Raw genomic sequence first — 140910 nt, forward strand, 5'->3', positions numbered from 1 at the left:
CACATTCAGTAACTATGAATTAAATATCCACAGAAATGTAGCAGTACACAAGCTCAAGTAATTTTATTTATTGGCAACCTAATTAATCAAAGACAGATGATAAATAAATTAAATAATTTTAAAGCTGTGGCAACTCCAAAAAAATCCAAAATGAAGTGTTTTCCTTAATATTTATGATCCTTTAGGTTGTATATCTGTATATGTTTAGATTACAAAATATGTAATGTGGTTAAAGTTAATGTGTTTTAAAAAGAGGATAAGCAAAGAGAAGTTTTGTCTAAGTGGTTAAACCTGGCATTTGCTGCAAATCTGATGTCAAGGGGAAATATTATTAGTATTAGATTTCATTTCTTTCTCTCATGTATAACCATTATTAATTTCAAATTAAGGTTGTTTTTTTTTTGGTATTTTCTTTTCTATTATTTTCATATGCTTCCATTAATGGGAGTGAAGAGTTCTAGAGAATTAATATCACCATAGTGGAAACCTATTCTTATTATACATCCATTTGCAAAGTTATATTTGAAAATATATTACAGTAATTTTCCCACTGTGTATAAACTATGTTTATATATTGCATAGCTTGTTTCCTAACTAAAAAAACCCCCTACAATTAATATTCACCACATTTCTTTATTTCCCCCTCCCTCCCACAATGTTTTGTAATGTATATTGTGTTATAATAAAAATGTCAATGTCTTTCTATCTAACATAACACAAAGAAAAAGCAATATATGTTAGTCTACCTTGACAGAATATAAAGCATTTTGGCTGTTTAGTAAATACGGGTTCTTAATTGATCAGAAAGCTATTTTGATCGCTACCTGTGCAGAAAAACTGCACGTGCATTTATAGAGGGTCTTTTTTTAAAAAAAAACACCTAGTAGCCTACTAAGTGTGTCCTTCTAAGTGTGTGTGTGTGTGTGTGTGTGTGTGTGAGAGAGAGAGAGAGAGAGAGAGAGAGAGAGAGAGAGAGAGAGAGAGAGAAGTCTCTCACACACAAATCCAGCCAAAATTAAGCACTTTTAAATCTCAGTTTTGGGATCTCTCTTGCGGGAGTCAGTACTTGGACTTGTCTGTTTATGGGGGTGCAGGCAGAGTGAAGGTTGAAACTAGTTGTAAAACAGTCCGTGTTATAATTCCCTTCTAAATGGGGATTAAATTATTTATTGAAACAAGGTAATAAAACTTGCTCCTTATTCATAAGCAACACCACTGAAATGAAAGAGCCTTAAGCCCAAGCAAGAGCATTCAAGTTTGTTATCACAAATTTTAGAATGAAAGCCTCATGACACATTAATATAATACTGCATATAATGTAAGTGTATCAACCAATTTGTATTATATCTTTGTCAATGCTTCCATTTTTAAAAGGTGAAGAGTCCATAATTTGGTACTTTGTATAATTAACATTACTTACTGTGGTGAAGGCTTTTTAAAAACATCGCAATTGACTTACTGGTGAAATTTGAAATAGGCTGGTCTAGAATGAACTGAGAAGAATTATTTACAACCTGCAGTTCTGAGCAATTTTCTGAACCACACAGTTTTTAACACATAGCACGTGTTTATTTTACATATTTATTTATATTCTGTTATGGTTCCATGCATAAATATTTGTAAATGCTGAAAGGAAAATAAATGTGCAAGTTGCTTAAAAATACTTTTAAAATAATATTTTTTGCTATCAGCCCTATTGCATCATTTTTTTGAAGCAAGATTACAATTAGTGGGGAAATTAAGTGTCCAGGCCCACCTTGTGTGTCCATGTGTCATTATTAGCATGATACACAAAATTCACTGAGGAAAGCTTGTAAATTTATAAGATTTTATTATTTATGTAGTTTTCAGTTTATAGATCACTGTGTTTCAAATATTAAAAGGGTTTCAAAAGTACTTGTCAAGTATTTCACCATGCTTATCTTCTTTAGGCTGCTATACACAACTGGCTGGCAATAAACTCCACTGAACTCAATGTATAGGACTGTACTGCTAAGTGCATCAAACTAGGGTAGAGTTCTACTATTGTACCACAGTGCTTCATTTTTAAAATGAAATAAGTAACCTTTCTACCTCAAAAATAAAAGTGAGAAAGGCAAAAGCCCACATCTTATAGGCAGGCATGTGAACAGATGCAGAAAATCCTAAAAACATGGATGGGGGGGGGGGGATCACATCCAGTATATTTAATGGAGGGCTGATGTTGTCTCATGCATTCATTCAGCCTTTATTGCCATAATTTAGATAAGTAAATCATAAAGGCGGGAGGTCCTAAAACATTGGTAATCCAGACATATTAAAACACATAAAACATACAAAAGATTCAATAGCCAACATTAAGTAATATTAAGTAACTTTAGATTTGACTTTTTAAAATCTCTGCTAAATATCCTGAAACCAATCTCAGTAGTTTCAAGAATACCATCCCTCAACAAATATTGCATTACAAATTCTTTGCAAGTAGATACTTTAAACTTCAAAGGAATCACCAATAGGTGTCTCCGAAGAGTATAAAAGAGAAGCCAGTCCAAAATTATATGGAATATTGTATCTGGTGTATTCATACCACAAGAGCAAAGTCTTTCCGGTAGGGTATTTTGGAACCTTCCAAACAGTACAAATGGGGGGAATGCATTTAAATGGGCTAGCATAAAAACTCAATGATACAAAGGGTTATCTAAATTATAAAAATTAGTTGGGCATCGTTCCATGACAAGGCTGCACACCTAAGTAAGCAGATGAGCATACAGAAGGCTGAGAAGGGTAAAGCTTTTTAAATACAGCTCCAATAATATTGTCTATAATTATTGAACCTATATTTATTTATTGCCTTATATGGGGAATAAAATATTAAAGGAAAACAAATGTTTTGTTAAATATTAGCATAATCTTAGATGTCAGTGACGGGACTGCCATAGCAACAAGCTAAGCATAACAACAGTCACGTTAATTCTTCCCACGTTATTTTGGAATTACTGTCCAATACACTGAAAGTGGCTGTTTTGTTTTGTAAATAGATACTAATGAAGCAGCTTAGTAAATGACGGAATATATAATGTGTCGTAAATATAGCAAGTATTAAAAATGTAGCATTGACTTTCTTATATATCAATGGGGTTAAAATGTGCTGCAGTGAAATGAGTTTTGATACAACACAATGCAAAGTTAAAGCAATATGAAAAGATGAAGGGAGCATTAAGAGTAAATATATGAAATATGTTTATTTTTATCTTAATTATATGGTACACCAAATAGCTCTTTAAACCCATGAATCCAGTGTTAATATCCAGTGTGTGTTGATACTGAGCAGATGTGAATCTTTACTGCTTTTGATTTGCTGAAAATGTATTTTAAAGTAAGCTGTTCTGTCCCTCCCCCATTTTTTTAAAAAGGAAAGTAACCTCTCAATGCTCTGTGTTTAATTCACTAATTCGACTAATTCAATGCACTGTTATTTTTATTTTTTATGTGGAGACAAATTGTGTGTTGAGGGGCGAAACTTTGTTCTACATCCAAAGTATCATTTATATAGGTTTACCAGTTCGGTGCCAAGTTCCCTACGAAATAAGACAGTGAAGTCCTATTGAAATTGATGGGAGCTGCAGGAGAGCACTAGTTTCCTCCTTCCTTTCCATGGTGGTTGTCTGGATTGTGACCATGGTGTAGTGTTAGAAACAGCCTTATGTGCTGCACTGCCGTTCTCGGCTGGGCTTCATGTCTGATGGCTCTTTCGTCACCAGATGCCTCTCACATAAGGAAATACAGCACAAGCAAAAACATACGTAGCTAACTGCATGTACAATAGAATATTAAGTATAGTAATTTTGTCCTTGTGTCACCCAAAATCTCAGTATTAAAAGACAGCAGCATTTAATATTTGCCATTTCAAGTGCCATATTGAAATTAATCATTTACAGTATGTAGTTTTGATTTATGAAATAGGAAACGTGTCTTTCCTAGAATATTTCAAGTCTCTATCAAGAGTTTTTAATCCTTAAAAATAAAAAACTGTTGTGTTTTAAAAATATATATATCCTGAACACAGACAGACGTGAAGAGACTGAGAGACATTTAAAAAAATAAATGCTTGAAGTAAACATTAAGAAAATGAAAAAGAACAACCCCTTAATATTGCTCACTGACAAAAAAACAATTACTAAATTCTCTGTCTTCTTAAAATTCTCATACCAGAGAAGATTGCTTCAAAAGTATTCAGGTAATTATTTTCACTTTCCAGAACCATTTAAGTGTTGGTTTATGTCATCTCCAAAAGATAAAATCATACAATAATTTAGAAGGGATGTATACTTCACCTTTCTGTTTCTTACTGAATAAAATCAAAAGTAATCTTGCCACCATATGCTCCCATGATTAATGTAAACAAATAAAAGATAGATAAAAAGTTATTGTGGATCTAGAGCTAGTAAAAGTTTTAATTTATTTGGGTGGGGTTTATATATTCATCTTGCTACCGCATTTTGCATCTGAAAAAATAATTTATTAGTGGCAGATAACCAGCATTTAAGATAATATTACAAATCTGTATCAGTGCAGAAATATTTTATAGTCTACTATATACTTGATTCATGATTCCCTACTTCAGAATAAACAATGGGTAATGAGTGTTAATTGAATAGGTGGTTTAATGGTTTTATACAATTTTCGTATCATAGTATCTCAACACAGATATTAAAAACATTTGTGTTTCCTCTCCATCTCAAAAGCAAGCAAGCAGCAGCAGCAGCAGCAGCAGCAGCACACCAAAGCAAAGATGAGACAAGGTCCGTGGGAAGCCAAATTTTCTGAGATACTTTCTAAGGATGGCAGGTGCCTTTTTTAAATGGCCAAATGTGGACAAAGCCGGGGGGGGGGGGGAAGGAAAATTGGCATGTATTGCAATATTTGTAACTCGCTGCTATATATCCACTGTCAGGCTGCAGTTCTGGTTAAGACAAATAGGCTGTTTTCGCTATACTAGCTGTTAGATAAGATGCCCACTAGACTAGCAGTAGTTACAATGTGAGCTTTGCCTGTTTCAAAATAAGCTTAAATATAGACAAACTATGTAAGTGGACAGGAGACCAGATAATTTCAGTGCTGTGAATTTCTAGTACTTCTTATGAACTTGCATTTGGAAAGGGGGATTAGCTGCGCTGTTGCCTGCCTATGAGCTGTCAAGTAAAGGGCAAGGTGGCCAGTATTCGAGAAGTGAAAAATATTTTGAAATAAAGCAAAACTATAGTTGACTTCTTCCAGTTGATATATTTTCCTGTCAGTTCTTAGGAACAAAAGGTGCTATTTCTAATGAGAATTTTCCTCATGGTAGTACATGGGCAAATATTTGTCATAATCCTGTCAGCAGAATTTGAAGAGAGTTGAGTCAAAATGAAATGATGGCAATTCCACATCCAGGCAAAAGCCCCGGTCAGTTTCCCTAACTGCTCCCTGAGGCTGCAGTCCTCTACCATTTTCTGAAGAGAAAGTAGAGTAGGTTTGGCAAAGGATCTTCACAGAAGTCAGAGATTTTGTGCTCGAATATTGCAAGGCATCCTTTAAAACATGTGTTGGGTAATCGAGCATTATAAAGCTTGTGCGTATCTGTGTGTATGAGAGAGAGAACCCGCACGAAATACGCTGATTTACAAATACACCAATAGGGGGGAAATCCATCTATGTATCTATCTATTTAAAATATGAAAGTGGGATTTCAATTGGTTGATTGAAATGGTGCGATGTGACGCAAAAGGACACTTGGATGGGTAGAAATGCTGATGTGCCAAGGCAGGCACACCAAGAAATATGGTTGTTGTTGTTGTTGCTGTGTGTGTGTGAGAGAGAGAGAGGGAGAGAGGGAGGTGGGGGTTGTGCAGGCCTCGCACTTTCTTTTTTGCTCTCCCTTTGACTGAATATCTCAGGGCTGAGATATGTGTGATGGGTCGGTCTATCTACAAAGCAGAAGAGAAAGAAAGCCATTGCAAAGTGTGGTGGAAGGGTTTGCTGAAGACCTTCTCCGAAGCTAGACGATGTGCCTGTTCAGTCCACTTTCACATGCATGTCTGTCTCGGCCCACCAGCAGCAGCTATGCAGACGGGAGGCAGAGGACCTCGATCTGCCCGTCCAGGCGGAGCTGCGAGTCAGAGCCCAGGCCACGGAGAGAGAGAAAGGGGGGGCGGGGGGGGCAGAGCTGTCGCCCTGGGCAGGGACACATTCACACGTGAAACGCAACGCCCGAAGCAGCAGAAGCCCGCCCCAGCCCCGACGCCAGGAGGGCGCACGTTGAAAATGGGAAAGGAAAGGCGGACGCGCAGAAGAGGAGCCCACCTTCGTCCGGCGGCAGCGCAGGCGCCTCGGGCGCAAGAGTCGCCAGCAGAAGTTCGCCCTGGTCGGGGGGAGGCTTCTTGGGCAAAGGGAAGTTTCGCCGGGGACGCGCCGCGCTCGCCCTCGAGCCAAAGGGGCAGCAAGAGCCCCGAGCCAGGCCAGATAAGAGACAGGGACACATTGGAATCGATCTTTTCACGTGTCTTCCCTCATATATATATATATATATATATATATCAAGGAGGCGGAGGCTTCGCTTCCTCGAAGAACTGGAAGGATTATCTGGGCTTGGGAAGTCGGCAGGAAGTGTCAAGCGGGGGCGGGCGGGCACCCAAGGGCCCTTTCCCCAAAGTACTTGGTAACCGGGCTTTTGGCCCGACTCCTCGAGTCGGGGGGGGGGAGGAGAGAGGGCGAGTCTCCTCAGGATGCCCCCCCCCCGCCGTGGGGCAGCCCCGGGGCGCTGGAGGGAGGCCGCCCCGCTCGCCCCGCTCCTTCCCTCCAGGCGCGCCCAGGGCAGCTGTTTCTCTTCCAGCCCCGCAGCCGAGCTGTCTCGCCCAAATGCTTATCGGCGCTTGACTCGCTGCCAAGCTCGTCGCGAGGCCGAGCAGCCTCGGCTGGGCTGTGCAGCTGCTGGCGAGGGAAGGGCAGCGGAAAACAAGGGCTGCTCCCCCCCCCCCCCGCCTCCGCTCTTTCTTGTCTCGGCCAGAGGCTGCCCTGATTTCCCCTTCCCCGCCTCGGGCGCAGCTCCTGCGCGCTGCCAGCCTGCAGCCACTTCCCTCTAAAGATGGAGCGAGTTTCTCCCCGGGCTTTGTGCGCCTGGCGTGCCTTTTCCTCTTTGGCACCGAGTCGGGGCGGGGGAGACCAGGCGGAGGAGGAGGCGCCTGCCTCCAAAGTTGAATGAAGCAAAGCGCCTTTCTGCAGCATCTGGGCAGGTCGTGCGCGCGCCTGGTGCACGAAGCCCCCCCAGCCCCAGATCCCCCTCGGGCTCCCTTCTTTCTCTGCCACTGCACCAGTCCTCCAGCCCCCCCCCCGCCGCCGCGTCACAAACACAAGCCCGCATTGGGCTGGCAGAAGAAGAGCTCTTGCTGGCTCGCAGGGGCGGCGGCCAAAGGCAGGCGAGCGAAAGCAAAGCAAAGAGACCTCGCTGCGCTGCAGATCCGGCGCAAGGAATCGTGTGTGTGTGTCGGCGCGCCCCCGCGCGCGCGAGCGAGAGCTGTATCTGTGCGTAAGTACGTCTGGGCCGCGCCTGCTTCATCCTGGGCTTCCGCCGCCGCGCGCTCCGTCTGCTCGCCTCGGCCCGATTGGAGAGCGCGGGGGGAGGACAAGGCGATTCCTTTGCCGCTTGCTTCAAGGGCCGCCTCCCCTTCAGATGGCCTTCAAAAACTTTTTCATTATTATTTTTAATCATGGCCAAAAAGGACCACTGCTCCCCTTCCCCTTTGCTGTATTTTTAACCCCTCTTCCCCCTCTTCCAATATTTGGAATATTTTTGCATCTCCTTCACTGCACTTTGCTTTGAGGTTTAAGTACTTCCCCAAACCCTGCTGTTTTCTCTCGTGATCTGGGGGTTTATTTCTTTTGACCAACCCATCAGGATTTGCGTAGTTTGCAAGCTATGAAAATGTGATATTCTAAAAATGTCTTTCCTTTTCTGAATAGAATGCTGGGGCATTTCTCCTTCCTCCCCCCTTTTTTCTCTCTTTTGGATTGTCTGGAATGTATGAGAGAATCTCCTGTGTGGGAAAGGCTATGTAGTCACCCCTTTGAAAAGTTAGCCTGATACAAGTGGAAATATTTACATGTTTAGGTTGCCCACGCATCCTGGCATTTTCTTCTGCTTCTCATCCTCCACCCTAATGGAAACACAGGGCTGGTGCATTAAAAATGCTACCTCCAGGACAGGTGCCAACTTCAAGGTAAAAAGCAGTAAAATAGGTGATAGAAGGATTGGGGGGGGGGGGGAGAGCAGACAACCAGGAATTACAAAGTCTTATCTGAAATTATGGTTGAATTTTGCCATCCAAAATGGGCTAAGGGAAAAGTTGAAAAGATACTTTTTCTGCATGCATTCAAAAGGGGTGAAGAGACTCTTTCTTTCTTTCTTTCTTTCTTTCTTTCTTTCTTTCTTTCTTTCTTTCTTTCCTCGCCTACTGAATTATTCAAACTGTCAGTGGTGAATCCAGGGACATTAGCATGCACCAGGCATGCTGTTTGTCTGTTTGCTAACATTCTTCATTCAAGACTTGTTAACTGCCAGACAAGCTTAACACGCTCCTCTCCCCCTTTCCTTTCTCATTCTGCCTCCCTCCCTCACAGTGTCTTTCCTTCTCTCTCATGCCACCCCTCTCTGCCTCTTCTATTGTTGTTGCTGGGAGCTGGCAGCCAGGGGGGCAGCGGTGGCAGGGGGAAGCATGTGGCTGCGAGGCTGGAGCCCTGTGGTTGCTAGGTAAGGACCGCCTTCCCATATTTGCCAGGCCTGTGTGCACTTGCAAAATCAAGAAATGCCACGGAGATCACCGAGTGTCTTCCATCTGCTTTCACAGGAGACCGCAGAACTGCAAGGTGAACACACTGTTGTCCTCTCTCTGCTTCTTGTCCTTGTGACTGGATTCCTACTCTTCCCCGGGTAAGAGTCAGTCCCTTCCTTCCTTAGATGCTTCTGGTTATTACGTCGCAACATTTCACATTTAGCAGCATTCACAACAGAGTGGGGGAACAGAGTAAAATTGCCGAGAGGAAAACGAAGTTTAATCACTCAGATTGGATATTGGTGGATTGTCCTAGGATTCACTAAATTTGACCACCTAACCAGCAACATCTTCATTGGCCTAGCCGGGTCTCAGTCCACCTTGCTAAAAATGACGGCTTTTAGATTTAAGAATATTGTGTAGTTACTGTTTTTTTTTCCAATTTCTGTGCCTATCGTTTTCATTCTATCATTTTGTCAACCTGATTTAAAACCAGCAACCTTTCATTTTTCAGAAAATCAGATGCATGGTTTGTTTTTGAATGCAAATGTTCTGGGTCTTGTGGCAGTTTTGGTTTTGCTTCACTGGCAAGTTTTCATGAGTGGTGTGTTTCCTTACCTTTTGGTGCGTAGGTGGAGGTATACATACATGATACATAAAAATTATTATATAGATGATACGCCTTTTTACCAGAATGGCACTTTGCAGAGATATGGCATTGAATCAGATTGTGTAGTCTGTTCTGACTTTTATTTGACCATGCTTTCTCTTGGAACTGGAAGCTTTATACTCTCCCTTATTGCAAGGCTTTGTGTGTCTGTCTGTGTGCACGCTCACATGTATCGAGGAACCGATAGACTTTTAAAAAACGACAACATTTAAAACTATATTCTTTGGTAACACAATTCAGTGGCAATAACCTTTGCCCAAGTAGTGCAATGACATGTATTTAGGCACATCTGTACCACACGTTATTTGATAAGGAGAGGGATTAATATTATAATCATACATTTTACATTATTTTTGTAAAATCCCCAGAGGAATCTGAAGTATGTCACTGCACTATGTATACATATTGCGTCTATGGCCAGTCATAATATATGGATGTCTACTTTTTAATTATTCATAACAAAAGCATTTATGCGAATGCTTTTCTTTTTCTTTTTTTACTGGAAACCAATGTATACATCAAAACAACATGTGGATATGGATGCTCTTTTGATGAACTTGACAGTCAGCCAGTTTGGCAAACACTGTACATTTTAGATATATTCATACTGTGCATAAGCTGAACCTCTAATATGCTTAGTTTTATTCATATTCCCAATTAAAATATGCATAGATAAAAAAGAAAGTATTGTTCTTTGCTAAATGAAAAAATACTTGGACTGAGCTTTCGTTTCTGATGTCGAAGCTTCTTCCTCTTTTTTTTTAGACAAGTATGGGAGATTTCAGTTTAGCCAAGGAGGAGAATGTATTGCAATACATCTGCTTGTGTATCTCTTAAATTTAAGTACACTTTAAAAAATAGGTGGGGTTGTGAAATTGCAAATAAGTAGAACATATTTTCTGGTTTGTATAGAGACACTTTTTAAACAGAGACATTAGCCAATATGAGGATGGCAGCCATGTAGTAGCTCTTGTGGAGAATTGTTTAATGGTAACATAATGTAAAATGCAAATAATAACATCTGTATCTATAGCTGATGTGTGTGTTTATGCCGATAATCTGAGACCAAAGAGATAAAACATTCTGGAGGAAATACAGCATTGGTTTCTTCATAGTTCAGAAAGGCCTATGCCTTCCCCAAACAACTGTAATAGAAGTGTACGTATTAAATCGCTACCACTTTTTAGCATTTGTACTTTCAGTAAATTGCATCCACGTCCAAGATTTTTATGGCTAATTTGTTTTTGTGTTATATGAAGAAAAGTTATTGTGGATACTGAGGGTAATTTATTATGTTGGAAAATCACATTTGAAAGCATACTTAAGATAATATTCTCTTTAAATTAACTATGGGAATTTGGGGGGATGTGAGAGGAATTAAATTGGATAAATTGGTAAGAGATGAACAGGAACAACATGATTAGGTTATTTACTCTTCTGCAATTTTCATACCATTGTAAAGTAAGTACTTGCAGAGACAGTGATCCTAAGCCAAAGTCAGTGGAAGAAAGGCGTATTGAAATTAATGGGAATAATTTCAGGGAGTCTTTTTAGGACTAGTGCCAAGACAGAAATTATGATCATGGGTGAGTGTGTTCCTGTAATATATAGCATGTACAGATAATAATTGTGATATTTAGGTGTTGAATATGCTACAAATAAGTTGGGATTTTACCTTTCTTGTCCTAACTTTGTCCTTTTCAAGGGTTTGGCAAGGAAATACGGTGTATCAAAAAAGTATTTCCTTCATGGAAATCTACCAGCATTGCAGGTTTTGCTGTACCAAGTACTGAGCAGGAAGGGATTCCTTATTTAAAAGTAAAATTCACACCAGAGCTAGTCAAAGTTGGGAATCCTGAGCTCCATTATATGCAATACAGCCCTACTGAAGTAAATCTATCTGTGTATAAAATTGCAGTCAAACACCTCAGTGAAGCACAAGTGATGCAGCCTTTTTTACAAACCTGAAATCCCTCTGATCAGCAGTTTTGGGGGAGGACAGGAAGGACTGGATCCTTTCCTCTGGTTCCTCTCTGGAATGGCTGATCACCAGGATTTTAGCTTTTAAAAATCCACGTGTGGGAATTACAGGGGCAGCACCCAGTTCTGCACATGGCCTGCTATCCAGCCTGGGAGATGTACACAGAATCCTTCCTATCATGGCAGAAGCATGTTATTAAAGGCACTACGATATACGTAAAAAGCAGTAAAATAAAATGAGGCCTGAAGTGACCACTTCCTAGAAACAGACAGATTATGGTTAGATAAATAACCGCATGTGAAGATAATAGATGAGAATGGACGTCCTGAGAGCCTTCGTTTTCTTTTAGAAAAGTACTATTTCCTATTACACCAAGTATAATGGAACTGTAGTTAAAAATTCAGCAAAAGCATTTGGGGGGGGGGAGGAAATAAGCAAGATCAGGGTAGGTGTATTCCCCCCCCCCCCATAGTACATTTATTTTATTTTTGAAAAATGCGCAAAACAAAGAAATAACATACAGTAGTACCAGAATTTCCCCACATTTAGTATGCACAAATATATGCATACTAAATGTATATACTAGATGTATATACTATTGTACATCATCTATATATTCAGAAAACAGAGATAATTTTTAAAATGATAAATGGAATTCTCTTTATTATCCACATTTTTCCTGCAAAAAAAGTTAAATTTTCTTAAAAATTCACAGCTTCTCAAACTGAATACTTTTGCTTAGCCTCTGTCTTATCTTCACAGGATTCTTGTTATTATGGAGGTACCTTTCTTCAGCGACAATGCTCAAGAGTCTTGCATTCACACCCACAGGGTTTCTTGTTTAAGATAGACTCATCGTACTCGTAAAGGGGGTGTATACAGAGTAGGTTTGTGGAGATCCCAAATACATAGCAATCAGGTATTGCGATGGAAAGGGGAAGATAGGAATGCGCTGCCACGTAGTAAAATGTCCATGTGAACTGAGTTCAGAATAGTGAGCCTTTCCCCTGAGAAGGAAGTTATCATAGCATCTTCTGGGCATTCCATGATCATATCTTGCCCTGGTCATACCCTGATGCAGCTACTGGTAATAATGAGTGGGTTGTTTTTTTATTACGCTATCTGTGTGAAAGTGTAGCCATGCATTGCTAAGTTAAAATCTTACTCAATTGTATTTTGTAAAGCTGTATGTGACTGGGCTGGATTGAGGAAACGCACACATTTTAAAATGGAAAGAGGTATTGACACCCAGTATCTCAAGAACTGAAGGGCCTGATTGTAGCGACATTGAATTCTGTGTATGCATACACACAAACTGCAGATTAACATAACGAGAGATCCTTGTTGAAGAAGACATACTGGGACTGCTATATTAGGTGTATTGATAAAGCTAGGTAGATGTATAGTAAGGAGTATGCAAAGCTAAAACTGTGATTGAAATTTGAGAAACGCTTGAGTTAGGCCTTGAATGACTCCAGCATTGAGTCAATGGATAACCCAGTCTTTTGGGTAGATCAAAAGCTGCATTTATATGATTGAGAAATTGGTATTAAATGCTCAGATTGGGATCATTAAGCACTAGTAAATCTTGGCTTTCTGTAACAGTTTTTAAGAATAAAATCGTAAGTGACAACAGTATGTTAAACTTCCTTCCTATTTACTGGGGCATTAGCTCTTATACATAACAGAGGGAGGTAGCCAGCATGGTGTTCTCTAGATATTGCACCACAACTCACATTATCCTTTGGTAACATGGCCAGTGGTCAGGGAAGATTGGAGTTGTAGTTCAGCAACACCAGGAGGGTACCATATTGTCTATTCCTTCTCTATAGTATCCTCGTCACAGATCTTCAGGAGAAATCTTGCAGAGTATCCCATGAATTTTAGAATTTAGACAGGCTTGGATTGGAAGAGGCAGGCACTCTTTTGCTGTGACGCCACAGCTGTGGAACTCACTTCGTCAGGAGACTTGTGGGATCCAGTTTTTGGTTACCTTCCATGAGATAATGAGGATGTTTCTGTCAGAAGTCATTATTCAGAGCAACTATGTTTTGCAAAATATTTTGCCATGGTTTTTATTAATACTTTATTTTGTTGAACTGTGACCTGCCTGGAGAGTATACATTCTAGAAAGTTGGCTTAGAAACATAAGCGATAATAATGATACATACCTTGTGGTAATTTGCACCCTTTTGCAAGCATTCTTTGTGTCTTCTGTTGAATCATAGTTCAGTTGAATCCATGCCTGTGTCAGAAAAACTAAGTCAGACAATGGAGGCCTTCACTTTGTAGTTAATAAGGGATTATATGCACAAGAGAGACAGCTGCAAAGTGGGTTCCCTTAATGTTTTAATTTTTTTAAAAAAATACTTTTTAAACTAGTGCTGTAATTATTTTATTTCCTACTTTGCACACTATCTTTTTCTGGACAATTCCTGTGGATTTGATTCCTTTTAGAAGTGTATACATTGGCCTAATACAGATGTAAATAATAGTTCCCAAACATACAGCACAGAATCATGGTTTACGTCAGTAAGCTAAGCTGTGATCCCAGAGGACATATATGTATAGAAAAGCATCAGTGAGACCTTCCCATCACTTATAAGCATATATATAAAGTATAGTTTGTGTGGTGCAGTTGTTATCCTTTGCTGATGAAAACCCCAAATTAACAATCTCAGAAAATTAGAATATTAAATGAAATCAGCAAAACAAGGATTGCAAATAGAGCAATATTGGACCTCTGAGAAGTAGAAGCATGCATATGTACTCAGTACTTGGTTTGGGCCCCTTTTGCATCAATTACTGCCTCAATGCGGCGTGGCATGGATGCTATCAGCCTGTGGCACTGCTGAGGTGTTATGGAAGACCAGGATGCTTCAATAGTCTCCTTCAGCTCTTCTGCATTGCTCGGTCTCATGTCTCTCATCTGTCTCTTGGCAATGCCCCATAGATTCTCTATCGGGTTCAGGTCAGGCACAATAATCCCATGGGCATTGAATCAGGTTTTGGTACTTTTGGCAGTGTGGGCAGGTGCTAAAGTCCTGCTGGAAAATGAAGTCAGCATCCCCATAAAGCTCGTCTGCGGAAGGAAGCATGAAGTGCTCCAAAATCTCCTGGTAGACGGCTGCGTTGACCCTGGACTTAATGAAGCACAGTGGACCAACACCAGCTGAAGACATGGCTCCCTAAATCAACACACACTGTGGAAACTTCACACTGGACTTCCAGCATCTGGCATTGTGTGCCTCCCCATTCTTCCTCCAAACTCTGGGTCCTTGGTTTCCAAATGAGATGCAAAAGCTGCTTTCATCAGAAAAGAGTTTTGGGGAGCCATGTACATATGCATGCTTCTACTTCCCAGGGGTCCAATACTGGTCTATTTGCAATCCTTGTTTTGCTGATTTCATTTAATATTCTAATTTTCTGAGATTGTCAATTTGGGGTTTTCATCAGCTGTACGCCATGATCACCACAATTATAACAAATAAAGGCTTGACATATCTTGCTTTGCATGTCATGAGTCTATCTCATATATTAGTTTCACCTTTTAAGTTGAATTACTGAAATAAATGAACTTTCCCACAATATTCTAATTTTCCGAGTTTCACCTGTAAACCACAAGTAAACCACTTTGAGGGTTTTTTCTGAAAAATATAAAGTGGTATAGAAATGAAATAAATAATAATAGTAATACTTAACAATGAAAATAAACCCTTGTTGAACATTATAGATTCCTAGGACTGCATTACTAGAGCTGCGCATGTTGATGGGAATATGTTTTAAACTGAGAATAATTGTTTCTGATTCCAGCTAATAAGTAACACAAAGTAGTTCTCTTGATCTAATAAAAAAAAAGTTTTCAGGAATACTGCTATTAGCCAAAACATCTTAACTAGAGTAGAGCCAAACTGAGGGAACCATTTTGCAAATGTTCTTTATAATGCCTTCCCACAGCTTTTTGACTTTTTTCTTTTCATATAACTCAGAAGGACATGGAAATGCTCCCTGGGCCCAAGGGGCTGAACTTCTGATCCCTGCCTTGGCATCCTGCTGCGCTTCCGTTGGCTGCCCTTACAGCACAGCAAAGCCAGGGCCTATTGGCCTGCCCACCTCAACCACACAGGGCTCTGTTTCATCTGGCTGACTGGCGAGGGCAGGAAGTGAAATAACCGCAGTGTGGCGCACTACGACGGCAAGAGTTCGCCTGGTTGTCTGAATAATATAAAATCCATTTCGCCGTGAGGCACTGTGACAACATCTCCTTTATGACATATCATGTCCCCTTTAAAGCATGCCTTTTGCCCTGAAAATATTTAGGGGTGAGAATTCCAAGGTATCGCTAATCTTAACATATAACTCTGAAGACTTGTTGCTTAGGATGGGCCGTGCCAGCATGCAGGCTTTCAAAATGAGAAATTATGTGTACTTTGAGGAGTTTGGAATGAGTATTGTATTGAATTTAAATTATGACTCAGAAAGATGCACAACAAAGACCCATACAGCTTGCCATCCTTTTTTCTGCGGAGACATTAGTAAGCTTTTTTTTGCTAAGATATTATAGCATGCTTTGATTTTCTTTTAACGTTGCTTTTATTCTTGCTATCATTTGCTATATGTTTTTGTTCCACGCTCTCTGACATAAAGACATGTATTGGAGCAGACCCATCCACCTAGCTTCAGTTTAAGGGCTTCTTTATAACATAGTTAGATCATCTTGCACAGTATTTCACTTTGCAAGACAGAGTTTTTGTAAAGGGAAGAAAATAGGTATCAAAAAGTTTATTTTGACAAAACAGTTCATTGTTGGTACTCTATAGTTTTAGCAGTGTCAGCCACATTTATGTAGGATTTGCGTACTTAAATCCTATTCCTCAGTAAATTTCCTGGTACGTAAGACCCATAGATTTTAAGGGAGCTCATTTCGAAATGAAGGGCTTGATCTCCTCAACCCCTTGCTCTATCCTTCCCCTCTCCAACTTCCCTGCCAGCTGATCTCTGTGCGGAATTTCCTCTTCCTCACTAGGCCCCTTCCACATTCGCACAGCTGCACACAACCTGCTCACCTGGGATAGACGGACATCATCCCCTGGCAGGCACAGAAGTGGTGTACGTTAAATAGTAAAAATTATTCTGAATATAGCCGCAAATTCTAAGTAGGGATGAAGATGCTGTTGTTGGAAAAAATACTGGTTTTGTATTTGTTACTTTTCTGAGTTTCAGTGTTTAAGTTCCATAAAAGTTGTTAGGGCTTTTGCAACCATTGCCTTATCCTAATTCATCACAAGCTAAAGTTATGGATATGTGTAATTTTAATTCCCTCTGCATAGCATTATTGGCAGGTGTCATGATATGGAGAATAATAATCAATTTAAGATTTATTTTTTCTTTTAAGTAGGAATTGTGTTATGTAGAAGTCATAAATAAATGTAAAGCACAAAGTAAGCTACTAAAACACTTTACATGTATTTAATTGGCATATGGTGCAGAATGATATAGAATTATCTATAATTATCATCATCTCTGTTTTCGACACCACAGTCTGTTTTCTGTGTTGTATAAAAAGAGTTTTAAGAACCATACCATAGTCCTACAATTCAATATTGTGATATAGTACATATTACAGTACAGTGGTATCTCGGGTTACAGACGCTTCAGGTTACAGACTCCGCTACCCCAGAAATAGTACCGCGGGTTAAGAACTTTGCTTCAGGATGAGAACAGAAATCATGTGGCTGCAGCGGGAGGCCCCATTAGCTAAAGTGGTGCTTCAGGTTAAGAACAGTTTCAGGTTAAGAACGGACCTCCAGAACAAATTAAGTTCTTAACCTGAGGTACCACTGTACATCTTTGCTGCCCATGTTTGTTTTTAAAGTCAGCAAATTTTGCTAGTCAGTTACTCTTTTGGTAAACCACAGCATATTACATTCTCAGGCTCTAATCCGAAGTTTCTTGTGTCTCTTTATTCCGTTGAGTTTTAATTGGACTAATACATTCCTGTAAAGCAAAAAAAAAAATTAAGCACAGATGTATGATATCCATAAATGCAGGGATCCAAGTGCAATTTCTGAGCTTCATGTCTGGACCTGTGTTTTGAATATCTGATCACTATTTTTACTAATTGAAACAACAATAAAATGTGGTTTTAGACAATGTTGCCTCTGCATTCATGTTGTTAGACTTTGCCCTATTAGGTAGTTGTAGGATCTGAGATGTTTAAAAATAGGGAGAAAACATATTTGAAGGATAAAGAAGTTGTGCAGTCTCAAGGCTCAAGAGGCAAGTTTACCATGCCCCAAGATTTGTTTGACATGTTACATTATTTGTAGTTTAAATTGCCTTATTTTTATTTGCTTTTTGACAAAAAAAGGTCTTCAAGGTAGCTTAGAATGGCAACCATAAAATTCCACACCAAAAACAAAGATAGATTCCACTGCAATACAGAGTCTCATTCATGTTATTTATAAAAACATTTATATATAGCTATTCATTTTAAAAAATCAGAGCGGTTTAGAACAATCATACAGAAAACCACGTAATAAAAGCCATATTGCCAGATCTTTTGATTGTGCTGGTGCTGAGGTGCAGGGAGAGATCCTGAGATGCTGTGCATATGGCCCAGTGCCTGGTGAGCCAGGATGAAGCCTAGTAGACAGAGGAGGGGTGGTGGTGGAAAAACGTGAACGTTCCCAAGCCAGGCAAGAAACAACCTGTCCCATTGCTTCTCCCTTCGTTCTCTGAAATTGTACTCCTCCAACTGCATCTGCAGATCTTTAACGGTGGCAAGCATGGTACGATGACATCCAAGAGAAATAGCACCAAAGAAAACTTCATATTTTTTTTTTATAAATTTTTTATTGCGTTTCTTTCCATAGTTTTATAGATTACAAACAAATACAATAATTGCAAGAAACAAATTTTCCCTTTTTTTAACAACGAAAACAAACAAAAACAACTTGGACTTCCCCACCCCTTCCGGTTCTGCGTTCTTTGAATTAACAATGTCAGCATTTTGTTACCTTATTTCGTACCTTATTGTAACTTTCAAATGTTATGTACCCAGATTCAATATATTGTATCTCAATTTCAATACCTTTAAAATAAACATAACATGTTCGATTCAAATTGTCTCCTTTTCTCTTTTATCACTTATTTTACAATTTACTTAATCATGATTGCTCAAGCATAACATTTCCAAATCATGCACTGTCTTAAGATTCATACAGCTTGTAATATTTTTGCAAATAGTCTTTAAATTTTTTCCAGTCCTCCTCAATTGTTTCTTTATCCAGATCTCGGATTCTGCCGGTCAGTTCAGCTATCTCCATGTAGTCCATCAACTGCTTCTGCCATTCCTCCAGCGTGGGCAAATCTTGTGTCTTCCAGCTCTTTGCAATGAGTATTCTTGCTGCTGTGCTAGCATACATAAACAAGGTTCTGTCTTTCTTTGGCATTTTCTGGTCCACCATGCCCAGCAGGAAGGCCTCTGGTTTCTTGGGAAAGGTATACCTAAATACCTTTTTCAATTCATTATAAATCATTTCCCAGAAGATCTTCATTTTTGGGCAGGTCCACCAGAGATGGAAGAAAGTCCCCTCTGCTTCCTTACACTTCCAACATTTATTGTCAGACAGGTGATGTATCTTAGCTAGCTTGACTGGGGTCATGTACCACCGGTATATCATTTTCATAATGTTTTCCTTCAAGGCACTACATGCCGTGAATTTCATTCCGGTGTTCCATAACCTTTCCCAGTCTTCAAACATAATATTATGTCCAACATCCTGTGCCCATTTTATCATAGCAGATTTAACTAACTCGTCCTGTGTATTCCACATAAGCAGCAAGTTATATATTCTAGATAAAATCTTGGTCTTTGGTTCTAACAATTCTGTCTCTAGTTTCGATTTCTCCTCCTGGAAACCAACTTTTTTATCCATTTTAAAAACCTCTTGAATTTGAGCATAATGTAACCAATCTCGCACCTTGTTTTTTAGTTTATCCTGGCTCTGCAACTTCCAACTGTCTCCAATTTTTTCAATTAATTCCCAATATTTCGGCCAGTAGGCCTCCATATTGGGTCTTTTTCGAGCCTTGGCCTCCACCGGTGACAGCCACCTCGGCGTTTTACTCTCTAATAAGTCTTTGTATTTCGTCCAGACTGCAAAAATTGCTTTTCTGACAATATGGCTTTTAAACAATTTGTGAACTTTAACCTTGTCATACCATAGGTATGCGTGCCAGCCAAAAGCATTATCAAAACCTTCCAGATCTAGGACATCGGTGTTTTCTAGCAAAAACCAATCTTTCAACCAGCAGAAGGCTGCAGCTTCATAATACAACCTCAAATCCGGCAGGGCAAACCCCCCTCTTTCTTTTGAATCTGTTAATATTTTATACTTTATTCGGGGCTTTTTGCCCTGCCAGACAAACCTAGATATATCCTTCTGCCATTTTCCAAAACATTCCACTCTGTCCACGATCTGTAGGGTTTGAAACAAAAATAACATTTTCGGCAACACATTCATTTTTATTGCTGCAATCCTTCCCAACAAGGAAAGTTTCAATCTTGACCAAATTTCTAAATCCTTCTTAACTTCCGACCAACATTTTTCATAGTTGTCCTTAAATAAATTCAAATTTTTGGAAGACAAATAGATCCCTAGGTACTTCACTTTTTTTACCACATTTAGTTCTGTTTCTCTCTGAAACCCCTCTGTTTCTGCAAGTGTCAAATTCTTGGTCAAAACCTTGGTTTTTTGTTTGTTCAACTTAAATCCCGCCACCCGACCAAACTCAGATATAAGTTCAAGAGCTCTTTTTGTACTGGATTCTGGCTCCTGCAGTGTCAAAACTAGATCATCTGCAAAAGCTTTCAGTTTATATTGTTTCACTCCGACCTCTATCCCTTGTACCAGCCGGTCCTTCCTTATCATATTCAATAGCACCTCCAGGACTGAAATGAATAAAAGAGGGGATAGAGGGCACCCTTGTCGTGTCCCTTTTTCTATTTTGAACTCCTCCGTCACCACATTGTTCACTATTAATTTAGCCTTTTGCTCTGAATAAATTGCTCGTAACCCATTTTCAAACCCCCGCCCCACTCCCATCCCTTCCAAGTTTTTCTTCATAAACCTCCAAGATATATTGTCAAATGCTTTCTCCGCATCAATAAAGATTAACACCGCCCTTGTGTTCATGTTGGTTTGTAAAAGTTCCAAAATATCAATGATGTTTCTGGTATTCTCATATAAATGTCTACCAGGGAGAAAGCCTGCTTGGTCTTTGTGAATTACTTCATTTAAAACTTTTTTAAGTCTACTTGCCAAAATGTCTGCAAATATTTTGTAATCCACATTCAGGAGTGAGATGGGGCGGTAGTTCTTGAGCTGAGTCTTTTCAGATTCTGTCTTAGGTATCAATGTGATGAAAGCTTCTTTCCACGTTTCTGGTGCCCTCTTCCCATCCAAAATCTGGTTACATACCTCCAACAGAGGTTGTATCAAATAATCCTTAGTATTTGGAGGTAAGCCCATCCGGGCCTGGAGATTTGCCTAGTTGCATGTTCTGAATGGCACCTTCAATTTCCTGAGTAGTTATTGTAGAGTTCAAGATTGATCTTTTATCTTGAGTTATTTTTGATAGTCCATTTATCTTTAAAAATTGATCTATCTCAGATTCTTTCTGAGGCCCCTGTGTATAAAGTTCTTTGAAATATCTGTGGAAGCACTTCCTGATTTCTTCTGGTTTCTGTACCATCCTTCCTTCAATCTCTAGATTTGTTATCGTATTTAACTTTTGTCTTTTTTTCAGCTGCCAGGCTAGCAGCTTTCCACATTTGTTTGCTGATTCAAAGGATCTTTGCTTCATCTGTTTTATTTTCCATTCAATCTCCTGGTTAATCAATTTTGAATATTCTGCTTGATGGAATTTAATTTCTCTCAGCAGCTCCTTTGACTTTGGTTTGGTTCTCAATTTTTCCTCTCCTTGGTGTATTTTCTCCAATATTTTATCTTTCTTTCCATTCCAGAGCTTCTTCTTAATTGTATTCTGTTGTATCAGAAACCCTCTCATAACGGCTTTGCTTGCGTCCCAGATTGTTCTTTTTTCTACTGTAGTGTTCAGATTTATCTCAAAATAGTCCTTTAGTGTTTTTTGGGCCTTTTTCACAATCTCTTGATCTCTTAGTAGTGTGTCATTCATTCTCCATCTGAAGGAACCGGGTTGAGTTAGTCTGAGTTCTATTTTCAAAGCGTTGTGGTCGGAGCATGTTTTTGGGCAGATTTCCACCTTTTTGGTCTTGGGTGCCAGCCCCCTGGAGGTCCAGATTTGGTCGATCCTTGACCAGGACAGGTGGGCCTCAGAGAAGAAAGTGCCTTCTTTACCCAGGGGGTTCTTTGTCCTCCATATATCAATCAAATCCAGATTGTCAGTCATTTCAAAAAAAGTTTTAGGCAGTCTGCCGTCTGATGTTAAATTTTGGTTGTAAGACTTATCCATATGTGTAGACACCACTCCATTCATGTCTCCCATCATTATGATGTTAGCATAGTCCAGATAGTCCAGCAAAGTCTCATGCAGCTTCTTGAAAAATTCCGATTTCCCGTCATTTGGAGCATAAATTCCTAATAACAATATTTTTTCTCCTTGGGTCTGAATTTCAATTGCCAAAATTCTTCCATGTTCATCTTTGAATAAAAATTTAGGTGTCAGGCTCTCCTTAGCGTAGATCACCACTCCTCTTTTCTTTACCTTATCTGAAGAGATAAACTCTTGGCCTAGTCTTTTGTTAACCAAAACTTTCCTGTGGAGCCTGGTTACATGGGTTTCTTGTAAACAAATAATGTCCAATTGTTCTTTCTTCAATATATGAAATAGCCTCCTTCTTTTCTCCGGGGAGTTTCCGCCATTTATATTCCAACTAAGTAGCTGCAGAGACATCCTGAACTATTCTGTTACACCTAGAGCGGTGTGTCTTCTTTTTCCTCTGGTTCCGAGGGTATAGGCGTCCCTCCGCCTGCTGGCAGAATGGGTCCTGGTTTAAGTAGAGGCCAATGGGCTGCTGCTTCTTTTTGGAGATCTTCTCCGTGGTCGTGCTGGAACTTTTGTAGGTCCTCTGGCGTTCTTATTTTAACCTTCTTCTGTTTGTAGGTAAATGATAGTCCTTGTGGAAACTCCCACCTATAAGGAATTGTGTTGAGTCTCAACAGCTTGGCCAGTTCTGAATAGGTGGCTCTCAAATCCAGTAACTGTTTAGGGATGTCTCGGTAAATTTCCACCCTTTTCTCTTGTATCTCAATTGAGTTATTAAAGTGTAGGCCTAATATTTTGTCTCTCTCTTCTCTTGATCTCAAAGCTATTAAGCAGTCTCTAGATCTGTCTTTTCTTACCAATCTTCCCAGTCGAAAAGCCGATACTATTTTAAAATCAGTATCTTCTTTTAGGCCCCAAAACTTTGAAAACTCTGTTGTCAAAAATCCAATCAAATCTTCTTGTTCGATTTCTGGAACCCCCCTCAGCCTGAGGTTAGTCTGGCGATTTTTCAATTCCACCAAAGAGAGGTAGGTTTGTTGGTCCCCTATCTGTTTGTGCAGAGGCTTGACTTCTGCTTTAACTTCCTCAACCTCTTTTTTAGCTGCTGTTGCAATTTGAACGGCTTCCCCTGCCAATTTACGATTCTCTTCTGTTGCTCCTTGCAATTTTTCAATTGCTTGGGTATGTTGGGAAACCTGATCTGTCAGTTTCTGGATCGAGGATGTAGCTTGGTCAATTTTTATTGATTGGTTATCAATTTTTTGGTTTAATGCTGACAATTGTTCCAGGACTTGTTTCAGTACTGCCTCTGATCCTCCTGATGCCATATCTTCCTCCTCAGATTTTTCAGGCTTTTCACTTTCTACTTTTTGTGTTGCAAGCACAGCTGGAACTGATAGTCTGCGTCCCTGAGTTAAAGTTGTTTGCAAGAGCTGTGCCTGCTTTTTCGCTTTTTCTTTTTCCTTAGCTTCCTTAGCTTTGGCTGCTCTTGTCTTTCCTGTGCCACTCATCAGTCAATGTTCAAGGTCAAATGTTGTAATCCCATGGGAAAGACAAGCCCAAATTTAAAAACAGTCTGGAGAGAGAAGGTAAACAGAAAAAACTTTTCCCAGGCCTTTGTTATCCCAATATCCTCTAGGGGGAGTGCCACCAAAATTTAGTAAGAAGAAGGTACCTTTTCCGCCATTAAAGTCCCTTTTGTTCCATTTTTAAAGACAATTTTAAAAACAAGTTAGTTCCAAAACACTAAGAAGAAAGTCCTGCAGAGCACTTTAAAACATTTAACAAAGTTCCAACAAGGTGCCTGCAATTGTATCCACTCGAACTAAGTAAGCTCAAAAGTTGCACTTCAGTTACAAAAGTATCTGGAAGTTTGTTACAGTTCCGCAGTTAAGCAACTTCGCCCGGCCACCCGAAGATTTGGGGTTAGAGTCTTCCCTCACCCCTTGGGGGACCGCTCCAAGTCAGTTTTTTAGCTGTATTTTTTCTTTAAAGATAGAATTCAAATGTGCACGAAAGTCCCACTTTAAAGCCTTAAAGCTTCCCTGTTCACAGCGCTTTCCGCTCTTTGAACCGTCTGCTTTGATCTTGGAAGCAGTGCCGGAAGACGGACTTCCTCTTTCTCGTCTCCCGGTTTCAGCCAAATTTCTTCAAATTATTTTAGCAAATCTTAAATCCTTACTCACGGGTTTGCTGTTTCAGACTGGTATTTTTGGAAGAAAGGTCAGCGCTCATCCGTGACAGCCGCGCGGCTTCGCCTCCGCAGAAAGAGCGATGAACTCACAGCACCGCTCCCCCTCCTTCACTCCGGAGCCCCTTACGGGGTTCCTTCTGCGAATTTGGGGTCGCTCCAGGTGCCCGCCGAGTCCCACGGCCACGGACTCACTCTGTCCGTGGTTTATCTTGATGGGTTGCCGCTGCGCCGTAGCGAAACAACCCTTTTCTGCGGTGCCCCTCTTCAGAGCTCGAAGAGGTCCGCCATCACGGTTTCGCGCCGCCTCCGGAAGTCGGAAGGCCAATGTATACACTTCTAAAAGGAATCAAATCCACAGGAATTGTCCAGAAAAAGATAGTGTGCATAGCTCATTAAAGCATTATTTTAAAAATTAACTTACCTTGGCATTTGTGCGACATTCTGACAGCTTAATCACAAAACAAATTTCAAAACAAATAGGCACTGTCTTTTATATGGGGTCTCTAAATCCCTAGTAATTGATACCAGACCTTGGTAGAGAGAAAGAGTTCAGTTCCCACAAGAGAAGGTTTTTCACAGCTACCTCACACAGAAGTAAAAGAGAAAAGTTACTGTCTTTCATAAGTTTCCGCAGCTAATCTTAGGGCCTTCAAGGTATTCCTTGTTACTTCAGTATAATACTCTGTTGAAATTTAAAAGAATCACTTCTTTTTTCAAACCCATCATCCTTGGAAATTTTATAAAGGAGTTCCTAATTTCTCGGACTAAAATGTCAAACCATAGAGATATAAATAGCACAATAAAAGCTTTGTAGATGGCACAGTAAACATTAGAAATAATATTTGCTATCATACCTGTTAGAGTATATTTTGAACTGTAGCCTATTTATCTACAACAATAGCACAGATAGAATAATATCTCATTAAAATAATTTAGTGCTTTTTTTTTTAGAACTCTGGAGCATATTTTTTAAAATGTGGCAGCAAAATATTGTTATGGATTGAGGTTAAAATAAACAGAATAAATTTGGAAAAGTAAAGTTTGAAATAAAAATATGTACTGCCTGTCTTAAATTGAGATTATCAGTTATTTTTATTTTTTAATTAATTGGATTTATTATTCCCAAGCCCTTGGGATGATGTGGGCATAACAATATGTTAATTATTGTGATGCTTCCTTCTCTACCAGCAAGGATAGAAGTGTCTTCCAGAATATGCACATGGTCAGGGTTGTACTGTAATGCACTCTACATGGGTCTGCCACATTGAGACAACACTGTAGCTAGATGACTGATGGAAAGAGGCTATCAACAGCACATAACACTGGCACTCAAAAGCTTGTACTGGCCGCCCATGTACCTTAAGATCCGATTCGTGGTTCATGTATTAATATACGGGCAGCGGTCATTTTAGACATCTCCTCTTGACATGCAGTCGCTGACGCATGGTTCCTGTTGGACCCAGAAGAAGGCAGAATGGGGGTGGAGCAGGTCGGGGGGTGCTTATACATGCTCTGTTGATGGGGGGGGGGGCAGGAATGGTCGGCACCTGTATATGAAGAACTTGGGGCCAGGATATTTCAGAGGCCACCTGATCCCTTATATCCCTGCCCAGTCACTGAGCTTCAAAGACATTATTATTAATAATAATCTCCAATGCCGGTACTGCTCAGCTGCAAGTGGGGGGTCAGAGGGAGGGCACTCTGCACATGCTCAGAGGCATGCAGCTCTTTCCCAATGCTAGCGTCATTGCTTGGGCACTGACGAAGACGTTGATCATAAGCGGCCCACAGATTTTGGGAATGGCTTTGCAAGGTCTGCGGAAGAATGCTGATCACAGGTGGGCTGGAGGCTCTTGCTCCTAAGAGTGCCTGCCATTTTTGCCTTCCTCCAGCCTGTGGTTGATCTCTGCTCACAGAGCAGCGTTTCTTGCTGCTTGCCCACCCTTTCGATGAGCAGCATGACCCCTCGTCCCTCCATGGCTGCCCTTCTGCAGCTCGCCACCACACACTCTGGCAGGGAAAAGGAAGGCTGCTTGCGCAACACCGTGAGGCATGTCCAGAACAGCAGAGCTCCTCCAGAGCACACTTGCGCCATCCTTTGGACATGCTCAGCAGCAGTGCTCCGGCCTTCACTTCATGCTTGCTGTGGCGCATGGAGCCACTCGAAAGGCTGGGAGAAGAGAGTTTTGCTTGGGGAGACAGATGTGTCACTGCCCTTTCCCTCCCGCTGCTCTCACTTGCTGTTGGATGTAAAGATCATTGCTTTTTCCAAAAAAAAGAGTTGCCAGTACTGTGTACCATTGGGTACGACCAGGAAAAAGCACTTATTATTATTATTATTATTATTATTATTATTAAACTGAATTCAGGTTTTGTAATTGTAACTGATTTTTATTTCCATTTTTGTACACCCATTGTGATTAAGCTGTATATGAATTGTCGATATAAAAGTAAAATGAGTGGCCTCAAGTGATCTGCCAACCTTGATTTTCAAGTCACTGGGCCAGATCCCAAGCCCTTGGACCTGGGGCACCTGGTGCATATCTGTATTTTAGCCTCAGAGGGACTCAGCAAAAGTGCCTTGGAAGAATGGCTACTGGAATGTGATGGCAGTGAAGGAAGCTCAGTGCTCCTCATCCGTGCAACCATTTTTTTGTTCAAATCAATTCCAGGTTCCTAGTTGATTATTGGTACACCCAGGCTCAAAGACACACAGATCTGCAGTCACCACATCTGCTTTATTGAAAGCTGTCTGGAAGGGAGAAACTGCTCATAGCAGTTATGGGGCTTTGCTTGCTTAATGTTTCTGAATTTATATTAACAGTATCCCCAAAAATTAGTGTAGCTAAATACATGTCTGCATGTGCAGATTGACGCATGATGTATAGAACCTGTTTTTCCACGTGGGCAGAGACAGAAATGTGTAGAATACACCCCATATTTTTCAGGGATCAAAAGCACAATTTGGAGTTGTGGTGTGGTAGTTGTAAAAGAGAGAAAAACATTTCCTAAAATATAATTCCAATAACATATATTATTATTACCAATAAGGTGGGGAAAGATTGTTGGAAGTACAGAAGGGAAAAAACCCCAGCATTCTGGCAATGGAGAGCCCTTGAGAGCAACAAATATTCCCTCAAAGGAGGAAAGCAAGGAAGCTGTGAACAATGAGAGTAACAGCGTGTGCTGGTGGAAGAGAGAGAGAGAGAGAGAGATGACTTTTTGCAAGTTTCTTTGCTTTGAGTTTACCCTATTTATATTGCACACAGTATATTTATTATATAATTTTGCAGGAAGGTTAACTGGCTTTTGATGCACCTAGCCCTCATCCACCTTTCAGGCATGGGTTCAAAACAATCACAGCCTCTCTGGATTCAGATAACAGAGAAATAGAGCTGGGTGTCATCAGCACATTGATAAAAACATGCCTCAGATTTCCTTAGGAGTGTTTCCGTGGTTTCTATAGCACAACTGCCAGAGGGCAGACACAAAAGCCCCTGCGCTATTCTTGGTCCTACAAGCAGGAATGGAGCCACTGCGAAAGAGTACTACAGGCTCACACAAACCATTCAGGAGCATAGAGTGGTCAGAAGCTGTTGAGATAAAGCAGCCGGATGACATGCTCCATCCGTCTCTTGGAAGAAGGACATCAGGGCAGCCGAGGCCATTTCAGTCCCAAACCCAAGCCTGGACTCTGTGCTGATGTTCAGGGAACGGAATGTGATTCATTTGCCTCCTATGTTAAGGGAACATCATCAGCATTATCAGCATTGACCAATAAATACATCAATAAATAAATCATTAAATGTTTTAAGGTAAAATAAATATGAAAAAGAAAACATATTTTGAGTCATCCGTCATGCTTGTTTCTCACACTGAAAGGGCATAGAAGGCCAGGGTTAGATCTTCTGCAGGTATGTTGAGTAACTAATAACTTTATATTGCATCTTGCAGGGTCATTTCAATCCCTAGCACTTCCTGTGCTGGGGTGTGTGTGTGTGTGTGTGTGTGTGTGTGTGTGTGTGTGTGGTTGGTTGTTGTTGGGTTTTTTTGTTTGTTCTCTCAGTCATTTCCATAGTAGTAGAATTTGACCACAAAAGCTGAAAGAGCAAAACCACAAATAGTTCACTAAATTGAGGGCTGAAGCATCATATGGCAATTCATACCTTGTCGTAGCTGAAGACTACCTGGGACGTGGAGTTGTAGAAGGATGACACAAAAGTTTTCATTGCTGTCAGGTTGCATGTGATTCCATCAATCATTAAGGACAGGCTGCTCATTTTTTCAGTCTTCTGTTCTCCACATTTCCCCTAATATAATGGTTTTTTGTATGCCATTTTCACCAAGATATGCATTTTATTACATATTACTTGGCTAGCGAACTGCATTATAAAATTTGGAGAAGGACCAGTTTCAAAGGATGGCTGGGGTTCAGTCTGGGGTTCAGGCCGGCAGAACTAATGGACTCATGAAGTTGAGAAATGCAGCCTCGTCAGCTGTATAGTTTGCCAAGGTCTGACAATCTCCTGTTTTTTCATTCTGAGGCAAGTAGCAAAACTAATTTCTCTCCCCTGGAGACACTGCATGGTGATGCATGGCTTGTGGGTGACAAGTTTTACAGTTCTGCTAAAAATGAACTTAAATATGTGTGTGACATCTTAGGGCTGGTCCAACACATGCATTGAACATCAGTCTACTTGATGACTCAGAGCTGAATTGTGAAATGGCAGGCTTGAAAGCAAAAGATAAAAATTATATGGTTCTCATTTATGAGGAGTCACTCACGCAAGCCATTAAAAGACAGGCAGTGTGAAAAGCATTAAATGGTGGTGAATATCTGGGTTGTGTTTTAATAATTTGTGTACAGAGGACAATATTTTATAGTGTTGTCCTTAATTTTATCCCGTATCTCCCCCATAACATTCCCCATCAATAAAAAATGAAAATAAATTGCTTTAAAAGATAAAAATTGAAATTATCATGGGTGGGGTGTAGAGTTTTTGTCACATTTGTCTTTCAGGGTGGTCTTCATTCTGCAACTCATCTCTCCAATTATTTATGTTCTGCAGCCTTCCTAGGTGTCTCCACTTCCTTAAACAAAGCTCTGATACCTTCAGTTTTGCTTTTAGTGTGGGAACCCATGGAGGCTGCGTTCCTGACTGCTGTTCTTTTTTTATTCTAGTGAACTCTTGTTTTACTTCCAAAGACATTTGTGCATATTTATTTTAAAATTAAAGGAAAGACTTCTCCTGAAAGTAATACCAGTGCACACAGTGATCTCAGGCACTCAGTAGCCATCTTCCCCAGCTTCAGTTCATGCCCAGGGGGAAGATGTGATGACCTAACTCCTCCCAGGAGGCCTTTTCAGATTGAGAAGTGCAGTCAGCCAGGAAGGCTGCAGAGCATTGGAGAAATGTTCAGTGGAATGCATGTGTGCACACCAAATGTGTGCTATGCTAAGGTATGTTCAACCCTGCATTTGCTGAAATTCTGAAGAAATTCCAATGGCAGCAGGGATGGAAAATGAAGCAGTTTTGCAGAATAAGAAAATATTTGAGGACAGGTTTCAGCACAGCACTAATATTTTGGCTGCAGTCTGAAGACGTGTGTGTGAGCAAAGGGCTGTGCCCAATAAAGTGCATATGCCTGATTGTGAATGTGTTGACAAGGACAAACTCAAATCAAAGAAACTTGCAAAGACTTTATTTACAATGTGCAGATAAAAGTACGAGGCACATGATGTATGTTTATTTTATAAATACCAATAAATGTGTCAGCCCATGCTGTTAGCCATTATTAAGAATTCCCTTTCAGGCATTAGAATGCCAGACCAACACACACACCTTGTTTTCTATGTGGTTGTGACAGATGCAGGTAAAATGCACAGAACTGCTTCTGTTGTGTCTGGTTTGGTTCTGAGTTCTAGGCTCTTCATATACTGTGAAAAATATATCTCTACCACAGACTTAAATGCCTACTGAAATGAATTGACAGACCTCCACTTGACATGGAGGTTTGGGTCTTGAATTTCCAATAATAGCTTTATGACTTTTTCTTTTTTGCCAAATCATGAATTTCAATGTCAGTCTTTTGCATCATTGTAATGTTGACTCTTTTAGCCCCAAACAGCTGAAGCTCTCTGGTCCTTGTCAAGGATTGTGAGTTTTATTGGTGCAGAACTTTCTTGAACTTTCTCGAAAAACACACTTGCAGCTGTTGTTTATCTGTTTAGTCACGCGAGTCTGTGGGACTCAAGGTCACTGCTCGTCGGCGGGCAATATATCTTCTGCCTGCTGAGCAGTTCTGTATCAGTCCTTTCTTTCTGTTTTCCTCTCTTTTACTTCTGTAACTGGACACTCTCTTATGAGCTGAAGTTTTTGTACCTTACTGAGGATCAATTTTTACACTTTTAAGCCTCCTCACTAAACTATTACTGAAGAATTCTGCTGCCTCTGTGTGTGTGTGTGTGTGTGTGTGTGTGTGTGTGTATTGTATTTGCACTCTGCACAGGAGATGGATCCCATGCATTTGCTACTCTGCTGCTTTCTGCCCATGCACTGGAGTTGCTGTATTCAGGCATGGAGACAGGGGGTGCCTGGATTTGCACCAGCCCTGTCAGTCCTTTCACAGGGAGAGAGAATATACATTACAACATACAATCATACCTCGGAAGTTCAATGGAATCCGTTCCAGAAGTCCGTTTGACTTCAAAAATGTTCAGAAACCAAGGCACGGCTTCCAATTGGCTGCAGCAGGCTCCAATCGGAAGCTGCAGAACCCACATCAGATGTTCGGGTTCCAAAGAACGTTCACAAACCGGAACACTCACTTCTGGGTTTGCGGCGTTCGGGAGCCAAAATGTTTGACTTGCAAGGCGTTTGGGATCCAAGGTACGACTGTAATGCATTTTGCACACCTGGAGAAGAAAAAGAAAGACAGAATTGATATCTGCATATTGATTGTTCTAAACAGAGTTGTAAAATTGGGGGGCGGGAATAAGATTCATAATTGATTGAGAAAGGGGGATATTAAAACATGCATGATTATAGTACACCAGATCTAACTACACAGAATCTGATGCAACACCCTGTTGCTTTGCCTGAGAGCTGCACACCCACCACCAAGGGCCAACAGTGTATGAAGAGTTTCTGAGTTTGGGGGATCCATGTAAAACAGCAACTGTCCTGACCACCTGTACCTATTCTGTTGACCCCTCAGTAGACAGAGCAAAACTGTTCCGTTAAATAACGCCCATGAAAATATGACAACTCCAAATTTGCTAATATAATAGCAATAACTACCTGGGGGCTGGGAAGCAACAGAAAACATAAAACTCCTATGTCCAGTCCTCCTTCATTTTTTCACACAAACATTAATACTCATATCAGCAATAATATTAAGGTGAGCATCCTTTCTGTGAATAACATTTTGCTTCATTTGTTACTTCACAATCAACCTCCAACTTTTCAAGCAGTCCCTGTAACTGTATTTGACAGCCATTTGGTTTGCAATGATAAGCCACGGGGACGTTTATCTCCCATGCTATGAAAAGTTTATCCTACTAATATCTGTTGGTCAAGCTGTGTTGAAGGCACAAGAACGGGCAATGCTGGATTTTCTTCTGGTTAATTGGCAGCCCTAAAGTTTATGCAGAGTTGGCTTTGACTTAGCATATAGGGTGAGAGGCCACAGGAATGGAGGTGGTGCAAGAGAAGAGGAATATAGACAGCAAAGGTCTTGTACACTCTTTCAGCTCAGGGCCTCCTGGTCTTCTTTCCAGGCAAATGGTTGCCTTGGGCTCAATTTGTTCGTGATACTGAAAGGAGATGGACAGCAGCAAGATAATCCCACAGGCAAAAGCATCCTCCTATTCTGCAAGTGTACTTTCTTCTCCTCACCCTCCTTTCTGTAAACACACCTTCTCAAGGCACACTTGCTCATAGAGGCAAAGTCGGTAAAGAGAGAGGTAGAAAATTAAGCTGACTGCACTATAGTGCTAGAGATCATACAGGAGAATTATTCCATGTTTATCCAGTCTGTATATAACACCTAGAGAAAGCAAATAACCAAGAGCTTTAGCATTTAAGCAGTTTTAAAATACAGCAGCTGGGAATTACTCAGTTTCTCTTGTAATTAATCATTTGAAGCCACCACACAGTGCAAAGCAACTGTTACGTTTATTTTATTAATGATGAACTGTGATTTGAACCATGGAATAAGATGATATTTTGTGGGAGAGGAGTCAGACATCAGTTAATTGATCATGGGGATCAAATGATATCATCCTCCTGCCCACTGCCTCCTGTGTCCACCCTTTGGCCTCCTGCCTGTCCCTGTAATCTGGTCCAGAAAAGCATTAGGTATAACCTACAAACCCTCAAGTGCCCAGGGAACTCAGATACCTCATTGAATGCCTCTTGTCATACAAACCTACTTGGTCATCCTTAGAGACCTGCCTCCAAGCAGTGTTAGAAAATCGGATATATAAGCTAGGCTAATATATGGCTCCTTAAACCAGGGTTACTGTCGCCAAAACAGAATGCCTAGTTGCCATTTTTGGTCCAGACTGCTCAAACGTTGTATTTTTCAATATGATTTTTTGGTTCCTGGAATTCATTCTGATTGTGCAAATAAAATATAATGGGTAGAATTCTACAGGATGTGTTGCAAGTGTCAACAGTCAATATCCAACAATCCCCAGGCATGCATCTCCCCTCCCCCAGCAGAAGAATGTCAGGTGGCAACAAGAGAGAGGGCCTTCTTAATGACACCCCCCCCCCCAGCTTATTGAATGCTCTATCCAAAGAATCTCACCTGGTGTTCACATTAACATATTTTTGGTGCCAGGCTTTTGAATGATTTTAAACATTGCAGTTTCTATTGGCTATTTTTTAATCTGATCAATTCGTGTTGATGCTGCTGCTGCTACTGGGGAAATGGTTCTGATTATTGCAGTGATTCTTTATAATAGCAGATTGTGTTGTGTTTTTTATATTTCTTCTCTTTGACTGATTGCTATTGAATTACTATTTGGTAGTTGGCTTCAGGCTTTGGTGCAAAGCGATGAATGCATTGACTTATTGTTATACATTGGTCTTTATTGAGCTTTTGTCACTAAGGGCGAGTGACAAAGGGTTCAAGCCGCATAGTGCACATCAATCACCAGACTTTTAAATCATAAGTAGAATAATAGAATCAGCAGAATTAGGCCCATGACATCCAGTTCATTTAGTTCCTCTTACTGATGAGCTGTAGCCTATCCCCTGCTACTATCACGTTCAGCCACTTTGTTAACTCGAAAACTAACTTTCTGAAATGCATTACTGTTTCCACTTTATTGACACATACATACAATGTTAGTCTTTTGTGATAAAGATAAATGTGTTTGGCACTGGATACTAACTTTTAATAATCTTTTAATTACAAAATGGCATGAGTTTTAGTAGACAGCAGCCTACTTCATCAGTTTGTTCTTTTTGGTACTTTGAAAAGGAACTAGCTAAAGCCAGTGCCTTGGAGTCGGGACTCAGCTTATCAAAGAGAACTACTTGCACCCATCCATTCCTATTGGTTTTGGTGTACTGCTGTCCAGATTTTTAACATCTCTTATGAAGAAGGCTAGTAGTACGGAATCTGTTCACAATTACAGCAGCGCCTTGGTTGTCGAACAGCTTGGCTCCTGAACAAATCAGCTCCCAAATGCCGCAAACCCAGAAGTGGGTCGAACCGACTTCCGGAACGGATTCAGTTTGACAACCAAGGTACCACTGTATTCTAATAATAGTAGGGAAGTGGATCTTTTTGTACCTGTTTCTTCTCTCCCTCCATTCCTTCTTGATTAGCAAATTGTTCAATAGATGACTGGGTAGAAACATAAAGTGAGGCCTGTGTATTACACGCGTTTTCCATGTTTATCAGACTTGTATAGGAAAAATGTTTGATACAACCTGTGGTGGTGCATTTAATAGGGATATTGGACATCATCCTCTATGTGTCCTTGAATTGACATTGAGTCTGCAACTGGCATAAGTTCTCCTACAACCTTGGTGGAGGAGCAGATACTAGATGTTCCAAATGTCATTGTGGAATCTCTCCCTCCCAGTAATCTACTCCTGTGGTAATGTCACACAATACGGAAAGGCAAATCTGTGCTTTCCACTAGCTGTACACCCAACAAGGACCTCTTGATGTCTTTTGGTCTTGTCAGGTGAGCTTGTATAGGATGACTTTCCTAGATGCCAGGCTTGGAAAACCAAACTATTCCATTCTAGGAAAATTTGGAACGGGATTGAAAACAAAACTACTAAAATCATAATGTCATCATGCAAAGCTGTGGTGTGACTGCACTTGGAATACCATGTACCATTCTGGTTACCTCACCTCAAAAAGAATATTGTAGAAAAGGCTCAGAAAAGAGTGAGGTGATCAAGAGGGATGGAGGAAAAGTGGCAGGATTGGGGCCTTTTTAGCCTACAGACAAGGGAAGTAAGAGGTGGCATTGTAGAAGTTTATAAAATTATGTATGGTGTAGAGAAAGTGGATAGAAGCTTTCCTCCCTCTCATTACTAGAACCCAGGACCATCCCTTGAAAGTGAATGTTGGAAGATTCAGGACAGACAAGAAGAGGAACTTCATCTCAGTTCATAATTATGCTATGAAGTCCACTCCCTCAAGATGTAGTGGTGGCTTCAAAAGAGGATTAGACAGACACTGGCTACCAGCCTTGATGGCTGTGGTCTGCTTTCAGTGCTTCTGTACTAACGTCCTGCTTGGGGGCTTCTCATCTGGTTGGCTGCTGTCAGAGGATTCTGGACTATGGGGGCCTTTTGCCTGACCCAGCAGGACTTTCCTTAGGCAATATTTGAGCTTTAAAATGTTTCTTCTTATATTTCAATATGGGTTTGCTGAGGTTCACCTTCCGGAGTCAGGAAATACAGCATCTCTCTGTGTGATACAGTTGTCTGTCTGCACAAGCAGTTTTTACATGTACAGTTTTTTACCGTTGTAACATGTGAACTGGTCCTTAGGAGTTTGTTAAGTAACTGAAGAATGTGAAAAAAGGTATGGTGTATACATTTTTTTATTTAAGATCCCCAATTTTAATAATTAATGTTAAGAATAATTGCAATAATCAACTGTATACCAAGAAAGAACATCTTGGTATTAATCATTTCTGTTTTTACTTATTAATTTTGTACTTTCCTATTAATTTTATCTTTTTGTGTATAAATGGAAAATTTGAAATAAATATTTTTACACTGCCTATTTGGATCTCCAGCTTATGTCAATTTGACTTTTAATTAAAAAGGAAAGTTGGTTTTTCTGTGAAGAAAACGCCATAGTAATTCATTTTCAGATCTCCCCACTGCTTTGATCCCATTTTTGTCCTCAGGCATCAGTGTGGGCAGGTGCTAATAAAAGCTTTTTACTGTATTGGCAGTGCCAGGTGCTGTACCTCCGTAGAAGTCAGATTAATTTTCTATTTCTGGCTCTCCTAAACCCTAACCCTGCCATCCTTTCTGTGTAGGCTCCCAGATTCACCCTCAATGACCTGATTGTGCTGAGCATGTGCTGTTCTGAAAAACACATTTGTTTGAATAATATGTAATGATGATTCCAAGTTGAAATGTGGAAATCATTTTCAATAAGTCTGGTGTGAAATCAAACATTAAATGTGTGTGTGTGTGTGTGTGTGTGTGTGTGTGTGTGTGTGTGTAAATAGGCCTAGGTTTCTATTTTTATCTCTATACCACAGATCCATGGACTGCAGGATCTTGTATTTAGTGCAGAATTTTGTTAATTACTGCACTGTTTTAAAAAATAAGAAAGTTGCTGGCCCTTATAGCTGCAGCAATACACTTCAAAATGGGTGGCAGCTGGTGAATAAAATTTTCATGAATTGAGGAGGGTACATTTCAGTGCCAAATGTATCTTATTTTGCTTCCCATAAATAGAAAAGAAGAATATACAGTGCAAAATAAAATAAAAAGCATTGCAGATTTGCTCCATTTCCATGGAATTCCTGTTGTGGAAGTTGATTTTCTTGGGCACGTATTTTTTTATTCTTTAGTATGGAGTACAACAGAGATATCCTTCCTTCAGCAAAATGCAGGAAGTGCAACTGGGTATTTTAGATATTTGTTTGTTTGTTTGTTTTACCACCCTTCATCCAAAGGTTTACAACATAAAGACACAAAATACGAAATACATAACATATCAATAAAAGAACAATAGCACACACATAGACACACTCATTTAAAAGGCTATAGATTGTTTAACACTCAAAGGCCTGGTTGAAGAAATAGATATAGAACATACAGTATTTCCTGCATTTCCGTGGGTTAAACTAGGTGACCCAACTCTACAATTCTATAGAAAAAGATATATTTGTAACTAAGCAAAGTGTTTATCTCCATCTTTGGTCTATTCTCTGAAGACTTAGAAAGCATTTGGCTGACTGGTGCAGTCAGTGTAATTGCTAACTTGCCGTTGCCAATAGAAAGAGCACACCATCCTCGCATAGGAGCAATGCCCACTCATATGGGAAGTTGCTTTGTGTGCTGTAGAGCCCCCCCCCCCCCCAATGTGTGCACCCCACTGAGCCAGGCAGTGTTGTTGGGACATCTGGGTACCTTGCAAACAGAAACATGTAGCTCATCTGCATCAAGGTGAAAGGTACGGTAACTAGGGATCAGGAGTGCCGACTTTCCTTTCCTGAGAATGGCCTGGGGGACTAAGGTGTGTATATGTACTCATGCTCTAAAGGTGGGGGGGGGGGGGATTGTTGCTCCTAAGAGGTGCAGCAAGGCCAGGCCATGGCTGGTACTTAGACCAATGTTTCAAAATTTATTTTTTCATACTAATTTTGGTATTGTTTTATAGTGCTAGTTTAAAATTGTATATAACTTTTCGCTGCCCTAGCATGGGGGTACATTTGTGAGGCTAGAAAGCAGAGTAAGAAATGCAAAAGTGAATATGTAGATTCCAGCGGAGTAATATGAATGTATTAACAAGAGTTGCAGTTAAACTATGCAGAACCAGTTTTATATATTAAATTAGAGATGTCAGCAAAGTTCTCCAAACCAAAATTTGAAATTATACTTGGGAGCTTATAAAAGCACACCTCGGGTGAGAGGCAAATCCTGAGATTATTCTTTGGCTCAGATCAACATCCCACCTGGCAAGCAATTCCTCACTCTCCCCATCCACCTGACACTTGGCCCTTTCCTGTTCCCCAAACCCATCCCTCCCCATCTCAAAGCACATTTACCTCTAACCCCTTCCTTACCTTTAAGAAGCAGCAGCAAATGCCGTTGCAGCAGGTCCTCAGGAGAGCCCCATTTCCCTTGTTTATCCTTGTTTATATCCAGTTCGGAGAACTGAGGCTTTGTGTGGCTTGAAACAAGGTTCTTTATTCTTTCATCTACTGTATTACCTTATTTCCTTGATTTGCTATGTCTGCTTCAGAACACATATCTTTCACATACTACAGAAGATGGAATAATCTGAAGCAGACAGTAATATTTGAGAGCTGTATACAAGAATAACAATAATACAATGCAATTGTCTTATGAAGTTATTAAATAGTTATAAAGGAAATAAAGAGCAGCTAAATTATTTATTTAAAATATTTTGTTATAAAACATTTATCATTCTAGAAGAAAAAACAGTTATCATTAGTTTTTACAATTTTCCCATAATCCCTTCCAATTGGGAACTAAATTTAAAATCCCCCAGAAAAATGTGGAAGGTAAACCTAATTTTCCAATCATTTTCATGCCACCACACCCAGACCCTTATATCTATACCTCCCAGTAAAGTGATTACTTGCACATCCAAACCCTGCCCTTCACCCCAGGCCTTACCAGCTAACAGGCTATATGCATATTATCCGCAGAGCTGTCCTTGGTTTTGCTGTCTGTCTATCTTGGTAGATCACAAGTTCTGCAGGTGGAAGGACCACTTCACAAACACTCACGGCAGTTGCCATAGTGGGAGGCATTAGGAACTGAATTCATCTCAATTTGCAGTCTACCTCAGGTACCAAGACCATCCCCAGATTTCATTTTTTGTCACATGACAGTGTAGCCAAGAGATGGAATCTAGGACCTGCCTTACAGTTTTAGAATGCCACTGTTACAAAGCTTTATTGTAAGCTCTTTTTCCAATTTTTCTAAATTTCAGAATACAAGTTAATCTCATTTCTACTATTCTCATTTATACTATGTCTTATCAGGTTTCAGATCCCCCCCCCCCAAATTACATGTATTCAGATTAATTAGCTGCATCCAGTTCATGAAGAGCCTTGCCAAAAAAGTTTCATTCCCAAGCAAGTAATGACACAAAAAACATATGTCTGTTCCACATAGCATCCTAAGCAGGAAGGTGGGCCATGTGGCCTCACTTCCAAAAGGCAGGAAATGATGCTTCTATTCCTAGCTTCATTCCCACTTTCCTGTGTGACCTTTGGCAAGTCACTCCATCTCCCCCTTTATCTGCTATGCTAAGTGTACAGTTGTGATAATTATATCTCATGTGGGCAATATAGTTGTGGCAATTTAAATTGCTGAAAGAAAAGTGCCTAGGTAAGAATTTCTACAGTGGCACAAGATATCATATGCTGATGTTCTTTTCATTGTAGAGCCAAAGATCTTACACATTAAAAAAAATTATATATCAGTACCAGATAATGCTGCTGAATTCAGATCAATAATTAGAGTATCACCTTTCCCTCATTGAATATGACAATGCACAATAACAACAAAAATTAGGCATATTCAGTGGGAACTCTTCCACAAGCAGAGAAGAGGGTCAGGATGCAGCAGGCCAGATGTTCCAATAGGACGAGGAATACACCTAATCGTGGGGGAGGGGAATCCAAAGCATGGCTGAAAGCAAAGGAGCCATGTCAGACCCGACTGGGATTCCTCTTCAGTGAATCTGACTTGGATAAATCCTTCTGAACTCCCAAATAATCTCTAGCCAGTTTACAGTGCATTTTTGCACATTGTCCTGGGTACTATATTGAGGAAAAAGTTAAGAAATGAGAATCTAATTTGTGGTCATCAGCTTAACTATTCCTGGTTTATGACTACAGTCATACCTTGGATCCCGAATGCCCTGGAACTCGGACGTTTTGGCTCCTTAACACCGCAAATCCGGAAGTGATTGTTCCAGTTTGCAAACATTTTTTTGGAACCTGAACATCCAATGGGGCTTCCGCGGCTTCTGATTGGCTGCAGGACCTTCCTGCAGCCAATCAGAAGCCATGATTTGGTTTTCACATGTTTTGGAAGTCAAACAGACTTCCAGAACGGATTCTGTTTGACTTCCAAGGTACGACTGTGTGTTGAATTACAACTTGCTCTTTCTTCCGTAGGCTTGCCTTTCATAGTATATAGTTTTGCTTTTTTGGCTATCAAATAAATAAATGGCTAGTATTGCAGGAATAGAATCAGAAATTTTAGATACAGTTTCTTTGGTTGCGGAAGGAGAAGTGGCAGAGATGACTAGAGCCTCTTCTAAAGCCAACAACATGTTTTTTCCTGTTGCACACTGCCCCATGATCGTCAGATGAAGGGCTGCATGTAAATTTAATAAATAAATAAAGCTTTTCTCCACAGTCGGTATGCAAAGCAAGTGGGCTGTAGAAGGAGAACCGGGAGCTCTGTCCCTCCTTTGCCAGCACACTCACTCAACCTGGAGGGCATTTCTGGTCACCAAGTGGTTAAAAACAAGATGTTGTTGTTGTTTACTGAGGCAGTTGGTGTGTAGATTATTTCCTTTGCACTTAATCACCCGCTTATATTTCCCAGTGCCAGTCTGACATTGTTAGTCATTCTTCTGGATGTGTGTGAAAAGCACACACCCCCTCAGCAAACTAGCCATAAAATTATGTCTTCCTCACTGAAGGCAAAATTGAGCACACCTATAATAACAGTGCAGTAAAATACTGTCCACCTATTTCTGGACGTTCGTCTGTGCTGCTTTCCAAGCACTCAGAGAAACAGAAGCCCATGCCCTAGTATATATCGTTTTCTTTAAAATAAGTGTGTTATTGTTGTGAAATCTTAAATATGCCTGACTGCATTTCCTTACAACCATTTCTTACCACCCCTCCTCTTTCTGTTATTCATTACCCTCGTTTCCTCTTTCTCTCTCTCTTTCTCTGTTTTCTTCTCTACTGCAATGGTGCTTGGACTGGTAGGGTGGAAGATAGGGGTACTTGGATCTACAGTGGTACCTCAGGTTAAGAACTTAATTTGTTCTGGAGGTCCGTTCTTAACCTGAAACTGTTCTTAACCTGAAGCACCACTTTAGCTAATGGGGCCTTCTGCTGCAGCCACACGATTTCTGTTCTCATCCTGAAGCAAAGTTCTTAACCCGAGGTACTATTACTGGGGTAGCGGAGTCTGTAAGCTGAAGCATCTGTAACCCGAAGTACCACTGTAGTACCAAAAACAAGTATTTCTTTAAAAAAGAAAAAATTGTGCCAATACTCACCATGAAGTTGTTACGGTAAGTGCCACACTTTTAACATGGGGGGCAGGAGGTGCCGGCACTGTGTATCCTGGCGTATCCCCAGAAAAAAGCACTGCCAATAACTAATTCTAGTTTTGTCCCCATCCTCCTCCCTGATGAGTTCTACAAAGGTAATACTGAGTCTGAGGAGGAGGAAGCTGGCGGGCCATCCCAGCAAGAGGGCACACACTTGGAGACGGGCTGAGGGCAAGCTCAAGCTGGTGAGACATTGCCCCTTTTATCCAGTGTGCCAGCCTCCACTCTCTTGCTGTCAAAATTTAGGCTGTGTGCTCCTTGGGGCATGGATTTGTCCTTTTAAAAAGTTGTGTGAGAAAGCCAACATATTTGGTGAATATGTCAAATCCAGGTTATGAGGGGGCCTTACAACGCAGATGCCTCGCTCCAAACATTTGTGTTTGAGGGATTTTGTGTGTAGTTGTCTGAGACAGTAAGCAAATAAAGCACAGGTCTGATTCTGTGCTACAGCCAGACCTACCTTGCTTAGTTGTACGGCTGGTAGAACAGCCAGTAGCTTGCATTGATGGTGTTGCAGCTGAGAAACACTTCTTTTCCTAAAGCCACCTTGTGAGCTTATGGGGCAGATATAATTTGAACTGGATATATGAAGCACATCTCTTCATACGTTAAAAATATGAAGGCTGTCTGTGGGATTAAAGGGGCAACAGGTGACACTTCTGGCCCAAGGTTGAATGGCTTTCTCCCCTGCCTTGGGATGTGCCCGAATGTCTGCCAAGGGAAGTCCTACACATGTAGATCTCTGTGTGAGATCCATGGGAGATGGAACCCCGATTATAGAAAGCTGTAGCTCCCAAGGAAGCCTTTGCAAATATCCATGTTCAATGCATTAATGTTGGAAGGAGCAGAAGGGTCAATGGTCATTCTAATGGTCAATCTTATGGAGCAGCCCCTTAATGCCCTGATTGCATGAGGAGGCCTGTAGTTTCACACTGCAAAGCTGGAGGTTTTGGTATTATTTTATTTTATATAACCTCAATCCCCACCCCCACCCATCTGCATTTAGAGATGCTCTTGAGTCCTCTAAAGGGTTTTATAAATCCTAACTATGATTATTATTCTGTTCTTTCAGATCACTCTGGTATGCCATTAAACATTGCTAAATGCAAACAAGATATTGTGATATTTAGATTTGTGATTTCTATTCTAATGACAGTTTCCTACAAACAAAAAACTGACTGACTAACTTGATAGTCATGGTGACTTGATAGTTGATTGCTGGGGGCATGAACTCTGCTCCCTCTTCTGAACATTTTTAGCTATCATGCCAAATAACGGTTGATGAATATCATCTATGAGTATATCTAACTCATTTCTAAAAGCCATTTAAGTTGACATTCAGCATTATTTTGTGATCTGGCATGCTCACGAACCTTTGAACTGTTCATAGAATGAAATGGTCAGCAATAAAATGTTCTCAATTCACTTTCTATGAGGGAAGGAAACGGTGAAGGTTTTGCTGGAATAAACTCTGCACACATATCTTAAAGCTTAGACAGGCTCTAGGCTGAGGACTAGGAAGGTTAAGTGAGAAGAGTCCTCTGTTTGGAGGAAGAGGGCGGAATCGGTAGTGAGATACAGGAACCTAAAGAAAAGTTAAATGAATGAACTGGAGTGTTGTGGGAGGGGAAGTGGAATAAAGAGGAGATGCGGAGTTGAAGAAAGGAGTGGGGAATAGGATAGGGCACAGAGCCAAGGGGAGTGCTAAATGTTCTATATAAAAAAGAAATGTAACCTGAAGTTACACAGGTTAAACTGCATGCTACCTTACCTATAAAGCCCTAAATGGCTTGGGACCTGGCTGCCTTCTCATGAACCAACCCACTCTCTTCATTTGACATAGGAGTGCCTTCAAGTTCCCTCACCATCTGAGGTAAGACAAATGGCGGCAGCAGGTCAGATAGCAGGTGTTAAGAATGCCTTTCCTGGAAAAGCTGGCCTGGTGTCAACTTTGATGCCTTCTCAACACCGGACAAAGATGCTCTTTTTTCATTTGCCCAAGCAGTCAAACATCTATTATAACAGTTTTTAGTTTTGTCTTTGTACTCTGCTGAATTTATTGACTTTTAAGGCTGCTGTGGTTTTAAGGTTTTAGATGGAGTTTTTATGGTATTTCTTGTCTGCAACTGTACATTGCACAGGAGTCTTGCACTGAACTGCCTATAAATAGGTTGGAATCAATAAATAAACAAATTAAGCAAATATTAATGCAAAACATTGTGTTGTGTATCTAGTAGGAGTTTCCTGCTGCTGCTTTTGCACAAAACAGAGACCCTTATTCTTATTTGATCTTCCTTCATTTTTAAAAGGAGGAGGCTGCAACAAATACCGTATTTTTCGCTCTATAAGACACACTTTCCCCCTCCTAAAAAGTAAGGGGAAATGTGTGTGCGTCTTATGGAGCGAATGCAGGCTGCGCAGCTATCCCAGAAGCCAAATCCCTCTTGCTGTTCTGGCTTCTGGGATTCAGAATATTTTTTTTCTTGTTTTCCTCCTCCAAACCTAGGTGAGTCCTATGGTCTGGTGCATCTTATAGAGCAAAAAATACGGTACTTTCTCAAATGACATAGGGCATCAAAAAAGTTGTCCACTGTTGTAAGTGTTATCTGACATGGACAAAATTGCTATTTTAAGAGAAAGCAATATTTTGTAGCAGAGTCCCTGTAGTAGGACACTTTTAATTTCAAGTCCACCGACACACATCTAAAAGAAACGGGAAGATATTGCATCATGTTACATTTTTAGAAAGGGCCTTATAACCACAAACTCTCCATGTAAAATTATTGTGAGGAGTATTAAAGTGAAGCTGTGATCCTCAAAGAACTTAGCATCTACTGGGGCATGAGCGTTATGACTATTATGAAGGTCAGCCATTTTTTGAAACTAGAAGCAGGTGCAAAAGCATAAAAGGATTGCTGAACTATTTTGAACATGACAAAAGGGGGCGAGACAGAATGTGTGATTGACTTGGGCTTCCTGTTTCCTGCATCCTCAGTTGGGACTGAAATTGAGTTATCACATTTCAGTGCCAGGACTGGGGGTGGGTGAGATGACAGCGTACAATATGAATTGCAAATGAAACAGAGAAGCTCCAAGAAGTGCACAACAGTTGTGCATAATGGGGACCCTCCTCACTTTGGGGGGGGGGGATAATCTTGCAAATCACTCTGGAAAGGTTTGTGAATTCCACAAGCCTTTACTCTACCATTTGTGCTTTCGTCCCTTTTGCAGTGTTTGTGTTGTGTTCATTCTAAGAAAAAAAATGAGAGCTCATCAGCATAGTCTAATTCTAGTGTGCGAGGTGTGGGGAGTCCAGTTTAATGCCATTTTACTCAACAAAAATGCTGAAGCTGACAAAGGCCAAGGGGACTCTGCCATCACACTGTCATTCAGTATACCTCTTTGAACATATCTAAAAAAGCACAACATAGATATTTGTGGTAGCAAAATACGCCTTAAGGGTCTAGCAAATCTAGTTCTCAAGTGGCTGTTCAATCAGTAATCATTATAAAGGATCATACACCGATCAAAAAGGCATCTAGTTAGTAGGAGTGAACATTTTTGTGAACATGGCTATTCAGTGGAATAGGAGGGCAATGTTTAGAGACAAGATGTACATAGATATATGTGAAATGTGTCCCTATTTCATCTTTCTAGCATTCTGGCATCACATGTCCTGGGCACTCGTCTCAGAAGGCAGATATGTAGTTTTAGCCATGCAGATATCGTTGAGTGTCATTATTGCCTGCAGTTGGCTTGCTTGCACAACATCTTGAACATTCTGTCACTACTTTCCTCCTTGATTGATCTGGCAGTAATGTTGAGCTGCTGCTTCTTCAGAACACTAATCAGCAACAGCAGATTTGTGGCTTTCACTAGGACTGAGCCAGCGGTTCTCCTGCTTGAAATCTGGAGGGTGAAAGTTGCTCCAAAACTTGGGTGGGGGTGCTCCCCCAGGTAGCTAACTGGAAATGCGCTGTGTGATGACACATTGCCATTCTCTGGGAATTGTGGGAAATAAAAATGGCAGTTGCCAGTTATCCAGGAGAGCTGCTGTGGGCATGGCCCACATTTTTGTTCCTTTGATGATGATGATGATGATGATGATGATGATAATTATTATTATTATTATTATTATTATTATTATTATTATTCTGCCTGGGTTTCCTCCCCCCCCCCCCCCAAATTCCACTGCCTGCAACTGGGACAGTGAACAGGGGTGCCAGTTTGGTCAGTCCTATGTTTGTTGTTGTTCTGTTGTTATTATGGTTATTATTTATTTATACCATGCCTTTTCCCCTGATGGGACTTAAGGTGGTTTACATATAAAAATGAGAACTAAAAACGTAGGAAAAAACATTAAAAATAAGTCAACATTCTTAGAAGTAAAACTATATACAGTGGTACCTCAGCTTACATACGCTTCAGGTTACAGACTCTGCTAACCCAGAAATAATGCTTCAGGTTAAGAACTTTGCTTCAGGATGAGAACAGAAATCGTGCTCTGGCGGCGCAGCAGCAGTGGGAGTCCCCATTAGCTAAAGTAGTGCTTCAGGTTAAGAACAGTTTCAGGTTAAGAACAGACCTCCAGAACGAATTAAGTACGTAACCAGAGGTACCACTGTACATTTATAAAACCTATTAAATCCATGCCAGTAATTACATTAAAAACAGCACAGCACCAGCCCTTTCATTAAAAAAGCAGCCTGTTGCCAAAAGCCTGAGGGAGCCAATCTAGCTTTTCCAGGGAGGGAGTTCCAGTGTCTGGGAGCAGCCACCGAGAAGGCCCTCTCCCGCATCCCCACCAAAGTGTAGATGTTAAGTTGTGGGTGAACATATCAGACGACACAGCGATTCTTCAAACAGCTCTTGTTTATTCACAGGCCAGAACAGAATTGAACTGAAGGGTTCAGCCAGCCTGCTTATATAGAGCTCCACTAGAACGCAACATTAACCATTTTCTGTAACTGTCCAATCATTGAACGTCACTTTCAATCCCTTATTTGCATATGTGGACTTGAGTGAAAACAGTATCCCCCTGCTGGCCCAGGGTGAGAACTTCAGTACATAACAGTAGACTTGCACATGGTGGCCAGCTTCCATTTTGATTTGCAATGCTCATTTGGGGCTTCTCAGAAGCATCTAAAGGCAGGAAGCGAGTGTGGGGAATGCCGGCCTGCAATGATGCCCACCTAATAGGTGCTGGTACCATGCTCCAGTGCGCTCCGGCTGAAAAAAGCACTGGTTATGAGTTATCAGCATCTTCAGATCTCACTCAACTACAAGTTCACAGACATTAAGTCAGCATCTGCAACCTCATGTTCATCCTATCTGCAATATGAAGGTAACAGTTCTACCTTTCATACAGGCTGTTGTATGGATTATGAAAATATGTAGGGCTAATTGAGGAAGAAGGGGCTTTGTTTTTAGGTTTTGTTTTTTTGCAGACTTTCAGGAGCTTCAAAAAGCAGCCTCCCCTTTCTGAGGCTGTTTCAAGGATTGCTACAAAAGCAGCAAAACTCTTTATTCATTCAGAATGAGGACAATGATGATCCAGGTTATGCTGATCTGATATGCTGTTTAGCCCTGGTATAATAATATTTTCCAATACGATTCTCGGATTGGCTTGGAATTAACTGCCCATGAGGCTATTCCCAGCTAGGGGAAAAACAGCCCCAAATTAGCAGCCGAGAGGGGAAGTAACGGAACAAGGTAAGGAGAGTTGTGGTGGAAGATGCTTTCTAACATATTCCAAAAGCACTGTTTTGCCTCCAGAACATAACATGTTAATATTCTGGTGAATACTTGGTTCTACCTATATAAATAGTAACAAGTATTATAAGATGTTACAGTGGTTCAGGTTAGGTACCAAAAGAGTTGACAATTGGATTTTCCATGATAAATTCCACTGAAGTATTTTATCTTGCATACTGCCCATGCAGTTGTAGTTCCTGAGCATGAATAAAGTTCTTTCTTTTAGGTCTTGGGCTGGTGGGGGTGGGGAGCAGCAGCTGTGTCCTCTCACTCTAACTCTGTAACATCTGTTTGATAGAAGAATGTCAGTAAGGGAAAGATCAGCAAGGGGGAAAAAGACAATTAGATCCCCAGGGTATAGATGTGCAAAAGTCCTCTGAGAAATGCTACTGGTCTTATCAAAAAACTCCACTTCCCTTGAAATCCCACTGGTATTTTGCCTGAACCACAGATTAATTTTGAATTTTATTTTAGGTGAAATTTGAGGACAGCCTGGGACAGTGCTCATCCCAATAAAAGTGGCTACATCCATCAAAACCCATTTTGAATTTTCTTGCCTGAGGAACGACGCCCAAATTAGCTCTGAATCCAATTTTAAGTGACATTTTGATGGCAAGTCTTTCCTAGGGGAAGACAGGTTAAAAATGTTTCAATACTAGAATTGCTTACAGAATGCTTGAAGTTAGTATATTTTTATTTTTACCTTATTGATTACTAAAAACAAAAGAAAAATAACAGGCAGTATCTACAACCTCCATACTTTTAAAGACACCAATAAATTGGCAATACAGTCTATAATAATTTGCAGGGCTTTCTTCAAGATGGCATTCAATTTACATCAAGGCAAACGATTTGTAACATTTTAAGGGAAGTCTGATATTGTTTAGACTGCCAGTGAGGATTTCGTCTCCTGACAATGGGGCGGTTTCCTTAAAACGTTAAAAATTGCTTCCTATTACCAAAACCAAAAAGCTTCTTTCCACATAATTGACTGTCTCTTTTGTGCCATGCTACAACCAGAGCTTTTATTTTGGTCTAGAAATGGCGGGTATTGATTGCTTTCTAAACCCACTTAAAAGCAGCTTCAATTGGTACAATTATAATCCATTATAAAAATGCAGCATTTTAAAAACATCAGCCCTAAAAACAGATAAATTTAGCTGCCTGCAAGTTGATTTGGTGACATATTTATGAAATTGTTCATATGCTCAGGCTTTTTTACAAGTTTTAATTTCAAGCTATACACTTCCTTTGAGAAGCTTCTTTTGAGCATTTCGTAGAATCTGTTGACTGAAAATGTCAGAGGAATAGGCTTGCGTAGCATTATAGGTCATGATATTCTGCTGAGCCAAGCAGAGAGGGAGGCCTCTTTTTCTTTCTTTCCTTAATGGCCCATCAGGTCATTATTGGGGGTTTCTTCTGCCTGTGGCCAAAAGGAAAGTTTGCAGTTTGGGATCTGGGAGAAAAGGCTGATAAGAGGTTTCTTGCTGGCTTTTAAAGATCCATCTTTCAAAAATGTTTTTATTAAAGATTTTATTGGGTTAAAGAAGTACATATATTGTCTCTATTTTCAGATTATAAAGTGTGTTTTTACAGATCAGTTACATTTGATGTGAGACTTTAATGTTATACAGAGGCTAAGGTTGGGGAGAAGAGAGTTGGGGAGAGAGGGGAGGGGGAGAAAAGAGGGGGAGCTGCTGCTTAGGAGGGAGGGAGGGAGGGGTGCCTGGCAGGGGCTCCCACACTTCGCCCATGCTCCACCTGCACTTTGGTAAATGTTATGGAAGTGCCACTACTCCCTCATTGCCATCTCTTGCAGGGAAATTAGCCTGGTAAAGCTATCCTGGAACTCCTTATATCAAGAACTTCCTGAATAGAAAAGAAAATCATAAGTTGTTTGAAGTTGAATGCAGATTTGTCTCATCCACTTTTTGATCATTCTTTTGTACGATCTTATTTGTTCCTTTTCACCAGTGTTTTAGATTTTTCTTCCTTTCTATTTTCTTCCTTACATTTTACTTTTCAAGTCAGAAAAAGCAAAAACAAAACAAATGAATACTGAATATAGTTTGGTTTTGCAGAGTAACAGAGGGCTGTGTGTGTGTGTGTGTGATCGGATGATCACTGAGATCATCCGAGGAGACTGTTGTTGACAGTGCCACAACCTGCAAACTTCCAGCTACTGGGCCTGCTTTGTGTTGGTGCCTGTCTCTGGGATGTTTTCCCTGCCTGCAATACGGGAATATCCATCTCTAGTGTGTCTAGTGACACTTACTGAAAAGGAGAGTTGGAGAGTTGGTCCTGGTCTCTGTGTGTAACATCCACCCAGGGAAAAATATCTACAGCTAGAGAAAGGAGTCTCTGAGCTTAGATAGGAAGACGGCGTTGAGTGTCTTGGGAGAGCATTCAGACAGGAGTTTGAACCAGGAGAAGGAGAAGCTGTGAGGAGATGGTCTCCTTGGGTCTCCTTCCAGTCAGGAGGGGAGAGATCTTCCAGAAAGAGAAGACTCCCAAACCAGGAAAAAAGGGGTGTGTGGGGATCCCCTGGGTCTGTTAGACTGCCAGAGGTATCTCAGGAGTATGGGAAAGGAGTATCTCAAAGGCTGGGAAACGGACAGAAAGAACCAAAGCTGTAACACCTGCACAACAACTAAGTTTAGGAACTGAAGTGAAAGAAGTGGAAATAAACTTTTGTCTAGGAACCTGTAACAGCTAACTGAGGAGTAATAACTGAATTAAAGCAGCTGACATTTAAAAGAAGCTGCGCATTTATTACCTTGTTTAGAAGCCTGTATCATCCACCTGATTAAGTATAATTATTAACAGGTTAACTGTTTCCTGAAAGACCTTTTATCTCCTGACACATCCTTTGTTTTATCAACTTCATTCTGTAAACTAAATCTTTCTTATTTGTCAAACTTCTGCCTGAGTCTCCAAGAATCTAAGTGTACTCTCACACAAAACTCATATGATAACCCCTGGTGGTTATATATAGTGTATACAGAGGTGAGATTTGCTTCAATTGGTGGCAGAGAGAGGGATCCACTACAAATTGGTGGCAAAGGTTTGATCCAGTACAGTATCTTTTGTCCAGTCATTTTCTGACTGTTGATTGCTGGATCATACTTATTATTTTTAGTGCTTTGTAGTCTTGAGTAATTTATTCTTAAGAAAATGAAAGTATTTGCTGATTATATTGTTTGTTTGTGTGCATTGAGTTGCTGCATGTTTTAGAGCTCTTGACTATTGTTTTAGAGTTTTTGAGTTGAGTCCTTATTGCAGGGCCTGACAGGCTTTATAAGGGCTGCTGCTGCTGCTGCTGCTCAGCAGAGAGGGCTTCCTCTTTTAAATGATTTTTATATCCTTTTATATCCTTTTTTTTTAGTGCTTTAATGATTTTTAACTGGGTTGTAAAGGCGCTTGATGGGATGTGCCTGGGAGGAGAGGAGTGGGAGAGGCCCAGTGACAGGGGTTCTAAGTAGGGGGAGGTATGGTGAGGGAGGAGGGGCAGGCTGGGTGAGGGGCACACAGCCCAGGCGGTTAGTGACTGTGCCGTGTGCCAGCCCCCCCTCCAACCTGGGGCAGCCCGCAGGTCTGTGACTGCTGCTGTTGAGCGCCAGGGCAGCCCAGAATAAAATCTCCCTCATCCCTGATCTGATTATGGATGGGGAGGCTGATCTGGCATGTATCACTGAAACTGGGTGGGTGAACAGGGTGGAGTTGGTCTCACCCAGCTGTGCCCACCTGGGTACTCAGTGCAGCATCAGGCCAGACTCGAAGGTCGAGGAGGGGGCGTTGCTGTAGTCTATAAAGATTCTCTATCTCCAGCCTCTCTATCCAGTTGTGGGAGGGGGGCTAGAGTGTGTGTTCCTGGTGTTGGCCAATCGGGACAGATTAGGGATTTTGCTGGTTTACTGCCCAGTAGTCTCCCTGCCTGAGCTGACAGAGCTGGTCTCGGAGGCATTGTTGAGGACTCCCAGACTGCTGGTTCTGGGAGACTTCAACATCCATGCCAAGGCAGCTGGCTCTGGGGTGGCTCAGGAATTCATGGCTGCCATGGCAACAATGGGGCTGTCCCAACATGTTACCGGCCCAATGCACATGGCAAGCCACACTCTAGACCTTGTTTTCATGATTGGGCAGAGGTTGATTTGAAAGTGGGGGACATTGGCATCAGTCCCTTGTCAAGGTCAGAGCACTTCCTGGTTAGATTTAGGCTTTCAGCACCATTTCCCATCCGCAGAGGCAGGGGACCTTTTAGGAAGGTCCGCCCTCGGACGCTGATGGATCCAGTGGGATTCCAAATGGCTCGGGTGGGGGGCGTTTCCAGCTGATACGACTGGTGCTCCTGTCAAAGCCCTGGCTGACCTCTGGAACACCCAAGTGGCTCAGGCTATTGACACGATTGCCCTTGAGTTCCCTCTCCCACTTCATGGAGCCCAATCACCCTCTGGTATACTCCAGAGCTTAGGGCGAGGAAACAAGCTGGGAGACGTCTTGAACGCAAGTGGAGGAAAGATCCAAATGAATGCAACCACATACTGGCAAGAGCTCATTATCGAGCCTACTTAGTGGCAGTGCAGGCAGCAAAGAAGGCATACTTTGCTGCCTCCATTGCATCCTCATCATGTCATCCGGCAGAACTTTCCTGGGTTGTGTGGGGCCTTTTATAGGCTGGCCCAGAGGAGGTGATAGAACCAATGGTAGCTCACTGTGACTTGTTTGCAAAACATTTTGAGGATAAAATTGCTTGCATCCACCAAGACCTTGACTCTGCTGTGATGTTGTTGTTGTTGTTGTTGTTGTTGCTGTTGTTGTTGTTGTTGTTGTTTAGTCATTTAGTCATTTCCGACTCTTTGTGACCCCATGGACCAGAGCACACCAGGCACTCCTGTCTTCCACTGCCTCCCACAGTTTGGTCAAACTCATGTTGGTAGCTTCGAGAACACTGTCCCACCATCTCATCCACTGTCGTCCCCTTCTCCTTGTGCTCTTTCCCAACATCGGTCTTTTCCAGGGAGGTGGCCAAAGTATTGGAGCCTCAGCTTCACGATCTGTCCTTCCAGTGAGCACTCAGGGCTGATTTCCTTAAGAATGGATAGTGTTTGATCTTCTTGCAGTCCATGGGACTCTCAAGAGTCTCCTCCAGCACCATAATTCAAAAGCATCAATTCTTCGGTGATCAGCCTTCTTTATGGTCCAGCTCTCACTTCCACACATCACTACTGGGAAAACCATGGCTTTAACTATATGGACCTTTGTTGGCAAGGTGATGTCTCTGCTTTTTAAGATGCTGTTTAAGATGCTCTCCTGTTATAGCAAATGAATTTCATGGGGTGTCCAGAGCACAGTCTAGCCCCATTGTGTTGGATGAGTTTCAGTAGGTAAGGCCTGAGGATGTGGACAAGGTGCTCGGATCGGTTAGGGCGACCTCTTGTGCCCTAGACCCTTGCCTCTCTTAGCTGATAAAAACCAGCAGACTGGGCCCGGAAGGTGATCAACTACTGGCCAGTTTCTAATCTCCCTTTCCTGAGCAAGGTTTTGGAGTGAGTGGTTGCAGACCAGATCCAGGCGCTTTTGGAAGAAACTGATTTTCTAGGTCCATTTCAGTCGGGGTTTAGTCCCAGTTTTGGCACAGAAACTGCTTTGGTTGCCCTGTAGGACGACCTCTGTCAAGTGAGAGACAAGGGAAACAGGACCCTGTTAATTCTTCTCAACCTCTCAGCGGCTTTCGATACCTCGACCATGGTATCCTTCTGAAGCAACTGTCTGAACTAGGGCTGGGTGGCACCACTTTGCGGTGGTTCCAGTCCTACTTGGATGGTCATTTCCGGAGGGTGTTACTTGGGGAGTGCTTTTCAGCCCCCATGTTGTTTAACATCTACATGAAACCGCTGGGTGGGGTTATCCGTAGGTGTGGAGTATGTTGTCAGCAGTACAGTGGTACCTCGGGTTACATACGCTTCAGGTTACAGACTCCGCTAACCCAGAAATAGTACCTGGGGCAAGCACTTTGCTTCGGGATGAGAACAGAAATTGTGTCGTGGCGGCGCGGCAGCAGTGGGAGGCTAAAGTGGTGCTTCAGGTTAAGAACAGTTTCAGGTTAAGAACAGACCTCCAGAACAAATTAAGTTCTTAACCCGAGGTACCACTGTATGCAGATGACACTCAGCTCTTATTTCTCCAAGTGAAGCAGTGGAAGTGCTAGACCAGTGTCTTACCTCGGTAATGGACTGGATGAGAGCCAACTAACTGAAACTCAATCCGGATAAGACGGAGGCACTGTTAGTGGGTGGTTCCCAAGACTAGATGGGTGGGAGATCACCTGCTCTTGATGGGGTTATGCTCCCTCTGAAGCAGCAGGTTCACAGCTTGGGGTTCCTCCTGGATCCTTTGCTGTCACTTGAGGCTCAGGTGGCCTCAGTGGCCCTGAGTGCCTTCCATCAGCTTTGACTGGTGGCCCAGCTGTGCCCCTATCTGGACAGTGATAGCCTAACTTTTGTAGTCTATGCTCTGGTAACCTCAAGGTTAGATTACTGCAATGTGTTATATGTATGGTTGCCTCTGAAGACGGTTCGGAAACTTCAGCTAGTGCAGAATTCAGCGGCCAGGTTGCTCACCGGAGCAAGACGGTTTGAGCATATTACACCGATCCTGGTCTGACTGCACTGGCTACCAATTAGTTTCCAGGCTCAATTCAAAATGCTGGTCTTGACCTATAAAGCCTTAAACGGCTCAGGACCGCAATACTTCAAGGACCGCCACTTTCCATATGAACCTATCCAGACCCTGAGATCATCTTTGGAGGCCCTCCTTCGTGTGCCCCCTCCTTGAGAGGTCCGGAGGGTGGCAACACGAGAACGGGGCCTTCTCTGCAGTGGCTCCCCATCTGTGGAATGCTCTCTCCAGGGAAGTTTGCCTGGCGCCTTCATTATACACCTTTAGGCACCAGGCAAAAACATTCCTTTATAACCAGGCCTTTGGTTGATCTGATTTACATCCTATGCCCTTTTAAATGTGTTTTTTGGGGGAGGGAGTTATTGGGTTGTTGTTTTTATTTTGATTATGTATTTTGTGATTTTATATTTTAATTTTGTTCTCTGAACCACCCTGAGACCTCCAGGTACAGTGTGGCATATAAATTCAATAAATAATTAAATAATAATAATAATAATAATAATAATAATACCACATCTAACTATTATATATATGATAAGCAGTCTGTAAGGGACATGGGTGGCACTGTGGGTTACACCACAGAGCCTAGGACTTGCTGATCAGAAGGTCGGTGGTTTGAATCCCCGCGACATGGTGAGCTCCCGTTGCTCGGTCCCTGCTCCTGCCAACCTAGCAGTTCGAAAGCACGTCAAAGTGCAAGTAGATAAATAGGTACCACTGCGGCGGGAAGGTAAACAGCGTTTCCGTGCGCTGCTCTGGTTCGCCAGAAGCGGCTTAGTCATGCTGGCCACATGACCTGGAAGCTGCACGTCGGCTCCCTCAGCCACTAAAGCGAGATGAGCGCCGCAACCCCAGAGTCGGGCATGACTGGACCTAATGGTCAGGGGTCCCTTTACCTTTACCTTAAGCAATCTGTAAGTTGGATATACACACATAAATAGTAAAATAAACAGAGGATCTTCTACATGCACTGAGTTCTGGGTCTTCCCATCGTACAGATGTACTGGACCTATATAGGAGCCTTCTAGCTAACCCTTCTATTGGAAGTAATGAGCAGTTATTCTGCCCATCCCCAGCTTAGCTAGATGGGGAAGGACGGGGAAGGGGCTCAGTTTCTCTCTCTCTCTCTCTCTCTCTCTCTCTCTCTCTCTCTCTCTCTCTCTCACACACACACACACACACACACACACACACACAGGTATATGGAATTGAATGATAGTTTTCTCCTTGTTATTTGGGCTGAGCTAAATTTCTCAACTAAAACTACGTCCCTTCTTTAGCATTTTGAGGGTGGGGCAAATTTTGAGGGTGAGGACAAAATGCCCCAACACTCCTTAGGTATCTCACCCCTGCTGGCTGCCATCTTTCATTCCTCAATACCTCTAGAATGCTACATTAGGTGTCGTGTTTTTTCCAGGACATCAAGGGGAATTAAGATGTCAGCCAACAGCAACTAGGACTGCCAGCAAGTTTCATCCCCTTGCAACCTCAAAATTGGCCCATCCTACAAAAATAGCCAACCCACTCCTCTTTTTCACTGCTCCTGAAGGGGGTGAGAGAATGAGGGGCATTTCAGTTAAGCTCTACATGAATAGTTCTCACAGTTATATGAGAAATATTTTTGTAACTTTAAAGAAAATTCTTTTTTGTTAGTTTTATGAATTTAGCTACTGTAAGTCATCCCACCTCAGGGGCAATCAGATGCAAATGTTTTAAATCAGTAAACCATTACAAAACCTGTTTAAGATTGTGACATGCTCATCCCATATCTTTTAATCCAGTTGTGGCTAGTGATGTTAAATTCTCGAGAAAAATCTTTTGGAGAATATTCTCAAGAATATTCTCAAGAATGAGAATAATAGAGAATTTTGGTTTAAAATAGGAGAATATTCATTTTAATGCATTGAAAATGATATAATTTTAATGTATTGAAAATGATATAATTAGTTAATATACATGTTTATTCATGGGTAAACTTGTTCAGATGGCAACCAAAAACTGTACAGATATTTATGCCTTAAGAGAGAATATTATGAAAATGATATACAGGTGGTACATGACCCCAGTCAAGCTAGCAAAAATCTACCATTTGCCCGATAATAAATCTTGGAAATGTAAAGAAACTGAAGGTACATTCTTTCACCTTTGGTGGACGTGCCCAAGGATTAAGGCTTACTGGGAGACGATATATAATGAATTGGAAAAGGTATTTAAATATACCTTCTTGAAGAAACCAGAGGCCTTTCTCCTGGGCATAGTTGACCAAAGAAGGATAGAACTTTCTTTATGTACGCTACAACAGCAGCAAGAATACTTATTGCAAAATATTGGAAGACACAAGATTTACCCACTCTGGAAGAATGGCAGATGAAGGTGATGGGCTACATGGAATTGGCGGAAATGACTGGCAGGATCCGAGACCAGGGAGAAGAGTCAGTGGAAGAAGACTGGAAGAAATTTAAAGACTATCTACAGAGATATTGTAAAATTAATGAATGTTAGAATGATGTTGGATTGAAATTAAGTGGTTTCTAGCTGTAATGGTATAAAAGAATATGAAAAAATGGTTTTTTATAAGTAAAAATTCAAGGTTATAATAATTTAAGATTAAAGATCAGGGTAAAATAAAGAGGGAAAGAAACTGCTGAACTAATAAATAGAACTGGAATACAAAAAAGGGAGGTATGAGGAGGTCCAGGAAACAAGTAAATGAAAAATAAGTGATGAAAAGAAAAAAACAAAACAAAAACTGTACAGATATTTATTCAGTGGGGCAATGCAGTGAATTCATATTCTTTGATTTTTTGCACCAAACTTGGAATTGAAAATTCAGCGTGAATGACTCAGGTTAATCACTAAGCCTGCCACTACCCATCAACTTGAAACATCAACTGTTTAAATCAATGCCACCTCACATGCTGTTACACATAATTGTATAGACCTAGGTACTTTAAGTCTATAAAGCATTAAAGCTACTTTCTGTAAAAAAAAATCACACTGGATGTCCAAGGGTATAGAATTGCTAAGAATAAGGTCACACCAAAATTGAAAAAGGTTATTACATATAGTTGAAATACATAGGAATTCAAATTTTCATCAAATTAAATGAATAGCATTTTAAAAACTTTTTTTAAAAAAATGTTTTCTGTATCTCACATTTCAGAACTGCCAATGGTGAATGACACAATTCCCAGTAATGTAACTAGATCAAAAAATCATTATTCATTACTTACACTGGCTATATCACAGCTTGACTTATTATTTACTAGATTTTTTAAATGTGGGTTGTAAAACTGGTTCTTACATTAGAATTTACAGTTTGTGGAAAATATTCTCTGGAAAATTTTCTAGCAGAGAATATTCTCAAGAATATTCTCACATCACATCACTAGTTGTGGCTGTGGAAATGGGAAAGACCACCTTTATTTTTCATGTATTCAATGCATTTTCTGGTGCTTTCTTATTCACTAAAGTATCGCATACCGGATGACTTACAAAGAACCTATATTCCTTCGAAATAAACAGTATCTGACCTCTGGACTCTGGAAGACTATCAAAGATCTTGGCAGCACATCAGACAGTCTCTTAATATAACTTTCCAGCTATTTGTGGAAGTCCATCTCAGTTTTACGGAGGGGTGGGGGCTGACCGGGCTAGAGAGAGTTGGGGGTGGCAGCTGAGATTTGCATCCTCCTTCCGGAAGCCATTTCGGCCACGCAGCCCATTATGCATCTTGGTGCCCTTTTATAACTTAAGGACTCATTTGCAGATGTAAAGTAGATCCACAAGGAAAGCCAGAGCAAGGAAAGAAGAACAAAGGTCCAAGGTAAAGTACAAGCCTTGCCTTGCTGCTGCTACTGCATGTACATTTCATTTCAGAAAACTGCTGGCTTTTTTAGTCAAAGGGATTGGCATAACTATAAATGTTAATTTAATTTTTCTTTATGAAGTGGTAAAGCAGATTCCAATTCATAGCTGAGTATTCCCCCTGACCACTTACAGAACAATGTTAGTTTCTTTGGAAGTACGTTTCACTAACATTTTCTCTGAAAGGTGAAATAGGATCCTAAAAATCTGGCTTCATTCCCGTGGAAGCAGCAATACTCTCATTACGAAACTTTCTGTTGTCAGCCCAGTTTATCTTTAAATTGTCAATGTTTAGTAAAACTTTTTATGTAAAAACTAACCACAATCTCCTGTTTATTTTAGTAAGAGATGAACATATTCTTATATTAACGTTTGCAGGAAGGTGTTAAGTTCCAGTTCACATTTTTATTCAGGCACTCCTAGAGTACTGCAAATATTGATATTTTATTTGCTTTCTTAGTTTGAGGTTGTTGGGGTTTACTTCTTACACAAAGATTTATATACTGCACTTTCGTGCTTATGCACCAGTCTAGGCAAATCAAAATCATACAGCTTTGTGTATCTTAAAAGGAAATTAAATGCTATTCCTGACTTCATTGACTCAATAGGATATTGCGCTTAGTCTGAGATTTCCGTTAGGTTTTTTTTAAAAATGGAGATCGTCACATGGTACTAAAAGCTTGGGTGGACAAAAGTGTTCATTGGAAGGGAATGCCTAGGAATTGAAATTATTATTATTATTATTATTATTATTATTATTATTATTATTATTATTATTATTATTATTTATACCCCACCCATCTGGCTGAGTTTCCCCAGCCACTCTGGGCGGCTTCCAATCAAGTGTTAAAAACAATACAGCATTAAATAATGCACAACCCCTCTTCAAATTTTAACAGAGGTGATGTTGACTTATGGCAGTGGAAGAGGCAGGCTGGGTAATCCAACCTAATAGTCTGACCAATAAATTCCTTGAGGCAACAGAAATTATAGAGTTTCCAAGCTAATTGGAAAACCCCTCAAGGGGAAGCTCAGTTTTCCCCGCTTTCCCACCCTAACCCCTTTGGGCAACAACATTCCTTCCTGATATGTGGGGACAGTGGTGCTCCCTCTGATTGTCGCCTCTTTTTCTGGTTCCATACAAGTGAATGAAGCAAAAGTATCCATTCACTTTTATGAAGCAATGAAAGGGACTCTTAATTGGGAAGACCCGAGGGGAACACAGGGATGCAGGTGGCGCTGTGGGTTAAACCACAGAGCATAGGACTTGCAGATCAGAAGATTGGCGGTTCCAATCCCAGCGACGGGGTGAGCTCCCGTTGCTCGGCCCCTGCTCCTGCCAACCTAGCAGTTCGAAAGCACGTCAAAGTGCAAGTAGATAAATAGGTACCGCTCCTGTGGGAAGGCAAATGGTGTTTCCGTGTGCTGCTCTGGTTCGCCAGAAGCGGCTTAGTCATGCTGGCCACATGACCCAGAAAAACTCTGCAGACAAACATCAGCTCTCTCGGCCAATAAAGCGAGATGAGCACCACAACCCCAGAGTCGGCCACGACTGGACCTAATGGTCAGGGGTCCCTTTACCTTTACCTAGGGGAACACAATAAATCCTAAGACTTACTTTCATTGATCTTAATGGGAGAGGACTGAGTATATTCTTATTTTCCCATTGAAATCAATAGGATCTTAAAATGCTCAGCTTCTGGCTTGATCACAGCTGGTACATATCTCAATTCAAACCTTTAATCCATGTAGCTGGTATATTTGGCAGTATGTTGTTTGCAGCCCTTTTCCATCACGTGCCAGTACTTTAAAGCCAATTAAAGATCCAACTAAACGGAGAACCTCTGCTTCTTAATGGTGGCATAGGAGGGTTTTTGCCAGGCAAAGTGCTTTTGCAGTCAGCGCCTCCCTGCCTCCCACATTCCATGCCAGAGCAAGAGCCAGGTACTAAGGCGAACTGCGAGTGAAGCCCATTCCCCCGTCCCTGGGGGGGATTTGCAAGGGTGATTTACCCTCTATCATCCTTGTTTTTCGTTTACTGACAATCCATTGCTGTCGTGGAAGCTGCCTCCATTAAGGCAGGTGGGCCCAGAAGTCTAAGGGGTGAATAATTATATGGGGGGGGGTACCTCCTGAGAAAATCAATTTAAAAAGCAATTGTACCAAATGGAATTGTGAAAATAATAAATGGGGGATTTTGTCTTCCCTCAGGGGAGCTCCTAGACTCCTTAGGGCAGACCCTCCAAGTGTCCCTATTTTCCAGGGACATCCCTGATTTAGAGAAGTTTCTGATTTGACCCCAGAAAGCAGATCTATCATCGCCAGGGCCAAGGGCCTTGACACCTCTCATTTTTTCCATTCCATTTGTCCAGTGGAAGCACGTGTTTGCAAATATGATCTGTGTAAACCAGTGTACCTTAGCTGCTACTCCTTGCACGGTGTTCACAAGCATGCATCTCTTGCTGCACTTTACTTGCAAGACTTCTCTGCCCTAATAGAAGGCTGTTGACAGGCAAGTCTCCCATATCTCAATCTTAGAAGTGATTGGTGAACGGCAGCAACACTCAGTGTCGGGAACCAATGCTAGATATGCCCAGACTTTTGCAGGGGCCTTTCTTAATAACTTTTCACTGGCCTGCTCATGGTTCTCCCGCCTATTACAGTGCCACACCACTTGGGAACAACCAGTTTACTAGAATACCTCTTGCTTTGAGATATCACAGTGCTGTGTTTTCCTACATGATGTAGCTTGCCTAGATTCACCTGGTGAGTTTGTGGCTAAAGTGAGGAAAGATTTCAACTTGAAATTTAGCCTTTATACTGCACTTCATTCTCTTGGGCTTGGTGCTATAATTGTGTGTGTTTTGTATGTCGAAGCTGTGCAGGGACATGGGCAAGGCCAGCTTGCCATGTGAGTTCTGAATTTTCAAACCAATCTACTGACATTTGATGTCACAGGGATCCATTTTCCTTTTGTTTTGTTTTTTAAATGAGCTATTGCATTGGGGGATGCATTGCATATGAAAGGGCAAGTGTTCTTCAGACTATTACCATCTCATTCCTCTTACCCTTCTGATGTGTGGGCCAATTAAGTGATTCAAGAGCAATTGGTTGACAGCACGCGCTCTCACATACATGTGGATCATTATCATATAGATGTTTTGTGCCCAAAGCCTTTGAATTTAAATGAAGTGAAACTGTAAAATGAATAAATAAAATATATGTTTTAAACTATGCAAATAGAGAAGTGTAATGTTGGCAGCATACCTCAGTAGCAGACTTGAGTGACTCACATATAGAAGTGTGGTCATGTGAAGTTATGTGGCACTATCGTCATTATTTTGCCGATGCACCAAATAGTTGTAGAAAAGACTTCTAATTGGTTTCATAGTTCTGTTCCAAACGCATTTCACAGATTTCAAAGTGGCATTCAGGTGTATGGAAGTAGGAATGGGCAGCTCGAGGGTTATTTACATCTGGCTCTTCAGAGGAAGACAGGTTTCATGTTGACAACCAACCTGACCCTGCCCAGAACTTGTGAACTTACTTATGTTTCCTAAGCAATAAAAATCAACACCTGAATCCATCAGATAACAATATTATTTCCCCATCTTATAATTAAAAAGTATGTTAAATACATTCAGCTACTTCTACCAGTAATGTTTGTAGGCCTGTCTGCTCAGCTGGAATAACTCTTGCTTGTGTCAGCAGTTAAATTTGGTACAATTTCTAAAGATGAAGGGATTACAAGCAAACCCATCTGGCATGCATTGCATTTTCCAAGTCAGACATTGCACTGCTAAAGATATTGGCAAATTATTTTTTAATTATTATGTAGGGGAAACAGGGCTGAATTTTTAAAAATCTGTTTAAACAGTAGATTAATCAGCGAACACAGGAGTGGGGAACCTGAGGCCTAGGTACCAAATGTGGCCTTCCAACCCTCTCTGTTTGGCCCTCAAGACTCTCCCCAGACCACACACCTCCCTGGCCCTGCTTCACAACCTCCTCGAATGCTTTTAGGTGACTGGAATGTCTCCTTGAACTCTGCCCTTTGCTTGCCTGAATGGAGGATAGAGAAAGGTGTTTGCGTGTGTGTGAAAAGTAGCTTACTGGAAAAGTAACATGTACATTTGTGATTTACCCACTTCTGTTTCTGAACCCAGCCACCACTGACATGTGGCCCCTGAGAGATTTCCCAGAATGAATGTGTCTCTCAGGTTTCCTCCCCCACCCCCAGAACTTAAAACTTTAATCAATTTCAATTTGCAAAGGCATTTTTTATCCTGGATAGGGGCTGCTGTGTAATGGCACACCAGCTTGCCTTTAGCTAGGTAATGCACACCTCCTCCTCCTCCTCCTTCTTCCGTTTCTGATATATTTTCTGTAATAAGGAATGAAAAATGAAATATTAAAAACGAGCTTTTTAATAACTAAAATTATCTTTAGTTTATTAAGACCTCAGTACTGTACAGGGACGCGGGTGGCGCTGTGGGTAAAAGCCTCAGCGCCTAGGGCTTGCCGATCGAAAGGTCAGCGGTTCGAATCCCCGCGACGGGGTGCGCTCCCGTTGCTCGGTCCCAGCGCCTGCCAACCTAGCAGTTCGAAAGCACCCCCGGGTGCAAGTAGATAAATAGGGACCGCTTACTAGCGGGAAGGTAAACGGTGTTCCGTGTGCTGCGCTGGCTCGCCAGATGCAGCTTTGTCACGCTAGCCACGTGACCCGGAAGTGTCTCCGGACAGCGCTGGCCCCTGGCCTCTTGAGTGAGATGGGCGCACAACCCTAGAGTCTGTCAAGACTGGCCCGTACGGGCAGGGGTACCTTTACCTTTTACTGTACAGTGTACACACTTAACAAAGCTTCATTTGGACTTACTTCTAGGTAGGCATGTATAGAATTGCACTGTAAATTGTATGACATTTTGTTGTTGTTTATTAAATTTATATACCACCCTTCATCCGAGGATCACAGGGCAGTTGACAATATGAAAACACAATAATACCAAAGCAACAAACAAAAACTGTATTCCACCCTCATTTTAAAAGGCTATATAAAAGCCAAAAGTCTGGGAGAAGAGGAATGTTTTTGCCTGTAACGAAGGCGCCAGGCAGGCCTCCCTGGGGAGAGCCATTCCACAAGCAGGGAGTGACTGCAGAAATTCTCCCTCCAATATCTCAGAAAGCACCTAAGTTAAGCAGTTGGGTAATATGTTAACTGATTTAGCATCTATTTAAAAGACAGTTAAATCATCTCAAAACCTTGGTTATAATCTGAATACTTCCTAGCAAAAGTTAGTTTTCATAGTTTTCATTGAAATCAGTGCAGTTGACTATACCTTAGCTTAGTTGCAACTACATTCTGTTGTTTTCTGCTGTTTTGGGTTGCAATTGCAACTAATATTTGCCACAATACACACACATCTGTATATATTATAATACACATTCCTTTGAATATTATTAACAGTGACTCTTGTCAAGAAAATATTTTTCCCCCTGAAGTTGCGTTGCCATATTCTAAGTATAAGCAGTCACTGATCTTGTCCTGCTTCTTTCAGAACTTCATAACCACTTGTAAAAGGTGGGAAAGAAATAGAAAAAGCTGGAATTTCCAACGTATTATAGATTAAAATGTTGTAAGCTTTTGAATCTGTAAGGTCTTCATCAGACTTGTGTGGAGTGGGAAAAATAAAACAGATTCATTTTCATATATGGAGTAATTTCTTTTATCCAGGTATCAGGGCTGGCCTAATATATTTTGGCACCTGAGGCGAACCACAAAATGGTGCCTCCCTCCCTGCCAGGAAAGAAGGGGTGAGTGAATATCTGCATCAGGAACAAGGGGGGAATAAAGATCTACATCAGAATCTGCTGCCCCTGTGGAGCCTGCTACCTGGGGCAGTCTCCTCACTTTGCCTCATGGGTGGACTGGCCTTTGCAGGTATGGTGCTTGTTGAAGAAAGGAAGTAGGCTAGGGGTGCAAATGTTTTTGGCATTTGCTGTGAGGGAGAGAGAGAGCTCAGTGAGTATGGGGGACCCTGCTTTCTGCAGTTGTATCTGATCTCCCTCAATTTCCAGGCAGTGCTGAACTGAGAAGTGCCTGAGCTCTCGCCTATCAGGAAATTATAACCATTGACTTTGGAACAGGGATAACTGGGTCACTCTGTCTTTGCTCCATGTCATTTCTACATAGGAATCCATGTGCAGTATGTGATATTTGAATTGATGTTAAGTTCTGCCTAAAGTAGTTGGTCTCCATGATGCATCATTGACACATATAAGTCTTCACTGGATATTTCAGTGACGTGATGAATATCTTTGTGTAAACAAGCCCATGAGCCATTGTGAAACAAAAATTCCAATTTCAGCACCTTGAGGTCCTCCCTCCATCTTTGTTCTGGTTGTTCCAAACACTAGCAGTGACAGTGATGGCATTGGTCATAAATCCTTTGCTGTTGTTTGTTGTTGTTTAGTCGTTTAGTCGTGTCCGACTCTTCGTGACCCCATGGACCAGAGCAGGCCAGACACTCCTGTCTTCCACTGCCTCCCACAGCTTGGTCAAACTCATGTTGGTAGCTTCTAGAACACTGTCCCACCATCTCGTCCTCTGTCGTCCCCTTCTCCTTGTGCCCTCCATCTTTCCCAACATCAGGGTCTTTTCCAGGGAGTCTTCTCTTCTCATGAGGTGGCCAAAGTCTTGGAGCCTCAGCTTCAGGATCTGTCCTTCCAGTGAGCACTCAGGGCTGATTTCCTTCAGAATGGATGCGTTTGATCTTCTTGCAGTCCATGGGACTCTCAAGAGTCTCCTCCAGCACCATCATTCAAAAGTGATTCTTCAGCGATCAGCCTTCTTTATGGTCCAGCTCTCACTTCCATACATCACTACTGGAAAACCATAGCTTTTACTATACGGACCTTTGTTGGCAAGGTGATGTCTCTGCTTTTTAAGATGCTGTCTAGGTTTGTCATTGCTTTTCTCCCAAGAAGCAGGCGCCTTTTAATTTCGTGGCTGCTGTCACCATCTGCAGTGATCATGGAGCCCAAGAAAGTAAAATCTCTCACTGTCTCCATTTTTCCCCTTATGTTTGCCAGGAGGTGATGGGACCAGTGGCCATGACCTTCATTTTTTTGATGTTGAGCTTCAGACCATATTTTGCGCTCTCCTCTTTCAAGATTCCCCAAAATGAGTACATTGAGACATTCTACCAAAGGTAGACATGCATCCCTTTGTGCTGCCCACATCACTAACATTTTGGGGAAGTTATTTTTAATGTACTAGCTAATTATGGGGGGTATAATGTCACTAGAATACTATTTTGAGAATGACTTCTTTCAGCTGTGCTGAAATTATTCATTCTAGGGGCACCCCACTCCCTCCCCCATTTGGACTCATCTGTTGTATCCCCTATATCACACTCTGGGTTCTGTAAATAGCCAGTCACAGGATAAAAGTATTCTTTATAGTTTAGATGTCAGTCCTCTCATGTTGACAACTCTTGAAAGTACAAGCTTATCAAAATCGGTGAGAGCATGGGTAGCTTGAGCCTCTATTTCTTGTCTTGATATGAAATAAGTGGTTTGCCTCAAGACTAGCCAGTTACATCCTAGGGTTCCAGGTTTCTCCTGCAATATTCTTTCTTCTAATCGGCTCTGAGTTCTAGTAAAAATCAAGTAAAAAAGGCAGGATGGTAAGTAGTGGGGTAAACAGGGATATTGGAAATGCAAAACTTTTTTTCTTGGATTTGCGCACCTTAAGGGTTCACATATATCACTTTTTTTGTTCAGGTAAGAGAAGTTTGGTTTTTTAACAGCTTTTTAAAAAAGTATTTAAGGTAAGGAATGTGTGTTGAACAAGACAAAGCTGCACTAGGTTTTCTTTTTTATAATTTTATTTTTCATTTTCCCATTTTACAAATATTATCACACAAATACATTTATACAACAAATTTAAAACATCAAATCCTCGACCCTCCTCCCCACTTTCTGTGGTTATATATTTTATCACTGCATATCCAGTTCATACCTAATTACTATTTATCTTTTATATTCTATTTAAGTTATTCTCACTACACAATTTTATGTCAATCCTGCTAATGATTTAAATTGTTTACAATAATTCTAGAAATAATCAATAATTTTTTCTCCATTCCGTATTAAAATGTCTCTCTTCCTGACTTCTTAATCTTCCAGTAAGTTTCACCATTTCTGCATACTTCCAACAGTTGTTGTTGTGAATCTTCCTTGGTTGGAACCGTTCTTCTTCCTACCTCTGGGCATATGTCATTCGAGCATCGTGGTAGCCTACATGAATAGCTTCCTTTGTTCTTTGGGTACCTCTGAGCCTATTATTCCTAAACTTCTAGTTTTTAAATAAATATTATTTTCAACTCATTTTAAAATCATTTCCCAGAATGCTTTGTCACCGCCTTACAAGAGCACCATATGTGAAAAAGGTACCCTCTTTCTCCTTAAACTTCCAACAGGCATCCGATTCTGACTTCTACACTTTTTCTAGTTTACTAGGTGTGAGATACCATCTATATATCATTTTCATATAATTTTCTTTTATCACGTAACATGCTATAAATTTTAGCTCACCATTCCATAATCTGACATTTCATTATGTCCTATATCCATTGCCCAGTGTATAATTGATTATTTCACCTGTTCATCTTTGGTTTGCCATTCTAGTAGCATCTTATTCATTTTTGACAGAACTTTATTATTATTATTATTATTATTATTATTATTATTATTATTATCTAGCAGGTCTCTTTCTGGTTGGGAAGTTTGAGTCATAGCCATTTTTCTTATCCAGTTTAAATACCTCATTAAGCTGATAGTACTGCAACCAGCTTCTTACCATTCCTGCAACTTCCTCAAACCTATTAATTTAATCTCACCATCCACTTCTGTTAATAAAGTTCTAAATGTTACCCAGTCCTCTCTCATATTCCTTTTTTTAACCTCTATGGCTTGTATAGGCGAAAGCCATAAGGTTGTTTTCCTTCCCAGCAAGTTTTTATATTTATTCCATACTCTATACATTTTTTCCTGATTACATGATTCAGGAAAGCTTTATGCATTTTAGTTTTTCCATACCACAAATAGGCATGCCAGCCAAATTTATTATCGTGACCTAGATCCAAAACCTGTGTGTTTCTCAGTGTCAACCACTCCTTTAACCAGCAAAAACAGGATGTCTCATAATATAATCTTAAATCTGGCAGAGAGAATCCCCCTCTTCCTTTAGCATCTATCAGAATTTTATATTTTATCTGTTAAATAGTGGGTAGACATAGCAGACGACGCAGCGATTTCTCCAAAGCAGCTCTTGTTTATTCACAGGCCAGGCCAGAACAGAACTGAACAGCAAACAGCTCAGCCGGCCTGCTTTTATAGGCAGCCGGCTGTCAACATTGTAGCAACAACAACCCAGGGTTTCCCACCTAAAGTAACCGACGTGGACCTGAGTGAAAACTATATACACGATACTCCTGGTGGCCAGGGGGAGAACTTCAATACATAACATTATCCTTGTCCCCCACCCCTGGCAGACAAATCTAGAAACATCCTTTTGCCATTCTTTAAAGCATCCTGCATTGCTGATTGCCAGAGCTGTTTGAAATAAAAATAACATCTTTGGTAACACATTTGTTTTTATGACTGACATCCTTCCCATTGATGAAAGTTTCATCCTTCCTCATATTTCAGTATTTTTAAAACTCTTACCAGATTTTAATATAATTATATTTAAATAAATTAATGCTTCTTGCTGTTAACCACATTTCTAGGTAACCATTTTCTCTATTCTTAGACCAGTACTTATCTGTAGTTCAGTTTTAACATTTTCTCTCATATTTTTCACCAACATTTTATACTTAGTCTTTTTTAATCTGCTACCTGCTACTTCTCCAAATTTTCTGATTCCTTCCAGTGCCTTTGGGGTTCTTCCCCAGATATCATCACGTGGGCTGGGTTTTCTGAAGCAATGAAACAGTCCTGTTGCATCTCGCTGAGTGTTGAGATATCCCAGGGGTTCCAGGCACCTACCCAGGGCTCAGGTTTCCTTTTGGAATGAGAGACCGTGGAGGCTGTGGTGTCTGTGATATCTGATTTATTTATACGTATCTACAACGTGAGCCTGCGCTGCAGGGGTTCACAGCCCTAACACCCCAAAAGGGTCTTGTTTCTCCTGTGCATGGATTCAAACCAAGGTCTCTCTCGCTCTCTGCTTGCTGTTTTCCTCAGCTTTATTCCTTCTCCCGATTTGCGAGTTGAGAAAGGGGCCCTGCCCACTCGCTGTCTCTCTCAGAGCTCCTTCCTTGGTTCTCTCTGCACTTCACCAGGAGGCTGGCCTGACTTGATGAGCTTTTAACACTTGCTGAGTCCAGGGCACCCATAAACTCATTAACACTACTAATACTCTTTTAGCTAGTTCTGAAGGCAGACACTCCAGATGAACTTACCTCTTTCTTTCTCTTCCCTTTTTTTTTCTTTTCTTTTCAGCACCCTCAAGATATGTGGGCTCCATTCACGGCCACTCACTGTTCCAAGCTTCTTGCAGCAAGGCCAGTCTACATTTGTTAGATGATCTGTGTGGTACCAGGTAAGCAAACTGTAGCTTTTAGATCAAAATTTACAAGTTATTAAAATGCATGTTCTCCTAGCTGTGTGGAAGCTACTTTTTCACAATACCCTCCCACAATGTTTAAATTTCAATGCTGAATTTTTAAGGGAGAAATTTTTTTTATATCAATGTTTTCAAAGAATGTTTTTTTTCTAGCTACAGACTGAACAAGGAAAGAAGCAAAATATTTATTTTACCTGTTTCAAGCTACCATCCTAACTTTACTGAACTTGGAATTAAATCAAAATGAACTTCCTTCAGAGTAATGGATATAATGGAACTGATGTCCTGCAGTTGCTTAGGTACCGCAAGGATGTGCAGTTTGTTTCTGTGGGGTGGGAGGAAACACCCAGTTTGGGTAGGAACTGGACTCCCATCATACTTTTCCTGGCTTCTCCTTTATGTGCTGCAATGCTTTGACCACTTCTGCTTAGCTGGGCATACAGAAATGGAACAGGGGAAGAAGGCTTCACCTCTTCTCTGTGTCAGGTGCAGGGGTATAAAAACTTTAGAAGGCTACTTCCCACATAGGCGTGTGGAGCAATTATAAGCAGCAAATAGTCTTATTGCATCACAGTGTTGATGATATGGTCGCATAAGCTTTATATGGGCGCATTACATATTACCCTCATTTGGCTGAAGTGTAATACCAATGCAACTAAATTATTCCACTACCAGTAATGTTAAATGTTGTGAACTCAAAAGAAACTTTGATTCTGCAGGAGGAAACAGTATTTTAATTTCTGGAGAAAAGTGAGAAGGGGTTTGGGGAAAATAGTGAAATAATCTAAGGTAAGCATCAGTTGGTGGTTTTAAATCTGTGGTGCTATACTAGGGTTTTTTTGCGGGGGGGGCGCGTCATGTTAAAATTAAATATATCGAACACATTTTTTATAAAAAGTAACATTTGATCTGTTTGTTGCTATGAAAAAAACAAATGAATGGCCTTTATTTGGCTTTATTGTACTTGGCCAACTTTACTTTTGAAAGGCAACACACTTTCTGAATGTCAAGTTAAAACATTCATTACAGGACTTGAATAAAATGCCAAATTTAGTTCCACATGATATTTCCTTTTGCATAAATAGCCACTTGCCGGATTGCTTCTGGTGAACAGGAAGTCTCACCCGGTGACCAGGCAAGGTCATCCAGGAGGAAACATTTCTTCTGGTTTTTAATCTAGGTTGTCCATGATGTGGACAAATATCAGCTTCATCACATCTACAACCTACATCTCTGTGTTGGGGGGGGGGGGGCTTCTGGAAAGTGAATGACAGGAAGCGGGGTGGTTCTAAAGGATTTTAGCTCAAATTTGCTTCCCAAACCTACCCCCCCATAGACCCCTTAAAAATTGTTAATGGTCTTGGTGGACCACTTAATGATTTTTCTGCCTGTTATTAATGCTGTATGATTTTATTTGTGTTTTTATTGCTTATTTTATTTCTTTTATTTATTTCTTCTATATTTTATTATATTGCATTTTGTATTCCATTTCAGATTGTAATCCACTAAAAGGCAATTTAAGAAATTAAATAAGCAACAAATTTCAGTTAAAAAATGAATGTTAATATTTACAGTGGACATACAGTGGAGCCCTTGAATGAAACTTGTGGATTACTGGTGGTCCCTGGACCACAGACTGGAAACCCCTGTGCTAGAAAAACCTGTTACCATTCCAACCCTGGTTCTATTCTGCTTGAGGACAGACTGCTGTCTGTTGAATTCAGCAGAGCCATAAACTAGCCACTTTCCTGAAATACTCAGGTGCACAGCATGTGCAACATGGCATTGCTTGGTCAGGGTAGCAGAGAGCCCTCATACAGTAATCAGAGATGCAGAGACAAGATCAGAACTTTTCCAGAAATTGGGAATGGATTATTTGTTGTCAGAAGTGTTGAGTTGGTTACTTACATTCCCCGCCCCCCCTGCATGCATCTGGAACCTGGCAGGTGGAAGAGTGGTTTAGGGAGCAAGGGTTTCTGGGTAGAGTTAAGGACCAGTTACTGGAGAAAACAGTTACTGGAGAGAGTGCAGTTGCACTCATATCCTGCTTGTGGTCTTCCTACACACATCCGCTTGGCTACTGTGAGAACAGAATGCTAGACAAGATGGGTTTTTGGACTTATTGAACCCTGCTCTGAGAATCCTTACAATACCACCTTTTAACCATTTAATTTGAGTCAAAACACTTCGTAATCTAAAGATGGAACCCATGAATTGGCTAAATCTGCAGCTCTGGTTGAAATCCACAGGATTGAGTTGCATCCTAGAGTGTGTCAAAGCCCCAAAGAAAAGTAAGAGTTGGACAAATATGAGGGATAGTCATCTGCCTCCATATTTCTTCTTGACTCTGTGATGTTCATTGTGTGTTGATAATTCTAAAGGTGTCATTGACCAACAGTAAACCACACAATGCAGCTGGAGTTAACTCTTTATAAGCAAAAACACGATCTGCACAGAATTGGTGGAGTGTCAGGCCTAATAAGCACAGCAACTCATACCTGGTAGGCCTTGCCCCCATGAGGCAGTTGCTGAGATGGAAGATCCCTGCCTCTCCACAGCTCCTAAAGTCCCCTCCTCTCCAGGGCTTTCCCAAGCAATTGGAGACTGCACTTGTGTGAAGCCCACCTCTCCTCTTTTCTAAATTTGTTGGGATCCTTTCTGTTGTTGTGTGGCTCCAGTATACAAATTTAGGAGAAGGATCAAGAGAAGCAAGCTGTGTCAAAATATCACTTTTGTTTGGGGGGAGTTTACTTTTAAGGAAGGCATAAAAGGGTTGCTTAATATTAATTCATTTTTATTTAGTTTGGGTGTTGAATGTCTTCAGGATTCACTCCTCAGTTAATCTAACAATAGCTTGATTTTTTAAAAGAAAAAGAAATATTAAAACTATTATTTTAGTTGTCAAGGCAACAATGCTTACATACATGATTATGAAAAAGATTTATATAAAATGGTACATTAGGTTGTTATGGTAACTCCAATACTTTGAAAACACCAAACTGCCACTTTGGAGCACTGCTCTCCCCGCCACTCCCTGGCCAACCCTAGTGATAGCTTGATTTGCAGATTGGTTTTGAATATGGCTTAACTTGAAATTTTTGAACCTGATAAGGTTTTTGAGGGATGAGCACAAACTCTGTCCAGTAGGAACAATCCAGCAAAATGTAGTTGGAAACCCTGCACCATTCAGATGAATGGTGCTTAATTTAGTTGCAGCTGAGATTCATTTCATTGTTCTCAGCATGACTTAGTTATTCTGACAGATTTCCTCCTTGTGATGTGCAACATTTCCCCCTCCCCCGAAATGTAAACATTACTCCAAGAGATGAGCCATATCTACACAACCACCAAGCTAACTGCAGCAAAGCAGCCATGTGTTTGGGCCTGCTACTCCTGTTTTGACATATTGGTCCTTGGGCTCTGGCTGGGCTGTCCTATGTAGCTGATTGGTGCATCTACGCTGATGCTGTGCAGGCCTGATTTGGCCAGCATGGAATTCAACATTGGATGAATAGGCAGAAGCAAGGCCTTAGTTTTCTCCTCTGTCATCATTAGGGGTAGTAAGTTGCAATCCAGAGAAAGTGCTTGTCTCCTGAAGACAAAGAGAGCATGGAAGAAATAGATGAAATGGAAGAGGAAGGCTCTGCACAGAAGCTCAAATGGTCTTTGTGTATTTCAAAACCCAGCTGATATTTGGTTCTCCTCAACGGCTTCTCAGCAATAGGAGTCACTGCAGCTGTGGCTTTTCCTGGCCCACTCCTTCCCCACAGGTCCTTCTGCCCACACTTTCCTTCTGCCTGCTATGAGGCAAAATGAGAGCATTGCTTCCTCCCACAGATAGGGTGGAAATGGACAAGCGAAGCCACCAGGCAGTGAAGCTGTTAAAGAGACCTGCATATACCTGTGACAAGACCTTTAGCCATAATACATGCACAAAGGAATTGATAGTAGGCCAGATGAGTAACTCTGCAAAAAAAGAGTCACACTTTCTCCTATCGTTTAATGCTCCGTGCATATGTTCTGTGTTCACCCTGAATGTGCCCTAGTATTTTCTCCCATTCTTTTCTTTTTTGTTCTTGTTAGGTAATTTGTATTCCCTTCCTGTTTTGTCTCAAGCATGGCTTCAAGGCAGATTGATTATTTATTTGTTATATGGAATTTCTTTCCCTGGGACTTTGCCATAGGGCCCTATCTTATTACAATAAACTACATGAATTTAAAACAAATAAAACAGTTAAAACCATAAAACTAGAAAAGTGTAAAGTGTTGTTGTTATTGTTGTTATTATTACTACCACTACTGCTTTTACTAGTAGTAGTAGTAGTAGTAGTAGTAGTAGTAGTACTGTGGCCAGCCAAGTACTTGGCAGCCTCTCTCCCCATATTTTTCCTAGCATGTTGTCTAATTGCCAAACTGTACATTATGCTTAGTACGTAGCATATAACGTAGTTATGTCTTCATAATAGAGGTGGGGGATGAAATTCCTTCTGAAAAAAATAGCACTTGGTGAACAGAGATGTACTTCTTCCACCCCCAATGAGAATGGAAATTGCCCCTCCCACACAGAAAAAACCATGTGCTCAATTTTAGTTAAGCAAAATAGAAGAATTAGCAATATTCTATGTACAGTGGTAGGGACGCAGGTGGCGCTGTGGGTAAAAGCCTCAGCGCCTAGGGCTTGCTGATCGAAAGGTCAGCGGTTCGAATCCCCACGGCGGGGTGCGCTCCCGTTGCTCGGTCCCAGCGTCTGCCAACCTAGCAGTTCGAAAGCACCCCCAAGAGCAAGTAGATAAATAGGGACCGCTTACTGGCGGGAAGGTAAACGGCGTTTCCGTGTGCTGCGCTGGCTCACCAGATGCAGCTTTGTCACACTGGCCACGTGACCCGGAAGTTTCTCCGGAGAGCGCTGGCCCTCGGTCTCTTGAGTGAGATGGGCGCACAACCCCAGAGTCTGTCAAGACTGGCCCGTACGGGCAGGGGTACCTTTACCTTTATGTACAGTGGTACCTCTGGTTACGTACTTAATTCGTTCCGGAGGTCTGTTCTTAACCTGAAGCACCACTTTAGCTAATGGGGCCTCCCGCTGCCGCCGCGCCGCTGGAGCATGATTTCTGTTCTCATCCTGAAGCAAAGTTCTTAACCCAAGGTACTATTTCTGGGTTAGCGGCGTCTGTAACCTGAAGCATATGTAACCCGAGGTACCACTGTAATGTGTAGTTTGATCATGACAGTCATGAGGTGTGCAGGCCTTATGTGCTTCAACACTCACAATGAGTTGTGGTTGAAGTTCAGTCTTTTGTGAAGAAATGACTACATGTAACCATAACTTAATCAGGAGTATCCATTTCTCCTGCGTCTAGGGATGTAGTGGACTAGAACTTCATGCCCTGAGATTCAGAAGGAGTAGCCTGAGAGATAAAGGGCAGAGCCTCGGGAAAAAGGCACCAGACCAGTTTGGGAGCAGAGAATGGCACCTGGTCAGTCAAGGTAAGGCCATGGCAGCGCCTAGTGCCTTAGCCGTAGAGCTTGCTGGACAGACAATACACGGCGATGGCTCAGACAGCAAAAGAGAGGTGAAATAGCTTAGCCTCATTTGTTCTGGGAGATTTTATTCCTCCTAGAGACCCAGAGAAAGAGAAATGTCAGATCAGGACCTAACGTGACAAACATACAACACACACGCATCAAGCAAACTTTTCTCAAGAGGATATTGACCTTTAGTGAACTTCTCTATGAACTGGGGTTAGGTTTCAGGTTTTGTAGTTTTAACTCTGCTGCATATGGTATTACAGGGTTTGGGGTTTTCTAACAAACACAAAATGCGGGCTGTAATCAACATAGTGGTTTTAGAGTTCCATGAGCTTTGAGGGCACTATGTCCATATACAAGGTTTGGCACAGGCTCTTAAGATTTTGATAGAACTGTGCATGGTTTTCCCACCTGTTGCCATAGCATTCCTGGGGGCTGCCAGGAGAGATGGAATGCTGCAGAATTATTGTCTTGAGGAAACAGATACTTTATAAACACACAAGGCCATTCAGCAGCTGGAGTTCTTCAAGGAATGTCTCCTAGAGTATTTGTAGTCTGCAGACCACCATTATAGAGCACAGCAAAACAGCATGGAATGGATCCTCTTTCTTGGTTAAACCATTACTTCACTGCCATGGGTTTTGCCCCTGTAATTTTGCCTCACGTAGCTAAAAATCATTTACAGTGGTACCTCTAGTTTCGAACTTAATTCGTTCCGGAGGTCCGTTCTTAACCTGAAACTGTTCTTAACTAGAGGCATCCTTTCGCTAATGGGGCCTCTTGCTGCCGCTGCGCCGCCAGCACACAATTTCCGTTCTCATCCTGGAGCAAAGTTCTCAACTCAAGGTAACTTCCAGGTTAGCGGAGTTTGTAACCTGAGGCGTTTGTAACTCAAGGTACCACTGTATACCCCACATACCTTCACACATGGTATTTTTTAAAAGTTGTTTGACAGTTTTTTTATGTCAAGCACATGGCAAAGTCCCATATGTTGGTCACAAGTTATGCAGGCCTGCTCTGACATAATTTGCAAACTGAATGCTTCCAGTGTGTCACAAATGTAACTAAACATATATTTTCTATATTTCCCGTTTTCTGTATATGAATTCAGCACCACCCTCATCCTAACCCCTTTTGACATATAGGAGGGTAGATAACTTCCCACTCTACCTAAACACTTTTTAAAACACTGTCCTGGTATTTTCCTTTGAGGGAATAATTCAAAACAGCTGAATCTTTAACCCTGAAATTTGACAAACACACAAAGTTTAATCGGTAGCATGTGGTTGCCTGTCTTTTTTCAAAGGGTTGAGACCTTGGCTCTTTTGGATCCCTCTATTCTGTACATTTCTTAACATTGGAACTGATAGTGATACAATTCTGGGACTATGTAATTTTTATGTTAATTTGTAATGGTTTCCTTAGTTTATATGTTTTCAGGCTCTACTGTTATATGCAACATTATTAGCCATTAGACTATAGTTTAGACAAAATTTTGGTTTCAGAAAGATCTGTTTATGTTGGGAGTTGTTGGCATCCATCCATCCATCTTGAGAGACAATGGCATGCACCTCCAGGAGTGAAACCAAACCAAAGAGGCCTCCCTGGGGTGCAAGCCTGGGCAGTGTGCATGGAGGTCCTGGGCTGCCCAGACGACAAGACCTCCTTCTTGGCCTCGCTGACGTGGTCCAAAGGAAAGCAGAGCAGTGCGTTTGGCATCAGCTTTGTTGCAGGAGTTGCTGGAGGGAGGCATGCCAGGTGCCATCCAACTGTCTTAGGGACGGACTCCACTCCAGATTTGTTTGCTCATTAGCTCTTTCTTCTCTTGAAGACATCCCACAAGGGTGCAGAGGTTAAGATCAGTTTTCTTCCCTTGTGGGACCACAGCTATTGATACAGCACTTGATTTGAATGGAGAATACCACTGGGTATACTGTGATATCTTTACTTAAAAGGAACTTAAATAGCAGGTGATAAGAGAGAGACCTTAAAGAACTCCAGCCAGTCAAGAGTTGACAAAACTGGGATAGATGGACAAATAGTCTTACTGGTATAAGGCAGTTGCAGAATTTGTTAAAATGTGGAATAGCATTTAAAATAGCCTTCAAGGAACAATAGAATTTTTTACCATTGACCATGGCATTGTCCTGGGCCAGCTCTGTGGAATGGGAATTGAGGGCACTATTTTATCCCCAGTGCTATTTAATATCTACATGAAGCTCCGTTTTTTGGAGTTTTGTGGTCAGGCAGCATCAATATGCTGATGACGCGCAGTTCTATAACATCTGAATCTGTAGCAGCCATGTAGGACCTGTATCAGGGCCTGGACACACTGGTGGGAGGGATGAAGGAAAATAAGCTGAATGCTGGCAAAATGGAGGAACTGTGGGTGACTGGTTCCCATGTCAGGGAAACTGTCCAATTGCCTGCCCTGGATGGAGTTTCATTCATCCTGAAAGAGCAGGTATGCAGTCTGGGGGTGTTTCTGGACCCAGCTCTGTTACTGGAGGCCGAAGTAGCTTCAGTGGCTAGAAGCACATTTAGCAGCCGTACCTGGAATGGCAGCTCTGACCGTTCCTGAATTGGGAGAATTTGGATACTGTGGTTCAGGCAGTGGTGGCTTCAAGGCTGGATTTTGTGTGGAGCATTCCTTGCACTTGATCTGGAAACTGCAGCTAGTGCAAAATACTGCAGTGTGGTTGCTGACAGGAGTGAGACCCTGACAGCATATATCACCTCTGCTCAGAGATTGGCACTAGCTGCTGATTGGTTACCCGGCAAAGTTGTGTATCACTATTGGTACAGAAAGCCCTTAACAGCTTGTGAACAGTTTACTTGCAGGGTCATCTTATCCCATATTTGCCCAGTCAGCGACTTCAGTCAGCAGAGCAGGCACCATTACAGGTGCCACACCTACACTTTGGAGCTCCCTGACTATTGGCATCAGGCAGGTGTCTATTCTTTTCAGCACCTGCTTAAAACTCCCCCCCCCCTTTTAGGCCAGGCTATCCAGACATGTAGAAGTTGACATGTTTTAATCTCTTCTTAGTTTACATGGTTCATGCTGGGATTGGGCTCATCCGAAGCGCAGATCAACTGGCTGCTACCTAGACCTTTCCGAGCTGTTGACCAAGCCTGTGCCCAGTAAGCTGCGCATGAGCAGGTGGGAAAGACTCCCTGAGGGGTCTCTGCTGGCCCCTCTCTTAGCGGCCCCCCCCTCTGCCTTTAGGGTCTCCCATATACTCTGACAACACCCCCCCCCCGCTCTCTCAGCCCTAATTAAAAGTTCTTTCTCTAAGGCCAATGGGCATTTGGAGAGCTAGCTCGGAGATGAACCACATCACTTTGGGTACCTCTAAGAGCAATTCTTGAATGTAAGTTAAAATACACAGCTCTCATGTAAGGTCAGGGAAAGCCGCCCCCCCCCCCCCCCGGTATGTGTTTGTCCTGAAATCTTAGCAGACTGAAGCACCTAGCAAAGAAAGGGGTGGGGGTGGGGGAGGGAAAGTGTGGAGGAAATGGCAGAAGCACCTGGCACCCCATTTCCCCCCACAAAGGCTTTGCTCCTTTCCTTTGATCACTATCTTTTTCTTAGAAGACATCTGAAGGCAGCCCTCTATAGGGAAGTTTTTAAATGTTTAATGTTTTATTATGTTTTTATATATGTTGGAAGCTGCCCAGAGTGGCTGGGCAACCCTGTCAGATAGGCAGGTACTATTACTACTACTACTACTAATGGAATAGGATGTGCCTCTTTTCATCAGAGATGTGTTGGAGGGTATGGCATGCGTGTCCACAGTGTGCATGTGCTGTGGAAGGCGTGGGGGCTCCACATCCTCTTTTTTGCTCTTCAAAATATGGCAATCCATCAAGGATGCTATCCTATACCCACTTACCTGGGAGTAAGTCCCACTGAACTCAGCGCACCTTATTTTGAGCATAAATGGGATTGTGCTATAAGTCACTTCAAAAATTTGACTCGAAGTCCCTGGGTTTCCCTGGCCATTCATAATGCATGCTGAATTTCGGTATATTTTTATATGGGCATACTGGAACTTGGGCCAAACTTACCAGCGTTGTGAGCAAAACATGTAAATTTGCTAAAATCAATGTTGCATAGATGGAACATCCTAAATAAGTACAGAATCACTCATAGAAAAAACACTGAGGGGAATATAGAATATTAATCTTTAAAATCGGGAAACACGTTAGCCTGGTTCCCAAACTATATAATTTCCACACTGTCTCCTTGTTGGTACTGAAAGATAGGCTCTCTCTTTTTCCTTTTTAGTTGTGCATTATTATTACATGTCTTTCCCCCCTCTCAAAAATAAATAAATCGCCATTTTGTGGCTGATTGATGACTAACAAAGACTGTGAGGAATAGAAAGTAAACTGTGGCATGGAAGGCATTTCAATGGGAATACAAGATTGGTGTGTTTTGTTTAGCCTTTTTATTGTTGCTGACTGGCTGCCTTTGCAAACGACTTTACAGTGTCTGGAAGGAGTCCAGGCCCAGAATCTGAGGAGCCAAACTTGGGCAAGTGCCACCAACGGTTCTTTTCTTTTGGCACTGATGTCTTCCTGGCAAGAAGCAAATACTACAGAGAGGCCTCTAACTCATTTCTCCATCAGAGCCGCCTGAATGTACAGAGACGCTAAACCAGCTGTGCTTTGCTCTGAATATTACCTGCAACCTTTTGCTATGGAGTGCAGAGTTGGAGCTGCTGTGTCTAAGGATTTCTCCCTACCAGTCTTGATAATTGATGACATGGTGAGATGGGAAACTCCCCCATATACAGTCTCTGATCCATTGTCACTGCAGGAAAGTTCACATTTGCTGTGGGCATTGCCCTATCCCTTCCTCTCTCTGTATTATGGTGGATTTGTGACACGACATTGCACACAAAAACATATTCACGCACTCAATCACCATATACGCTCTGTCAATTTCTTTTTCTTCTTCCTTATATTTTAAAATAAAAGACATACCAGGCAGCACATCCATTGCATTAGCAATTCATATTGATCTTTGATCAAATTCTAATTGCTTCTTTTATCCCTTACATGGTATTTTATTGTATTACAATTTGAATTCTATGGAATTAAATTGTAATACAATATAGCAGGGGTGGCCAGCTCCCAAGAGACTGCGATCTACTTTTTTATGGCTACAGGGCCTAAGATCAAGGGGAAACAAACAGCCTCACTGAGTGAACTCCTCTTCCGTTCTGCAGATCGTGCAACAGTGGAGGGTGGGGCAGGATTCTGTTTTACCAACACAAAGGAAAGGGACCCAGCAATCGACAGTGATCAAAACCTCACAGGGATCTACCTGTAGATCGCGACTGACCTGTTGGACACTCCTGCAATACAGAATAAGTAATAAAAATATAATTAAAATCACACCACATCTAGCACAGCCATATTTCAGTTGCTACAATAGGCAGAAAAATCATAAAGTGGTCCCTGAAGGCCCTCGGCAATTTTCAAGTGGTCTATGGAAAAAGAAGCTGCTCATCCACTGAGATAGAGTAAAGCCTTTGTCCTAAGACTAGAACTCATGGACATCCAATCATAGAATTGTATAACAGGAAGGGAGGGACACTGAGGGTCACAGAGTCCAACCCCCTGCAATGCAGGGATTGCAACTAGGTCATCCAAGACCATCCAGCCTCTGCTTAAAAACCTCCCAAGGAAGGAGGGTCCACCACCTCTCATGGGAGTCCACTGTTGAACAGCTCTTAGCGTCAGAAAGTTCTTCCTGGTGTTTAGTCGGAATCTCCTTTCTTGCAACTGAAGACATTGGTTCAGGTCCTGCCCTCTGGAGCAGGAGAAAAGAAGCTTGCTCCATCTTCCATGGGACAGACCTTTACATATTTGAAGATGGTTATCACATCTCCTCTCAGTCTTCTCTTTTCCAGGCTAAACATACCCAATACCCTCAACTGTGCCTTATAAGCAAGACTGAATTAAGCAAAATAAGTTTGTCCTTAGGTCTTCTAGCAGTTGGTCCCTTACCTTTCCCGTCCCGACCTGGCCACAGTGATCCATGCAACGGTCATCTCCAGGCTTGACTACTGTAATTTGCTCTACGCGGGGCTGCCCTTGAAGCTGTCCCAGAAACTCCAGCGGGTGCAGAATGCTGCAGCGAGGCTCCTCACGGGGTCTCTGCCATGGGAGCATATTCACCCGGTGCTTTTCAAGCTGCACTGGCTCCCGGTGGAGTACAGGGTCAGATTTAAGGTGCTGCTTTTGACCTTTCAAGCCCTTCACGGCCTAGGACCCTCGTACCTATGGGACCGCCTCTCCCGGTATGCCCCACGGAGAGCCTCAAGGTCCATAAATAGCAACACCCTAGTGGTCCCAAGCCCTAAGGAAGTTACATTGGCTTCAACCAGAGGCAGGGCCTTTTCAACTCTGGCTCCGGCCTGGTGGAACGCTCTGCCTCCTGAGACCAGGGCCCTGCGGGATCTGATTTCTTTCCGCAGGGCCTGGAAGACAGAGTTGTTCCGCCTGGCCTTTGGCTTGGAGCCAATTTGATTCCCTCCCTCTCTTTCTTTTTTCTTTTCCTTCTCTTCCTGCAATGAGGCTACATTTTAATATTTTAATGTTTCAATATTTTAATGTTGTATTTTAATCTTGTTTTTAAGTTGTATTCATTCAACTTGTTTTTATTATTGCTTGTTAGCCACCCTATTATTATTATTATTATTATTATTATTATTATTATTATTATTATTATCTAGAGAAGGGGGGCACCACAGTAATTTTCCATTGCTGGATTTTAAACATTAATGGTCACAAATTGCTCAGATGAAGTATACAGTGGTACCTCGGGTTACATACGCTTCAGGTTACATACGCCTCAGGTTACAGACTCCGCTAACCGAGAAATAGTACCTCGGGTTAAGGACTTTACCTCAGGATGAGAACAGAAATTGTGCTCCGGCGGCATGGCAGCAGCGGGAGGCCCCATTAGCTAAAGTGGTGCTTCAGGTTAAGAACAATTTCAGGTTAAGAACGGACCTCCGGAACGAATTAAGTTCTTAACCCGAGGTACCACTATATTTAAAATCCCAACAGAACAACTATGCAACAAGGCAGGCAGGATGCCTTATCTCTACTAGGTAGAGGCAGAAGTGTTATGTAGGATTAGTTTTGAGGATGTGATCAAAGACTTTGCAATTAGAAAAAGGAGGATATTTTTTTCAAATATAAAGTGGAAGTATACAAAACTTAGCATTATTTTCCATCTTACTGTAGGTTTTGTTTCATTTTAAAAAATACAAAATATGGTTTATTATTGTTTATATTTTGATTTAGATATATATGGGGGCACCAAGTGCTTAGTGCCTCTAAAGGTCTTTATCTAGCTCTTCTCATAAGTTTCCAAATCCTCAATCATCTTCTACACAAGCTCCAGCACCACAATATCCTTCTGACCACATTTAGGGTTGCCATATTTCCAAAAGTGAGCTTTTGTTGAGTTTTTTGGGGGAACATCTCTCCCCCAAAAACTAAAGTCTTTTGCAGCATTTTTCTTTTTAAATCACCCTAGTTGCCATACAGCCAGGTTTTCCTGGACATTTTGCTGAGTCAGCAAAAACCTGCATTTTGACAGTCCAATTCCTGGATGTGTGGCAGCCCTATTAGTACTGTGACTTCCTACGATCAGGACACTAGACTTCAATTGATGCAGCCTAGAATAGCTTTAGCTTTTTTTGCTGCTGCATCACACTATTGACTTATGTTAAGCTCGGGGTCTACAAATACTCAGAGATCCTTTTCCCATGTTCTGCTGGCTCCTGCAGCCAATCGGAAGCTGCGCCTTGGTTTTCGAACGGTTCCAGGAGTCGAACAGACTCCTGGAACAGATTAGGTTTGACAGCCAAGGTACCACTGTTTGGCTAAGATTAGCACGTGCTGAAATGGCTTGAGGGTTTGTTGAAATGCAGGCACCATAGAACTAAGGGACTCTTGAGTGTATATGAAACTCTTCCCATTGTAGCACTCTTACTGCTGTATCAGACCCAGAGAGGAATCAGGTCAACCATGTTCATGGGAAACAAAACTCAGGAAACAAGTCCTATTTGGGGCATGGAAAGAAGAGCCCTTACCAGTTCCTTCCCCTTCACAGCCTTCCCGCAAGTGTGGATCATCTCCTTGGCTAGTATTTGCCCACTGTGCCCCAAGGAGTTTGCAGTTGATTTCCTAACACCTTTGAGGTTAGAAAATTTGGAACACAACACCAGAGACATCCCGACTGCGACACACATTCAGATTCTTCTCATTATTAAATAGATAGCTAATATACAGATAGCTGTACTTTTTATCAGTACAGTCATACCTCAAGCTAAATATGCATCAGGTTGAGCACTTTCGGGTTGCATGTGCAGACGCTCAAAATGACGTCACGCGCATGTGCGGAAACGGCGAATCATGACACACAGGCGTGGGTTACGTTCGCTTCAGGATGCAAATGGGGATCCGAAACGGATCCTGTTCGTATCCAGAGGTACCACTGTATATAAATCCCGTCCAACAATGTATGCAAAAAGTTAATTTTAGTCTGAGAACTTGGTTGCTTGAAGCTTGTTCTTATAAGTAATTGACAGTGACAGTGCTTTAATACAAGAGAATTTGAATGAGGTTGGGGTTTGTTTGTTTGTAAGCATAGCATTTCCCCACCCCAGTCTGGAAAGTGAATAGAGGACTACCTTGATGTTAAGAGTCTTGTTAATTTTATGGCCCATTTTCACATGGAGATCAGCTTTTATTTTCCACATCTGCCTTTATTCTCTGCTCCATCATCAGTAAGGTTTACTGAGCAGAAACAGTGGGAGTATTATGGGAAGAAATCTAATCAATGCAGCGCTGAGGGACAGTCCTTCAAAATTCTCCCTCATGGCCGTGTGCCAGATTGGAGGTCATTGTGAGGTTATCCTGTCTGACTTTCACACAAAAAACCCCCATCCAACTTCTCTCTCTGTGTGTAAGAAAGAGTGCTGGCAGTCCGAGTGTAATAGAAACCTTGTTAAAATAAGTTCCTAATATACATGCACCTGTTATGCCACCCTCCCTAGCACAAAAGCTGTGTTTCCTATTTTAAACGCTTTGCGTGTCAGTCTGCATTCCCGCCCGTCTGCAGTTGGTCTGGTGTGGTGCAGCCAAAGCACTCAAATGCCAGACCTCCAGCAAATGTCCGAGGGGTGCAGAAAGTTGCCGCAAGCAGATGTCCGCAAACCTTGCCAAGCACTAATTTTCATGTCAGCCAGTTTGAAAGCTTCACTGGCTAATCCACATTTCGTGATGCAGAAGAGACACCACATAAATGTGTGGCCTTATTAAGTATGTATTTCTTTCAGAGGCCTGTCCCTTTATCAGGTAGCCATGCGGGAAAGTGCATTGACAGAAACTGATGTGGCAGATTTAGTGGGGGGGGGGGACTGTTAATAGAATAACTTAGGCAAAAATATCTTTTTTCCTCATCCAGTCAGCTCTCATTCTTCTCAAATTTTAAACATTTGTCAGATCGTATACTTCCGTAGGCTGTTACCTTGTGTCTGTGACTAACGTAAGTTGCCCAGTGGTGAAAGTTATAACCCTCTGTGAATAGCTTAATCTCCCTTTCAACCAGCAATAATTCAACTTGGTTACAGAGACGGGCCCTAGTTCAGTAAATGTACTCTTAGTACTGCCATCCCTTTGCCAAAAAGGTCTGCCACAACATGCCCCACCAAGGCAAATGCAGCCCACCAGTCATATGTCTGCCAAGCGCTTGACTGTTTTCTCAGTCCAAGGCAGGCTGCGTTGTGCCGGGTGGGTCACAGGATGTGCAGACCTGATCTAAAACAAAATTTAACATTGTGAAAACACAGCATAACTCCTCCAGCAAGGGAGCACAGAAGCCAAAATGAAATTGGCCATTAAAAAGCCCTCCACTTTTTAGAGAAAAGAGCCTCAAGCTGATGTCAAATGAGATTTAATTTTTTAAAAGTATAAAAAGCCCAAGGAGTTTTGATTAAAAAGTCTTTCCTGGGGCAAAGAATTTTAATGCTGTGTTCTTAAAGAGAAATTTTTCGATGGTTATCTTTCCATATCTCAGTCAGCACCAGTTTGAAGCTCCTGTCCCATGTGTCCCTCTCACCTTGGAGCCGCCCCTCCTCATTTTTGTTTCCCTGGTTCTTTTAAACTTTCCCTTTTAAAATATGTGCACAGGAAGTGCTCCAACCCTGGGAAGAGGAGACAGCTTTCATCTTCTCTAAACTGGACTACCAAGGTGTTTACCAGAAGGAAGAGGGATACCTGCTGTGCTGAGCACTTTTGTGGACTCACTGCTATCCACTCCAGCATTTGAACCCTGCTGGTAATATCTAAACTGCCTTTTCCTTTTCAGTGGAGATTGCTCTTCAAGTTGCTTTCAGCATCCTCAGCCTGTACTCAGCCAGCCCTCACCAATAAATTATAATAATATCACAGTTGTGAACAAATACAGAAAACTGAAACACCACAAAGGGAGGTGTTTTGGTATTTTAAAATCTCAGAAGCCCAACTTTTTGCATCAAAAATATTTCAAAAATAGCCTGGAGCACTAATTTGCTTGTGTAGCACCAGCAAGTACTGTATAGCACAAAAGATGAGCCCCAGGGATGGGGTGGTGAGTGGAGACAGAGTAACAGAATATTGAACTTCTATATTTGAAACTCCTAATGACAAAGAATCTAAGAGGTCTGATACACATTGTCTATTAAACTCCCCCTTTCCTTTCCCCCAATTGCTATAGCACCACACTGCAGTACGTTGCACTTCTTGCTAAAACTGTTTTCTAATAACTGAGCTTGAAGCATGATTGTTATAGACCATTACTCAATTGCTCAGCTTGTTGTCATGCATTGAGTCAGGGCAGCAGCTGAAGAAGGAACAAAAAGGGTTTTCTTGTGTGAGTTTCTTGTGGCTGTTTAGCTGCTCTCTCTGTGCAAAGGTCAGAGGGGGCAGGGCTTCTGTTGAGGTAGGTGATTAGATGTGGGAGGAGCTTATCAGAGCTTTAGGGTAGCGGCGCGCGCCTAGCGGCGCGCGCAGTTTGATCCATATTTTAGATTTAGGGGAGCTAGTCTCAAACATTTGTTGGGGGAGACCTAGGTTTTTTGGGAGGGATTTATTTGTCCTGTCTCCACACTTTTTATGATAGAGGACCACTATAGTCACCCCCAACGACACGTTCCCAAGATGGAGGGTGAGGGAACAGCTGCAGTCGCCTGTGGTTCCTGCGCAATGTTTGCCATCTTGCCAAAGGTTGCAGGCAGCTTTACCTGCAGCAATTGCATGTTGATTGCCCTCTTAAAAGACAAAGTCCAGCAACTGGAGGAACGTGTAGCTACGCTCCAAAGAATTAGAGAGCTGGAACTCTTCTTGGAAGCAACAGAGCACACCGTCTCCACCAAGGAAGAGACAGGGGACTCCCCTGAGAAGGTGGCTAGTTCACCAACACAGGAGTCAGATATATGGAGAAACGTGACTCAAAGAAGTAGGAGGCCCAGGGTTCGCTCTGATTGTTTAGAAATACGCAATCGCTTTGAGGTCCTTTCCCCTAGCATGGAAGACGAAGAGCAGACTCCATTTGAGGATCTCTCCCTCATTACAGTCGATCAGGTATATGAAGACGAGGAGCAAAGGCAGTCCTCTGGGAATGTCCAGGCGACCTTGGAACCGACAGCTCACAGAAGAACCCCGACCAGACCTAAGAGTAGTGGTGATAGGGGATTCCCTACTGAGGGGAACAGAAGCAGTGATCTGTGGGCCTGACAAGATGTCTCGGGAAGTGTGCTGTCTCCCCGGGGCTAAGATCCAAGATGTAACTGAACGACTGCAAGGAATCATAAAACCCACTGACAAATACCCCTTCCTCTTGGTTCATGTGGGAACCAATGACACTGCAAGCAATAGCCTCCAGAAGATCAAAAGAGATTACGAGGCTCTGGGCAGGAAATTGAAGCAATTAAATGCACAAATTGTCATCTCATCTGTCCTCCCAGTTGAACGACGTGGCCCAGGGAGAGAGGGAAAAATAGTGGAAGTGAACAACTGGCTTCGCAAATGGTGCAAACAAGAACGGTTTGGATTCTTAGATCACGGAATGCAGTTTCTTGAAGATGGACTTCTGGCAAGCGATGGGCTGCACCTCACAACAGTTGGGAGGAATGTTTTTGCAAAAAATCTCAGAAACCTCATCAGGAGGGCTTTAAACTGACTAATGTGGGGGAGGGAGACAGTGCTCCTGAAGGTAGGAGTCTATCAATTGATGAAGATGATCATCCAAATGTCATAGACCGAATGGAGCAAAGAGCATGCAGACCTAGTGGTGGGAGGAGAAAATCCTTAAATAAGAGACACGGGGGAATGATTAATGGACTTCAATGTCTGTACACTAATGCGCAAAGCATGGGAAATAAACAAGATGAGCTTGAGCTCCTGGTACAGCAAACTAAATATGACATAATAGGAATCACTGAAACCTGGTGGGATAAATCCCACGATTGGAATGTAATAATGGAGGGATACAATCTATTTCAAAGAAACAGACCAGACAAGAAAGGAGGAGGAGTGGCGTTATATGTCAGGGATGTGTATATCTGTGAAGAGATCCAAGATTTAGAACCTCAAAGCCAAAGTGAGAGCATTTGGGTCAAAATTAAGGGAGAGAAGAATAACAGTGACCTCATTGTGGGAGTTTACTATAGATCCCCAAGCCAAACGGAGGACATAGATGATGCCTTCCTGGAACAGATGGCCAAGCATGCAAAAGGAAGGGAGATAGTAGTAATGGGGGACTTCAATTACCCGGATATTTGTTGGATGTCAAACTCAGCCAAGAGCATAAGGTCAAACAGATTCCTCACTGCCCTTGCAGACAACTTCATTGTCCAGAAAGTGGGAGAAGCAACAAGAGGAACAGCCATTTTAGATCTGGTCCTAACCAATGTTGATGACCTGGTTAGTGGGGTAGAAGTGGAAGGATCATTAGGCGCGAGTGATCATGCTCTTCTGAAGTTTACTATACAGCGGAAAGGAGCAGCCAAGCATACCAGGACTCAATTTCTCGACTTTAAGAAAGCCGACTTCATAAAGCTTAGGGAAGTGCTGGGTGAGATCCCATGGACAGTAATACTAAAAGGAAAGGGAGTTCAAGATGGCTGGGAGTTTGTTAAGAGGGAGATAGTAAAAGCACAACTTCAGGCAATACCAATGAGACGGAAACATGGAAGGTGCCTAAAGAAGCCAGGGTGGCTATCTAAAGAACTTTTAACTGAGTTAAGATTAAAAAAGGATGTGTACAAAAAATGGAAAAGGGGGGAAACCACCAAAGAGGAATTCAAACAAATAGCCAGCACGTGTAGACACAAAGTCAGAAAAGCTAAAGCACAAAATGAACTCAGGCTTGCTAGAGAGGTTAAAAGCAACAAAAAAGGCTTTTATGGGTATGTTCGTAGCAAAAGGAAGAACAAAGAAACCGTGGGGTCACTCAGAGGAGAAGATGGTGAAATGCAAACAGGGGACACAGAAAGGGCTGAACTCCTCAATGCCTTCTTTGCCTCAGTCTTCTCCGATAAAGAAAACAATGCCCGACCTGAAGAATTTGGAGCAAATGATTCAGCAGAGGAAACACAGCCCAGAATAACTAAGGAGATAGTACAAGAATACTTGGCTAGTCTAGATGTATTCAAGTCTCCAGGGCCAGATGAACTGCATCCGAGAGTATTAAAAGAACTGGCAGATGTGATTTCAGAACCACTGGCAGTCATCTTTGAGAATTCCTGGAGAACAGGCGAAGTCCCGGCAGACTGGAGGAGGGCAAATGTTGTCCCTATTTTCAAAAAGGGGAAAAGAGAGGACCCAAATAATTACCGCCCAGTCAGTCTGACATCAATACCAGGGAAGATTCTGGAGCAGATCATTAAGCAAACAGTCTGTGAGCACCTAGAAAGGAATGCTGTGATCACCAATAGTCAGCATGGATTTCTGAAAAATAAGTCATGTCAGACTAACCTGATCTCGTTTTTTGACAGAATTACAAGCCTGGTAGATGAAGGGAACGCAGTGGATGTAGTCTACCTTGATTTCAGCAAGGCATTTGACAAGGTGCCCCATGATATTCTTGTAAAGAAGCTGGTAAAATGCGGTCTTGACTATGCTACCACTCAGTGGATTTGTAACTGGCTGACTGACCGAACCCAAAGGGTGCTCATCAATGGTTCCCCTTCATCCTGGAGAAGAGTGACTAGTGGGGTGCCACAGGGTTCTGTCTTGGGCCCGGTCTTATTCAACATCTTTATCAACGACTTGGATGATGGACTCAAGGGCATCCTGATCAAATTTGCAGATGACACCAAACTGGGAGGGGTGGCTAACACCCCAGAGGACAGGATCACACTTCAAAACGACCTTGACAGATTAGAGAACTGGGCCAAAACAAACAAGATGAATTTTAACAGGGAGAAATGTAAAGTATTGCACTTGGGCAAAAAAAATGAGAGGCACAAATACAAGATGGGTGACACCTGGCTTGAGAGCAGTACATGTGAAAAGGATCTAGGAGTCTTGGTTGACCACAAACTTGACATGAGCCAACAGTGTGACGCGGCAGCTAAAAAAGCCAATGCAATTCTGGGCCTCATCAATAGGAGTATAGCATCTAGATCAAGGGAAGTAATAGTGCCACTGTATTCTGCTCTGGTCAGACCTCACCTGGAGTACTGTGTCCAGTTCTGGGCACCACAGTTCAAGAAGGACACTGACAAACTGGAACGTGTCCAGAGGAGGGCAACCAAAATGGTCAAAGGCCTGGAAATGATGCCTTATGAGGAACGGCTAAGGGAGCTGGGCATGTTTAGCCTGGAGAAGAGGAGGTTAAGGGGTGATATGATAGCCATGTTCAAATATATAAAAGGATGTCACATAGAGGAGGGAGAAAGGCTGTTTTCTGCTGCTCCAGAGAAGCGGACACGGAGCAATGGATCCAAACTACAAGAAAGAAGATTCCACCTAAACATTAGGAAGAACTTCCTGACAGTAAGAGCTGTTCGACAGTGGAATTTGCTGCCAAGGAGTGTGGTGGAGTCTCCGTCTTTGGAGGTCTTTAAGCAGAGGCTTGACAACCATATGTCAGGAGTGCTCTGATGGTGTTTCCTGCTTGGCAGGGGGTTGGACTCGATGGCCCTTGTGGTCTATTCCAACTCTATGATTCTATGACTCTATGATTCTTCCAGCCTATTTCCATACAGTGTGTCTACACATGCAGGTATGTCTATGCAGTGCAACTTTCAAATATGCCAGCTATGCAGTATATCCAAACCTGAAAGTGAATGCCCACTTAGAAAATCAAATAGTTTCTTTTTTTATGTAACAATATCTTACTTAGCTTGATTTAAAAAATGTAAGCACCTTTCAGCAAAAAGCGATTAAGCCTGTCAACATAGCACCAAAGACACAATAGTTAAGTCATATAAACAAACCCTAGAAACCCGCATTCATAAACGCAATCCAAAGCATGCCCATGCACAACCAAAGCTCTCTGTACTTTTTTATGACGTATCTGCAGAGATGAGTGAACACCCTGGCTTTAAATCCCCACCAACCATGCCTTTGGCCATGAGATATTGGCCTGTATTCCAGACCTTCAAAAATAGGGCCACTTACCAGAAGAGAGTCACTTTCTGAGGAAAGCCATATGATGAGAACTGATAAGTTGGTTCTCCTCTTATAGATAAGTAGTACTCATGTGACACAATAAACACGTTCAACCATGATTTATTGGTATGTGAAGGAGCCTCAGGCTTGCTTCCCTCTCCTCCTCCAGTCCTAGACTTGTTAAACATGACAATCACAACAGGGGCAGAAAAGAAACAGGAAGAGGGCATTGGCTGGAGAAGCAGCAGGAAGTGAGAAGCAGAGTCAGCCACTCAGTAGCCCCACTCGGCCCTTGGAAGGATAGAGGAGTCCCTTTGCCAACCACCCCCATTTACCACACGAGGACCACAACTGCTGCTTTGTTGCTGCAGCAAAGGAAGCTCCTGTGGGACTCTCCAGGAGTGCCAAGGCCAGAATGGCAAGCTCAGATGAAGGGTCCTTCCTCAGTGATAGGCATTCTGGGTGAGGTGGACTCAGTGGGGACCTGTGGTGCTCCTACTCTGCCATGGTAACTACTTTTGAAGTTTGAGTAGCAGACCATTAAACCTTAAAGTCAAGTGTCTGTTAAGCTTGTGGCATAAGCCCCATGGACAGAGTGACTGCAGAGAGGATTATAGAGTTATCATTATTTATGATGGAATCTCAGAATAAGTCATTGTTAGCTTCCAATAGTCACTGCTCAGATAGTCAAGAAAACCTCTCCTGGTAACATGTGAAAAATTTAAAACAAAGGGCTTGGTAACATAAATGCTGTTTGTTATTGTTCTGTTTTTTAAGAAGCTGCTCTTTTTCCCCCTGCTCCCCCCTCCCAATTTCTTCATTTTTTTTCCCTGGCAATCTTTGTACAAAAAAATCTCTTCATGCATCTTTCCCTCTTGGCTGTTGTAAATATTTCTGTCTTAACTTTATTCTCCTTTCCCTTTAAGATTTCGGCTGCAGAGCTGCTCATTTTCATGTCAGTCCCTTCTGGAGTCCCATTTGCAGCAGCTTTGATATCAGCTGCAAGCTTCTTGGTCTGCTCTTAACTTTGCAGGCAAAGAGCCTTTTGTGAATGAATTAAACAGCATGAAATCTCAAATGCTGGAGCTGGATAACACTCTGGGACAAAAAGCTCAGAAATGACATTTTCTAAGGGAAAGAAAGAGTAAGAGCTGTTCGACAGTGGAATTTGTTGCCAAGGAGTGTGGTGGAGTCTCCTTCTTTGGAGGTCTTTAAGCAGAGGCTTGACAACCATATGTCAGGAGTGCTCTGATGGTGTTTCCTGCTTGGCAGGGGGTTGGACTCGATGGCCCTTGTGGTCTCTTCCAACTCTATGATTCTATGATTCTATGATTCTATGAGTCATCTTTGTGGTGGATGTCAACCCTAATGTTTCTTCTGCTAAGAAAGCACTGGTGACTAGTATAACAAACCACACAATTTGTATGGCATAATCTTGCAATCACTTTCCCTGTGAGAGACAGCTACCATTCCCGGGAATCAGTCTTTTGCTCATGAGTAATAGCTATGAACTCTATTCAGCATCCTGGTTAAACACAGGGAAGGAAGAGTGAGCATGAGCATGCTAGCTCTATTCCCTCATTGCCTTCCACGAGTTCAGGAGCAGCTGTATGACATGAAGAGCCCGCTTCTACTTGGTTAGACTCCTCCTGTCATGTAGAACCCTGATTTCCCAAGGCTCTGCATTGCACAGAAGACTCTACAGGACCTGGGTGCTCTCTGGGTCCAGTAGCAGCCAGTTGCCACTTGAGAGCTGTGTGCTTCCTTCCTTGCATGATTTTTTAACCAAGACCCCAAATGCCTGAATGAGGTTATCATTTCTGAGATCTGAGTTCTGTTCATAATCATACAGAACATGAGACTCCCAAAGTGGAAGCACAAGCCCTTCCCAATTTACACTAGCCCCTCCCAATCCGGTACCTTGCTCCCAAATGCTGTTGGACTCCAACTTGCATCAGCCCCAGCCAGCATAGCCAACAATCAGGAATTGTAGTAGCACAAAACATTTGTATTGCCCCAGGTTAGAGTAAGCTGCTGTACACACAGCTTCTGACTTTTGTGCAATCTAGTAGGATGTTTCTATGAAGTCAGAGGAGGTAATTTTATTTTCAAGCTTCAAAAAGCAGTGCTGCACAAATAAATTATTGCCAGTCTTACTGATTTAATCTATTTAAAATTTGTTGGCAAAATAAAATTTCATTTTTAATTTCATGGTAGGCTAAATCAGGTGATACCCAGTAGAACTGCACCCACCCACCCTGAACATTTTTAGTAATTGTACTGAAATGCTTTTAGTTTCGTCATGAAATTTCTTATACTTTTCACTTCTTATTTTGCTTTAGGCAACATTTCAATGGTAACACTGAATGATGCCCTTGTAAAATATATTAGATGCAAGGTTTTGTTTTGTTTTGCTTTATACATGAACCCAGTGGTGTTTGTACATACCTGAAGTGACAATGTAGTTAATGGGGGGAAGAAATTATTTCAGTGAGGTACTAAACAATTAAATGTTCATTTAAAACTCTATGGGACCAAACTCATTCATTCTTAAATATCATTTTAGGCTTATAACAAACAAACAGGCAAAAAGGAAATCCATAAGCTTTTCACAGCAGGAAAAGGGAAAAGCCTACAGAATTGTGTCACATAATTATGAAAAGGGTTCTTTTCATAATCTGGTTGTTCATAGCATCAGACTGTAAGATTATTTATCCAGCAAGCTAAAAGAGCGACAACGATTTCCATTAATCCTAAAGATAATCTTTTAGTATCTTTTTGATGCACTGTGTTAATAAAGAGCTACAAGCTAGAGGACTTGGACTAAAAAAATAATTAGGAACACTGCCTTTAATATCACATTCCAGCAATAATGGGAGTTGCACATTGCATATTTGGATTGCACATTTGGTAGTAGATGCAGAGATGTAATGTAAGTAAAAATGAAGCTATATATATTGATATATTGGCCCTACTCCATTAGTGTTGATGGAGTGCCACAGAATGGCAGTCCCTTGGTTATATGGGAGATAGTAAAGGGATGTCGTCAGGGACACACTTGGAGTCTGGGCTAGCTATACCTGTGCCCTGTTCCTGGTGCCCTGAGGCACCGAGAATCAATCCTGCATAGCCCCATCCTGGGTTATTTTTCTTGGTCACACTAGAGCCCTATTCAGACATTCAAAAACCAGCAGCACTAACAGTGTGAAGGGGTAGACTGGAGAACCCCCTTGGAAATTATATAGGTTACTTTTCTAGAGGTACCTATACAGTGTATGCCATTTTCATTCCAAAACCATTCCCACGAAAACACAAGTATGAAACTGAATCCCTCTTAGTTTTACCCGCTCCAAATCAACTTTAAAGGCACCCCAAAAATGAACAACAGCCCCTGCATCTGTCCTTCTGATATTTGTCGTGTTTCTTGCCTAGGGGCACTTGCAGAAATATTTGTGCTATTTTCATACAAATTGCAAACAAAACAATAGGAGAAATGGCATTAATCCTTTTTTTATCACTCCATGGAAAAGGCTGCTCTCACAAGAAAACCACTGCAACCATCCTTTTGAAATACAGCAGGATTCATTGCCTCAGAAAGGGTCGGTGTGCCTGCAAATTTTATTCAATTATATCAAAAGGGGGGGGGGGAGTTCAGTTTGTTTGTTTGTTTGTTTTTGTTTGTTTCCTTGTTTGTTTGTTTCTTTTAATCTGTATAGCTGTAAAAGGGGATAACAGAAGAGTTTTATTCTTCTGGGTTGGGATTTGGACTTAAATCTACTCAGGCAGTCTACAACGTACCTCAGACTGAATTGGGCTGTGCCAAATCAGAGTCCAAACCAAATCGTGCAGTTGGTGCACACCTGTACCTCATGCATCCAATTGTCGAGTTGGGGTTTCATTTTGGGGATATGGATAGAAATGTGAAATAATAAACTAAAGCTAATATTCACAGTTAAAGAAAGGTAATGTTGAATAATTTCAGACATGATCTAGCACATGTTTGACTCCAACTGAAATCAGTAAAATTACAGAATTTTTGGCTGGAATCTGCCTCTTTTTTATTCTGTATTCTGTACCAGCATAGTTAAAGCATGCGCGCACACATATATTTGGTCTCTTAACTCTAAACTCTACAAGTTTATATTGTCCCCAAACTACCTCTTGCGAGTGAGCGTTTTTTAATTGCATTAATTTCAGTGTGACATATTTAAGCATACACATTGGAATCCATGAGTTTTTGAAATGTTTTAACTTAAACTGGCTTGTATTCTCAGTTTTCAATACTTTGTGCAATATTGTGTCATAATCCTGAGCTGAATATTAGGTTATTTAGGAAATCTTCAAAATGTTCGACAGTGGAATTTGCTGCCAAGGAGTGTGGTGGAGTCTCCTTCTTTGGAGGTCTTTAAGCAGAGGCTTGACAACCATATGTCAGGAGTGCTCTGATGGTGTTTCCTGCTTGGCAGGGGGTTGGACTCGATGGCCCTTGTGGTCTCTTCAAACTCTATGATTCTATGATTCTATGATCTTGGTAAGCATTGGGAGAGTCTAGGGTACGTAATTGTTCACACTTCTCTTTACTTACATGCCTTTTTCACAACCCAACCCAAACTAAGCATTTTGAAATCCCTTTGGTTTAGAATTGTTGATATTCAAGCCTAACTCCTCTAAGTGTGTTTCCCTGGACGTGCTTGGAAGCGACCACATTATTTGGGAATCCTGATAAGGCAGAGATTGTCCATGTAGCATCACTCAGTTGGGCTTATTTGTGCCCCTAGTGGACAAAGGGAGGGGTAGCTTTCCACAGTGTTTTTTTCCTAGAAAAAGAGGTGCCGAAACTCACCATGAACTCATTCTCTTAGGTATCCAAACTGAGTTAGAATCATAGAATGGTAGAGTTGGAAGCCCTGATGGGTGATAATGTGGCCTAGCAGCCCCATAAGGCCTTGTGTGAGACCTTGTGTGAGCACTTTCAGGGGCCTACTAGCATCAACTGACTCAAACTTTGGGCAGCTCGTCTAGCCACTGAACACTTCTTCCATAGCATGTGTCTATCTCACAGCCTAATCTGAATGGACAACACAGGTGCTCACTCCTGTATCAACAGGGAAGGCAGGACCAAATCAGCAGATCTACAACAGGAATCTACGTTATTCCTACTCTGGGTGGAGAACCACCTTAGTGGAACACATATCTAGGAGGTCCAATACACAAGCTGACTGGTTGAGCCGCACCACACTGTACCCAGAGGAATGGACACCACACGAGGCAGCATTTTGACATTTTCAGCAAGCCCCAGGTCCATTCGACATGGACATTAATCACAGAGCATCTGAGGGAGGGACTAGCTTTCAGGTGCATTGTTTCTAATTCTTTCTAGTTGCCTTGAGAAAAGGGTTTAGAAAAATGTTAAGCTGAGAGGATGAAATTATTATTTAAAATGGCATTGGCAAAAGTGCAGTCAAGGCAGATAGGATTTTTCTTGGGTGGGGATGGAAATTACTAACAATATTAGTTTTAGTTGACAGACAAGGTTGCAAAGACATAGACTGGGAAGTCCAACCCCTGCCACCCTCACCCAGCCCCCTTTCTTGCTCCATCCCAAGTTCTGGCACCCAGACAAGTACTTGCAACTGAAGAGTTGGGCACATAAAGACATCTGTATAGCAGGGGCTGACCTATATAACTCCAGACAAACGTGAAGCTCAGCTTTGACCCTGGCCTGTAACATGCTTTCAGAAGGCTCAGATTTTGTCCTTTGTGCAATACATTTACTGAACAGAGAGTCCTCCGTGATTGTTAACGCTTTTTGACGGTCTACGTTTCTCTCAGAGAATGAGAAGGATTATCTCCACAATCTGTCAAATGCCTTTAAATATGGGGGAGAGGCAGCTAGTTGAGTTGCAACTAGAGACAAAATATGACATAGAACAGAAGTCGAACAAAGAGTTTATATCCCACCCATCTTTTTTTGCAGTTGTCAAATATGAAATCTCAAAACTTGCCAACTATCAAAATAGCAACTATCATTTGCCTTCTATATGACAAACTACACTAAATAATTTTGGGCTTGTGCTACCAAATAATAATACTTTTCCATGTCTAAAAGTCTGTTGAAACCATTTTTAATGTTTCTTAATTTTTATAATGTGATTTCCATAGATTATATTAATCCTCTAAATAGAAAATCCTATAGGATTATCTGCATTTAGGCCGTTTTTCTAGGGTTTCAATTATAAGTGTTACATCTGGTTCCCAAACCTTATTTTTGTTTTAAACAGGATATGGTGAGGGTACTTTTGATTGTGTCTATCTCCCTGTTTCCTTTCGTCTTCCAGGATGTATGGGATTATGTGGCACATTTGGTTGGCAATGTAGTATAGTCCTATATTGGGAATTCCCCCATCCTCCTTCTGAGGAGGGAAGGTGCAGGTATTTGGAGATTATTCCTGGCAGTTTTTTCTGCCATTAGCAGAGTTGGGTTGGGTTGGGGAAATCCAAATTGAAAGGGTTTGGAATAGGTAGGTTAATTTTGGGATGGTGATCATTTTGATCATGACTATTTAGTCTGAGGGGGTAAAGTTGGACTTCAGGTATTTATTAATTTCTTGCCACAGGGGATTGTAGTTGTGGAGGTATAGTTTGTTGAGGTTTCTGGTTATTTGTACCTCTGAGTATCTGAATATGGTACAGCAGAGCTTTATTTTTATGATGTAGGTGAATTCTTTTTGGATATGAGGGAGGGTGTTGAAACATATAGCCTCAGATTTTGCAAAGTTCACCTGGGGGGCTGACACCATTGTGAAGAGTGATTGCTGTGGTTGTGAGGTCTGGTGTCATGACCATCACTTAGTTTATGGGTTTTGCCTTTTATTTCCACACCCTTGATATCTGGGGCTGCCCAGAGTCAGATTGCAAGGGGTTCCAGGGCCAGAATGAACAGGAAGGGGGGCAGTGAGCATCTTTGTTTTGTGCCTCTTTGGATTGCTAGGGTATTGGAGTCCATATTGTTAATTCTGCATTTTGCTGAGGCTTGGGAGTAAATTTGTTTGAGGGTTTGTAGGCGGTTGGGGCCAAATGTCATGTTGGCTAATACTGCTATTAGTTATTTCCATTCCAGACAATCAAATGCTTTGAGGATGTCCAAGGACATAACTATCAGTGGGAGTTTGGTTGTTTTGCTAAGTTTAATCAGGTTCAGTAATTTCCTAATGGGGTCGTTTATGTTGCGGCCAGGGACAAAGCCAGCCTGGTCCGGGGCTACTAATTTGTGTAGGAAAATTTTATGCGGTTAGCCAAGATTGATGTGAATATCTTGTAGTCTTGATTTATCAGTGAGATTGGGCAGTATGATTCTACTTTGAGGCTATCTTTGACTGGTTTGGGGATTTTGAGGCACTCTTTGTGTGCTAGCAGTATAATACAATATAATACAATATATTAGAAACTTGACAACCCCAGTATTTTGGAGATGAGACAAGCCATTTGATTGTGACTCTTATCTTCCCAGCTACATACTCTTGAAATTTTGGTTCAAAAAAGAGCCCCCTCTGATCAAATTTTTTTAAGTGTAGTATGGGGATAGCCAATGCAATGCCTTCCATAAGTTGCTGGACTCCATCACCCCTGACTGTTATTGTCCATGCTGCCCAGGACTGATAGGAAGTTCCAGATGTAGCAGATGCCGAGACCTTTGAAAACAACAGAATGGCTGAGGCAACCCAGTTAGAAGGGCAGGGTTGAAATAATAAAATTATTATTATTGCTTTATTATTATAGCTTCAAGGTACTGTAGTTAGCATTTAGAGTAGATCTTGGGCAGCTCAGATTGCATGTTGATATGGTGTGTAATCCAGCAGTTGTGTCCTGAACATGGATGGAAGGGAAAGCAAGTTTTAGTACACACAATCATGTATGGGAGCACATGGCTGTAGGCTAGAGAAACTTTTGATGGTGTTTTCAGATCTTTGCCTGCTACTCCAGTACACTGTGAGTCAGAGAGTGTGTGTGTACATGTGTATTCACGTGACTCATGACAAGTTTAAACAGATTTCATGTCAAAACATTTTTTTGCTGATGTAGCACATTGGTGCATTGAGCAGCTAATTGCTGCTCATTTGTTTGTAAGATTGTTTTATGACACCTAGTGGTCATTGTGCTGGTATTTCTGACTATTGTAACTATTACGGGACTAATATTCTAGACTAGAAGTTTTTACTCATAGTAGTTTTGTACTAGTTGGTTTCGTGCAGTTTATGGGCTAAGAGTGAGCTAGGTGGGAAGTCCAAAGTTTGACTCCCCCTGCTATGAACTCTCTAGCTGGCCCAAGGCAAGCTGCTTTAACTCGACTTCTGCCTCAACAACTGTGGCATAGGACTAATTATACTTGCTTGCTTTGCTTGAAATGTTCTATATTAATACTGCATTACTGTTATGCATACTACAAGTTTTCAAATGGCAGGAGTCCAGGAGGGAATTTCCAGAAAATCCTGACAATTTCAAATAAATTTAAAAGCCAAGTGAAAGTAAATGTCCTGTAGGCACCAGGTGAAGACGTTCCTCTTTAACCAGACCTTTGGGTGATTATCATCTGATGCCCTTTTACATGTGTTGTGGAAGCGGGGGAATATTGGTTTTTGTTAAGTATTTTGTGCTTTGTATAATATAATTTTATGTTGTAAACTGCCCTGAGATTTACGGGTATAGGCCGGTATGCAAATTTAATAAATAATTATAACAATGATAATAATTCTCCTTTCCATCATCTACAAAAAAAACAGACATATATACTGCCACAAGTGTGAACAGTGAAAGCAACTCTAAACATTTCTGTAATTTCCTGCTGGACATCATAGAATCTTAATTTTCTGACTATATTTATGCTGTAGGTGGGAAATGCATGAACATTTTACTGTTGTTTGTTTGTTTGTTTGTTTGTTTATATAGCATGGACAATGTATATAGCGCTTTACAGACAAAGTGAGACAGAGGCAGATACAGAGAGAACAGCCCATTCTAAGAAGTTTGCATCCTTTTTTTCTAAAACATATAAATGTTCATATAAAAACATGCACTCATTATCATTGTTATTAGAAGAGAGAAAGTTTCATAGAATCCTAGAATCTTAGAGTTGGAAGGCACCCAAGGGTGCCTTCTCCCCTGCAATGCAGCTAAGGCATCCATGGCGTTTGGCATACGGTGATTGCGTATAAATAGTTGGAAAGAAAACTGCATAGATGGAGAACAGTATACACAACAGTAGCAGTTTTTCTTTTTCTGCTTATTCTATTTATGGGTTTTCCCCCTCTAAATTAAAATTGAGGAGGCTTTCCAGTTTATGAGCAGGTCAGTCCTAATCCCTGGACTGCCTTGCGGGGGGGGGGGTTGAGGTGCTGCAGAGGCTCCAAATGGGCCCACTCAAAGTGCTGCTGAGCACATGCCACCACAGGCTGCGTTCCCACTTCCTGTAGCCAGCAGCAGAGTAGGACCATGCCTCGGATGGAGCCAAAGCCCACTGATTTCCCACTGATTTCCCTAGTCAGCTGGAACCAGCAGGGCTGTGGATGCCACAGAGAATCCACCTCTCTAATGCCAGCTGGGTGGATGCTTAAGAACTTGGAGTCACAATCAAAAAGCAAAAGGTAACAGTTCAAAAATGAACTTTAAGAAGCTGAAAAACATTATCCAAGAAGGCATGATTTTAAGGGGGGGGGGAGTTTTGACTTGTGAAGCCGAAAATACTGGAAACTCTGAGCACTGCCTTTTGAAAGGCAGTTCAGGAAGATGAGGCAGGGTTGCTGGTGAGGAGGCTGTGCCCATATCTCCTGCAGGCCTCATAGAGCAGTATGTGGGACCTCAAGGCCAGGACCCTTCCTGAAGACCAAAGAGGGTCACGGCCTCTTTCTTTAAACTGCTCTTTTTGATTCTGCATATTCACTATTAGTAACTGGGGGCGGGTACCCAATCCATCTTCATGGCTGTGTGCCACATCCCTGGTTAGCAAACCAGCAGCAGCGCTTGAGATTGGAGCTGGGATTGTCTTCTTCCCATCACCATCCTCCACGTGGCCAGTTGATTGGTGCCATCACCAGGGCTATGTGCACACATCCCTCATCAAGACCACTGAAGTGAAAGAGAAGTTAGTCACTTCTGTGGGGGCAGCTTCTGAACAGGAAATCCTGTAAAAAGTAGCGCAGTAAAGTGCGCCTTCAGTTCTGAGTCGAGTTTCCATTTTTCCGTGCTTTTCTTAGCTGATCGTCGTAACGGTTCCCTTGCTACTTTCACTTATGTAAAATTAGAGCCCTCAGCAAAAGCATCATGAATAATTGACACTGAGAATAGCATGCTGTTGAGCGCCATGGCAGCAGCGATCTGCTTGCTTTCTGACACTTTGAAGCCTTTGTTTCACTCCATTAATGAAGGTTTAACTACATAAAAGCTTTATACTCTGAGTTAAAGACACACATACTCCATTTCATAGCAGCAGAATAGCTTTTTTAAAAGATGGAAATCACTGGAAAGCAGCATCCCTTCTGCAGTTGAGTTACAGTCCTGTCTCACAAAGTGCTCTTTTGTTATATGCTTTGCAGGCTCTGTGCCTCCAGGTGGCTGGATCTCAGACATTTGCACTAGGCCCAAACACCCAGGGTTTGCATCCCTTATTCCATCTTGCTCAGTACTATGGTGCTGTTATATGTTACTTCTTACTACCAGGATGTTGTGTTATTTTAAAACTGCTGTGTGGTGAAAACTTGATAGATTTGGAAATAGCAACTTATATAATTAGCAACTTGAAGGCAGCAGTCCTTGCTAGGGGGCAGTTCCCACTGTACAGAGTGTGGCTTTCTTATGAGTTTTATGCATTGGGCTAGATAAATAATTTAAATGGTTTCTCTAACTCTTTCATAATCCTTGGCCCGGTTTCATTCATGGCCAGCTGGATATCCAAAAGGTGTGTGACTTCTACAAAATTGTCTGAAACCTTTTCTTAGTCCTCGCTCTGCTTGGCCCCTTGTTTTTCTTGTCAGGTAATGTACACAAAGCCTTGCTTTGAATTGTTATTTAAGGTGATTGTTTTTCTTCCTCAATACATTTCCCATCTCTCTTTCTTTCTCTTCTCCCTTCAGGTTTCTTATCCATCCCAAAAATTGGCTTGGTACCGCTTTCGGAACTCAGACCATCTGGTAGCCATCACAGCCTCCTGTTGAGATCATGGAAACTTGTTCCGCCATGCTGCTGCTGCCACTGCCTCCCTCAGCTGCACATGTCACATTTCAGCACCATGCGGCAGTGGGCAGAAAGCCCATTGGCACTAACACAGCAAAGCCACGGAGGAGCACAGGTAAGAGGGCCATGGAAAAATTATAAGGCCCCAATCCAGCCACAGTCAAGTACTTCTGGTTTCACTGAAATAATTTTCACTGATTTCAGTTCCAGAGCTGAGCACGTGCTTTAACTCTCGCTCAGACACATTTGTACATGCATACGCAGAGAGAGAGAAATTGGTGGGAATTAAAAGCTCTTATCTTCGACTGGATTGCTGCCTATTTAAATCCTGTCCCATTTTATTTTGAAACAATCTGCTTCAATAGACTGGATATAAGGAATTATTCCGTATGAGAATAATACCCTGAGGGTCTTCTCTGTGGGCCTGGCTTTCAGACTGTAAACTCAACTAGCCTCTCTTGACCTCACAGAGCTAGACCAAAGCAGCCTGGCTCTACTTGTTCAGAACTATGAAAGGCCCCTTCTTACAGGCAAGGGAAGGTGGAAGAGATTGAAGACATCAGGGTTTGTATCAGACTTTAGTAGTCCCTCTGCCCCCAACACTGATTTGAAGTTTTGCCAAAATTTGCTATAACCCCTGCCACCCTTAGGCCCCACCCCACCCCAAACTGCTGCTACCAGTTGACTTCCCCTGGACATACTCACCCAAGTGTAGGGTGACACTGCTTGGGTCCCATCCACTGCAGGTAACCACTATGTTGTAAAGGTAAAGGACCCCTGACAGCTAAGTCCATTCGCAGACGACTCTGGGGTTGCAGCGCTCATCTCGCTTTACAGGCTGAGGGAGCCGGCGTTTGTTTGCAGACAGCTTTCCGGGTCATGTGGCCAGCATGACTAAACCTCTTCTGGTGCAACGGAACACCGAAACCAGAGCAGCGCACAGAAATACTGTTTACTTTCCTGCCGGAGCAGTACCTATTAATCTACTTGCACTTTTTTGCATGCTTTCGAACTGCTAGGTTGACAGGAGCTGGGACTGAGCAACGGGAGCTCCCCCCGTCGCAGGGATTCGAACTGCCGACCACCTGATCGGCAAGCCCAAGAGCCACTCGTCTGGTGCCAGCTTACTTGGAGGAGTTTGTCAAGACGCATTTGGACAGGATACCTACCACATGATGGGTTCCCACTCCAGGTGGTTGTTGATGATGGTCAGGCAAATACCATTACCCTTGATCCCTTCTAAAATTAACCAAGATGACACTAGACTTACTTTTGCATATTACAGTGTAAGAGGTTTTAACATTTAACATCATGAGATGCATGCATGTATGTATTTAATATGCCTGGTGTAAGAAATTTAAATAGTAGCCATGGGAGGGCCGGGGAGGGAGAATTCACACACACACACACAAACACACACTGGTGCAGCAGTCTTGATGGGGGAAGGAAATTCCCAATGCTGCTGCCCCCCCCCCCCTCCAGCAGGCTGGAAGCTGCCATTGGCTGGTGATTTTTTTTAAATGAAAGGTTGACAGCCCTGTTTATGGCCATATAATTATAATTTTTATGAAGCTTCTGATCCTGGCAGTTGTTATCCTTTGGGGCTGTATATCTCTCCTACCTTAAAACTGTCATTTTTCCTATTACATAACAAAAATAACTGGCTTGGTGCCTTTTGAGGAGAGACTGTTGAGGTGTTTATTACCACTAGTCCCCCTCTCCCAAAGTGCAAGGGCGTTGTTCACTCAGCACTGAAACTGCTGGGAATGGAGGTGGGGGAAGAGTATCAGCTTTCCTACTTTGGAATAGATCTCTGATGGACTCCGTATGTGCCGCTTTGGTTTATTAAGCAACATTTTAACCAGTTAAAATAAATTTACAAGCACTTATAAAATCCCAAAAGTAATTGGTTTTCACCCTTGAGCAAAAACATTTCATAACAGGCACATTAAGCATTAATGTAACCAAACCTTTTTATTGTTGACAACCACAGGACAATCATGTGTAAGACTAACAGTTTGTAGTTAATATTTATGATGGAGCTTATGACTCACCTGTGGAGCAATTAAGTGCTGCTCTTAAAGACTGAGGTTTGGGGATTTTTTACCAAAAAAAAAAAAAAAAAGTATTTTCTGCATGCCCATGTGAATCTCCTGCAACTTTAGTACATTCTTGCTTTAAACACTGATCTTTCTAAACATTGTACATTATTCTGCTGAACGGATAACAGACATGTTAATTATTGTTGAGTTTATTCTTCTAAAGACTGTTGTATGTCTGGGTCAGTCCGGGTAATATCAGTACATCAAAACAGCACATTAAACCCCAAATTATCAGATCAGCTGAGGTCAGCAGATAAGACATACACACACACCTGTGGGTGACAGTACACATTATCAAAAAATGTGAGAGTGGCAACCCCATGTCAAGACCCATGTATCAAACAATAACATGTTAACTGACTGGGTGTCCTTGAGACTTTCCCTGTCCTAACCCTGCATCATTGGCGCCTGCCGGCGGTGGCAGTGAAATGCTCCACATAAAGTTTCTCAGGATACTAGTAAATCGTATTTCATGATTTCATATTGGGGTAGCCCGTACTCTGTCTTGCAATGTTGTTGGACTCTTTCCATCATCCCTGTCCCTGGGCCTGAAGGGATTTTGACTCCAGCAACATCTGGAGGGCATCGTATTGCCTGTCCCAGTGTTTCTAAGCTCTGGGATGGAATTTGGCAGAGGACTGTTATTTTTTATCTAGCCCAGAGTTTCTGATAACATGTAATTCTGCCTTGCATAATGCCACACAAATGGTTCTTCATGTTTTCAGAGGGTTTGGTCCTTACAGATTAGGTCAGGCTGACATGGAGTCAGGGTGGTGTAGTGCTTAGAGAGTTGAACTAGGACTGGGAAGGCCAAAAAATCAAAGCGCCTTTTGGCCATGAAGCTCACAGGGTAACTTTGGGCCACCCACATTTTCGCAATCTAACTGCTTCACAGAATTGTTGTGGAGATAAAATGAGAGCTGAAAACTATGTACACCTTGAGCTTCCTGGAGGAAGGGGGGAATCTAAATGCAACAGATAAATACCATAAACATCTGGGAATTAATGAATCATTAGAGCAATCACTGCATTGGTCATAAAGAAAGATGGGATCTTTTGACACCTTTTGTTTGATGAATTGCATTGGCACAGTAGCATGCCTTGATAGTTGCATTGAAGATGCTTTTATTAAGCAGTAGAGCACAAGCTTTGCACGCAGAAGGACCCAGATTCAGCCTGTGCTGTCTCCAGGTAAAGGGTATCAGGTAGCAGTACATGGAAAGACTCTGGCCTGAGATCTTCCAGAGCAGATGCCAAAATGAGAAGATAGAGGTAGACAAAATGGAGCTTTAATGTATGCATTAGTTTTGGCCCAGTATGGTTCTGGCATCTCTTTCAGATGCTGAACATAGTCTTTAAAGCTTGCTTCTATATGAATTAATAAAATAAATTCAGGGTGACTTGTGTGGGATGTCATCTCAGTTGGGGCATCACAGTGTTCAGAAAATTATCAGGCCCCTTGGCTGGTATATTATTAAGAATGGGCTTTGTGTAGCCTCCAGCAGGTGAACAACACCCACTGACCAAGCCTGGTGGTGCCTGGCCAGACCCCAACAGCTCCATGCCCTGTGCATAGAATGCAGGATATTAACCCGTGTTAGTCATACATACATACTTTAAGTTAAATGTCAGGTAATGATGAAGATGGACTACCTGGATTACTAACAGCAGTAAAAGCTAAAGTATGATTGTTATAAATGTGGAATTTGTAGAATATTCCTAAAAGATTGTATTGTGTCTAAACTAGTAATGCACTGATTAGCAACACCATTAATTTTTTTCCCCTCTAGAGATCTTTTTTGTCTTGCAGGTTACTATGATTCAACCCAGGGATTTGTTGGACCCCATCTGCATCAGAGTGAGACTGTCCTTTGGGGTGAGGTAGTAGGTTGTATAGTTTTAGGGTTATACCCTGCCTGTCAGATAACTATACAATCTACTGTCTTTCCTGAAGTGGCTGTGATAGCGGCACATCACCGTATCAGGAAACAACATCTGTGACTGATGCATACTGAATGTATGGGACAGGAGAGCGGAACCTTAAAGTATTTGAATCAGCCCATCCATTGACCTCATTGAGCCAAGGACATGATTCAAGGGCCAAACACACCAACCAAATAATGTCCTCTTACTGAGTTGTACTTGATAAGGGTGGCCTCTGTGTCTAGGTGTACACATTTTGGCTAACCAAACAGTATGGTCTTCTTTAAAATGTTTTGCAAAGAGAGCATCTTTCTTTAGTACAGTAGTTCCATAGGAAGTTTGCACAGATCGCAATATCCTCCAAATGTAAATTGCAGCACTACTTGACCACTAAAGGTTTCCAGTTGAGACAGGAATAGACCCATTTGGCAGGTGGCAGTGAAGAAGCGGAGAGGGCCCATTTGGTTATTATCAGAGGGTGCTACAATGTGGCAGCAGAGGTGAAGTATGGACCAAGACCACATGGTAGGAAAACCCCACACAGTAGACCTGGAGTGGTGACTCATGAGTGGAAGCAGAGGGCATTGCAAGGCTGCTGCTGATCCTGAGGAGTGACTAGGAGGTGGGGAAAGGGCTGGTGGGCATAGGAAGGAGAGCATGATGCCAGTGCCGTCCTGCAACACCTGGAGAATGGCCAGCAGCACTAAATGCAGGTATAGCCTAGTGGAATGAGCACCATCATCCCCTCTTTGGCTCTGTTGGATTTCTTGGACAGCAACCCCTGGTTGTCACCCAGTGGAAATGGCGGCCTTGCCTTTCACTCCAAATACATTTATGCACCACCACATGCAAGACTCTCTCTCTTAATTGTGGAAGCAAAAGCCAAGAAGTAGCTATGTTCTATCAACGCCACCCAGTGCTCTGGCAGGATGAGGTAGTAGGTTGTGTGGTTTCAGGGTAGTGATTTTGCCCCAATCAGGAGATAACTATACAACCTACTGCCTTCCCTGAGGAGCAGCTTTGCAGCTTGCCCAGAAAACCCATTTCACTTTCAAGTAGACAATCCATGCAACAGTCCTCCCAAAGTATTTTGAAAACTATGATTATGCTGGGAATTCTGTGTTGGAGAACCACTAAGGTAAAGGTAAAGGTACCCCTGCCCGTACGGGCCAGTCTTGCCAGACTCTGGGGTTGTGCGCCCATCTCACTTAAGAGGCCGGGGCCCAGCGCTGTCCGGAGACACTTCCGGGTCACGTGGCCAGCGTGACAAAGCTGCATCTGGCGAGCCAGCGCAGCACATGGAACGCCGTTTACCTTCCCGCCAGTAAGCGGTCCCTATTTATCTACTTGCACCCGGGGGTGCTTTTGAACTGCTAGGTTGGCAGGCGCTGGGACCGAGCAACGGGAGCGCACCCCGTCGCGGGGATTCGAACCGCCGACCTTTCGATCGGCAAGCCCTAGGCGCTGAGGCTTTTACCCACAGCGCCACCCGCGTCCTTGGAGAACCACTACCCCCACCTAAAAATGCAGTTCCCAAGGACAATATGACTTTTAAGCCAGCTTCAATCTATGAAATGGGACAGTATGAATTAGAGAAGATGTTATGGTCATCTCCAGAGTAAACCTATATGTGAAAATAGTATTATTTGGGATTTTATATTTAGAGTTTATATAATTGCATGCCTGTCAATTAATTCATATTTTAGAAAAAGTACTGATTTATCTCATAAGTTCAATAAAATGTTTTGGGCTGTAAAAAATTTGCCTTAAGTGTCAATTGAGTGGAGTAAAATTGTTATGTTCTGAAGAGTAACACTTTGACCCTCCTATTCAGCATATTTGCAAGACCGCCACTTGGCTTACAAACAGCTACAGTGAGTGTCACTAAGTTGTCAGGCAAGGAATGTCCAGTGTGAGGATTTAACTCTTTACTGTCAAAAGTACACTTACAAGTTTGGAAAAGGCATGTCTACCCGTCCTGCGTCTCTCAGCTCTCCATAGATGTGCACCCAATGATGCAGTTGCAGGAACAGAGAGACCCCGCTCCCAACCTCAGCTTATGTTTCTTCCCCACCTGAGCTGTGCAGAAGCTTCAGTCCTCTTTTGCTCCCTCTTACTGAGGTTGGAAAAATAAGGCTCCTCTCATTTAACCCGGTGAAGCAGCCCATGATGCCATCTCTTTCAGTGCTGATGACCACAGGCAGCCACACTTTAAGCACAGGTGATTCAGGTCCTACCAGACCCTTGTGGTTTGTTTTTACAGGAGGCTGAGCCATAAGGGATCTTTCGTTTCTGAAACTAACTTAGTGAATGCATGTCCTCAGGTACATAAGCCTACAAGCCATGTTTTACAGAAATGGAATAACTGCTTCTGTTATCAGCTTCACATCTGCGCATAAACCTACATATGTAAATACTAGTAACTGAGTTTGCCAAATGGTGTTTGCAGAAAGTGGGAGGGTGGCGGGTGGGAATGCCACAGGTTTGCAAGCAGCACTCAAATTCATTTCTAATAGTCTGTGAGGGAAAAGGTACTTGCCTCACAACCTCCTTTGAGGCTTGTCGATTTACCAGGCGTGAAATCTGGATCAGTTCCTGGAAATTTTGCCCGTCTCTAATGGAAAGCTTGGGAAGAGCTTTAGTAACCTTATAGCAAGTTATTTAACTGGTTGGGAGGTGAGAAGGGGGGGGGGGAGAGAGAATGGCCCATTGCCCACCATCAAATCTGGTATCTATTATTACTGTTTATTAAAGGTGCAAGATTTTATCCAGGCCTGCCCAGCTTGGGACCACCAAGCAGCATACAGATCACCCATTATGTGTGGCAACTGAACTTACTGTTTTTCCTGTTTGCAGGAGAATGCTGTTAAACATCAGTCAAACCGCAATACTTTGCTGTGTTGCTGGAATTGTCTTGGTGGGTCATAGGTTGATCAAGCCTACAATGGGAAACATTTTAATGGCTCTCATCCAGGGCACAATGAAGGAAGCACAACCTGTGACCTATCAAAGCACACATAATCCACCATCATGGTAGAACAGGATCTTGACAAACCTCATTTTTATGTCTGTCAGAGACTACAAAAATAGGGGAGTTGCAAATCCTTTGGCAGGCCACAAAGGATGGCTTGTGTTCAGCTTGGTGGGTTTCCCAGATGGAGGGACAAACAAACTGCTTGGCACTGGCCATCCACCCCCCCACCCACCCCTGCCTTGCTAGAAGAACTCCCCTTTTAACCAACAGATTCCTTGTAAGTAGCTCCCTCCAGTCTTTGCCAAGCATTAGAAAACAACATTTATTGTGATCCTGCTATCTTGGAGCATTAAGTATCAGCAACAAAGTTTCTCTCGGTTGTTTCTGACAATCAGCCACAGAGTATTCAGATAAAATTGTCAGGATTGGAATTTGGATTCCCTGTAGGCATTCAAATAGCAGCAAATGAAACCAGCAGCAGAGTCTCTGAAAGAAGAAATGCATTAAGAAGAGACATCAAACATCAGCAGGAGAATATGTGGAATTTCAAAGTATTCATTTACAGCAGAAATATCTTATTTGCATTATGATGCATTATTTATTGAAAAGCACTTTGAGTCTCTGTGAGAAAAGTGAGTGTAAAAGCTTTCTCAATAAATACAAATAAATAAACATTTTCCATCACGGTCTGTGTTGGAGGGATCCAAACAGGTGATACCCACGCATAACCAGAGGAATGGCAGCAGCATTCTTTGATACAGTTTGTGCTCATTTTTAAATGCAGATTTTGAAGGCTAGCCTATATTTTAACTGGCAAAACATGGGGCGACATAAGTTCTGAATGCTGGCCCACCAAACCCATGCTCATATGCTATTTTTTGGAAAAACCTTGGTAGACTTCTCTTGCGACTAGGCAGGGGAAATTCACTGCTATCTGAGCAGGCAAGAATCTTAACCACCACTTAACTGGAAGTAAAGCCCCAATGAACTCAGCTGGGCTTGTTTCTGAGAAGACATGCCTAGGCTGGCACTGTAAGTAAGCTGAGCGGCATCTTCCCAGTGGGAAATGCGGGGAGGCTCCTTTCACTTCTTTGCAGACACAGAACAAGTCAGTCCATGATGCTCCCCTCTTCCACCATCTGACTGTTCTGAAGACTCGCTCAGAATTTCAAACAGGAGGATTCTATTTGAAGAGAATGGATGAATGGAAGCAAAGAGCTTTCATAAACATTGCACAAAATGAGGTGATAGACCAGAGTGGTAGAATTCTGGGATGTTCTACTTCAAACTGCAGGGAACACATTTCTGAATGTACCTGTATATAAAGCACATACACAAACTCCCAACAAGCTGAAAACTTGGCAGAGATATGTTAAACATTTCTCCCCCAATAGGTTAGATGGCTACATGCAGGGACGGTTTTATGTAAGGATGCATAAGAAAAGCAAACCCCCTATTTGCAGTCCAGAATTCTACTCCATTCTGCATAATCCGTAGAACAGCTGTAAGTCTACCTCCCTAATGAGCCTGTGGGAAAGGAGTTGAATATAAAAACCCATTTTTTTCTGAATCAGCTGAAAGTTTACAACAGCTGATCTATTAGTACCCATCTGTAATGAACACTTGGAAGAATGAGTAACACATGCTGTATTTAAAATCAACACCTTGAAACAACAATACCTAGCTTTGGTTATCCCTTAGCTCTCACACAAAGCAGTTGTCATCACATCTAAAATATTGATGCTACTTTTTGTTAATAAGGCACACCTGAGTCCGTCAAATTCTATCCCATACTGTCAACATCAGGGGTCAGCAAACTTCTTCAGCAGGGGGCCGGTCCAGTGTCCCTCAGACCTTGTGGGGGGCCGCACTATATTTTGTGGGGGAAATCTGAATTCAAACAAATAGCCAGCACGTGTAGACACAAAGTCAGAAAAGCTAAAGCACAAAATGAACTCAGGCTTGCTAGAGAGGTTAAAAGCAACAAAAAAGGCTTTTATGGGTATGTTCGTAGCAAAAGGAAGAACAAAGAAACCGTGGGGTCACTCAGAGGGGAAGATGGTGAAATGCAAACAGGGGACACAGAAAGGGCTGAACTCCTCAATGCCTTCTTTGCCTCAGTCTTCTCTGATAAAGAAAACAATGCCCGACCTGAAGAATTTGGAGCAAATGATTCAGCAGAGGAAACACAACCCAGAATAACTAAGGAGATAGTACAAGAATACTTGGCTAGTCTAGATGTATTCAAGTCTCCAGGGCCAGATGAACTGCATCCAAGGGTATTAAAAGAACTGGCAGATGTGATTTCAGAACCACTGGCAGTCATCTTTGAGAATTCCTGGAGAACAGGCGAAGTCCCCGCAGACTGGAGGAGGGCAAATGTTGTCCCTATTTTCAAAAAGGGGAAAAGAGAGGACCCAAATAATTACCGCCCAGTCAGTCTGACATCAATACCAGGGAAGATTCTGGAGCAGATCATTAAGCAAACAGTCTGTGAGCACCTAGAAAGGAATGCTGTGATCACCAATAGTCAGCATGGATTTCTGAAAAATAAGTCATGTCAGACTAACCTGATCTCGTTTTTTGACAGAATTACAAGCCTGGTAGATGAAGGGAACGCAGTGGATGTAGTCTACCTTGATTTCAGCAAGGCATTTGACAAGGTGCCCCATGATATTCTTGTAAAGAAGCTGGTAAAATGCGGTCTTGACTATGCTACCACTCAGTGGATTTGTAACTGGCTGACTGACCGAACCCAAAGGGTGTTCATCAATGGTTCCTCTTCATCCTGGAGAAGAGTGACTAGTGGGGTGCCACAGGGTTCTGTCTTGGGCCCGGTCTTATTCAACATCTTTATCAACGACTTGGATGATGGACTCAAGGGCATCCTGATCAAATTTGCAGATGACACCAAACTGGGAGGGGTGACTAACACCCCAGAGGACAGGATCACACTTCAAAACGACCTTGACACATTAGAGAACTGGGCCAAAACAAACAAGATGAATTTTAACAGGGAGAAATGTAAAGTATTGCACTTGGGCAAAAAAAATGAGAGGCACAAATACAAGATGGGGGACACCTGGCTTGAGAGCAGTACATGTGAAAAGGATCTAGGAGTCTTGGTTGACCACAAACTTGACATGAGCCAACAATGTGACGCGGCAGCTAAAAAAGCCAATGCAATTCTGGGCCTCATCAATAGGAGTATAGCATCTAGATCAAGGGAAGTAATAGTGCCACTGTATTCTGCTCTGGTCAGACCTCACCTGGAGTACTGTGTCCAGTTCTGGGCACCACAGTTCAAGAAGGACACTGACAAACTCGAACGTGTCCAGAGGAGGGCAACCAAAATGGTCAAAGGCCTGGAAACGATGCCTTATGAGGAACGGCTAAGGGAGCTGGGCATGTTTAGCCTGGAGAAGAGGAGGTTACGGGGTGATATGATAGCCATGTACAAATATATAAAAGGATGTCACATAGAGGAGGGAGAAAGGCTGTTTTCTGCTGCTCCAGAGAAGCGGACACGGAGCAATGGATCCAAACTACAAGAAAGAAGATTCCACCTAAACATTAGGAAGAACTTCCTGACAGTAAGAGCTGTTCGACAGTGGAATTTGCTGCCAAGGAGTGTGGTGGAGTCTCCTTCTTTGGAGGTCTTTAAGCAGAGGCTTGACAACCATATGTCAGGAGTGCTCTGATGGTGTTTCCTGCTTGGCAGGGGGTTGGACTCGATGGCCCTTGTGGTCTCTTCCAACTCTATGATTCTATGATTCTATGATTCTATGATTCCTATGCCCCACAAATAACCCAGAGATGCATTTTAAATAGAAGCACACCTACTCATGTAAAAACACGCTAATCCCCAGACCATCCACGGGCTGGATTTAGAAGGCAATTGGGCTGAATCCGGCCCCCGCGCCTTAGTTTGCCTACCCATGCTCAACATTGTCACACAGAGATGCGTACCTCCTGTCCACAGGCCAGACGTGACATGACAGCTGGCTCAGTATGGCCTGCTGGACTCTTTCCCCAGGCCATGGCCCTAACTGCCATCACTCCCTGCTTTTCTTAGTGTCCTGTGATTGCCAACAAAGGAGAGCATGCTATCTCTGCTTCAGCAGCACAGTCTGATTCCATAACTGGCTTCTGCAAGAGTGAAAACACTTTCTCTGCCAGTATGGAAGCCAAATGTGCTGGCAAAGTAAGGAGAAAGTGCTCTGCTTCGTCAGGCCAGTCAGGCTGGCAAAGACGGGCACCTGATCCCCACTCGGTCAGCCCACTGGTTGCAAAGAGGCGGAAGAGGATTCCTCTGCAGGTACGGATGCCAATCAAGCTTGCAGGGACAGAGAGAGCACTGCTCCAGCAGCACAATATATCTGGCCAGTGGGGAAGAGAGCCCTCTATTCTTGGTCAACTCGCCGGGTTTCTGTTGCTGTGTGCTTTTTCAGGTGCAGTGTGTGAGAGAGAAGGTGTATGTGCCTGCGGGGGTTTGGTCCCACACACTTGGGGCCTGGCCACTTTCTACCCAATGGAATGTGGCCCCAGCAATAGGAATAAATTATATCACTACTGGTCCCACCCCATGCAGGAACAGAGTTGGTTTTCAATGCCTGGGTTAAACTTCACTAACAAGGGAGATAGATCCACCATACCTGTGAGGGTTTTTCACCACTTTTTAAAGTAAGTGTTTGTAGATCAAATTCTTTTAAGCAATTTTCTTTGCAGCTATTTTTGCCCGACTTTCTTAAATAACTCATTTATTTTGGTACAAAGTAATGGCCAGGTCACATGTAGAAAAGGTTATGTACAAGTATGCATATATGTTAAAAGAAGTAGTGCTTCTTTACCCTGGGAGCTTTCAGTGAAGTGTAGGTAAGAAATAAAATAAAACAGTAGTAGCATGCACATCCACTTACATCCTAGCAACTTTGGATAAATTCCCACATACATAAAAACATAATAAAACATGAAACATTAAAAAGCTTCCCTATACAGCGCTGCCTGTAGACGGCTCAGGGCTCCATACCCCCCCCCCCAACATTTTGCTGATGAAAATAGGGACATCCTAAGGAAAGCTGGACATTCTAGAATCAGATCAGAAACCGGGATGGCTTCCGTAAATCTGGGACTGTCTTTGGAAAATAGGGACACTTGGAGTGTCTGGATGCTACTCCTGATTGCACAACTGGTAACTCAACAGGCTGAATGCAATCAATGTTTTCTGTCTGTTTGGGACTTCTGGGGAACTGCAAAGCATTCTGCAATCCAAGACTTGCAATACAAGACTGCAAACTGTAGAAGCCTCATCTTCCTCCACCCCCACTGATTCCCTTCTTTGGGCTATGGATGTCACCTTTTTCAGTCCTGTGCCCTTAAGCAGCAGCTTGTAATGCAGAAATGATGAGGATAAAGTTTTCCCGGTTACTTTATCCCTATGCCAGGAAAACCTTCACCTATTAAATGTCTGCACGTCAGATTGCTGCTCAAGGTGCAGCAGCAAGATACTTAGATTCACTGCTGCTACAGAAGCACATTTATTACAGAAACAGAGCAGTTACAAAATCATCCACTTGATATGCATGCAGAGACACCTACTGGCTGACTTAGTGTTGTTGTTTTTCAAAATCCTGTGCAAACATTACAAAACCCCTGCAGGATCAGGCCAAAGTTCCATCCAGTCCAGCTTTCTGTTTTCACAGTAACCAATGAGATGCCTATGGGAAGCCGACAAGCTTGTGATTCCCAGCCTTGGAAGGAAGGCCTCCAAGAGCAGAGGCAGAACAAAGCCATCAGGGCCGGGAGCTTCTGATAGCTCTGATCGCTCTGTCCTCCATGGATTTCTCCAGCCCTTTAAGAACATCTCCCTATAATCCTTTTAATGGAGCTTTGCGTATGTGTTGTTTATGGCTGAGTAGTCTGAATGATTGGACAGTTGTTACCTCTGCATTTGTTTTAGATTTATCACCCTAAAAGCTTTCAAATAAATTTGCACAAATTAATGCCATATCACTTTAACATTTTAAAATTAAAATATACCAGCTTAGAGCAAGAAAAAATGCTGCACCAGTAGCTAGTTAAGGCAGGCAGCAGAATAGAAGGACTTTATTTTTTTCCTTTGCACCCTGCAGTATTAGTTAGTGGAAACTGCAAATCCGTGCTCCAGTAACTGACACCAAGTTGGCGGGGTTAATGATTGTCTCATAAAAATGTACCTATGCATGAATTAATATTATAAGAATTGATTGTGTGAAATGCTTTGAGTTGTATTTTCTACATTAAATGCTTTGAGATGCCCATATGAATGGAAATGACCAACAAGTCATACCCTTTTCACTACCTCACACCTTTTTTCACTAAACATTTTGTACCATTTAGTACCATTCCAACCTTGCAATTATACTTGGTTCAGCTAGCATCCCATAATTCCTTTATGCTGTCTCTTTTTAATCCTCGGAAGTTGAACCAAATCCATTCCAGAAGTCCGTTTGACTTCCAAAACATTCAGAAACCAAGGTACGGCTTCCGATTGGCTGCAGGAAGCTGCGTTGGGCATTCAGGTTCCAATGAACGTTCACAAACCAGAACACTCACTTCCGGGTTTGTGGCGTTTGGGAGCCAAAATGTTCGAGTTGGAAGGCATTCAGCTTCCAAGGTACAACTGTATTCATTCAAGTGAAATGTTTTTATATTTGCTGGAAGCAGCCTAGAGTTTGCTAGGGAAACCAAGCCAGATGGATGGGGTATAAATGTTGTTGTTGCTGCTGCTGCTGCTGTTGATAAGCTGTTTGGGGATTACTAGGTCAATGAGGAACTTTTGTCATTGAACCACACCGTGTTTTGAGGTTCTAAGGCCACAGTCCCAAGCTCATTTGCTTAAACCTAACTATGCTCCAATCATGTATCAGACAGATGAGGTTTCATTTTAAGAGTGAAGGGGGCACTGAATCAACCCCTCTTGCTGCAATTTACCTCCCTGCAACCCCCCACCCCAATTGAGCGATGTTTTTGTTCTGGAGCCCCATTGAAATGGGGTCAGTGGGAGCTCTAGCAACTGATTACAATGATATAAGCCATGAGAAAGTTCAGTTCCCCTCAACCAAGCGTCCCGCTGGGTCTTCAGATCACCCTGACCTATTCTTGACAAATAGGTCTGCTGTGGCCACGTGTACTTTGAGCCTCAGTCACTCTCAGCCCTTCTGCCTCTTCCTTCTCCCAACTGAAAGTTTCCTTCGTTGATTTATGAAGCTGAGTGACCTCACTGGGTGAAATTGCAGCTCCCTTTCGTCACATAGTGCTGTCTCTGTTATTCTTACTGTGTTCTATAGATTTATGATAGTTTTTAAGCCTGGCAGTACATGATGAAAGATGATGTTTAAAGAAAAAACCCAACAGGCCAAATGACGTTGATGTGGTGGAAGCTGAATATAATATAGTGGTTTAGCATTTCCTTTTCTTTCTAGGCTTCAATCACTAGTAGGCTTTAGCTGTTTTTGCCAGCTCTATCTGATAATCAAACACTCAAGGATAAATCTCTAATCAAGCAAAAAGGGAACGGGAAAGAGTTTTCAATGCTGCGTTTTCATTTTTTGCTCCTCAGATATATTTTATAAACCTTGAAAAAGCAGTTCTGGTGCAGAGTGCCTCAGCACCCACCCAATGGCTACAGTAGTTTATCTCCTTGTTTTATTCCTAAATAATTGCTACTGGAATAGAGGTAGGGAGCCTATGTGCTCTCCCAAAATCCCTGACTTGGGCTAATAGGAGTCCAACAAGATCTGGAGGGTGGAAGATTGTCCCTCTTACACACTGAAGGGAACAAAGCCAAACTCCTCTCCCCTCATTTAATGGAAAATATTTTCACCAATTCACATATGAAGTTACATATGAAGAAATATAGCATGCACAATAATTATACCGACAATGGATTTTAATGGATTTCTAATGAAGCTGTTGAGAGTACATTGGCCAAGTGACCTACTTTACAGAGACAGTCCTCTGTTTGAAAGTATCCTTTATTTGAACGGTTGCCCAGCCCAAGTCCAGTTTAAAGAACCATAAGAAGGGATAACAGGAGGCCCCTGGAATTGCCCATCCACAAAGTTTGCTGCATCTGATCAGCAGATGGAGCAGGGCCAGGCACACAGGTCACCTAGTCACTGTCATCTCTGATATGGTAAGATGTATTTCTTTCTAAATTATAGGAATTGTTTCCAAATTTGTATCTATACATATCAAACCGCATATACAACTTTATGCTATTCATTGTCTTCTTTTGGTGATGCATAAATGGCACCATAATTGGGAGTAAGCAGTTTGCCTAATAAAATCCATGCCAGAAGTGTATGCTCATCATAGAAGGGGAATAAATGTAATATACAGTTACTGACTTACATTTGCGTGCATGAAAGGGTTAACCTGAGCCTTGAGTTCAAGTTACCAGAGTGTGTGTAGTTTGGCAGGCTCACAGCAGCCCATGCTTCCTGGAGCAAGCAAAGAAGGAACCATGCGACTTGGCTCCCAACTCAGAAAATGCTGTAGGTGAACTGAATTACTCCAAAAGGGAGATTTTTATAGCCTGCATCTTTGTTCTTTTCTTTCTTTTCTTTTAAAGTTCTTTTCTTTTAAAGTTGTTTAGAATCTCCCCCCCCCCCCTTGTTTTACTGCCTGCAGTTGGAGATCTGTTTGCAGTAAAATCTGGAATCTCTGTGAGTAAAACATTCACTTATTTGCAAAGCTAAGTGTCTGTGATTTATTCTAGCCTAAGTATTTTTGTGGGGAACATTTCTTTAAAGGTAGATGAGGGCAGATGCAAATCTAACCAAGTTTTAATGTGCTTAGAACAATCACCATTGTGCTTAGCTCCGCTACTGGACAGTAGGAATCTCTCTTCCAAACTTCTCTCTCCAACAAGAAGGTATTAGGAATAAACAAGAAGCAGGAACAGGTGGCACTACTCTGAGAGAAGATGATGCAGCAGCTTCAGGATTTTAGGCACCACTAAAGGTGGCAGAGTTGGCTGCGCTAAAAGAAGGGTAGCTGCAGCCAGCTGCAGCTTTCTGGTTAAGTTACCTGGATTATGTTCGTTTCATTCACACTTTACCATTTTGCATGGTATACCCTAGGTATACCCTGAAAAATGCAGCATATGTGGAAAGGCTCTCAAAGGCAACCTTGAGAAATCATTTTTAAAAGTGACAGAAAGAGGAATAACCTTTAAATCATGCATCTCTCTCCCAAAGTTGGCTGATCTGGGAATATGTAACAAGTCAATTACCAGGATTCCCCAACCTGTAAATTTGGTGGTTATTTAGTTCTCATAATGTTCTCACCTGTGCAAAGAAACAACATTAAATGTTGGTTGCAAAGCTCTGCTTACCACCTCAAAGATACAATTTGTTTGGAATTGACATTGGACTGCTCCACAGTTTTCCACTGTGGTCAACTTCTCAAGCTGACCTGGCCTAATGTGGGCTGACTTTGTGTCCCTGGTGCCAGACTTTCCCCCTTCTGCTCATGCCGTGAGCCATCTGTTCAAATTACTGTTGAAAAAGTACCAATGTGAAATATTGCAGAGAGAATATTGTGAACAGGAAGCGGGTTTCCAGCAGGGTAATTTATGTACTTTAAAACTGAAAGGTATATTATCCTTGCTTTAACAGACATCAGTTGCTTGTTAAGCTAAAACTTACAGGTATTTTCTCCCTGAGGGGCAAACTGCATTGAGGACAATTTTGATCAGGAAAATGACATTGGGGGAAGGAGGTTTTTTAAAAAAGAATTTCCCTGCTTCTTCTAACAGCACCCCCTCCCCATTTATATTTGTTCTTTAAAGTCAGGAAATGTTAACCCATGGGCTCTGAGCAGGGAGCCCTTATCAAAATGTTGCTGGTGGTAATTACAGTATTAAGAAAAGGGCATTTTGCATATGCTCACAGTCACTTCTTGGTGCTTTTTATCTTCTATTGCTGAGACCCGGCACCAGATCCTAGGCCTTAAAAGGATTTTGGGGAGCTTTTCAGCAAATGGAGAAACACCACAAGGGTCAATTTTTAAGGCACCAGTTGTCACCAACTCTGGATTTTGACTTCAGCCTCCCCATGCACTGAGGTGCCTCTGTGTGGTCATGTTATTACTTATTTACTTAAAATATTTGTACCCCACCTTTCCCCATACATACAGTGTGTCTACACATGCAGGTATGTCTATACAGTGCAACTTTCAAATATGCCAGCTATGCAGTATATCCAAACCTGAAAGTGAATGCCCACTTAGAAAATCAAATAGTTTCTTTTTTTATGTAACAATATCTTACTTAGCTTGATTTAAAAAATGTAAGCACCTTTCAGCAAAAAGCGATTAAGCCTGTCAACATAGCACCAAAGACACAATAGTTAAGTCATATAAACAAACCCTAGAAACCCGCATTCATAAACGCAATCCAAAGCATGCCCATGCACAACCAAAGCTCTCTGTACTTTTTTATGACGTATCTGCAGAGATGAGTGAACACCCTGGCTTTAAATCCCCACCAACCATGCCTTTGGCCATGAGATATTGGCCTGTATTCCAGACCTTCAAAAATAGGGCCACTTACCAGAAGAGAGTCACTTTCTGAGGAAAGCCATATGATGAGAACTGATAAGTTGGTTCTCCTCTTATAGATAAGTAGTACTCATGTGACACAATAAACACGTTCAACCATGATTTATTGGTATGTGAAGGAGCCTCAGGCTTGCTTCCCTCTCCTCCTCCAGTCCTAGACTTGTTAAACATGACAATCACAACAGGGGCAGAAAAGAAACAGGAAGAGGGCATTGGCTGGAGAAGCAGCAGGAAGTGAGAAGCAGAGTCAGCCACTCAGTAGCCCCACTCGGCCCTTGGAAGGATAGAGGAGTCCCTTTGCCAACCACCCCCATTTACCACACGAGGACCACAACTGCTGCTTTGTTGCTGCAGCAAAGGAAGCTCCTGTGGGACTCTCCAGGAGTGCCAAGGCCAGAATGGCAAGCTCAGATGAAGGGTCCTTCCTCAGTGATAGGCATTCTGGGTGAGGTGGACTCAGTGGGGACCTGTGGTGCTCCTACTCTGCCATGGTAACTACTTTTGAAGTTTGAGTAGCAGACCATTAAACCTTAAAGTCAAGTGTCTGTTAAGCTTGTGGCATAAGCCCCATGGACAGAGTGACTGCAGAGAGGATTATAGAGTTATCATTATTTATGATGGAATCTCAGAATAAGTCATTGTTAGCTTCCAATAGTCACTGCTCAGATAGTCAAGAAAACCTCTCCTGGTAACATGTGAAAAATTTAAAACAAAGGGCTTGGTAACATAAATGCTGTTTGTTATTGTTCTGTTTTTTAAGAAGCTGCTCTTTTTCCCCCTGCTCCCCCCTCCCAATTTCTTCATTTTTTTTCCCTGGCAATCTTTGTACAAAAAAATCTCTTCATGCATCTTTCCCTCTTGGCTGTTGTAAATATTTCTGTCTTAACTTTATTCTCCTTTCCCTTTAAGATTTCGGCTGCAGAGCTGCTCATTTTCATGTCAGTCCCTTCTGGAGTCCCATTTGCAGCAGCTTTGATATCAGCTGCAAGCTTCTTGGTCTGCTCTTAACTTTGCAGGCAAAGAGCCTTTTGTGAATGAATTAAACAGCATGAAATCTCAAATGCTGGAGCTGGATAACACTCTGGGACAAAAAGCTCAGAAATGACATTTTCTAAGGGAAAGAAAGAGTAAGAGCTGTTCGACAGTGGAATTTGTTGCCAAGGAGTGTGGTGGAGTCTCCTTCTTTGGAGGTCTTTAAGCAGAGGCTTGACAACCATATGTCAGGAGTGCTCTGATGGTGTTTCCTGCTTGGCAGGGGGTTGGACTCGATGGCCCTTGTGGTCTCTTCCAACTCTATGATTCTATGAAACAAGAATGGAACCAAGTTGCATCTCTAACACACATACACACAAGAATTTTAAATGGGGATGTAGGGGAAGCCTATTGTGGAAGAATTTTGTGTTTTGGGGAGATGGGATTATTGGTATGTACGATACTTCCTCCTTGCTTATTGGCACATCCTAAAGGGTTAAACCCTTGACTCTTATGCATTATGGGTTTGCATTATTGTCTTGATTTTTCTGTTTCTGCTTCAGGGATAAGTGCCTGCAGCTGAAGGTTGAGTGGCTGCCCACAGCAGTAAATCTGTAGGATTAAATACCTATGCTGGTCCTGGTCTATTAGCTTATCTGCCCTGGCCAATGATGTAACGTCCCTCACACCTTCCCAGGAATGGTTTCTAGAACAGGTGTAAGGCTTCAGCATAGGCCAGGTGCTTTGTTCTGGCCAGTTGGAGTCTCTCCATTATGGTCTCTGATAACTGAAGTGGGGATTATTTTATATTGCTTATGCTATGTTATACTGTTTGAAAACTGCTTCCATGGATTTTTTGTCTGTGTTTAAGCCTGCTACTTAATAAAAGCACTGAATTTCTCTCCACTAGTGTTATTGTGATTGAATAAAAAATAACTATTGCATTTGGTATTGGGCAAAGAAAGCATTAGGATATTTGGTACTGTGTTCACTCAGAATGAAATGTGAGTAGGAGGCTGCACGCAGAATGCTGTATGACAGGGGTCAGCAACGTGCGGCCCATGGGCCGGGTGCGGCCCACAAAGACCGTTTTACTGGCCCATGAGTCGCCCATGAACCCAGCCGCCCTCTCGGCGAGTCCACCGCATGCTGCGCTAAACAGGCGCGGCGCGGGGACTCGACTCGCTGAACGGCGCCAGAAATCGCTTCTGCGCAGGTGTGATTTTCAGCGTCTGGGCATGCACAGAAGCAATTTCTGGTGCCGCAGACGTGATTTCTGGCATCACGCTGCGCCAGTCCGGCCCACAGACGATCTCTGTGGGAGTGATCTGGCCCATGGCCGGTAAACCTTGCCGACCCCTGCTCTATGATAATGAATGTAATGATCTTAAGAAAAAATATTGATATCATTTCAGTAAAGGATTTAGGCTGTAATCCTATACATATTCATCTGAGGAGATGTACATAAGGCTACATTGTGAGTTTATTCATTATTTTATTTACATATTGGATTTATTGCTGCTAAATAACAAAAGTCCTCTGAGTGGCTTACAATCTTGATCACAATGGGAGAGAGAATTCCACAGCTTGGGTGTCATAATCAGAAAGGTCCTCTCCCACTATACTTAATATTAGATATGTTTAAGGAGGGTAGGTCTATCAATGGCAGTTTGCCATGAAACCTAATTGGAACTTCTGTTTTGAGTCTACATACTTATGAAAGCAAGATATGTAGGACAACCAAGAGGAGAAGGCCATTACCGTAATACCTTGCCTGTGACCTTCTCACATGAACACTGTGCTGATAGAACAAAGCAGTCCTTATATTTGGTGCAGACCATGTGCGTTGCAAAGCATGCCCTTACTGGTAGTGGTCCAAGATAGGGTAGGGGTTCTGGAGTAGTTTGGCAAAAAGCTATAGTTCACATGTATAAAATCCAGGGGTAATCAAAGACATATTGCTGCTGCATGAGGCAGACAAGATGACACCCTCACTCATACCGGGTACAAAATAGAATCACACTGGCAGTATTTTACTTCAACACTGGTGATGGGGCTTTATCCTCCAATGTACCTCACAGCAGGCTAGCTTAGGGTATGTAAAGCAGGCTGTGAAGCACACAAAGCTCTGTCTTACAACCCCTTGCCAATGCTTCTCAGCTGCTTCTTCTGGAGGTGCATGCCTCCCTCTGCCGAATGGTAGGGCTGGCCCCTGACAAAGCCCTAGGTTCAATTCCTGGCATCTCTAGTTAAAAGATCTCAGACCCTCAGCAAGTGTCCCTATTTTCCAGGGACAGTCCCGGACTTACAGGAGCCATCCTAGTTTCTTATTGGATCCCAGAATGTCCCTCATCCTTAGGACGTCCCAATTTTTGTGGGAGACATGTTGGAGAGTCTGGAGTTATGTGACCACCAAGCCAAGGCGATAAGTAACTATACAACGTTTCGAAGACGTCTGAAGGCAGCCCTGTATAGGGAAGTTTTTTTTAATGTTTATTGTTTTATTATGCTTTTATACATGTTGAAAGCCACCCAGAGTGGCTGATGCAACTCAGTCAGATTTGTTATCTGCGTTTTTTTCAGTTTTTTTAGGATGAATCTGATGTGCTGAATCCAAAAATCACATTGGTTTTGCTCAATCATGTCAAGTTTTTGAGCTATGGCCACATGTCATTTTTTTACGTTTTTGTTCACATGTACGCTTGTGTGGAGCATTTTAGAAGAAGTTGGTGGGGGTAAAATGCCATGTTGAATAATTGTTTTGATTGGAAATGATTATCTTAATGACAAGAAGTATTCAGGTCCGATAGTTCTGGGTGATTATGTCGAAAAGGGATCAGTTTGAAGTCACAAAACCTCGAAATCTTCCATAAATTGGTGCGGCAAAGCATAAAGTTGGGGGATCAAAACTAAGTTAATGGGGCAGCCGCCCCCCAAAGAAAGAACCAGAGCAGCCTCAAGTATCCTGATCTTCAATCAGCACGTCGTCCTGTAGCTCATTGTGATGAAATTCCAGTGCCTATCTTCGGAGAACTTCCTGACATTAGTGACGAAGATGCCTCCAGTGTTGAAGGACATGAAGAAGAAGAAGTGGTTCTTGAAGATGATGCTCCACATCCATTTTCCCAAAAGGAGTTGAATGATCTAGTTCACGACCTCAGCTTGTCAAAGGACTCTGCCGAACTGTTGGCATCCAGATTGAAGGAAAAAAACCTCCTCTCTGACAGTGCTCACATCAGCTTCTTCCGCAACAGGCATCAAGAGACCTCCGTTTTTTCTCGGAAGAGAAGGACTTGGTGTACTGTGCAGATATTGCGCAGCTTCTGCTCAAGCTTGGAGTGCCACAGTACGAACCCAAAGATTGGAGACTGTTCATTGACAGCAGCAAGCGATCACTGAAATGTGTTCTGCTACACAACGGCAACCAGTTTGCCTCTATACCCCTGGCTCACTCGAGTACACTGAAGGAGAACTATGAAGCGGTGAAGTATGTGCTGGAGAAAATTGGTTATGATCAGCATAAGTGGTTTATTTGTGTTGACCTGAAGATGGTGAACTTTTTGTTGGGACAACAGTCTGGCTTCACCAAGTACCCATGTTTTCTGTGCATGTGGGATAGTAGGGACCGTGCTCAGCATTACATGAAGAAGGACTGGGCTGTGCAGGAGGAATTGATGCCTTGCAAAGAAAGGAACGTCATCAACGGCCCTCTGGTGGACAGAGACAGAATACTCTTCCCACCGCTGCACATCAAGCTCTGCTTAATCAAGCAGTTCACCAAGGCTCTGGACAAGGATGGTGACTGATTCACTTACTTTTGCCAGGCTTTTCCAGGATTGACCATGGAGAAGTTGAAAGCTGGCATCTTTGACAGTCCTCAGATCCGTCAGCTCATCAGAGATCCAGAGTTTGGAAACTCAGTGAATGAAGTGGAACTGGAAGCGTGGAAAGCATTTGTTCTGGTAGTGAAGAACTTTCTTGGCAACAATAAGGCCAGAAACTACGCAGAACTTGTCAACAACCATGCTGACTGCTTTCAGAAACCTGGGCTGCAACATGAGCGTCAAGATGCACTACCTATTTTCACTTATGGACTGGTTTCCTGAGAACCTGGGTTCAATGAGTGACGAGCAGGGGGAGAGATTCCATCAGGACATGAAAGAGATGGAGACCAGGTATCAGGGTCGCTGGGATGCAGTCATGATGGCTGACTACTGTTGGGCTCTGAAGAAAGACCTCCCTGCTGCTGAGCATTCCAGGAGTTCCAAGAAATGGATGTTCAAGCCCTGAAGTTTGAAAAATGGTGAAGCAACATGCAATGTACGCATACTTACCTTTATCAATGCCCACCATTCAGTTTACAGTAAACCTGACCTGATGGAGAGAAACGGATGCCATTTCCTGATTCAGCAGTGCAAAAATACTCTAAATCAGTTGTAGAAATCTAGACAACATTCAAAAAGCAAAAAAATTGTTGCCCAGTGTTATTATTGAATAGGATGTCCCTATTTTCATTGGAGAAATGTGATCTCTGTCTGAGACCCCTACCAGTCAGAGTAGATATCTGGCAGTTGTGGGGAGAGACAAAATGAGGTGGTAAGAAAGGGCAGCGCTGATTTAGAAAGGGGAACATACACATTGTGCTAATGAATGCTTCCCTATTTGGAAAAAAATCCTCTAGTTCACATGTTAATGCCAATGTTGCTAATTTACACTTCCAAACCCAACATGTGAACAAAAAAAACAGGCTTCTCTCAATTTTGAAGTTCTTCAATCCAAAAATATGTACAAAAATATATCTATTAGGGGAAAGTAATCTACTTCTCTTTAAATCCCTAATGTTCCCTCACCTGAGCAGGAACTTCCAGAACTTCTCTTCAGCTGAAATTTGGGGGCAGTCATAAATTAGAACTGTTTGGGTGGGACATAAGAAAACAGACCTAGAAAGCTTTGTATCCACCATTTTGCCAAATGTAACTTTCAGCCACTAGGTGGCAAATGCTCCCTTCTTTCTTCATTAAAAATTGCTGGTTGTATACTGTACTCCTGTTACAGAATTGCAGGATAGTAACTTCTGTGGAGGCAAGAGTAGATGTTTCGCACGTCACCATACATGGGGTGGCTCATTCTTCCCCAAGGCAGAAGATTATCCATGGGAAAGCAGATCCAACTGCCTTATCTATGTTTTTTTTTTACCCTGAGAAAGACAAGTTTAAAACATAGTAGGACTTGCATATACTTTGTCTAGACAGCTGGAGCAGTTGCTGTTCTTGCCACCCCAGCCCACCCTACATTATTTCCCCAAGGCTATGCATGGGGTGGGGGCAGCACCACATCCGTTCTCCTTCAGCCTTATTTCAGTCTGTGGCGCCGAGCTACCCAGGATGGTGTGAGTGATGTGGTACTCAGTAACAGGAAAACAGCAAGGCAGCCCTTTTCCCTGGGTGGGCAATCAGAAATGGAAGAATTAATATATTGACAGGACGTTGACAATTTGGTGGGCAGAGGGGAGCAAAGATAAGAAGAGTGGTTTCCAGTGTTGCTTCCAATGCTTTTCTCAAGATGTTAGTGGAGGGTGACATAGCTGTTAGTTTATTTTTCATATTTAATATGATAAAATAGTAGTTCTAAGAACAGTATTGCAGAATAGCACAAGGGGCAAAAAAAGAGTGGTGTCCACTGTGGTCACCTTGCTACTGGCTGACCTCTGCCTCTGGAAGCCCTGGCGTGGCTGGAGGGGAGGCTGGTGGGTGGCCATTTGGAACTGACCTCCGTTACATTACTCTACAGTTTACTTACATTTAAGTATGCAGAGAACCCTTCCGGTTGCAATAAAGTGTACAATACATTGGTCGGATGAAAGTGCCTCAGGTTCATCACTCATATAATCCACATATTATATCTGAAACCTGAAAAAGACTGTGGAAGTGAATTTACTTTTGACTGACTATAGTATTTGCATATAAAGTGTCTGCATGGAATAAAGGTTTTTGCAAGAGCTGTTTATGTAGTGGAATTTCTTCAGTTAAACAAGAATAACTTAGGTTTATGTTTATACAAGAACTCTATTATTATTATTAAATTTGTATACTGTTCACAACATACAACTGGCAGCATTGGGATTTTTAACATTTAGTCAATTGAAGTGTTGGTATAAAAGGTAAAGGTAAAGGGACCCCAGACCATTAGGTCCAGTCGTGACTGACTCTAGGGTTGCGGTGCTCATCTCGCTTTATTGGCCGAGGGAGCCGGCGTACAGCTTCCGGGTCTTGTGGCCAGCAGGACTAAGCCACTTCTGGTGAACCAGAGCAGCACACGGAAACGCCGTTTACCTTTCCGCCGGAGCGGTACCTATTTATCTACTTGCACTTTGACGTGCTTTCGAACTGCTAGGTGGGCGGGAGCAGGGACCGAGCAACAGGAGCTCACCCCCGTCACGGGGATTCGAACCGCCGACCTTCTGATCGGCAAGTCCTAGGCTCTGTGGTTTAACCCACAGCGCCACCTGCGTCCCTTAAAGTGTTGGTATAGTGACTCCTTAAAGGAAATAACAGGTTGTTTACCTGTGAGTAGTCATTTGTGCAAACACATATATGGGTATTTTAAAATGTACTAACCAGAAGCTCAAGGAATAATGTTAAGTATAGCCAGAGATTAAATATAGCATATTCAAGTTCAAATGCTCACATTTACCATTATTACTTCATTCATGTCTCTGATGACTTTAGCTTTCAGTACAACAATTATTCCTTCATTTAGATGTTAAAAATTACAGTGCAAAGCAAGATAATTTAAAATTTTGAATTGTAGAAATAAAAATGGTTTAATGCTGAAATGGCTCAGCAGGCAGGAGACATGTAATTTAAAAATTTAGCACTTGGTTTTAAGTTTCACTAGTGACTTTGAAAAATTAATCAGAATCATCTGATCAGGCCTTTCTCACACAACCTGCTTTAAAAACAACAAGACTGCAATAGCTGTCATTCTTATTTCAGAGGTACATTCAGTAGCAGTGAGCAATAGTACTTTTACTTGACACCATGTCAAGTTTAAGCAATACATTTACATATTATTGAGTATTACTCCAGTTGCTTTCAAAGGCATGGTAAGAAAACACAGTCCCTACGTTTTCTTCTAGAGTCCATACTTTCATTATTTACACAATCCTATTGCACTCTAATTATTGATGCATACCTGTAGATTTTGGATTAAGGAATATAATGTAAACAAATAGCAGCTCATATTCTTTACACTGGAAGAATCCTCTTTGGAAAAGGACCTGAAGCTCCCCAAGGCAAATGTTAGGGAGCAGCAGGCCTTGTCACTGGACAACCAGGCAGTGAGGATTCAGACATCATGGCGTCCCAACCACCTTCTCAAAATACAAAGGGTCCCTGTGCAGAATCAGAGGCAGAGAAGTCATAGAGTCCAGCAGATCACAGATGCCTAAAGGTACAGGCTTAGTCAGCTGCCAAGCATCCTGTTGCCTGCCTGAGGAACAAAGACTCTTCACAAGTAAGGAGCGACTCATGAGTAATGTACTACTCTTGAGTAGGCCAACTCCTCAGGCAGGCTACACAACCTGCTACTTGCAAAATATAATTTTAATCTGCATAAGATGCTATGTTTGCGTGCATTGTATATGAAACTTAGTTGAGGTTTGAATTCACAGAATGTATGTTTTGCAGATGGGACGCGGGTGGTGCTGTGGTCTAAACCACAGAGCCTAGGGCTTTCCGATCAGAAGGTCAGCGGTTCAAATCCCCGTGATGGGTCCCTGCTCCCGCCCACCTAGCAGTTCGAAAGCACGTCAAAGTGCAAGTAGATAAATAGGTACCGCTCCGGCGGAAAGGTAAATGGTGTTTCCGTGCGCTGCTCTGGTTTGCCAGAAGTGGCTTAGTCATGCTGGCCACATGACCCAGAAGCTGTACGCCGGCTCCCACGGAGCAAGATGAGCGCCACAACCCCAGAGTCGTCCGCGACTGAACCGAACGGTCAGGGGTACCTTTACCTTTACCTTTATGTTTTGCAGAGAATTACAGCAAGTGCCCCAAAGGTGCTTTTACAGCTAAAGCTACATAAAGAGGATGGAGTTTCAGTGTTTATGTTAATTGATGGCTCAGCCCTAGAAGTCTCAGTCTCTCTCAGAAGCTGCCAGCACATTGAAGAAGAAGCTTGGTTATCTGAATCTCTCTCTGGGACCAGAGGGAGGCTAGTAGTTCTTGGACTATATTACCAAGTAAGATCTTAAAGAAAACTGGACTTCATTGCTAGTTGTTTCAGAGCAATGTGTTGATTTGTATTTACAGCACTTTTTGGTCACAAGTTTAAGTACAGTTTGCAGTAAAACCCTGGGACTCTTTCTTGATGTGGAGGGCTTATTGATTTGTACTCTGCACAAGGTCCAGATCAGGGCATTCCTCTCCCACTGCTGTGCTCTGGGTGGGACTCCAAAAGCTGAGAGGTTAAAGTTTTCAGTTGCTGGAGCCAATATCTGTACACCAGCTACCTGCTGAGCCTTGTGAACTTAGCATGTTTCTGAACCTTGCTCTTGTGTTTTGACTTTCAGCCGCTACCAGACCTTGCTTTTTGTGTTAACCCAGTGAGCAGACTTGGAACTGCTGCATTTGACTGTGAGGGCCACATTTCAGGTGTCTGTAGCATCTTTCCTACCCCTCTAATGCATGCTACTCCTTTTCAACAGCCTTCTTAGAGAGGAGAGCTAGGATTGTCAGTGTGTTAAATACTAACTTCAGAACAACTTAACTGGAAAAAAAAGATCCTTATAAGGCTACACTGCCCTTGAATGATCAAACGCTGACTACTTTTATTCATCATGTAGCAGTACCCCATAAATTGCAAATGGGAAAAATTTAACTCCCTTAAATTCTATTCCTGTACAGTGGTACCTCGGGTTACATACGCTTCAGGTTACATATGCTTCAGGTTACAGACTCCGCTAACCCAGAAATAGTGCTTCAGGTTAAGAACTTTGCTTCAGGATGAGAACAGAAATCGGGCTCTGGTGGCGCAGCAGCAGCAGGAGGCCCCATTAGCTAAAGTGGTGCTTCAGGTTAAGAACAGTTTCAGGTTAAGAACGGACCTCCGGAACTAATTAAGTACTTAACCCAAGGTACCACTGTAGTACAAATGTTATTTTTCTTGGTGAGGGGGAAACTTCAGCATCAGCCCTCTAAACAGGCAACTCACATTAGTTGGAATTTTACTACAAAAAGTTAAAAATGCACACCAAGCAGACATTCTTTTGCATATGGTTTGGTATGAGTTTGAAAAATGTGTTCCAGTGATTTTAAAATCCCCCACATAACAACATTAATCCTTTCATCAAAGAGTTCCTGCTTCTGAATGTGGTTAAAACTGTGTCAGTATCGAGAGGATTATTAAGTGCACCAACCTACTTTGCAAATGTTTAAATTGCCAGTCTGTATTAGGATGAGTGTTGTATAGTAACCACAAGTAAAATATTAACAGCTCAAACTTGTAAACACATCCTGACTTTTGTATCCTTTGACAAGAATCATTATTGAAGTAGAGCATATTTTTATTCTTTAAAATGGTATCCTATTGTTCCATCTTGACTGATGCTGAAGTTAAAAAGCAATCCCAACTTCACTGCTTCTAAATTTAGGCAGCTCTGCTATGTACTTTGAACCATTTGTTTATGTCCTGATCCACCTAAGGTGATTGTTAGGCGAGTGGTCGCAGATTCCATGTTTTGATTGGGAATCTGTATTATAATTAGATTAGGAAGCAACACAGTTAGAACTGGTTTAAACTGAACACTCAGCTGCTTCTTATTGATCTCAGCCCTTTCATGGTGCGATAACAACTATACAGTTCAAAGTACATCACTAAAGCGCAGCCGCGCTCTCTCTCTTACATTTCTATCCTACCTTTCCTCCAAAGAGCTCAAGGTGAGATAAATTCTTCTCCTTTATTTGTATCATTACAACAACCCTTTGAGGTAGGATAGGCTGAGAGACTATGACTAGCCCAAGATCACACAGTGACCTTGATGGCTGAGCAAGGATTTGAACTCTGTTCTCTCAAGTCCTGGTCCCCAGCATCCTAGCAACAAGGCCACACTGGCTCTCAGTGGGTAAATAAGGGCCAGAAGACCAGATATGTGGTGCCTCTCTCCCCTAGGGTTGCAATTCCGTGTGTACAGTTTGCTAGAAAGGACACAGGGTGGTTGAACGGAGCTAAGTGAACAACCGTTCCTCGCTTTGCTGTTTTCTATCTCCTCCCTCTAAACTTAACTGATAAAGGAACTGCATGCTTTGATGATCACTGCATATTTGGTTCTGGCCATGTCCAGGTTCTGGTGTTATTTTTGCAAATCATATAATTGGATCTGGTTCTGTCAGTGCTGGTCTCTTGGCTGAAAGTAGAGGGGAATGAACCCAGCTCCCTTTCCCACATCAAACAGGTAAGGATGTCTTTCACAGGCAGCCAATCTTCATGAGTAGATATCCAGATAAAGTACATCATAGCTGGAATGGGACCATCATGGTTAAAACCTTGTACATTCTAGTGTTCCAGTATTAAGTTGGCATGCCTTACAGGTATTCATATGCTTAAAATCAGATATCTGGTTTGATTAGAAGTTGGCACATCATAATGTTAAGCTCATAATTATGCTAGAGTTTGCACTGAATAAACATTGCCAAATATTTTTACTAGCAAGTAGGGCATGCAATGAAGTGCTGCAGCAGGAGTGGACTTGGGTCTTTCAGATTTCAGTGGTGTCTGTGCGAGGCCCAAATTCAGCACCCTTCTCACCTTCAGTTCTGCTCAACTCACTACAACATAGTGGCGTCGTCCGTCCCCCCCCCCCCCCCCGCTTGGTGCCCAGTGGGGGGAGACTGGTAGGACTGGTTGCAAAGTAAAGTGCTTCTGTTCAGAATACTCCATTACATCCCTGCATCAGGAAGAGAGTATAGAGTTCTGCTCACTTCATCTCAAAAAAGATATTATCAAAATAATAATTTCAGAATATAAGACAATTTCCTAAGTTTTATACTGTTACTGAGCATTAGTGCTATAACACCATATTTAGGTGCAGTGATACCAGAGCTAATACATCCTGGATATCCAATTACAATAATCTGCAGTGAAAACATATGAATTGCCTTGGTGGTTGAATCCAAGACCCATATGGCGCAGTACTCACCTTTTGGAAGTTTGCAGCCAGGACGCAAAGATCGCTCACTCTTTTGTACAATATCATCTCAATGGAGGCCTCTACTTGATGCTACAATTTTTCTTTCAATCAGCACCGCAACCTAGAAAGAAAATCACTGCTTCTTGCTCTTCCTCACAACTCACTTCCTCAGGAGGTGATGAGGCAGCAATTATCAGGAGAAGGAGCAAGGTCAGAAGGCTGGCATTACCTCCCATCCAGGTACTAACCAGGCCTGACCCTCCTTAGCTTCCGAGATCAGACAAGATTGGGCATGTTCAGGGTAGGACCATTTCTCCAAAACAAACTAAAGAAAATCCCCACAACACTGAACAGGTTCACACAGTTACAAACCCCCCTGGCCTAACACCCACTATTCCAACACGTAGCACAAAACCTCCAGATAAACACCTGGCAAGCCGAAGGCCTACACTGCCTAAAAGACTTCTACAAAAACAAGAATGTCCAGTCACTTTTGATTGATGGGGTCTGTGTGGAGAGGGTAACAACGTTCAGATTTTTGGGCATTGAATTACAAGAGGATCTGTCCTGGAGTGTCAACACAAGGGGGCTTGTGAAGAAGGCGCAGCAGAGACTGTACTTTTTGAGAATTCTAAGGAAAAACCATCTTCCGCAGAAACTGCTGCTTGCCTTCTATCACTGTGCCATTGAGAGCGTGCTCACTTATGGCTTATGTGTGTGGTACGGAAGCTGTACTACCCAGGACAGGATGGGGTTGTGCAGAGTTGTTAAGGCAGCAGAGAGCATTGTTGGCTGCCCACTCTCCACCTTAGATCAGATTTATGCCACAAGGTGCCATAGGAAGGCACTGGACATAGTAAAAGATCCATCGCATCCTGGTCACTGTCTCTTCGAGCTCCTGCCGTTGGGACGGAGATACAGGACGATGAAGACAAGAACGAGCCGTCTTAAGAACAGCTTCTTCTCCAGAGCGATCTTGGCCCTGAATGGGAAGCCTGGACTTTGAAAGTCATCTAATCTTCCTTGCTGTATTATACTGTATTGTTTTAATTAGTGTTTTTATAGTTGTTTTGATTTTGTGTGGAGTGCCCTACCTGGGTGGATGGAGCAGCCAAGTAATTTCGTTGTCCCCGTGAGGGGGCAATGACAATAAACATATTATTATTATTATTATTATTATTATTATTATTATTATTATTAAACCCATACCAACACAAGAAATACAAGACAAACTAGGGACACCCAAACACCTTGGCTAACACACCATCAACTACATGCCTTCTTAAACAATCCAGCAGTAAAATCAGCAGCCACTAGGCCAGGGGTCGGCAAGCTTACCGGAGTGTGTGCGCACGCGCGCTCTTCCAGGTCGGAGAAGCATGTGTGCGCACATGCTATTTCCGGCACTCCTCCAACCTGGATGTGTGCCGGAAATAGTGTGTGCGCATGCGCACGGGCGCTTCTCTGTCCTGCATGGGTGCGCACATGCTATTTCCGGCATACATCCGGGTTGGAGGAGCACCCATTCACATGTGCACAGGCGCCATCACCCTGGAAATCGGTCCTCGCACCGTGCCACGCCACACCGCACCGCACTGGTAAGAGCGAGCGGCAGGGGTCACCATGGGCCGGATAGACGAGCCCTGTGGGCCGCTACCGGCCCATGGGTCTTAGGTTGACGACCCCTGCAGTAGGCCCTTGACCACCTTTCAAAACCTTCTCCAGACTGCAGAGGGGATGGTATCCACAATATACAAAATACAGCTCCAAAATCCCACAACCCCCCCTTGATGAACTCAAAGAACAATGAGAAGTCGTCATAGGCTATGAAATAAACCCTACTCAATACGCTAAAATATGGTCTAAACATCTGTTTAGACCAGGGGTCAGCAGTGGGCCAGTCCACTGTCCCTCAGACCTTGTGGGGGGCCGGACTTTATTTTGAAGGGAAAAAATGAATAAAATCCTATGCCCCACAAATAACCCAGAGACGCATTTTAAATAAAAGGACACATTCTACTCATGTAAAAACACGCTGATTCCCGGACCATCTGCAGGCCAGATTTAGAAGGCGATTAGGCCAGATTCGGCCCCCGGGCCTTAGTTTGCCTACCCATGGTTTAGACCCATCTCATCCAAAAAAGGGGGGAAGTTACTCTGAAACTTACTTACAGATGGTATAAAATACCGCTGGCACTGATACACCCAGGAACCTCACCAAAATGCTGGAGAGGCTTTGCCGCTACAGGCCCATACCTCCACATGTGGTGGCAATGCCCCCAAATCCAACCCTTTTGGACACCAGTCCTACAGGAAATACACAAAATAACTAAGCAGTTATTAGAAGTCACCCCAGAACTGGCCCTGCTGAACATCTTCCAAGATAATAATTTCCACTACACTATAAAGAGCTCATAAGCAGCCACCTGCTCTCAGCATCTAGAAGCATCCTAGCCAGACCCTGGAGAGACCTGTCAGATGTGAACATGGACCACTGATACTAAATCGTATGGGAACAGCTTTACTAGAAAAGCTAACCAACAGACTGACAAATAGAAGAGGTTGCCTTCACCTCAATATGGCTCCCCTTTATCAACTCAATGGGACTACAACAAGAACCCATTGACAGCATACGAATCAATATAGCTTACTTGACACCCCCCCACCCACTGCAAACCTTGCCGCATCCAACAACAGACACCCAACCACGCCCCCCTGCCCCCACGCCTCTCACCACCAAGGAAATGCAAAAAGCGAATAGAAAGAGAACCTACCTAGTTGACGCTGACACAAAACCCTCACATGTACATTATATAAAATAATATGTTTCACCACACCAGCCCTCCTCTCCCCCTTTCTTCTTCCCCAACCCCAGGCTGAATACAAAGCTAATGTCTCGTATCAAATATAACTGATTTGTAGAAAAGACTTTACAACCTGAAAAAGAGACAATGCACAAAACCTTTTATATATATATTTTAAAAGAAATAAACAGACTAACTCTGAACGTGGAGGTTTGACTTAGCTGTCATAGCTACAGCCAGCAATAAAACTAATTGGTTGCTTCAAAACTAGTGATAAAAAGTCATTGGTTGAGGCATGTTCTAATTACAAAATTCATATATTACAACATATATTTCTAGATCTGTGTTTATGAAACTGCATTATGAAAGGCAATCTTATTATGTTATGTTCACATAACTGCCTATTTATATATGCTTTTATCAGTTTAAATATAGTTTACATTGGGCTTCTTTCATTTTAGTTCCTTAATAGGTGTTAAATTGGTGCTCAATAAACCACCATTTCTAAGGGTGTGCTTATCTCTTAGGTACAACCATCTTGGCATGGTGGTCAGAAGCAATCAAAGCAAAGAGATTAAGGTCATTAATGATATTCATTTGTTGAACCTCTATATCCCCTAAGTGGCCAATAATATATATTAATATGTAATAAAATTCGACTCAGAATTAAAACACTGATACAATCAAATGCAGAAATTTAAAAGCAATAATGTTCATGCCTATACCATCTGTTTCCTCCATTTTCTGAAAGTCATCAAATCGGGCAAGCAAGGTGTCCCCAAGATGTTTTATTCACAGTACCACAGAGATCAAATCCATCCAGGAATATTATAATGTATCTCCCTAAATGACCTTAATTTCATTGCCAGAGTTTGTTGTTTGTATCATGAAGTTTCACTGTGGAGAGCAGGATTATCTTATTCTTGTTTCCCATCCTACACAATGTGGACTGGCCACGTTGGTCCTATGGTGACCCATCCCCCTCCAGGTAGCACATTGTAACAACAATTAATCACTTGCCCAAGGAACATGAGATTATATTTTGGAACAATTAGTTTCAAAAGAGGAAACTAGTACCGAAAGAGGAAATCTTGGGTTCCAGCTGCTTAAGAGGGTGGAGTAGAAAGCAGTGCCCATGAGGAAGTCTTGAAGGTCCTACATTAGGGAAGAGGCAGGTGTAACTAATCGTTTGGTTTCAATAAACTAATGAATTTCTTAATGACCTGTGGGCAGCTCATATAAATACAAATCAATATACAGATCAAGTGTTGCCTTGCACATTATTTTTCATGCAGAAGATCAAGTCTTCTGTATGATGTACCAGCATTTTGTAGAATGGATATGCAAATCTGGCCGGCTTCCAACAAATATAAAAGCACAATAAAACATAAAAATTAAAAACTTCCCTATGCAGGGCTGCATTCTAAAAGTTGAATAGTTATTTATCTCCTTCTGATGGGAGGGTATTCCATGGGGTGGGTGCCACTACCAAGAAGACCCTCTGCCTTGTTCCCTGTAACTTCACTTATCATGGTGGGGGAACCACCAGGAGGCCCTTGGAGTTGGACCTCAGGCTGAATGATGGGGGTGCAATGCAGCAGGTTGGACTAGAGGACCCTTGCCATCCCTTCCAGCTCTACAATTCTGTGATTCTATGATTAAATGAAGCCTCTTGTTGCATCCATTTTCACAGTACAAATGTGTACATTTCTTATTCATGACCACAGACATTTGAGTATGAAAATATAATGTGTAAAACATTCCAAGAATACAAATGTTACTGAATTAGAAAATAAAAGTATATGCATTAGCATTACTCCATGTGTAACTGAACCTTATCAAGGACGTTTGCAAGCCCTCCAAAATTACATCCATGTAAAACTCTCCATGTGGTTTAATAAGCAGGAATTTATGTGCTATTTCCATTGGCTGAACTCTTACCAAATTGTCATGTTTGCTTTCTGAAAAATAGAAGCGTTTGTTTGCAATAATTGTCATCACAAAAGGTCTGCAGCAAAGAAGGAAGTCCAGCTCAGCAAGTGTGACTAAGTGTTTTTTGTTAACTTTACTCACACTTTAATAATAGAGTTGAGGTGGATCTTTTCTATGCAAATGTTTTATTGATGCTTACTGGATGAGTAATCTCTACATTGCTTGCTGTATTAAAAAAAACAACTGGTTGAGAATTCTCATCAATCAGTTGCGGGAGGGGAGAGGAATCTCTTCCCCCACCCCTGTTGATCAGTTTTATTCCCTCTCTTTTATGTTGGCCAGAGATGCTGTGGCAATGGTGTCCTGACTCATTTGGAGAAGCAAGGGAACTATGCGAGACTGTTATTTGTAGACTTTAGTTCTGCATTTAATACTATTCTTCCGCATAGATTGGTGCCCAAATTATTAGACCTGGGACTTCCACCGTGTTTGTGCAGGTGGGTATTAGTTTTTCAATCAAACCGTTCCCAAAGGGTCAGGTTGGGTTCACACGTCTCTGCGGATCTCATCACGAATACGGGGACGCCGCAGGGGTGCGTGTTGAGCCCACTTTTATATACGCTGACTGTGCCCCCAAATACCCCAGTAATAAGATCATTAAGTTTGCAGATGATACAACGGTGGTTGGTTTAATCACGGCTGGAGAGGGGGAGGTGGCTTATAGGAAGGAAGTTGAGCAGTTGGGGGAGTGGTGCAGGAAAAACAACTTACTCCTTAACTTAAAGAAAACAAAAGAGATTATTGTGGGCTTTAGGAAATGTAAATTGAATATTCAGCCACTTATCATTGAGGGGAAGTGCATGGAACAGGTCTCAGTGTTTCGATTTCTGGGAACGGAGTTGAAAGATGACCTAACCTGTTGAGAGTGTATTAACTTATGGTCTGTGTGTGTGGTTTGGGAGCTGCACAGCCAGGGGAAAAACAATGCTGTCCGGGGTTGTAAAGACTGCAGAGAGAATAATTGGGTGCACTCTTCCCACCTTGGATCAAATCTATGCTTCCAGGTGCCATAAGAAAGCTGCAGAGATAGCGCAGGATAGTACGCACCCCGGAAATGATCTCTTCCGACTTCTGCCTTCTGGAAGAAGGTACAGGGTTATAAAGACTAGGCCTGAGAAACAGTTTCTACCCAAATGCAATTCTGGTTTTAAACGCAGTATAAGGAGTATCTATAGGAGTATATTTATTTTTAAATGGGGTTTCAGAGTTTTTAGAGGTTTTTGAATGCCTTATGTAGAGTTTTCAATTTCATTTTTTCTGTATGGGACAATGGCAATAAAGATATTGTATCGTATCATATCGTATCGTAGAGGACACTGTTGGTGTCTATGCAGTTTAATTAGGTCTGGGCTTTTCACATGGGCAAGGGGTGTTCGAGGGGGTAGCTGCTCCCCTAAATCAATACAAATCTGAGGTTCTGTCCCCCTAACAAAAGCCTGCCCCCCACTAGCAGAAAGGCTGGCTACGCCCATGTCAGAGCAGTGTGTTTTCCTGAGGTTGGACCATCAGAGCAGCAGATTTTTGACTGCTTTGTAAGGTGTCTCAGAGAGACTGGAGCATAAATATATGCTTATTAGTTCCCCTATTGAAGTCAGTAGGATTAAAATGTGCTTAGCTTTTGCTAAATCATTAAGTTAAAGTACCTAAGGCTGTAATCCACAATATCACCACTAGACCAGCATTTTATCAGGCCTTGAACCACTCTGGGGAAAAAACCAGCAGAGTGCCATTTGTGGTAAAAAGCAGGTTTTCGCAGGGAAAGTGGTAGACAAACCAAAAAAAGTTCTTGGACACAGACCTGGAAAGACCTGACCTGTGCCCAGAAATGTGAAGTAAAGGCAAGTGTGGAGGAGTTCTCAGAGGATGCAAAGATGATGTTCACTGCAGATCTTCTTCGCTTGCACCCTTGGCATCTCCCAGACATGAGATCAGTGATCACCAACCTTTTTTGGCGTAGTGGCATGTTTGGAATTCTGAAAGAATGTCATGGGGAACCAGACACAAAGTGCCTGCCATGAGGGTGCAGCTTGACACAAAATTGGGAATACTGATTTTCTTGCATAACAAAGCATCAACTGATTGGTTGACCTGAGAGACCAGGGTTCAAATCCCCGCTCAGTCATGAAGTTCAGTGGCTGATTTGGGGCCAATCACTTTCACTCAGTTTAATCAACCTCACAGGATTCTCGTGGAGTTTTTAGAGAAGGAGATGCATGCCACATTGAACTGCTTGGAGGTGGTAATAATAATAATAATAATAATAATAATAATAATAATAATACACCCTTCAGGTCAGGAAAAAGCAATGAGTCAAGCCTCAAAGCAGGTGGGGAAGGCATCTCTGTCACCTCTTCTCCCCAGAGCCAGAAAAGGGGGAGAAGGTAAACTTTGCCTCCGTCTGTTCCAGTAAGTGAAAGATCATTGAAAATATTAAGCAAAAGCTGCCTGGAGTTGACGGGGCAACTGCTGCATCTACATCTTGCTGTTCTCCCTGGCCGGGAAAGCGGAAGGCGGGCAAGTTGTTAAACCAGCCTGGAGCTGGAGCTGTGATTAGGCTCACATTGGACACATGATGACAGCAGTGAGTGAGGCCAGTTCAGGACCCAGCGCTTCCTGGGCTGGCTCAAGCCCTCCCCACCATGTCCCATATTGGGGCTCTTCCGCCAGCAACACCTCCTCCTGTTTGGCAGACATGTCTCCCTGCTAAAAGCAAGGTTGGCAGGCACCACCAACCAGCAGTCCTTGCCAAGCCCTGTGCTTTCACAAGCCCTGACATGATCATCAACTCTTGTACATTATTGATAATTGTATTGACTTGTAATGTTTTGTTGGGTCTCTGGACCATAATAAAGATTGTTGTTGTTGTTGTTGTTGTTGATAATGTACAAAAATAAATCAGACCGATGCTGGAAATGTAAGGAGGCGGTGGGATCAATGTACAATGTCTAGTGGACCTGTAAAAGAATGAGGGAATTTTGGGATTCAGTCTATAACGAGTTGAAAAAGATGTTCAAAATTTCATTTCCCAAAAAACCTGAGGCCTTTCTTTTAGGGATTATTGGGAGGGAGATTCCAAGAAATTTAAAGAAATTATTTATGTACGCAACCACGGAAGCGAGAGTTTTGATTGCACGGAATTGGAAAAGTGACACGATACCATCAAAAAAAGTTTGGCTGATTTAACTGATGGAATACGCTGAGATGGATAAACTGACAGCACAGAGAAGCGATCAAGTGAAACAAAAAATTAGTAAAGACTGGAATATATTTAAGCAATACCTGAAAGACCACTGTGGAGAATTAAATTTTCTGACTGGTTTAGATTAACTCTTGTAATAAGAAACATCAAAAAGTAGCAAAAAATTGGTTACCAATAAACTAGATTTATCTTGATATGCATTCAACCAAGAACTCTAAAGGACCCAAGTAAGAAGGGGAGGGAAGTCAGAAGTAATTAGAATATTAATGAGTCAAATGATTAAGAATATATCTTTGTTTTTCTTTATTATGATTTAGAAACACATGTACATCAACAAGAAACTGAAACTTTATACTGTGATCTTAAGTTAAGAAAGCATTTCAGTTGTTAAAAACCAATAAAGATGAATTGCAAAAAAAGAAGACGACATGATCATCAACTCTTGCTGACTGCTTATATATGGTCAAGACAGAGGGAGAGGGGAAATAGACCAACTCAAGCTGTTTAAAGCAGGTTATTTAATTTAAGGGACGCGGGTGGCGCTGTGGGTAAAACCTCAGTGCCTAGGACTTGCCGATCGCATGGTCGGCGGTTCGAATCCCCGCGGCGGGGTGCGCTCCCGCTGCTCGGTCCCAGCACCTGCCAACCTAGCAGTTCGAAAGCACCTCTCAGTGCAAGTAGATAAATAGGGACCGCTTACCAGCGGGAAGGTAAACAGCGTTCCGTGTGCTGCGCTGGCTTGCCAGATGCAGCTTTGTCACGCTGGCCATGTGACCCGGAAGTGTCTCCGGACAGCGCTGGCCCCTGGCCTCTTGAGTGAGATGGGCGCACAACCCTAGAGTCTGTCAAGACTGGCCCGTACGGGCAGGGGTACCTTTACCTTTTACCTATTTAATTTAAACCATGCCTTCTAATACAAGAGACTCTCAAATGCTGCTTGCATCTACTATATACCGGTATTTTGGATGGTTGTTTGCTTGTTTTTGACACAAAAAAGCCCCACGAAACCACATTGCAGTACTCCAGTCTTGAAGTTACCACCACTGGAAAACTGTGGCTAGGTTATGTCAGTCCAGGAGTTGCATGCAGTGAATCAGCCTCAGCTGAGATATTCTTTTTGCCACCAAGGCTACGTAACTATCAAGAAATAAAGAGGAGTCTAATAACATTCCCAGACCACACACTTTGTCTTTTAGGGAAGGTACAGTCCCTTCCAGAAGTGACTGAACACATATTCCTTAAGAATTAAATTAATTAAATTAAATCCCTTAACCCTTTTCCAGTCTGTGATTGCTTTCAAACACCACATAAAAGCTTCTTCTGGGTGTGACTGGGGTATTGATGGCACACATCTTCTGATGGCCTCATTCAGCAGCTTCATGTTGAACAAATGGGGGACAGAAGGGATCCTTGAGGGACCCCATTCCACAAATGTCATGGAGCACAAGCACCTTGTGGGACCACTGGGAGTGGGCAGAGTGCCTCCAATCCTGAGAGCATATCCTGAAGATTACCATGGTCAATGCTATCAAGCGCTGCCAGGGATCCAGCATAATCAGCAAGCTCACAGTCTTTCTACTCCAGAACAAACCCGTTCACATCCAGAGGTACCACTGTATTCGGACAATTCTCCCAAAGTATAGAATCTTCCTGAAGGTACTTTCCAGGGACATTTACTACATAGGATGAATTGTACACGCCCACTTCATTTACTGGCTCTGCTCCCGTTTCCTAGGCGGGGGGGGGGGACCACCAGCTCTCCCCCCTTCAGCATACCATGCTAATGAATCACCACCTAGCCTTCATCTTTATGCACCCAGATTTAGCTTCCATTAATATTTTTAATAAACTCAGTGATTTTCTTACTGAGAAAAGGTGGGGAAACTCACCACAAAGTTAGTTTCTTGCAAGCCCAGTCACAATGCCACCCTGACAGGCAATGTAAGATGTGATTTAAAAACTCAAGCAGACAATGATCTGGATTAGAAACGGCCACAACTTTATTGATTACAGATATAGGTGGATTTTTGGCTCAGGCATTGGGTGTACTGTATATCCGTTCCAGCCCCCCTCCCCCGACAAAATAATTAATTAATTTTAAAATACTGTATATGTCTTCTTACGTTTAGAATCTTAAGAAACTAAGGTCTATTTAGTCCAACATTTGATTTCCAACAGTGAACAGCTAGCTCTTCCTTTTATTTATTTCCTTTTAGGGACAATGGCCAGCCAGCTCTTCTTTCAAAAATGGTAAAAACCAAAAGTGGTTGGGTGCTGCTAGTGTTCCTCAATTTAAGTTAGGAAGGCCATTTCCCACACCAACTGAGGAAGCAGCCAGTTGGTTATGGGGCACCTTGAAAAGAATGGCACACAGAGTCATTGAAATCCAATGGGAGTCTATGCCCTGTTAAAGAAGAGTCCAACTAAACACCAAGAAGAACATTTGGACAGCAAGAGCTGTTCCACAGTGGAATGGTCTCCCTTGGGAGGGTGTGGACTCTTCCTCCTTGGAGGTTTTTAAGCAGAGGTTGGGTGGCCACCTGTTGTGGATGCTTTAGGCTGAGTCTTGCAGTTCAGGGTTGGACTATATGACCCTTGGGGTCCCTTCCAACTCTGCAATTCTCCCCGCATCTGAAGCCGGCTGCTTCCTTTTTGTTTCCTGAGGAGGAGGAGGAGGAGGAGGAGGAGGAGACCTGTGTTTCCCATAGCTGTTGACATTCTACAGGTGCAGCAATTTTGCCATCCCTGATTGGAAAACCCTCGCACCTGCCCAAATGAACCCTTTTGGCGCAAATGCACCTGCCGAGTTGGTGGTTTGGTTTGATTGATTGATTATATAGTTCCATGCTGCTTTTCATTAAACCAATCCCAAAGTGGCCTACAAGCAATAAATAACAATAACACAACACAACAGAATTTGTGGGGTGTGAAACACAGAGCAGTCAAATACAACATTCCTAGCGTGGACGTGTTTAGACACGAGGAGGGACGTTTGTCCAGCTAGTAGATAAACTTCCTGCTTCCTCCTGGGCTGGGACAAACTTCCTCCACATGTGACCCGA

The 140910-nt window shown here is 42.3% G+C and overlaps 1 long non-coding RNA gene across 5 annotated transcripts; it reads left to right on the plus strand.

Moving 5' to 3' along the window:
• Positions 1–6714: 6714 nt before the first annotated feature.
• On the plus strand, positions 6715–101390 carry LOC144328077 (uncharacterized). Of its 5 annotated transcripts, none has more exons than XR_013393334.1 (5): positions 6715–7543; positions 8862–8944; positions 67527–67626; positions 99993–100207; positions 101112–101390. It is a non-coding gene; the product is annotated as an uncharacterized LOC144328077 (long non-coding RNA). The 5 variants fall into 5 exon arrangements; XR_013393333.1 differs by lacking the exon at positions 6715–7543 and adding an exon at positions 7551–8234; XR_013393330.1 differs by lacking the exon at positions 6715–7543 and having other exon boundaries at positions 8241–8944.
• The last annotated feature ends 39520 nt before the right edge of the window (positions 101391–140910 follow it).

Source organism: Podarcis muralis, chromosome 6 (assembly GCF_964188315.1).
Source record: "Podarcis muralis chromosome 6, rPodMur119.hap1.1, whole genome shotgun sequence".
Taxonomy (NCBI): domain Eukaryota; kingdom Metazoa; phylum Chordata; class Lepidosauria; order Squamata; family Lacertidae; genus Podarcis; species Podarcis muralis.